General features: G+C 42.0%; 2 protein-coding genes across 3 annotated transcripts; one reads left to right on the top strand and one right to left on the bottom strand.

The window, feature by feature from the left end:
* The first annotated feature begins 30,692 nt into the window (after positions 1–30,692).
* LOC103183705 (glucocorticoid receptor) lies at positions 30,693–49,454 on the top strand. Its single transcript, XM_042340046.1, has 8 exons — positions 30,693–30,800; positions 31,937–32,135; positions 36,584–36,700; positions 43,419–43,691; positions 44,825–44,969; positions 45,724–45,854; positions 46,153–46,310; positions 46,809–49,454. The coding sequence occupies exons 1-8, from the start codon at positions 30,693–30,695 to the stop codon at positions 46,962–46,964; spliced, it is 1,287 nt and encodes a 428-aa protein (XP_042195980.1). The 3' UTR covers positions 46,965–49,454.
* An 8,120-nt stretch (positions 49,455–57,574) lies between these two features.
* On the bottom strand, positions 57,575–126,186 carry LOC103183706 (rho GTPase-activating protein 26). 2 transcript variants are annotated; one of them, XM_007901331.2, is made up of 25 exons: positions 125,748–126,186; positions 93,492–93,587; positions 92,224–92,285; positions 88,954–89,025; positions 87,084–87,185; positions 86,496–86,606; positions 85,935–86,039; positions 85,322–85,451; positions 84,736–84,836; positions 83,380–83,474; positions 82,692–82,770; positions 80,400–80,439; positions 79,808–79,870; positions 77,915–77,989; positions 77,368–77,455; positions 73,571–73,629; positions 72,725–72,830; positions 69,789–69,948; positions 67,949–68,090; positions 65,938–66,094; positions 65,089–65,136; positions 62,974–63,006; positions 61,468–61,578; positions 60,024–60,115; positions 57,575–59,579 (listed from the first exon to the last, which is right to left on the bottom strand). In XM_007901331.2, exons 1-25 carry the CDS (start codon positions 125,899–125,901, stop codon positions 59,491–59,493), a joined length of 2,370 nt encoding a protein of 789 aa, XP_007899522.1. In that variant the 5' UTR covers positions 125,902–126,186; the 3' UTR covers positions 57,575–59,490. The 2 variants fall into 2 exon arrangements, with proteins under 2 accessions (XP_007899522.1, XP_007899523.1); XM_007901332.2 differs by lacking the exon at positions 65,089–65,136.
* Positions 126,187–139,966: the final 13,780 nt, after the last annotated feature.

Raw genomic sequence — 139,966 nt, 5'->3', positions numbered from 1 at the left:
CGCATTCGCATACATCAGGACTCTGTTGCAATCTGACGTCCTTCAGTGGAGAATGGGAGAGAGAGAGTGGGAGAGAGAGAGAGAGAGAGAGTGGGAGAGAGAAAGAGAGTGGGAGAGAGAGAAAGAGAATGGGAGAGAGAGAGAGAATGGGAGAGAGAGAGAATGGGAGAGAGAAAGAATGGGAGAGAGAAAGAATGGGAGAGAGAGAAAGAGAATGGGAGAGAGAAAGAATGGGAGAGAGAGAGAATGGGAGAGAGAGAGAGAGTGGGAGAGAGAGAGAATGGGAGAGAGAAAGAATGGGAGAGAGAGAGAATGGGAGAGAGAGAGTGTGGAAAAAAAATGAGGTATTGCGCTGAAGAATTGATGGTTTTAACAGAAACCTTTAAACGGAAAGAACGTCTTGAGAACCAGTCACTGAGTTTGTAGAGAGAGAGAGAGCTCTGCATTCTCACTCACACTCACTCTCACACACTCACACATTCACTCACACACTCATTCACTCACACATTCACTCACACACTCACTCATTCACACACATACATTCACTCCCACACACTCACTCACTCCCACTCACTCATTCCCATTCACACATTCACTCACACACTCACTCATTCACACACATACATTCACTCCCACACACTCACTCACTCCCACTCACTCATTCCCATTCACACATTCACTCACACACTCACTCATTCACACTCACACATTCACTCACTCATTCACGCACTCACTCACACACTCACTCATTCACACTCACACACTCACTCATTCACACTCACACACTTACTCCTTCACTCATTCACACTCACACACTCACTCACACACTCAGTCCCACACACACTCACTCTCACACACACACACACACACACAAGTCGGGATGAAAGCCTCGCGGTGGAGCAGTGATGGAGGCAGATCTGCTTAAATAATGTTGATCTCTAACGTTATTGGAATTGAAAATAAAAAAAACTGTACCCATTTCGATGTTCTCATCCCCGAAAACAAACGCACTGAACGTTTTGGGTTTGGATTTGTTTGGGTTCTTGTTTTGTTTTGCAAATCATTTAAGATTTTTCAATTATCTTCTTTAAAAATCTCAAGTTTCCTTCCTTTTCGAACCTCATCAGCGATTTACCACAATACCAGACCATTTCACTTCTTTTTTTTTTGAAAAAAAAGAAAAGACGTCTACGCCATTCGTAAGTGACTGTTTTTTGAGTCTTGTTTTATTTCATGGGTGTTGATTCCATCAATGTTGAGCTGTTTTTTTTCCCCCCCAGTAATGGCAACTGGTGTGTGTGTGAAAGACCTTCAAGGACAAGTCTGCCCTGAAACACAGCTCTGAATTCACTGTCAAGATGCGGTTACAATAAGTACAACAACTTGCATTTATAAGAGCGCCCTTCACGCAGGGTAGCGGGGCACGAAGCCGAGCTGGGGTTGGCGGGGGAGATGACCGTGGGCCGAAGAGGGAGTCTTAAGGTTCGACCTGAAGATAGGGAAGGAAGGAGCCAAATACCGATAGCAAAATAAACCGTAATAAAGCGTCTCAACATCGGCAGTAGCTCTGCCGGTGTAACGTAACCTATGTGTAACTAAGAAAAGACTTTCACAATCCGATCAGATAAATCGTTGTCACGCAGCAAAAGTTGTCCGTTGCCACTTGGCTAGTTGTATCGGAAGCAGCCCGGACACTGAGAATGCACCTTAAATCATAAATCAGTGTTTCCTATAATTCAGAATGTCTATTTTTTATCAATGTGAATCCCCGATCATCGCAGATTCAACAATTTTTAAAAATAATGAAAAATTGGGATCGGTACGATGTGCTCGCATTATACTTTGTGTAGTGAATTTGTTGGTAAATTCTGGTCACGGTTAAATGCTCGTCGTCGTGTAAAGCACTTTGACACGTCTCGAAGAAGTGATAAGGCACTATTTCAAAAGTAAGAATTATTATTATTATTAATGGTCTGAACTCACTGTTTTATTATCTCATCTGCACTTTATTAAGATCAAAAAAAAGTGATCAGTAGAATAGCACTCCACATTGCTTAAATAAAATCCAATGCACAACTGGCAGCCTGTACCCATTTCAAACTCCAAATCCGCAGGGCTGAGGAATGTGCGATTTGTATAACTTGGCTGCACATAATCTATTTTGCTACAACCAATTATATATATATATATATATATATATGACCCTAAGGTGAGTGGTTAAGGCTCGTTCGTGTTAATAGACACATATAGATGGAGGCTCCAAGATTTACATTGGCACACATATGCATTGCACAAGTGATGTGTTGTATCAGTCCAGGTTTGAGTCTGGAACACAAACCCAGTTGATTTCTGTGGAGTCAGCACTACCAAAGCTTCTTTTGGGTTTGCCGGCCTGGGGTTTGGATATTATTTTTTGCTCTGCATTTACACTGCAGCAAATTAACTGGGATTGAAATCACATTTGCAAAGCAGATAGCAGCAGGGAGTATTAATACAGCCCAAAAATCCAAAACATCTGCGTTGCAACAATTTGTGCCGTTTTGTGCAGAGTTAAAATACAGTTCCTGTTAATCATTTGTTGTAACCTATTTTTATACGGGTATCCAGATGGTGATTTTTATTCTTTAATGTTTTCGTAGTCTTTTGCACGAGCAGTTTGTAACTAATTAAGATGTCTGCCTGGCTCCGTTGATAGCACTCTCACCTATGAGTCAGGAGGTTGTAAATTCAAGCTCACTTCAGGATTTTGAAATTATATAGTCTGGACAAATAACTCCAATGCATTGTTGGGGTATGCTGCATTGGTGGAGGTGCTGCTCTTTGGATGAGAAGTTAAACTGAAGTTGCATCTGTCTGTTCAGATGTCCATTAAAGATCCCATAGCACTATTCAAAACGTGAAGGGCAGAAATATCTGAGTGTTCTGGCCAACATTCCCCAGATAAAATTTGTCATTCACTTCATGGCTGTTTGTGGGTCATTGTGTGTAAATTGGCTTTCATGTTCGCCTACAACACATACTATACTTTGCCGTATATCCTGTGAAGTGCTTTGAGATGTCCTCCTGAGGTGAAAGCCCTATACCAAATGCAAGATGTATAATTTAATAACTACAGCTTATTTTTATTTCTATTCTCAGTACTTGGGAGATGGAAAAGTTTAGCACCATAGTTGTCTATCTAGTGACTGTGAAAACGAGCCTCTGATGAGCAGCATATTCCCAAATAAGGTATAAACTGTGCCCGATTTTGGCATTATACATGAAATGCAGTTTTCTCTCCAGTGAGTCATGATTTGGCTGTAATAATTCTTGCATGTAGCCAAGATGTTTCAAAGCAATTCACAGGATTTCACTGAAGTGTAGTGACCGCATATTTGTAGGCAAATGTTACAGCTGGTTTGTATACAGCAATGTCCCACTAACAGCCATGAAGTGAATGATCAATTTTATTTGGGGGATTTTTGGCCAGGATACTGGGATAAATTCCCTTCTCTTTTCTAATAGTGCCATGAGATCTTTAACATCCATCTGTGTGGGGCATGAACCCGTGAACTTCTGACTCTGAGGCAAGACGTGCAGGTGATTCTAATATGTTTCAGTTTTGAATTGTGGTTTCAGTTTTGAATTGTATTCACCAGCATATTTTCTTGTTATTATTGCATATGTTGCTGTTATTATATAGCATATATCATTATATTGTTGGACAATCCCTGCCCTCTCCTTTGCACATTTTTGTCCAGCGTATACTGCTTTAAGGAATTTGTTATTGCTTTGAGTAGTTAAAATGCTTTGATTCAGAGAAAGGAAACCTCATTTATGCTTCCTGCTTTGAAATTGCCTGTTCTGGGGGAGGTTTGCACTTGCAATCGCTTGTGTAATGTGCAAATATGCTCAACCATATGCAAGTGCAAAGCTCTGCTAACCACCAATAATCACGGGTTTCTTCACTTAACTTATGTTAATAGTTGCTTAAACTATTGGACACCATCCTTCCCAAGAACTCTCCAAGGTTTATTTTTGAGGCTGAATTGATTCAGTTCCTGCCTGCATTTATATAGCTGGATCAATTTCCTGGCAAGCCACTTCCCAAGGTGGTTTTGGCTGGCAGGCTTTAGCATGAATTGTCTTGTGTTCGTGTTTCATCATCCAATTTATGAAGGTTTTGTCTAATGAAAATGAAGTGTAATCAGTATAAACTAAATAATCAGTGTATCCAAGGTATAATTTTTGATATTATATTGGGAAGTGACTGTAATTGGCTCATCAGCTCACACTGCTTACAAATAAATGTCCTACAGGTGATCAGTTCTTGCAGTGACAACTTGATAATGTTGATATTTGTGTACAAGTAACTTGTATATCAACACGGTTTGCATTAGTAAGCTGTTTTATGTAACTGCATCGATGACTTATTTATCAACAGATTGCCACTGATATCACTTCCTGCCTGATGCCAGCTTCCTCGGCTTAGGATGCATGCATGCATGTTAATGCCAGAAGTGTTATGCTGTGGATTCACAGTACACCTACACAATAAATGGAGCCACTCTAAGCCGTGTGGCCTTGTACATCATTTGAATATCAGGTCATTGTGCTATCTGGCTGTCATCATTAGCTTTACATCCCAACAGAAAAGTGAACAGGGAGCGTTAGTTATCCTGAATAGTTATCTGTCCTTTGTCTGGTGATACCTTAACGAGCGACACCCCTTTAGCCTTCATGAATAATGGATTTTTAGTGACCCAAGTCATTGATCAAAGGGTCTGGGCTCTTCTCCCAGATTTGATTATCATTTCAAGCCTGCTTTGCTGAACTGCTGAACGTAGGATTTTGTATATCTTCCTCGGGGACAATGAAGAAGAGGCAGTGACAGCTGGTCCACCTTGTGAATGTGGCTCTTCTCTGTCAATAGAATAATAATAAAATTGTGGTCTGTATTGCACCCCACCCTACCTTAGCTGGATGAGAATAGTTGAGGCACAAGACATGGGGTGAGAAGGGAGAAAGAGGACAAATATTAAAAATAGCACAAAATGTTGAAATTGTTAATAATGGCATCTTTTCTTACAATGAATCCTCTAACGAGACAAACCAGACCATCGTGTTTAATGTTGAATTTTTGGTGATTCTTCAAGATAATATTTTATATCAAATGTAAGGCTTATTTCTATTATTCCCTCTCCTTTGCAAACGATTTAAATTTTGCACAGCGCTTTTTATTGGGTAAAAGGTGCGCATTTTTTTTCGCCCACAAATATACAGTCAATTCACTTCACAGTCTATTCTGTGAAGCACTTTGAGATGTCGAGAAGACGTGAAAAGCGCTATATCAAATGCAAGGATTATTATATAATGTGTACCAAGTCAGATCTAGTGAAAACAGGCCATTTGTTATTGAAACCCTGGCTAACTGGCAATAGTTGTCTTGTGTAATCATAAGTCATTAATCATTCACTCAGAGAGGGAATCTAGAATTTGTTCTTTCAGTCCCCATGTATGGCAGCTTGCAAGTGATCTTTAAACTTACTTTGTAACAATCCTTGTTGCTTGTATCCCTTTTTGAGGATATAGCAAGCCCTGTTATAACACCCTTCATTATAGTACTGCAATGCTTATAAAATGTATATGTAATAGACCCTGACATTTTTGTGACATCAAAAGCATGAAAATCTGTTTATCATAAAATAAACTAATTAAACATCTATTTTACATATGAATCATTGTTGGTCGAGCAGTGGGATAGCATAAGGTTATTGACATCTTGGCTGGCTGTGCCTACAAAATAGGATGCAGACTTGTGATAGTAATTTACATGCGTAGCGAGTGTCTCACCTGTGCTGACAGTGGGTAGCTGAGAGAAAAAAGTTTAGTGCGTCCTCACAGAGAGGAAGAGGATGGATGTCCTGTTGTTGGCTATTCATATGTCTCCTGATACCTGGCACAAGTCTGAGATCAAGGCAAAAGTATGACAAAATGAAATGATATGAAGTAGTTAAAGTGGCCCAGCCTTCCCAGGGTTGAGGAAGGAACAAATCAGCCAAGGTTTCTGTTATAGCACTCTCTTCTGGTAGTGCCAGGTGAGAAAAGGTGAGGCTCTGCTTCATTCCCTCTAAGATTGAGTTGCCTGCCAACACTCACTGCAAGGCTCACACATGAACAGTAACTGTTTAGGCAGAGCACCAGAGAGCAATCAGCAGCTGTGGAACCACTGGAAAGATTTGTTGCTTTTTTGCTGACATCTGCATTTTCCGGTGGCATTTACCATCTTTCTTAGTTATGTTGCATTCCTTTGGAACCAACAATTATTTTGCATTGATGATAAAAGATTGATAATGCATAGCATATCCGAAGTATTGTAATGTCACATAAGAAATGATACCTTCCAGAGAAAGTATAGTATGTGTACAATACTATAGTAGAATGAGATATGAGGCATTTCTTGTTTAAATAGGTAAATGCATCAAGCACAGATCTGCTTTCATTTCATTCTGTTCCATCATTGCTCAGTAACCCAGTTTACTTGATTTGACTGTAAAATTATATTTTGTTTATGGAAGTGCTATTGCATTATCTTGTCTATTAGTGTATTGATGTTGAATTCTAAAGGGCCTCTTCAAAACTTCCCTTGCTCAGAATGTGTTGAAGTCAAGTCGTTGTTAGGTTTCAGTCTTGCTTATGTTTCCCAGGCTTATTTAAGTCATGGGGAAGCCTGAAATGGCCGCTGCTGAAAGTCTGCCAGGATCTGCCATTGACAGCCTGCCAGGGCTTGTAACCTCCATAGATGTTATCAGTGGGGAAGTTCCGAAGTTCAGAATAACAACCATACAAATAGCAACACGTTTACAGAGACTGGTACGCTCAGCCAAGCCTTGCTGTCAGGAGAGTGGAAAGGAGACTTAAAACAATTGGAGCTTAAAACTGACAGTGAGACTAACTGTCTGAGGACTGAATGGCTTTCAGTCCACAACTGTTGCCCTAAGTAACAGCTGTTAAAAGGATTTATTTCCTTTGTCAAAACAGGCATCCTGGAATTATTTTTTGAATTGCTCTTTTTGGCAAGGAAATGTACTTTGGGTAGAGACGGCAGCACAGGTGCTTAATGTTGAAGTTGGTGACATGTCAGTAATTTAGTTCTACTCCTGTTTTCCAGTCTCTCTCCTTTACATAAAGAGAATGCACCACTGCACACACACAATTGATTAATAGATGGCAAATGCACCTCGACATAGATGAGGTGAAAAATTGTGTGTACACACGTGTGCTATGTTTTTAATGAGAAAATGCAACTGAGAGCCAGCTGATATTGTTGCTTAATGTGTTCCTGTTTCAAAAAGCTAATATAGCTTGGAAATACTGTAGCACTAATATAGCTTAGAGTGGCTATTGTAATGTTACACCTATTGCTATGTTGTTGTATTTTGCAGGAGGATGGAAGAATGCATTTTTAAAAAATTCTAAATAAATATACACTTCCACACACCCACACCGAACTGTTGGATGATTCAAACTGCAATGAAAGATTTGCTTGGAATTTGGCTTAGATGGGATGTAATCGCAGTGCAGGCTTTGCCAAAGTTAAAACAATCTCGAGGGAAATTGGCTCGTTCCTACAAGTTCTACAGAGCTGAAATAAATCACTTTGCATTCTTTAAAGCAGCTGCAAAAAACCCTCTGTGAACAATGTACAGTGCTGAATACTGTAAATTATGCAGTTGAAGCTTCCAGTTTCCTTGCACAGCAGTGGGACTCCTGGCCAGCAATCAAGGTTTGCCCTTGCATCATCTCTTCCTTTCCACTTGAACCCAACAAACCTCAACAGCAAGGACAACATTTTGATTGATTTATAGTAAATTTATTAAAACATCTAGTTATTCTATATATTGTTCTGTTTGTTTGAATGCCATGATTATTACAAGCTTGGATTTTGTCTGAATTAATAGGCATATTTAAAACGGATAAGAATAAAAATGAATCGGGCCAGGCATTTGTCTGATTTAACCAGAGTTCAGTGTTAACTGGTATCTGGCTAAAGTGGCTTCCACTGTACATAGTGCCTTTTACACTATATTCACATTGAACGAACGACTCAAGGTGCCTAAAGATACTGACCTGGAACCCGAGTGGGAGTTGAGGGGGAAAAGATGACTGAAAGTGTAGTCAAAGTGGTAGGGTTTAGAAGAGATATTATCCAAGGTTAGGGAGGGAGGCAAATTGGAGAGACTCTGGGACGGAGTTCCAGAGAGAGAGGAGGAAGGTTGAAAGCCTGTCTGGCAATGATAGGGGTATATCAAGGAGGCAGTGCTTGTTGAATGAAGGGAGTAGCTGAGTCACTAGGGTTTGAGAGGATCACAGAGGTAGCGTGGGACGGGACCATTGAGGGATTTAAAGGTGAGAACAAGGAACTTGAACTTGATCTGCTGGGATTGGGCAGGAAAGGACATTGGCTGCAGTCTTTTTGAATGGTGTTATAGGATGGGGGCAAGGGAGGAGCAAAGGAGGTAGAAGAACCAGAAAGTATCTTCCCACTACCATTGGAAGCGAAGAAGGAAAGAGTTTGAAGATTGGTTTGGATGAAGAAGGCCCTTCAGGCCATCTGACTTCAGAATGCTGTACTGTATAGAGATGTTTTTTAAGTGAGTCCAGGATCCTTGCCTCAAACACCCTTTCTGGTAACCAGTTCCATGTATTAGCTACTCTATGGGTAAAGAAATATTTCCTGTTGTGTATCCTGAAATTGCACTTTGCAATCCAATCCTAAAAATGGACAGAGAAGGTGGTCAAGCATTCCGGGACACTATCCCGCGTGAAAGGCGCTATATAAATGCAGGTTGTTGTGGTTGGTGTAGAGAACAGGAGCCTGGGATTGTCTTTACAAGACAATCATGAAATAGATGTATTTTGTCATGGAGAGGGAGAGACTGTAAATTTTTAGTTTGTATGTCAATGAAATGATATGTAGTATTGGTTCTGCTATCAAACTGACGGTGAACCTCTGGAAAAATATATTAAAAGAATGTTACATTATTCTTATTGAACAGATCATGGCAATTTCACTGGTTGTTGCAGCAATAAACTATTAGTTTATGAAATATTTAATTTCCATAAATGTTCCATATTCTAGCTCTAGATATGAATATTGAGAATATTGAATGTTATGAAATATTCTAACTTTGTTTTTTCTTGTTCTGTTTAAGTTGGGTAGATGTAACAATCAATAATAGTTATTGCAAAATTGTGGTTTTGGCTGTTTTAACTATTACGATATGTTGGCAATGCCTTATTAACTTCTGGTAATGTTGTTTCCAATACTGCTGTCATTTTATTTATTTTTCTGAAAGGATGATGTTGAAAGGGCTAAGCACCAAACACTCAGCACATTTTAGTCATCTGTTGTCAGTCAGTGGTCAATGATCTTATAGAACATGTTTGCACATAAAGTGTGGGGGAGAAGGAAAGAAAAACATTGAGGCGAAGTGTGATGGAACTTCCATGGTGCTTTTGAAATGCTATGATCTCTGTCAGTTCTGTGCAAATAATTATCACAAATAATCTTATAATAAGCACATGGCTGATTTAATGGCTCAATGGGTAGTTATTTTGTGATTTAATACCTCGTACCGAAGCCTTTTCTGTGGTGTGGCCACATTCCAAAATTGGCTTTTCAGCGTAGGCAATGTGTTGTACCTGCACTCACTGCCCTCTTTTCCTGGCTCAGTATCAACCTCTACCACTGTTGAGTGCTCTGAGACGCTACTCTGTGTGAAGGGCACAGTATAAGGGCACATGCCTCTGTTTACCTAGCACCAAGTAGGAATCCGGTTGTTAGTCAATTGACAGATCCCTTCCATTTTTTAAAAATAATAATTTAGTCATTCAATCCACAGCTGTTTGGGGGGACGCTGCTGTGCGCAATTGGCTGCCGTGTTTTGCCCACAAAATATACAGACAATTCACTTTACAGTATATTCTGTGAACCGCTTTGAGACGTCTCAAAGACGTGACAAAGTGCTATATCAAATGCAAGTATTATTATTATAGCACAATGTGCGTGAAGTATGCTATTTTGAAATGAAGCCAACAATGTTGGACAGCATCCATTTGATTATCTGAATGTACTGGAATTCTCATCCCCTGTGTCTTATAACCTGCTGTTCAGTTTATCATCCTTGTGGAGTCCCGTAGAGTAGTGGTTAATGCATTTGCTTCGAAAGCGAGCGTACCCGGGTTCGATTCCTGGGCGGGGTGAAACCTTAACCTTACTCCATACGTCTCTGAAAACCAGAATTTCAAGTCTGAAATTCATATTTTTGTTCTCAACTATATCCAGAATCTTGTCCATCTCTTGAAAATGTTGTAATATTCAATGAACAACAACAACAACATTTATATAGCACCTTTCTCGTCAGGAGGATGTCCCAAGGCAGTGTTTCGGGCCCGAGCTGGGGGTCGGGATTGGGGAGGGTGGAGGGCATAGGGGGAAGGCAAGTGATCGAAAGCAAGGTCAAACAGGAGGGTCTTGAGATGGATCTTGAAGGAGGTAAGGGAGAGGACAAGGTGGAGGGACTGTGGGATGGACTTCCAGGGGTGGGGGTAGAGTGGTTGAAAGCACTCCCGCCAATGGTGGGGCAAGCGAGGCGGGGAGGTGAAGCTACATTCCACTGAGACCTGCATCTAATTTTCCATCGTCTTCTCTCAGCTCCAATATGAATTTGGACGGGTGCCAGGCAATGATTACATCTCCGTCTGTACAAATATCTGACAACAGGACATAGAAAGCAGGTCATTAAGAGTTACAGTAGTCATCTGACAAGAAGGCAGAAATTGACTGATACAGGATACACTTGGGCGAGCACAGTGGGTTAATTAGTCTCTTTTTTAATCTCTGTGTAACGTGTCCAGTCGGGATAATCTTTGATGACTATTAAAGGTCGAATCTGAAATGTTCAGGTGTATTCTCAATATACCCAAGCATAGGTCAACAGCACAAAAATGGTCTTACACAACCTCAGTGCAAACTAATAGTCAAATGATAGTCTCACTTAATGAGATGGAAAAGATGGCTTTTAAAAGAAAGGGGAAGAGAACTGGAGAGAGAGTCACCAAATTTTCTCAACCAGCTCTTTCAAAACGAATGCTCACTTTATTAAATTAAAAAAGGACTCTATCAGACAAACTGGTCTCTTGAGACTACTCTGCATGTTCGGGGACATGCACATTTGGCTCAGGCTTATTATCTGTAGTACCATGGAACCTTTAATGTGCACCTGGACAAGCAGGATACTATACAGTGTACATATACACACTGTATAGTAAGCAAATAGCGCAATATGCATGAAGCATATTATCTTGAAATAATAATGAAGCCAACAGTGGGTTGGTAGACCAAACTGTCTGTGGGCCTCACCCCTAGATCCAAACTTATTTCACCTACAATTTTGACTCAGTAGAGAAAAGTGACATAGCCAGTCTGGTTGGTTTTGAAACTAAGTGTCAGCGGTGAAAGGGCAATATTTGAGTGGAACGTCCCATAGCACATTTGTTACAAACATTTTACATGATTACAGATGTGTCTACTTCCAAAACTAAACAGTATTCGATTCTGAGAGGGCTATACCAGTTATTTAAATATTTGGTAGCCTTTAAAGGCTTTAACTGCCAGTATTGAACTTTATGACTTAATACCATTGTTTTAAATAAAATGTTTAAAAAATATGATTTAAAAGACAGTTATTGGTTTAATATCTCCTGGGACTGATTATTTTTGCAATTCCAAAATGGCATGGTTCCATATTTCTTAGGGGACGCAGTTTGAAAATAATGTTGGAATGGTCCTTCAAAAGATAACAGAATATACTGTTGACATAAATTTTCTTCGAAAAACCTTATTAAAAGTTCTGGGAATACAACAAACCCTGGGAGGATATTGCAGTGGGGCCAAAGTGAATTTAACCCTCATTTTCTACCTCCTGCTGGATTCCGTGCCATTACATTTTAATTCATTGCAGTGATTTCTGCATTGTTCCATCTTTTTCAACTTTTAGTGAACTCTCTGAGGAAAGCTGTGAGAAACACTGCTTGTGTACAATTAGCGTTTCCTAAATGCAACAATTTTACTCTATATTCTTATTGTTCCATTTTGCAGTACCAGTGCAAACACATCAAGAAAACAAGCAGAAACGAGCAAATGATTTCAATAAGCACGTTGTCCAAATATGTATTAAAGGGAAATTGTTGACTTAAGTCACAATGTAACATTTATTTTACTCCAGTTTCTCTTTCCGTCAACAATCACAACAATTTGCATTGATATAGCACCCTTCACACCTGGTAGCGTCTCAGATCACTTGCTCACATGGTTTCTCTCTATTGCTATTTTAAAGCTTCTCTCCTCTTATCGTGCCATTTCCCTCCTAAACTTCTGCTTATCTCACATTTAAGCAATTGTGGGAAAAAAAAGGACCGAGTGACTTTAAATGAGCAAACTACTATCTGAGCACCTTTGCCCTTATTCTAAAATATATTGTTGATTTTTATATTTTAACAGAAATGTTTAGTTTGTAAACTTTTTTTCAGATTCGGGTTCTGAGTAGTTCGTTTAGGGCTGCATTCACTACAGCTATCGGCATTTGTTATCTGAGTATTGAAAGTTTCAATTATAGGGTGCCTCTATTAGATTTAATGTAGGACTGCTTAGGATATGCTATAGATGCGTTCTGTACTAGAAACACAGTACACCCTGCTTCCAACACTGAGAAGCTAACTTTCTGTTTTAAAAAAATGTTTGTCTTCTGGCTCTTCAGCTCACTATTGATGTTACTTCCTGCATGTTGGATGTATACAGTGCACAGAAGCACTGCTGATGTCACTTTGTCAAAGAAGTGAGCAACATGTTTTGCACGTAGCACAGTTCTGAACACTTTGAGTGGGAAGCAGCCGGGATAATGACAGCATGACAACTTAAGTGATTAGTGACAAGTTAAGCAATGATCTTATCAGGAGTTTACTATAGCATTACTGAGGAAGTCGGCCATCTTTTCATGCTTTATTTCAACACAGCAGGGGCTGGCTAGTCTGAGCTAATGGACACATGGTTATAATTTGATTGAAACAATTTGGATTCAGTAGTGTCTTTAGAGTTCTGCTGAAAGCTTTTAAAATCAGTGCATTAAAACTACTGCTGTTTGGTCACAGAATTTAAAAGGACATTCAGAAATTTGCCTCTCAAATGGGTATCATTCTGCCACTACTCTGTGGAACTCCATCTCAGAGCCCCTCTGCGTAGTCCTCTCCCTCCTTGCCTTAAGACCCATCGTTTTGACGATGCTTTCAGACACTTTAGCATTCCCCCCACTCCTTTTCTCTCCACTCACCCCAGCTCAGACTCCCAAAAATTGAAAATTGTTGTGAATATAATTACTGAGGTTCAAGGTTAACATATCCCCATTCCATGCCTCAAATTTGTTCCATCTGTGATGTATTTAAAGTGAGAGGGGTTCTCTTTCCCCCCCCCCCCACCCCCAAAAGAAACACACACACACCCAGGAAGTGCTAGCTTTAACAAACTGCCTCTATATCCCTGCTTATGTTTTAAAATGCTCATAATCTAACCAATCTAAAAGTTCATGCCTCCTGCAAGTTTGTACTCTAGATTTAAGTTTGCTTATACTACCTTTTGGAGCTGAATCCTTTTGGAGTTTGGCAGGGTTGTAACACAGAGCTGACCTATTTGTTTCTTTAATGTAGTTGCTAGGCTACATTCCTAAACCTCAAACTTAAATATAGGGTAATAAAATCTTGGGGGTTGAAAATTGACAGCTTACATCAAAGGGAATATGTATTCTAAGTTATTGAATTCATCTGTTGAAAATATCCCATTTAGGAATGCCAGTATTATACCAACTTTCACATTCATGTGTTTTCAGTTTACTGTCTGAGCACACTGTTTCTGCTGTCAGGTTAGGGGCATCTTATGCAAAACGCAGCAACCAATTGCGCACAGCAGCGCTCAGATGACTGCACATTTCCCCAAATGTTCAACTGGGCCGGTGTTGAGTGAGAGTAACTGAGTTGGCTGTCATTAGTGGAGTCACTCAAATCTATTTTGGAAGAGTGGGATGGGGGTCAAGCAATGGGAAAAATTTAGGCACTTGGCTTCCCCTTTGTGATGCCAAGTGCTGGTGGGAAACTTGATTCAATAAGTAAATGTGAGAAGATTCAGTCCTGGTGATGTCTTCTTGAAAGCTCAATTCAAGGCCCTTTTCGGGTTTTTATACCCGCATCCATAGATTCCTGGCTGCCAACTCCAATTGCTGAAAGATTAGGTCACATTATTTTCTCACAAAATGGGATTGCTTGGGACAGCTTAATTTTTTTTCCCTGCTGGCTTTTGTGCTGAGGAGCAATTTTTTTCCATGTTGCTATAGTAACATACTTAGCCGGACCAAGCTCCGTACCCACATCTCACCAGTTCTGGCCAGGCTCCACTGGCTCCCCATCACCGGATCGACTTCAAAATCCTCACTCTCATGTCCAAATCCCTTCACGCTCTGGCACCTCCCTACTTCTCCAATCTTCTCACTCCCCATTCCACCAACCCGGTATCTTCGTTCGACTGGCACCGACCTCCTGCTCATTCCTCGCACTCTCCACCCCATCATTGGGGGTCGCGCTTTCAGTCACTACGCCCCGAAACTCTAGAACACTCTCCCTCAATCCCTCCGAGTTGTTGCCCTCTCTCTCCCCTTTTTCAAATCCCACCTGAAAACCTTCCTCTTCGACCACCTCTATGCTTCTCCGCCACCCCGGGCTTGGAGTTAGACACTGATAAATCTCTGAGACACTACCCTGCGTGGAGGGCGTTGTATAAGTGCAAGTTGTTTTTGTAGTAAATATCAGCTTTCTCTATTTTTGTCACAGTTCACACTGCATTGTGTGATTTTGTTTTTGGGTGAGGGAGCAAACGTGAAAGAAATCCCATGAAATATATCCCTACATTGTTGCATTCTCTGGCAGCAATGCTCTGATTTAACTCATTTTTACACAAGAGTAAAATCTGTGTTTTTAATTCTGTTACATGCCACGCTTTACACTGGTGTGAAACAAATGATGTATAACAGAAAAAGGGCCACTGAAAACTTTCCAGACTGACTGTGGTGACAGAGATCCTCTGATGTCAGCTGATCTAATGTTTTGGAACAAGTTTTATGCTTACTTGGTGTCTTGCTCAGATAGACTGTTTTTAAAAGCTGGTATCACGGGGAACTGAGAATTTCCAGGAGGTCACAAAGTTGGAGCAACATTAGCATTAAACAATTTGAATCTTGGCCCTGTGAAGATGACAGGGGGCTAGGGCGAAGGGGAGGAGATGAGGGGGATAAAGCGTTTGCTTCCCTTCCATGACACTGCATTAGGTTTGTTCCTCTTTTACTTTTTTATATAATGTACTGTATCTATGATCTTATCAGTTGTTTTTTTCCTCCAGTATTTTGAGCTCTGGCAGTGGACCTGCAGGTGTGCCTTTAATATACATGTATTTTAATGCACTCGTAATTTTAAACTGAACTCTTTTGGGAGCCTTTCTTGGATACTGGCAATTTGATAAATTTAATAGGTAGGAAAGATGCATTTTAAAAAATGTGTCTAGGATAAGAATAAACTTGCAATGTGTTGCTTTGTAGCTTGATCTAAGATGCCCCAATAATTACCTTTAACTGATCGAGTAAACTAAATGAAGACAAATTATAGGTAAACTGAGGAGCATGGCTTTTCGTTGTATTTTCCTGGTGCTTTGCTGCATGTATTGGAAATGTTTGAGGGAGGGAGGGTGCTAGAAATGCTTCATATCATAGAAATGCAGCCTCTGGGAAATTTTGTGGGCTCTTTGAGGGCGTTCTACAGTCTGTTCAAGTTGATTAGACACGTGTTAAACCAAGCATTGCTGTTGTTGGCCTTCTGCACTAAACCCCAGAATACCACCAGCATTCATTTTTGAATTCATAGATTCAGTTCTGACACCACAATTTATACAACCATTATTTTAAGTTGAATTTTTTTTTAAAAAAAAGCCATATAATGAATCAATTGAAATCTAACAGCTTTAATGTATCTCATGCCAAAGCAATCCAATCTCATATAATGTCCAGTTATATGCTCACATATCTGATCATTATTGCCTCATATATTTTTGATGGCTACTAACTTGTGCTATAGGAATTCTTACCAGATTCTTTAAACCAACTTTTATACCATTTTAGCATGGATATGATTTCTCTGAGTTGCACATTACACATGCAAATGTAGACAGGAAAATGATTGAGGACTTGCAGAGAAAATATAGGGACAGCCTTGCGTTGGTTGCAGGAAACATCTAAGCACTATTTAGACAAACTTGACCAATTGTACAGATATAGAGCAATAGAATGTAAAACGGACAGTATTTTTTCCCTGTATAATCTGCAAGCATATTTAAGTAATTAACTGTTGTCTTAATTTTAAAAAAAATCTGCAGAGTTCGGGGCTGATAGATATATTGTGTGATTTTTATCAATTGTATTTCTTGGCTTCCACCTCGTGTGGCACTTTTTGCTGGAAGAGTAGAAGACTTCTACCATTTTTTCTAGCAAATCAAGATGTTCCAGTCTTTGATTTCCCTCTGCATACAGAAAATGTTCCTGGTGTCTGTCCTGAAATTGCCTTTTACAATTCTAAACCTATGTTTTCTTTGTTCGACTGTCATGAAACTGGATTTACTATCTGTCAATGAGTACAGAAATTCTTCCCCCCCTAAAATTGGGGCGATAATAAAGGCTGAAATGCTAGTTTTTGAATGTGTGTTTAATTTATTTAAGAAAAGTTCCATCCAGCTTATATTTAACTGCCTGGCTAACATCTTCTCAATCCCATGTCTACCATCAGCACTCCAGCCACTCAGATAGCACTGCCAAGAAACTTAAATGCTAAAATAGGCCTCTTTATCCACTGTGACTGGTAAATAGCCCTAGCAGCCCAGTGGGTGGTGAAGCTTATTGGACATTTGCCCAATATGTCTGCTCTAATTGCTCAGTACCAGTTTCCTTTCTTTGCTTTGCTTTTACATTTTACAAACTAGTACATTTTCCAGTGTGTCTATTAATTGCAGGTTTGTCACTCGTGAAGACCTTCACTGTGTTTTTGTATTGTTTTTCAATACCAGAATTCATTCTGATGGCCATGCGCTTAAAAATATTCAAAATCACCGAGATGACTTTGAGCACTTTCAACAGCTGAAAAACAATTGCTCGGTGATGTCTGTTTAGCGAACCTCCTAATACAAACCGTAAGAAGTGATGGACTGAGTAAATTGCTATCAGAACAAATTCCCAGTGTATATAACCTGTGGCAGTGATGATTCCCCCACATTGTGTTTGATTGTTCATGTACGCTTGGTTCCGTTTCTTGCAGCAGCAGCCACCGGTTACTGTTAACTGGACTCCTGACAGCTGGCGCACTGCATTTTACCATAATTTTTGAATCTTTGTCAAGATTACAAAAGTTTTATTGTGTCATTTACAAAAGGCTCTTCGCTTATTTTGAGGGGGGCCAGCTGGGTGTCTGCCTATCTATTGCCTACCTATCTATTGCCATTCTTCCTAGTATCCACACTATTCAAGCTTAAATTGAGAGTGCCACACATGCATTATGCATTGCCACCTACAAATGGAAGTGTATCTTTCTGGAATTTGCACTGTCTTCCGGGAGGAGTGCACTCTATTTTCCTGATTCCAAAAGGTTTTGCATGCTGATTGGCAAATGCTAAAGCTTGAGGACCTTGGCGTGTGCATTGGGGAGTTTAACCAACTAAAACTGCATGTGAACATTCTTGTGAACATTAAAAAGCTTCCAGTTGCTACTCCTGCTAGGCACACCCTACCTTTTAGGGTATTAGTTTGCAGGATTAGTCCCCTCACCCCCACCCCCACTGACTGAAATCTAGGTCATGAACTAAGAGGATTGCAATCTGAGTGATTTTTTTCTAGAATTTGACCAGTGACTACTGAAGACTAACGTTTAATTCCTTGCTTTTAATGTTATAATGTCAAAAGAGTCCAAATTACAACCATGGCATCTGATCTCCAACATCTTGTTTCAGAGGGCCTGGGACATTCTCTGGGATGCACATGGTTCCATCCTCTCATATTGGGCATGGGGAAGCATCCCCATGCCCAATATGGATTGGATTAAGGCGTTTTTATGGCTATTTTGTGCCTCTATATCGATAAGGACTGCTTTGGACAACAACTTGCACAAGGGAGGTGCTTCCTTCAAACCTATATTTCTAGACACTATATTCTTCCCACATTTTGAACTATTGTCAGCAACAAACACCCCAAGTCAGGTAACATCTAATAAATATACATGATTAGATGTTAATATTTAAGGTTGTGGATTCACACCCCATACATAGCAGGACTTCAAATTCAGTCTAAACTGATACTCCAGTGCAGTGTTGGAGGAGTTCTGCACTGGTGAAGGTGATGTTCTTTGGATGAGATGTTAAAACAAGATCCTGTACATCTGTTGGATGAATGCTAAAGATCTCATGGCAATACTTGAAATGAAAAAGGGGGTTCTCCTGATGTCCTCGTTAATGGTTCTTCCTTCCGATGTGCTAGAATAAGGATAAATTTGTTAGTAGGCTTTAGCTTTCAATGCACCCTCAGATGGAAGGTTGGTATATCCTGCCAGTGACATTCAGCTTGAAACACAGCTATAATTCAGACAATGCAACTCTCTCACATGTTCCACGTCCTCTATGGTTTCTATTGAATTGTGGTTATCCACATTTCCATTGAGTGCAGCCTGCATGTGGTAAGTGTGCTATTGTTGTCTGGGCTTCCTGTAAACAGAAGTATTAACTGTTCAGGAGCAGAGTCCTTAGGAGCATTCTACATTATTTAATGTGAATTTCTGATACTAAATTTTAGAAGTTTTATTGTGTAAATCATCTGAAAATGATGGATGTACTTTGATTTTGTGCTTGGTGGCACTTATGTCTTTTTACTATTCAAACAGTGAGCTACAACAGTTGGTTGATGGGTAAAGATTGGCACCATCTTTCACGTCATTGGAGAGAGTGCAACCTAGATTTATAAGGATGTTACCATGGAGGAGTGAATATAGCTGTCAAAGATTGGATAGGTTGGACCTCTTCTCTCCGAGAGGATTAAGGGGGCCCTGATGCATGTTTAAGGTTATAAAAGCATTTGATGGACGTTCATAAGCTGTTTCAATTTGTTGGTGAGTCTACAAAGAGGGGGAATAAATATGATAGCCATGAGTGGATCTAAGAGGGAGCTTAATAGGAATCTTATTACACAGAGGTTTGTGAGAATGTGGAATTCACTCACAGAAGCTATGGTTGAAGTAAAAAGCATCATGCATTTAAGAGGAAACTTGGTGCATGCATGAGAGAGAAGGAAATAGAGGGATACATGAGAACGGATTAGTAGGGGTGGAGGCTTGTGTGGAATATAAACATCATGGCTGAGGTGGTTCTAAGTCATAGTCTTAAAACATGGTGATGGGTTTCTGCATGTGTCAGACATCCAGCTGACCCCAAAAAGTTGATCTTTTAGTGTTATTCTGCCCTCTGTAATTTTTTCCCCAATCTTTTCTACAACAGAACTTTATTAAAATTTGGATCAACTTTCTTCAGTTGAAGTGAACATTATATGATGAATATTATTGATGTATGGAAGTTCTATTTCATTCACCTCCAGAGTGGTGAGAAACTTAACAGATTCTAGATCTCTGATATACTGCTGATACACCAAGAACTGATGATGCATGCACACAAGCATTCACAAACTTAATTGAACATGTACACATAATTGCAAGTAGATGTTGCAAGCATTTACACCTAAACATTTAAATCTTGAATACTTTTGTGGTCTGTTACACTTAATTTTGAACAAGTAAGGTAATTGAGTATCACTGGAGTATCAGTTTAGACTGAATTTGAAGTCCCACTATGGGATTTGAATCCACAACCTTAAATATCTTGTAAATTTTATTTTAAATGTAGTAACTTTGTTTGATTATCAAACCTTGCATTCGACTTTGAGGGAATGGATGGTATCTGGAGGATTAATTGACATTGAAGAAACCTTGTTGTGTAGTGTGGGTTCAATTGGCCAGTAATTTGAAACTGGAGATTTACTTGGTTAAGAGTTGAAAAGGAACTAGGATCATTGCATCATGGTTATACCATCAGCAGAACTCTTTCAAAGTTTGTTCTGAACTAACATGAGTAACTTAATGTGACCTCTCTCCTTGTCATTGGGTGATTTTTAATGCTCATTGGTATGGCAACAACAGCAACAAAATTACATTTATAGAGTGCCTTTCAAGTCGGGAGGACTTCCCAAGGTGCTGGACAGTCGGGTTAGGACCCGAGCATGGGGAGGGGTGGGGAAGGGGTGAGGGAAGGTAGAGAGGTGTAGGGCAACTGAAGGCACGATTGAAGAGGAGGGTCTTGAGACTGGCCTTGAAGGATTCACTCACATACTTAAAAATGTTTATCAACCTGCTCCTGAATTAAATGCTGGCAACAGAACACATGAAAACGACAACAGTTTTTAAGTTTTGCCACGTTTCGCCCACAAAATATACAATCAATTCACTTTACAGTATATTCTGTGACGCGCTTTCAGACGTCTCGAAGACGTGATAAGGCACTATATCAGATGCAAGGATTATTATTAATATTAAGTTTATAGTGCTTAATAATCAAGTTGTCTCCTGACAACTCAGTACAACAAAAAAAAATTACATTTATATAACGCCCCTCACATAGGGTAGAGTCCCAGAGAGCTTGCGGTACCTGTATGACCCAAAACCTGTTCGGCGAATACTTATCTTGAGTGTCAATTTGTGCGTAGTTGACAAGCTTTGTTTAATATCTGTCTGGTGTCACATTTCTGATTTAGCTTTGAAAATTGTCATTTTCGGGAAGTGCATTTTGATCTATCTGGGTTCTTTGTGCAATCACCTAGAATGTGAATATAAATCTATATCCTGTGATTGATGTTCAATGAAGAAAATTAATGGTACTTTTCTTTAGAAGTTCAGGTAGCAATTCTTGTGACAATCGGCCTGAATCGAACTGTAATTCAGATTCCATTGGTATTTTCAGTTTGAGGGACTCTGCTGGAATTCTGTAACACAGTAATTCTGTAGCACATACAGCACATGTTGGTAATTTATCCAGATTTATACCATCTGAATTCACCGCCTAGTCATTTGTAACTGAAATTTGCACCAAATGAACTTTAATCCTGTTCACATTTGCTTCTGTTCTATTTAAAGCAGCAGACCTACTGTAAGAACTTGTTAGGACATTCCTTTACTTGGAACTAATCATATTTCTTTTATTTGTAATCATTGTTTTTTCTTGAGTCAGCCAGGAGTCCAAGTAGGTAAAGGACCACAATTCTATAATTACTGGCTTCCTTCACTTTCATAAACTACATTGGTTTCAAGTTGCAAAAATCCAAACTGGGCAAGCTGTGACAGGAAGGATTTCAGTATTGTAAGTGAATACTGCACAGTGAAACTGCTGCTTCTAGACCCTGCACAGATATCCATTTAATTTCAGTTGTACTGTACAGCAATATCCACTAGCCAGCAACTGATACAAGTTTTGTGGGTAGATGTAGTCCATTCAGAGCAGTGGAACCTACCATTTATCTTGTTGTAGTGTCTACATTATAGAAAAGTTTATAATTCCAGGAATAAAGGAATAATTCCTGGAATAAAAGGAATAATTCCAAAAGAGGATATGCCCAAGGACGGAATTTGTTCCACATTACAGCCTGGTAGACTAGTCAAGATAGTCAGCTATGAATGGTACATCTTTTCTAAATACGAGAGATGGGTGTAACTTACAAGTTCAAATGGAGTAAGGTATGATACCCTGTCAACTAGAATTCAATAACACAAGGAAGTTTCTATCATTGGTGGGATATTGTGTTTTTTCAACAGTTGTCTCTGCAAGCTTTAAAGACAATTTAATTTGGAACCAAACATCGATTTCAAGATCTTCATCCTCACCTACAAGGCCATTCACGGCCTTGCTCCCTCCTAACTCTCTGACCTACTATCCCCCTACCTACCTGCCCGTACCCTCCGTTCCTCTGGCTCCGGTCTGCTCCACATCCCCCGCCCAACTGCCCTACCATTGGTGGCCTTCAGCCTCTCAGCCCCAAGGCTCTGGAACTCTATCCCCCAGTGCCTTCGCCTTGCCTCCTCCCTTTCCTCCTTCAAGGCTGGTCTCAAGACCTTTCTCTTTGACCGAGCCTTCGGCTCCCCTCTCGACTCTCTACCCACTCCTCGCTCCCTCCCTTCCCTTCCCTCACCCTGACCATTTCCCCCCTGCTCGAGTACTGACCCAACTGTACAGCGCCTTGGGACGTCCTACTGACGTGAAAGGCGCTCTATAAATGGAATCTTGTTGTTGTTGTTGTTGTCTATCATTGAAGGAGGGATCTTGCCATTAGACACAGTTTAAAAGTTTGTTATATACAATACAAAATTACATTTGTAAAGCATCTTTCACGTTGGAACATTGTCCCAAGGTTCTGAACAGTCAGGGATTAGGACATAAACTTATTCTACATGGAATAAGAATGAATTTATGCCACCTTTCGTTTATTTTTTAGTTGCACTCTTATTCCCGTAGCATAGTGGTTCACGTGTTGCCTTGCAATCTAGAGGACCCGGGTTTGATTCGCAGGCTGAGCAAAACCTTAGTCAAACAGAGCACTGTACAGGTGCACCCCAATGCTCTCTGCGCCTTTCCTTCCCTGGGGCATCACATCATCACGCACATCAGTGTAGGGCGAGGGGGCGTCGGGGAGAGAGAGGAAAGAGAAACTCTTGTCAAACGCCACCAGGTAGTAAGAAGGAGAGAGGAGCGAGAAACAACGAGTGAAAGAGAGGGGGAAGTGTGGCAGCGTTTCATGGTTCTCAAACAGGCCGGCCCTCAGCAACCTAAAGCTTGGACCGCCCTGCTCCATGTGAAACAATCTTTGTAGGAGTTTATATTCTAATAAAACAGTATATTGTTATACTCGGATGGAAGTTACATTCATATACGGTTAGACTTGATTAAAAGATGTGTAGAATAGATTATACAACACTAGCAACAGCAAAATGTGTTTAATAGGAGAGTGATTTGGTGTGGCGATCAACCTAGTTTGCTTGTTCTCTGATGCAACCGATCTGTGATCTTTATCACAGTATCCACAGTGACATATGGGCACAAAAAATCTTGGAGCATTCTTGTACACTTGCAAGGCAATGACTGCTGACAGCAAAAGTGTAACAGAGCTGTGAAAGATTTCTGTACTTTAATCATACTTTAACCTATGACAGATGAAAATCTTCCGATGCTTAAATGTTGTAATTATGGAAATGGTATTCATGTCTTATATATTTTATCTCATTTGGATTGCACTTTGCTTACGGAAATAAACCTGTTTGCTGAATGTCTTCCATGTACAGAAATAATTGTCAACATTTGAGCAAGAGACAGGGTGAAACAATCAAATATATATTGTACTGGGCATTAGGCCGACTTAACAAGAAGTCTATTAATAATCGGTCTCATATCTAATCTAGCCATTGGCATCAAGGCTGATTGATGAGACTTGGGTAACTAATTTCTAGTCCATACTGTTTCCATTATTGAATGTTGAAATTTGGCTTTGTACAGAGTGATCTGTAGAAAATAAAATATTAATAAAATATTATTTTCTCAAATGTAGAAAATGAAACTTTGTTTGAACTTCAATGCCCAATTGTAAATTTGACATTTTGACATATTATAATTTCCTGTATTCAGACACAATTTCCTGTGCTGTAATTGCTGTAATGGTTGCTATAAAACGTAAAGCTTTCTCTAATGTGATGTGGTCAAGTTGGATGAATCAATTAGCGTTTGCACAGATTGCTGTCCTTGATGCTCCAGGGCAGAGGTACTCAAATCGTGCGATAATGCTTCACACGACAACCAAACTCCCCACAAAGCTCACTCCTCCCACTGACAAGGTGGACCTGATGGATATTATACTGGAATAATATATAATTGTTTGGATGCTATGCTTTGCTAAAATGTTTGTGCAGATTTATTTTACCTGCTGCGACTCGTAAGCACTCTGCGATGTTACTCTGTGTGAGGGGCGCTACATAAATGCAAGTTGTTGTTGCTGTACTCTTTGAACACAACTGTAAGATAACATGAAAGGTGCTTTATAAGATAAAACAAGTACTTTTGAAACTCACTCTTATTATATAACTACAGCCAAACTTGTCTTCAACAGCCTTTCAGGGGACTGGGCCAAAGTGGCTTTATGTAAGGGTGGCCTCTGAGTAAGGGCTCGTCGTTGTGTGAACTGGGCTGTCTGGACTGTTCAAGGGTGGTTGTTAGCAGGGGATGGTTGCTGAACGGAGGTGGTTGCTTGAACTGCTTTGACTTTATATTGATCAACACCCTCCTACTTTATATTCTTGCAAAGAATAGGATTTTTAGTTCTTTGTGTTATCTTCATAATCTATGCGAGGCGTAATTGTTTTTTTCTTAGCTTAGGGAGGCACTCTATGACAAAGCTTGCTCCCCTGCTCTAGGGGAACACTCTTGAAATTTTCCAATACACTGATCGGTACTTCAAGATCAAGCATTTCCTGAAACTTTTCTTAACTTGAACCTGAGGGTAAATACAAGCTGCTGTATATTCTGGGAATACAGGAAGTCATCCTGAAAACTGATGATTGGACAATTTGTCAAATGCTGGACTTTGTTCTTCCCCTCTGGAATTTATTTGAGCCTTTTAATGTTAGGGACTAGGAGGTGTTGTACATCAGTGGACAATCCATCATATCTTTACTCAGATTCACTTGAAAGACTCACTCACAGACACAGTGAGAGAAAGAGGGAGACACACACACAAACACACACACAGATATGCGTGCGCCGCACACACACACACACACACGCAACACGCACCCCTCACCACCCAGAGAGAGATACACACATCGAGAGAGATACAGACAGACAGACACACACACGGAACCACACACAGACCGCACACAGGCAGATGGCATAGACACAATCTCAACAGTAGTGGCCATTTGCTGCCTGCGCTGCTGCTCTGATTCCATTACTCCCCTGCGCCACACACGCGCATCTGGGTCCACTCTCCCCCACAGTAGCCCGCATAGAGCACTGCATAGATGATATAGGTTCCAAGTGGGGTTTGAACCCATAACATTCTGATTCAGAGGCAAGAGTGCTACCGACTGAGCCAAGTTGACACACATAGTCATTATGATACTTCCCCCGAGCTCCTCCAAATAATAACGTTATTAGTGTTAATATCAAGCAGGTTGTTGCAGACGTTTTTGCTGATAGTGTAGATGTTCGTTATGATTCCCTGATCTGATTGAGACTCTTTTTCCTCCCCTTAACTGGAACTGTCATCACTCCATTCAGGCAGTTTGCAATGTCTGTCACACGGACTGTCCACATGAGTACATCCTAATTTGCTCTCTGCAAACACAAGACAGTTGGCAACCAACACAAAACCACACTGAAAGCGGACTACTTGTTGAAGCATTGCCAGTAAAGCATGTAGGAATGATGCACTATCTCTGCTTAATCTGTTAATTAATCAGTATTTGTCTTTATACTCCATTAATCATTTATTTAGATCTCAGTTGACCTACTAAATATCTCTTAGCTATCTTTTCCATCTATGTTTTTTTTGCAGTTAGATAGGTTCACTTATTTGTATATTTGTCTCAGTGTCGTTAATTTTTATTTTAGTTGTGAGCGTTAGTTAAACCTTCACCATCTGTTTTAACTGGGATGGAATTGCCAGGAACAGTTGAAGCAGAGGTGCCGAGATGCCATAAACTACATCATTTCGTAGCTGCTCAGAAAATAACTGCCTCTACATTTAGATTATGATATCAGGTTTGTTTAATTATATCGTAAACTCACTTAGGGTTACTCTTTCCTTGCTTTTGAAAATGGAATAAAGTCTTGTTTTACATAATTTAATGGAATACATTGCTGATATTGTTGTCTGGCAAGCTTTCCCGCTGCTTGTCCAGCTAGAACACCCGACCGACCAATTAGGGCTTTGGTTTGTAGGATTAACAGGAGCTAAGTGGGATGATTCCCTGCTCCCAGTGACTGATCTGCCCTTCCAAGTTCTGCCGATGAGCATGTGTGCTTTGTGTGTGTGTGTGTGTCTCTCTCTTGCTCTCTGTCTGTGTGTGTCACTGTATCTCTCTCCCTCTCTCTTATAATAATACTTGCATTTGATATAGCGCTTTTCACATCTTCCAGACGTCCCAAAGCACTTCACAGAATATACTGTCAAGTGAATTGACTATATTTTGTGGGCAAAATATTGTCTTTGTATTTCTCTGTATTTGTCTCTGTGTGTGTCTTTATCTCCGTATCTCTCTCGCTCTGTCTTTCTCCTGTTACCGGTTTGAAAGCAATTGAGATTTTGCTGCTAACTGTTGCCTAGCGCCGCTGTTTTTCCGCTGCTTCAGTCCAAGTGCGACTGCGCTTGCGAGCCAGATGGAATCACCCTGACTTAGATCATGGTCCTTTCAATCGTGGCTACAATGAAAACATGATCCTTATGTTTTTGAACATTAGTTCATGACTCTGCTTTTTCCTGAATCCTTTCTATTAGATTCTTGTTGTCTTGTGGGTATCAAACTTTGGGCACAAAATTCTAAATGTGGTCTCAACAATGCTCTACACAAAGCTAGAATTTCTTTCAAATTGAACTCCAATATCCTTAAGAAGTATCCTAATATGACTAGCTCTGTTAGTTTCAAAGCAGTGCTACATAATTGATGCTGAATAACTGGTTTTGTTGCTTTTAGTTTTTGTGACTCGGCTCCAGAGCTTATTTGCTAATGACATTCAAAGTGAAAAATTGTATCAGGTGCAGCTGTACATTTTTCTTGTACTGTAATAGGTATACCTGTGCTTGTCCTTGACCAGTGATTGGTTTCATTGCTGTAGGATGCAGTTCAGGTACAAAACAATTAATCTGTATTGTGAATGTTGGTTTAATGCAGCAAATTCAGTAAATGCTGCTGGTTGGAACATTAGCAGCAGCAGCAGCACCAGAAAGGGGTATAAAGGAGGCAGTTAGATTTCTTTAGGCTTTGTCTTCAATTCCATCTTAAAGCATCAAAGATTCTAGTATTCCGTGGAGTCCTGTAGCTCAGTGGTTAGAGCACTCGCTTTGCAAGTGAGAGACCTGAGTTCAATTCCAGGCAGAGGGCGAAACCTTGGGCAAGTTTCCTTACTCCACACAGAGCCTAATAATAATCCCTCCCAAACCAAAAACAATAATAAATTGGTCATTTTCAATCTACGACTGTTTGTGGGACATTGCTGTGCGCAATTGGCTGCCGCGTTCGCCCACAAATATACAGTCAATTCACTTTACAGTGTGTTCTGTGAAGCGCTTTGGGACGTCCTCCCGACGTGAAAAGCGCTATATCAAATGCAAGGATTATTATTATTATTATTCATGAATTCAGACCCAATATCATTTATGTTTAGGAGCTCCAAAGATTAGGGTTAGTGATCATTATATAGTGCAGCAATTTTGAGAGACCACATGTTGTCCTTCCCCACTCACCATTGTATTGAGTTATGGAGGAGGATAATATGTGCCATTAGTGGAACAATTTGTTTTGGTGTGCATATGTGCTAGTCACTTCAAATATTTTAGAGGAGCATTCATCCCAAATTATTAAAAATTCAGGGCATTTTGGTTTGCAGCTGGGTTTGAGAATCGTTGTGGGTGGAACCATAGATGTCACTGTTTTGCACAGGTGGATTATGAATTTTCATTGTCAAAATGACAACCATTTTCCAGATAGATATATGTTTTTTCCAGGTTACGTTTCGCCTACAAAATACACAGTCAGACCACTTTGCAGCATATCCTGCGAAGCGTTTTGAGACCCCTCAGACGTGATAAGACGCTATATCAAATGCAACGATTATTATTATTCTAAATCTGATTTTTAATGGAAGTAGCTGGACCTGAACAGAGAGATTCTGCGAAGATTTGTAATGATTTCATTGAGTCATATTAGTGAAATATCAGCCGTTGGGAAAAATAAAAGCTCAATAGTGTGTTTGCTTCTTTATAATTGCTGACTCTTGGTCGAAAGTAGTTTTTCAAATTTGTTTAATCTTTTTTTCTCTGCTACTGAAGAGATTTCCTCTAGATTTCAGAAATTCATTGTAAAGGTAATTGTGACAAATGGAATGCAGCAGAAAATGGCTCCAAATACCTTGGCACAGGGTTTGCTCCTCAATATTTTTTGAAAAGGCCAAAGTTTTTATTTGCTTTCCAATATACTCTTCATTTTAACTAACGCAAGAACACTTTTTTGAGAAACTTCTCCGAGAAAGAGAGCAAATGCGCTAAAGTCTCACATAACGAGTGAATTATGTGCAGGTCACACTTTAATGCATACAATACAGTATACAGCGGGAAGCAGTGTAGCTCCCAGTAAAATTGGCTTAATTGTTACCCAGCAAATGCTCTTAGGAACACAAAAGGTCCTGTGTTCTAAACCATTTAGAACAGAGTAACGGCCTCAATGGAGCAGGACGCGCTCAGCTCAAGAAGCCTATCGTTGGGTTTTAAAGGAGGGATCGTGAGAAAAGCAGTCTGGAGAACTTGTATGTGGAAACTACAAAATACTGACATTTTACTGAAATCTGTGGCTAATTTCCTTAATCTTATACCACCAAATAATTAGTGATTGCACCCAAATGTGGGGGTGGGGCGGGGGTGGGGGGAATAGTCTGCTGATATCTGTGTTTCAAAGAACTCCCTGTTCAGCAATGGATGGTAAACTGCTTTGTATTTGCATTCGCAGTACATACAACATTTCATGAAAAGGTGACACGAGTGGAGGGGGGAGCAATAAATCGTGAGCAGCGAAGTAGATAACTGAGAGTTTTGAAGAATTTCCGCAATATAATAATAAACAATTCTGTGTTTCACTTATTTCAGAAATGCTGATCTTTTCTAACTGAGCGTTGCACTTCTGTAGCACTAACTTCATTAGTAGTGGTGTAGTAGTAGTTTCTGGCAATACATTCTATTTTTCGGCAAAAGTAAATTTAAGATCAAGGATACTTAATTGAGACCATGTCTTAGATGGTGGCTAGTCAGTCACTCAGCATGTGCACAGTTTATTGGAAGCTGAGATTCCGGAGTCGCAGAGCAGGATATTTTGTGTTGAGGTCCTAATTACCATGTCTGTGCCCTTGAAACCATTTAAAACCTGGAGAGATTCCAAGAGTGAAGTCCCGTCCCTGCTGCAAGTCTGTGTTTCCCAAATGAAGCCAGCCGCCATTTCACACCAACAGTTTATTTTGTAACTAGATTTCGATTTTCTTTATTGATGCTTTCAAGATTAAAAGCAGCAGCTTCTGTACACATTAGCCTTCTTTCTATTACCTGGCATGATGGTTTTCATACTGTTGGGAGCGGATTTTCAAGGCTTTCAAGGTTACTTGGCTACACTTGTATTTCAGATATCCAGTATTTTCTTACAACTTTCACCCCATCTTTTTTTCAAAAGAAAATCACTGACTTAGGAAAAATTATATTTTCGTACTTGTGAAGACTCCTTTATGTGCTCAGTATAACTGCAGATATTCTATCATACTGACTGATACTTCAGGCCTTAAGTAAATGATTCATTGAGGAACATTTCAATCCCAAGTAAGCAACTTAATAACTATAAAATGCTAATATCTTGCATAATGTTCAAGAATTACCAATTAGTTTGGACTTACTGTATTTTATTTATTCACTTTTAGCCCCAAGTGCATTTTTATTTTACTCTGAAGGTTATGTTTGAAATTGAACCTAGAACTACTTTCAGTGACCCAGAGTGCAAAAAGTAGACTCAGTACCTTGCATTGTGGTATGGTATGCTATATGTTTTATTTGTTTTTTGCTGAGGTTTGAGGACCACATCCTGATTGGAGACATAATTCACAACTCAAATACTCCTCCACAAGGCGAGACAGAGAGGAGAGAGTTCACAGCTCTGCCATCTCTTGGCTACATCTACTTACAGCTCACCAACTTATTTCAGAGTTGGTGAATCCCTGGGAGTAGATCATCACCGTTTCTCTTCTGGGACAATTAATGGCTTTAGTATAAACAACAGATTGTGAGGGAGAAGAAGTATTTTGGAAGGAATAACTAAAATGGACTAGTGTATCCTTTATCTTCAAAAACTTGTGACTGAAGCGAAAAGTAGTGCATATAATGAATTGGTTCGACGAGGAGGTGAAGTCCTGAATAATCCTTGCATTTGATATAGCGCCTTATCACATTGTTGAGACTTCTCAAAGCACTTTGCAGAATATATTGTAAAGTGGTTTGACTGTGTATTTTGTGGGTGAAATGTGGCAGCCAATAATGCAAACAATCATTGACTGAGGGACCAAATTTTTAGCCGACAAATGAGGTTAAACACACAACCACTGATCCAGAAATGATAGTACAGGAAGGATTTGGGTGGAGTTGCTGATCATTCAATGAGATTTTTATCAGTTTTCACAAAATTCACCAAATACCATGTTGCACAGTTACAAGTATTCGATTGAATGCAAAGAAGTAATTTTAGAGATCATTGGTGAGCACGCATTTGGAACGTTCTGTGTACATTACATTACCTTCAAAAGGGTAAAGATGTATTTGGAGAGGGTTCATGGAATACTAATGAGGCTTTAAGTTCTAAAGCAAGTTGGGTTTATGGTAATGGATGCCAAATCTATTGTAATATTGTACCAAAACTGCTCGTCAAGATGTGGGCTGTGTCGTTGCTGGAACTGTCGGTGTCATAAAATTCTGATTACCATAGACCACGTGGACCAAAAGCTATGAGTTGACATCACTCACCTCGATTTGTGACAGATGGCAGTTTATGCCTAGTGTTGGTTTGTCTTAAATCCTCATCTGTAATAAATGCAACTGCAAAGTAATCATCGTGGAGTACTGTAGCTCAGTGGTTAGAGCACTTGCCTCGCAAGCGAGAGGCCAGGGTTCGATTCCCAGCAGGGTGAAACCTTGGGCAAGTTTCCTTAATCCACACGCCTGATAATAATCCCTCAAGGAAATAAAACAATAATAAATTGGTCGCTTCAATCCACGACTGTTTGACGAACACTGCTGTGTGCAATTGGCTGCCGCGTTTCGCCCCCAAATCTACAGTCAATTCACTTTACAGTAAATTCTTTGAAGAGCTTTGAGATGTCTACGAGACATGCAAAGCGCTATATCAAATCCAAGGAAGGATTATTATCACATTAAATTGTAACTTTCATTAAAAGTCAACAATTGGGAAATAGAAAATAAATTTGAACTGGAGAAAAAATAAAATATTTGTTTGGCAACATGCCACGGGGGAAAATAAAAAAAAGTTGTGTGGCTTTAAGATCAGTTGATGTGATTTACTGCTCATGATCTGCCATCTTAAACAAGATTTCAGGCTAGATGAACTAGTTAACAGAGGCAAACAGTCACTAACACAAATTAGAAATAGAAATATTGTGGTCTCCCCCCAAAAAGTTATTGTAACCTGCAAACTTAATTTTCGAAGGAAAACAATTTTTTTTAAGTGGATACGCATTGCTACCAGTAACATCCTGACAATAGTTCAGTAAACAAGAGCTTACTTTTGTGTTGAATAAAAAATGTGAAGTAATCCATCAAAGGGTTGAATAGTGTTGATGTCAGAGAAAATGTAGAGGATGTCAGCCCAGATTGTGCATTTCTAACCAAGACTGATTTATACTTAAATTCTTGTTTGATTTATTCAGTGTAATTCATCAAGTTTTTTTCTGCACTCTTCTACTTCCAGCTCTGTCCTAAAATTTGATGAAAGCACACCTTCCTCTTCCTCCTCCTCGGGGCCACCTGCCAAGGTCTGTCTGGTTTGCTCAGATGAGGCATCTGGATGTCATTATGGTGTCCTAACCTGTGGCAGTTGTAAAGTTTTCTTCAAGAGAGCAGTAGAAGGTAAGAAATAGAGTATCGCCAACAATTAAACATTGGCAGAAAACTTGCATTAACTGTTTCTAAAACAAATTCAGTCTTTTATTTTATTACTAAACCCCCTCCAGGCTCGACTGTGCAAACGCCCTGCTTGTCGGCCTTCCCAACTCCTCCCTCCACAGACTGCAGATAATCCAGAACTCTGCAGCCCGTGTCCTCTCCCACACCAAACTCCGTGACCCCATCTCCCCCACTCTCACCTGACTCCACTGGCTCCCCATTCTTCAGAGGATCCAGTTCAAGATCCTGGTCCTCACATACAAAGCCCTCCATGGCCTCGCCCCACCCTACCTCTGCGACCTCCTAACCCCATACCAACCTGCCCTTTCCCTCCGCTCAGCCGGCTCTGGCTGCTCCACGTCCCCCGACCCACCCGCCCCACCATTGGCGGGAGAGCCTTCAGCCACTCTGCCCCCAACCTCTGAAATTCCATCCCTCAGTCACTCTGCCTTGCTCCCTCCTTAGCCTCCTTCAAGTCCCGCCTCAAGACCCTCCTCTTGACCATGCCATTGGCCACCCCCCTTCCCCTCCCCTTCCCCTCCCTTCCCTTACCCCCCCAACCCCAGCTCGGGTCTGAAATGCTGTACTCTGTCCAGGGCCTTGGGGGGATGATGAAACTAAGATTCCTGGTCACAGAATTTACAGTATGTTGAAACCATAGAAATTTACAGGATTGTGAACCACAAAAGTAAAAAGATTTGCACTAGTGACCCATACAATTGCCAAATATTAAATTTTGCAATATTACAAGATCTCTCCTCTATGTTATTCAATATGACTGACAGTTTTTCCTGCTGCTTTTCTACTGCCAAACCAGTTTGACTTCAGGCCAAACATATTGTGTTTGGATATCAGAGTAATATTAATCAATCATGAGGAGAGAAAACCCCACCGTCTGGTTCCTTATAAAGTCAGGGTTTCTGCATCTAATCTCTTAGTCCAGCCTCTGCTGCTACTAAAGTGAAAAATCTGTCTTCATTTTTCCTACTTAATGGTAACAAGGGAGGGTTTTCATAGAAATACCTTTGTATGCTTTGATGGTAAGATATTTCCAAAGAACGTTTCTAATATATTGACAGTACAGTAAGTAGAACAAGCTTTTGAGAACTTTTGAATTTATAGCAAAGAAAACAATCCAGTATCATAGTGTATTTTCATGTAAATAACAGTAAATTAAAGGAATCATAAGTTTTTACATTGTTTTTTTCAATTATATGGAGTGAAAATAGGAACACCATTTTTCTCTTATCTAGTGTGTGCCAAGGAATGCATCACAAATCAGCGCAAATTGTTTACTTTGATCAGGAAATGCCTTTTCTCAGGTTACACTGACCAGTTTTTTTTTGCTTGTAATTTTTAAGCGCATTCGTTCCATTCCATTCAACAAGAAAATGTCCAAATTACCTTGATTATTTTTTGGAAAGCATGCAGTCGGTTTCAGGTCCAGTTTCAGAACCCAAATAGACATTCATTCCTTTATTTCAATATTTCCTCAGTTCAGCAACTCATCATAGGATTCCTGTCAATTCCTAATGCTTCTGTGGAGTCAGTTTTGAAATTGTATCATTGGAAGTAGCAGTCCTTTTTTTCATTATTTGGTTTTGCTGAAGGCCAATGGAAACCAGGAAGATAAAAAGTTAAAAGTGCATAATCATCAGTAATGTATAATAGTACTCGCTAGCTGCAATAAGAGCTTGTCTGTCTGGATTTTTTTTTGTCCCTAAGGAGGTCCATTTACTCTTAATAACAAGTTATCCAATCTAATTGCTTTCATGGAGGCAATGGTATTTTGTTGGTGGATAATTAATTAACATGTATATTAAATCTGTAATGGGAAATCAACCCTTAGAACATGTCTCTGTTGGGAAAATCCAGCCATGTAAACGAATTGTTCAGTCAGACCTCTTTGTTAAGTGCTTGGCATAGACTCTGAGCAAGCAGATGGAATTCATATTGTCAGTGATAAAGTGAGTTACATGTTGCTATACCAACATCAATTATAGCAAATTATGACAACAGTAGAAAAAGAACACAACTGATTAGTGGCTAGTTAGTTTTTTTAAATCAATTAATGAAATATTTGGAAAAGTTTAGATAAAGTGAATTCAATAGAATAGAGTGATCTACTCTAAATATGATCCTCGTTGATGGATATTTAGGAGAAATGGATAAATCATTCGACTAGAAATAATGTCTATCTTTTCATTTATACCAGAAGTCATGCACAAGCAACATTTTAAACACCTCTTCAAAACCACATTAATGTTTCATCCTCGAGATTGCCACAGCTATAAAAAACAGAGAATGCAGTTTCTGTAGAGGAAATATGTGGCAGGGTTCTGGGGGCAAAAATAGCTCTCAATTGTTGTTTAAACTGGTAACACTAGTATTTTGGAACAAACCCTGTTCCTGGGTCTTTGTAGTGCATCCACTTTTCTGAATTTGTCAGATTTAGGGGACTGTGGAGGGAACTGTTATTTTGATAACATATCCCTAAGATCAGAACTAAAACTACGCAACATTATTATTCAATTGAAAATAAATTATTCTACATTTTCTGGACATCCACAAAAGCACTTGCTGTTGCCATTGAAATTTTATCTGATGACAAATCTAAGACTGATGCCTATACATTACCTTTGTATAAAGAAATCAGGCATCACGTTTCTGATCTTTTTTTTAAGAAAAGTCAGTATTCTACAGAAGCCAGTACAAGGTACATTTCCACTGACAGATTGGGTTTATTTGGACATTTTCATCTATGACGTTCTATGTTACCCCACACACTGAAGCAAGTGTACCATTCATTATCTCAGATTGAAGTCTTGTTAGAGTGGGAGCGAGAGTCAGGACTAAGAGGTTGAAATAGTGGCATTGAGCCAACTTGCAGTGGAACCAGTCCAGTGAAATGTGAAAAGGATTCAGTGTCTGGCAGATTCTTTCACTTGTTATAGCACACTGATTGTCTGGCTCTGAAGTAATGTGTTTCAGAGACTATTTTTTTCTCTCTCTCTCCCGAAGTTTATGGTGGTGCCTCATAAATATGTTGCAGTAAGTAATGTACCCCGAACAGACTGATATGTAGAAACAAATAAATTGTCTCAGAGAAAAAGAACACTGGAAATAGATTTTAATTCAAGAAACTTACGCAAATTAAATCATTTACATTTATTTAGGTACGAAATGTTATTATCATTTTTATTTTGTGAATATTTTGTGCTCTAATGTATATAAATGCAAGATGTTGTTGTTGTGGTACATTCCAATTCCCACATTATCCATTCTTGTGGTTCTCTCTGAGTCATGCTGATAATTCAGTGCCAAACTTTAGGCCGCACTGTGCTGGGAACTTGCCCACTAGAAATTTAATTTAAATTGCCCAAAGCACATTTGTAGTAGGTCATTAGAGGAGAGAGGAGATCTTTATACCATCAGTTTGAGCTGGATTCGATCTCCAATCCCAAATTCAAAAGGATTATGGTATGACCAGTTTTTTGTCAGCCTAGGGGTCTGACATATGCAAAAACCCATCACTATGCTTAAGGAGCATCCAATCCGGACTGAGAGTTCCACATTTGTATGCCACCTACACATTGGAAATGTTCCTGTATCTGGAATCGAATGTGGTTTAACCCTAATTACTTCATTCCGGAGAGTATTTGGCATAGGTTGGCAAGAGCCAAGGCCCAGGGGACACCAAAGTATACATATTTTTTAAAGTATTTAACAATAGGAATTTTCTCAATTTGGAGAAAATTGTTATGTACTTTTTTTTAACTAACTGAAATCAGAAACCAGGTGGCCTAGTTATGACTTGCAGCCCCTGAGAACCATTTTTTTTCAAACTCAGAAATATTCTCATCGAGGCATGGATATGTTCTCTTAATGACATAAAGAGGTGCATTGTTAATTTTTCTAGCTAATTTTTTTTCGGTTTATTCCCTGGAACTGTCTTGAAAAGCCAACACCTGAATGCTCCCATTCATTGTGGGTGCAGCCAGTAAAGTATGGTAGTAATAATGTTGTAGTATCAATCCCTTTGGTTTGTGTTTATTAGCTTGGCAAAGTGTGCTGCAAGATTCTTTAGTGAATAGAAGTGATCCTTCAATGATTGTGGATTTCATTACCAAAACGAATGCGGCCAACTCATTTCCACAACTTTTTGTTGGGTAGAATATGAGATTCGGAGTTGGCCTAGTGAAGTATGATCTGATAAATAAATACATTGACCGTTTTAATGTATTGCATCCAGTGCTATACTTTACCCGTTCAGTTTCCTGGCCCATAGCATGTATTATGGTTCCTGCTAGTATTTGTTAATTTTCTAGCCACATCCATAAAGCTCCTGTGCTGGTTGTGTTTACAATGTCGTTGCACCATGAATCATCTTTATTTTGTCATTTTCCTTCTAGGACAGCATAACTACCTATGTGCAGGAAGAAATGACTGCATAATCGACAAGATTCGCCGAAAAAATTGCCCAGCTTGCCGTTTTCGAAAGTGCCTCCAGGCTGGCATGAATCTTGATGGTAAATGTAATCCTTTTTACCTAATGAGTGAATAATCTGCATTTAACAGCGTACATTAAAACAATGACTGATCAAAGATAGTGATTTGTACATTCAGTATGGATTAAAGCAGGACTGCCCTGTCCATATTTTCACTTGATATATTAGAGTCTGAGTGCAGTTTGTTGTGATACAGCAGCTGTGGAGAGTTATGTACAAGTTAAATTCATTTATGCTGGAATCAATTTAGAGTGACATGGGTTGAGGACTATGTGTGCAATATAATCTTGCATCACTCAGTTTCTGTGTTTGGACACCAAGTTGCTGAATTTGCTGCTCAATATAAAAAAAGATTGCTTCATTGCTGTATAAAGTGGATGATCGAGAAGCATAGGAATTCATGGTAAAAGTACACAGTGAATCCATTTTACAGTATATCTTGTAAAGCACTTTGAGACATCTCGATGACATGATAAAAATCCAGGGATTATTATTATAGTATTATTGGCAATGCAACAATCCAATCAAATGATGTCACCAAAGTGACTGTTCTCTTAAGTGTTGCATACGTTTATTTTCCTTTTGATGTTTTTCTTTTGGTCAGCCGGGTGTTTGATCCATCACCATGCTTAAGAATATCCAAGCCAAACTGAGAATTCCATACATCCCACGTACACATGGAGATTCCAGAGATAGATTGTTAGAATGGAATTTGTCCCTCCTTGGAGGGACACATCCTGCTTACCTAATTCCGGAAAGTATTAGGTGCAAGAACCAAGGCTTGGAGACCACAGAGAGTGGATACTGTTTGAGTCTAACCTAGCTAAAACTGGGTAGATTGACATTGATAGCACTGTCTGGCAAGCTTTCCTGCTGCTTTGAAAGCAAGGACAAGGATTTTGAACTCTATTGTATATGGGGGATGGGGAGCCATTGGAGCCCAGCGAGAGTGGGGGGTGTTAGGGTCATGGAGCCTGGTATGGGAAAGGTCATGAGCTGCAGAGTTCTGAACGATCTGCAGCTTGAGGAGGGAAGGCAGACAAGCAGGGAGTTGGCATAGTCGGGCCTAGATGTAATGAATGGATGAGGGCTTGGTGCCATAAGTGGAGAGGCAGTGGCAGAGGTGGATGATGTTGCGGAAAGGGTCATGGCACAGATGTGATGTAGAAAGGACAATTGAGGGTCAAACAAGGTGCCATGGTTGTGAGACTACCGGTTCAGCTCCAAGGAGTTTCAGTATGAAGGACAAGCTGGCCTGCCAGAAAACATTGGAGTTTAGTACATCTTTCAGCTTGCATTCAGTATCACAGGCTGTTAAGCATGGAATGGTATGACTGATGAAGCATAAGTGATTGGAAAGTAATGTGGAGCAGGAAACCTGTTTCCCTCAAAATATAATCTTTCCTTGCAGTTCATGCAGTAGTTTCATTTCTCAGCAGTGAGTGCCATAGTCTTGCTTGGCTCTCGTTCAGGTGCTCGTTCAAGTGGAATCTATCAAGCTGCTTGCAAACATGATTCCTTCACATGCATCAGGAAGCAGACCATAGAGTTCATAACAATCATTATAGAAATGGATGATCAAAGGTTCTTTGAAACAATACGTATTTCAGCCCTCTTAAGATCATGCAATCAACTTGTTAGTTTTGAATTACAGTTTCAAGTAAATTACAATGTTTGATTCATATCTTGGAGCTTTTTGGGTGAAAAAAGAAGCAAAAAAAAGTTTGATAGTGTTGCCTTAACTCACAAAACAGTTGGGGAGCTCTTGAATTGCTGTTGAATGTACCCGGATATAGAATGAAAAAATTATCTATTTCCCATGAATGGCATGAACTAAAGATGATCTAAAATACTCACAAATGTTATTGTGTATTTCTCAGTCTAAAGGAATACTCGGTTCTCGTGAGCACTGCCTGCAGGACATGGGTATTTAGATGAATCATCATCAAATCATTCACAGGAGAGGAACAGAAATCTTGAAAGATAGGGTGGAGTTCCACACCCCAATTTCCCACATGGCAAATTGAGTCCTCCTCTCAGGGGTGATTTTGTGGCATTACTTAGCAGATTGTGTGCATGGGTCATGAGCCCACAATTTTATTGAAAAAAGAAAGTGAAAGACGAAGATTAGTTCTCCAGTGTTCTAAAGTTAAAGCACCTTTGGTTGATATGCAGGCCTTTCACACTGCATGTGATACAGTTTATTTTGTCGTATTTTTTTCCCCAGTTACCCACTCAATTACCCAAATGATGGCTTATGCATAATGCATTGATGTATTGCTTTAGTTGATAATAGTCTGCTGGTCAACACGGCTTTTTGGCTGCCAAGTGAATGTAGCAGTAACAGCAGTCATTGTGCCGCAGGTAATGAGCTGCCAATGAAGTATAAAATTATATTTTCATTGGCACCTTTCCATAAAAATTACTGAAACTATTTTCAAACGTAGCCTATTTGAAGTGCTTATGTGGCAACTGTAAATTGAAGGATATCCTCCAGGGAAATAGAAATTGAAAAATGGTAAAAACTAAAGTAAACCTGTCAAAACACTATTTTTTTGAGGGATAATAATCCCTCAAGAAAAAAAATAATAATTTGGTCACACAATCCGTGCTGTGTGCAATTGGCTGCCAAGGTGACTAAATCTGCCGATGTTCAGTGAATTCCAGGCATTTATTATCCCTTTATTATTTAAATGTAATATTCTGAATTTCATTTTACACACTAATTTAAATCTCAACAGGTTTAACACTATAATAATTTCAGTTTCTAGTATCTAGCTTTGTTTCCATCTGTCTGGTCTCATCTGTCAGATAAATTGAGATGAGTGTGCAAGACTATAGAAACAAACGGGCCAGATTTTATGCGAAGATTTATGCCCTCAACGAATTCATGTTCCAGACTAAATGTTTCTCTTTCATGGGATCTTTAACATCAACCAGGACAGTGTAACGTCTTATCTGAAGGGCAGCCCCTTTGATAATACAGCAAGCCCGCAGCTGCATTGGAGTGTCAACGTAGACAGAATCCACTACCTTCTGACTTTGAGGCGACATGTAGAGACAGGCTGACACCTAACTATCTAAATTGGTTGGGACCTACTTAGCATGGTTCCTAAGCAGGTGCACATCAATGCTCTCCTGCATGGGGATTTCTGTCTGTTTTGTATCCTCCATTGCCATTTCTAAAATGAGATTGAACAAGAGCGCATTTAACGACTAATGTTATTGAAGGAAGGAACATGATTTCAGTTTGCACGATCTCTATGTTCCACAGTGAGGTGCAGCAGACAATATAGATCTCGCAGGCAAAATATTTTTAAAGGTTATTCCTGAGTGTATATACAATGAGAATGCACCGAGTGCAGAATGTACGTTTGCAACTGTTTGAATATTGTGAAATCAGAAATTGCAATATTCTTTCTAGTCATGGATGTAGCCCAGATACATGTTATAATAATAATAATCCTTGCATATGATATAGCGCTTTTCATGTCTTGACGTCTCAAAACGCTTCACAGAATATGCTGTCAAGTGAATTGACTGTATATTTGTGGGCGAAACGCAGCAGCCAATTGCGCACAGCAATGTCCCACAAACAGTCACGGATTGAAAATGACCCATTTATTATTGTTTTGTTTTGGAGGGATTATTATTAGTCGTGTGGAGTAAGGAAACTTGCCCAAGGTTTCGCCCTCTGCCTGGAATTGAACCCAGGTGTCTCGCTTGCAAAGCAAATGCTCTAACCACTGAGCTACAGGACTCCATGTTAAGTATTTGTTTGACACGAGTACTTTTACAGAAATCTACTGTTCACAACTACACCATAAGGTTCTGAGATGAAGCTGCAATCATATTCTTGAGAAGGCAAAAGCCATCGCATCCTGTTTATATAGGAGGGGAAGGAAGAGAGGGAGGGGAATGAGGCAAATACTTAATTAAATCATTGCAGTCGTCTTTTTTTTCCTCTGAAACCATCCAGATTGATTTAGGAGAAAACAGAAACCCAGATTCTGAAAAAGTGCTGATTCACTTCATTGATACCGGTTGGGAGGTTAGAATGCTTTTACTCTGCTGCTTTGACTGAAGAAACAGGAAAGCTGTTGATTTTGCTGTTCAGGCTGTGGCACTTGCGGCTGTCCTCCCCTTCAAACCACGTTGCAATGTTTGTAAAATAGCTCCCTCTGATGGTTATATGTTCCGAAGCAGAACTTTAGAGCTTTGCCAGTCTGTAGTTTGATGAATTCAGGCCCAAAGGTACTGAGAATGGAAAAGCAGAGAAAACGAGAGCTGAGCTAGTACTTTGGGAGCTTAATTTTGACTGCAGCGAAGATTCTGCTAAAACATTTTATTCTTGCTGTATCACAACAGCAATTTTTTGAGCATCAAATGAATGAGGGGAATCGAAGGTTGAAGCTTGGCACTGAATTCATAATCTACTGAATGTGCAAACTTCAGATTAGGTTTTCTATGGTTATTTGGATAAATTCGTCTTATTAATTGATAGTCATTGAAGAATTATAAATTGCCTTCAGTAGGCAAGTTTTTAAATTTCATCTCATCTTGGAAGATGCAAGAAAAGGAAAAAACTCAACAATACAGTTTGTGGGCTTTCCCTCAAGCACTGGTTTAATTTTCCTTGAGCTTGTGAGGAAGAGCTTCTATTTCTGATCCTGAAGATTACAATGCCATCTATATAGAATAATATTCCATATAGGCCACATAGCTGAGGGTACCAGAATTTAAAAAAAACTGTTAATTGTGTTTGGTTGGTTTATGAACTTTACTTGGAACCCTCTATTTAATTATAGCCCTTTGCATACTGTCAACCCTGTTCTGTTTATCTTAACACAAATGGTTATTAATTCCTGGTACTTAGTAATAATGAGGATAAGCTTAGTCAAAGTGTCTCTTGACTCTATGTTGCAAATGAATTATTAAATTGACAGTTCCCGGTTTTCATCATCGTATTAAATTGCGGAATAATATGGTTATGTTATTGTAAAGCAAGAGTTTAATATCCAGACATATTATTTATAACAATTTGTGAAAATCAAGATGCATAAATAGCAATGGAGATGATTTATTCACCACTGTTGGAATAGTTTGAGAAACAATGTTTCCTGTAGAATTTCCTGTAAAGTAGAATTTCCTGTAAATCAAGTTACTTTTAAGAGTATAGAAAGCATGTGAAATCTGGCAGAAAGCATGTGGAATTATGAAATACTCAAATACCATTCAGGACATACAATGTCTAGGATAGGTGACCAATAAATTAATTTTAAAAATTCAATGATGTGATGATAAATCAGTTTATAATGTCATGAAGTAAACTGAGATTCGATTGCACGTATATGCCAGCAATGTTGGCTCTTCTATTGATAATTTCCATTTGGGCAGTGGGGGTTGAGGATTGAAATGCATCAAGATCTTCCAAATGATGTTGGTGAACAGCTAATAAAAGTTTAAATGAGGGAATACAGGATTTCATGATACCGTTAAAACACTGCTTTGTTTTTTTATGTTTATGTTTTTTTTCCCCCAATGGCAGTGTAGAGAGTGTGTCATTCAACTTTCTCCCATCTCCACAACATTGCCTGCTTCCACCACTACCTCTCCTTTCGGGCCACTGAGACCCTTATCCATACTTTCATCACGTCCAGGCTTGACTATGCCAACTCGTCAGCCTTCCCAGCTCTTCCCTTCACAAGCTGCAGATTATTCAGTACTTTGAGCTCACATCCTCTGCCACACCAAACTCCATGAGCCTATCAGCAACATCCTCGTCCAGCTCCACCAGCTACCCATCTCCCATAGCATCAAGTTCAGGATCCTCGCCCTCACTTTTAAAACCCTCCACTGTGGTGCCCACTGTACCTCTGCAACTTACTAAAACCTTAACAACTCAACCCAACTGCTCCCTTCATTCGAAAGACATGTCCCTCAGTCACTGTCGGCAGTCAGGCTTTTAGTTTTTCTGCCCCCACCTTCTGGAACTCCATCCCCTTGCCTTAGCCTCTTCCTTATCTATTTCAAAGTCTGTCTCAAGGCCTTCCTCCTTGACTGTGTCTTCCCACTTCCAAACCCCTTGCCCCCACCCCTTTTGAATCCAACCCCCAGTAGGATGCAAACCCTGGACTGTCCAGCGTCTTGGGACATCCTCCTGACATGAAAGGCGTCGTATAAATGCAATTTGTTGTAGTTGTTATAAACTGGAATGTCAGACATTCTACTGGACTGTAGAAATCAGATGGATTAGCAATACTGCATAATTTTTTTGAAAAAATTGCATTCACTGTGTTGCTCAGCAATGTTACACATGTTTAACATTAAAGTGTACATTAATGTTTCTTTATCATAGAAATATGAAATGCTGTCTGACTGTAAAGCATATTAGGCTTAAGGGAAAAAATGCCAGAGATTGTACAGGGTCCAATCCAAAAACAATTTCAGCAAGCTTTTGGCAGTAACTTCAATGATGTAATTTGGTTTTACTGGGATAATCGCTCTCTGTTACATATTATGTTAACTTTTGTAAGTTTAAAAATACACTGCAACCATCTGCTGTCAGTCACAATAATAATTTAACGGATTTGTTTTAGAAAAACTCTCTGAACTACACATGCTCAGTCCCAGAGGATGCTGATCGGGTTTGGTTTCAAGGTAGATTAGTTTATTGTAATGCCTCTTCTGAGTGAAACATTTCTGAACTTAGCCCTAAATGTACAATTTTAACTTACAGCTCGGAAGACGAAGAAATTGAACAAGTTGAAGGCACCTCACAGTAGCAGCAGCCCTTCCACCTTCACTCAACCTGTAACCAAGTCAGCAGCCTTGGTTTCTTCATTACTGACTCCTGCCATGATCTCAATCCTCGAAGGAATTGAACCCGATGTAATATATGCAAGCTATGACAGCACGATCCCTGACACGCCTCATCGGCTTTTGAGTGGACTGAACACGTTAGGCGGTCGGCAGATGATCTCAGCTGTGAAGTGGGCAAAAACTATACCAGGTAAAGCAGCTGAGCGTTGGGCGTGATTACAAGCTGTATAAAAACAAACGAAAGAGGTTGCTAAAAAGCTTCCAGTAAAGAAATTTTGAAATCCAAGTTCATTTTCTTTTGTGTAGGTTATCCTGATGGGTGCTTGGCAAGCACCATGTTGTTCCAACTTTGAAACCTTGGTTTTAAAATTAAAGCTGTACCACTTTCCTTCAGTAAACTGTAATGCCTATTTTGTGGGCAAATGGATTATCTATGATTTGCGGATTGATGCATTAGTTGTATATAGAATTACTTAATTACACAATGGAAACAGCCCTTTTTGGCCCAACCATCCATATTTATACTTTATGTGACCCTCCGTCTCTTCTAATCCCCATTCCCTTGTCACTGTTTTATTTTCTCTCATTTATACATCAAGTTTGCTTTTAAGTACAGATGCTTTCTGCTTCACCAGGCGTAAGTTTCACGTTCTCACCAGCTCTGCGCAAAGAAGTTCCTCCTGCCCATTGTTTTGGACTTGCAAACAAGTGAATTCCGACATATTCTTGTCAAGCACAGCATCTTAGACCCAGCTCAGCTCCAAGAAGACCCTGCTTACCTTTCCTTCCCACACACCATCCCAAAAAAGGGCAGATGGTCATTTCACAAGTTAACTTTGAATAACACGTAGCACAAAATGTGAATTAGCAGTGGCATCTCTGGGCTGCGACATCAAGCTCTAATGACGCAACCCAGAGCAAGGCTTTGAGTGGAGTGGAGTGGGTAAAAGTTATCTTACCTGCAATAAAGTTCTTAAAGTGATAATGTATTAAGGGATACGGGGCAACGATGGGTAATTGGACTTGAGGTACAGGTCAGCCATGATCTTACTGAATGGCAGAAAGGGCTCAAGGGGCTGAATGATCTACTCCTGTTTCTATGTTGTCTGTGCTCATCTGACTCCTGTCTAAACCCATTGGGTATATTGGCAATATCATCTGTACAGGAAGGTGAACTGTTCAGTCAAAGAATGAGGAAGAGAGAGGTCAAAGCTTCAAACCTTATTCAGTTACTACGGCTATGCGCTTTGAGACGTCTCGAAGACGTGATAAGGTGCTATATCAAATGCAAGAATGATTATTATTATTGACGTTTTTCCACAGGATTTCAAAACTTGCATCTTGATGACCAAATGATGTTGCTGCAGTATTCCTGGATGTCACTGATGGTTTTCAGCCTTGGTTGGAGATCCTACCAATACACCAACAGCAACATGCTCTTCTTTGCACCAGATCTAATCTTGAATGAGTAAGTATTACATCAATACCTTTTTACCTTGACTGTCATCTGAGTTTATTTCATCATTGTTTCTGAATAGTCTGAACCTACATCTCTCGGAGATGGAATATGAAGTGTTATTGCTTCCTGTGTATAAGAACTTGTTTAATGATGATTCATTTGCATGGACTCACCTGAATAATTTCTTACAACCACCTGAATAGTGGTTAAATGACCAATCAGTAGTAAGGTACTATATCAATAGATCAGTAGTCCATTTAAGTATCACTTATTTTTAGTGGTAGAATGTGTTTTCCAGAAAAACTATTGCCTTCTTTGCGTCTCATTATGTAAAGAAAGTCACAGGTTTTCTCATGTCATTGAGTTTAAATCCACTTCGTGACATTTCCAAGAACTCAAGTTTCCATTAGTTGACAACAGTAGTTCTGGGTCTTGTATTTCAACTGATGACCGGTTTCTTGCAACTAAAGTATAGGTTTGCAGTAAGAAATATCAACTAATGTGAGTTGGATGTAATATTTCCAGACAGTGAGGGATTTTGCTGGCTGCTCTTTGTGTGGTTGTGGGCTGGCCTTCATACTGCTCTGCAATGATTACACACAATAATACTCGTTTTCATTACCAGCTCAGTGGAGGGATCTGAAAGGAGGTGGTTCATTTGGGGAAAAAATTGAATCAAAATACTTTCAAGAATACTTGTGAAGATTTATATGTAGAGGATCCTCAAAGGCTGATGTGTTTTCTGTTTTGCCTTCTATAACAGGGACAGGATGCAGCAATCATCAATGTATGAACTCTGCAAAGGGATGCACAGCATCTCAATAGAGTTCAGAAACTTACAGGTTTCTTATGAAGAATTTCTATGCATGAAGACTTTACTTTTGCTCAGTACAGGTAAGTACCCTTTGACTAGGAATGTTTGAGGACAGTTTTCTCTTTGTTTAAGCAAACATTTTTGGTGCCTCCATTCGACTGGCTCGCCGCGCTTTCAGCCACTGTGCCCTGAAACTCTGGAACACTCTTCCTCTATCCCTCCACCTTGCCCCCTCCTTCTTCAGGTCACGCCTGAAGACGTTCCTCTTTGGCCATTGTCAAGCGCTCTGGGATTCTACCCTTCTACCTGAGGGCGCTATATAAATGCAAGTTGTTTAATTGCCTGATCTGTATAAAATTATGTTTATTTTTGATGTAGTACCGTTGGACGGCTTGAAGAGCCAGGCTGCATTTGATGAAATTCGAACCTGCTTCATTAAGGAGTTGGGAAAAGCCATAGTGAAGAGAGAGGGAAATGCGAGTCAAAACTGGCAACGCTTTTATCAACTGACCAAACTGATGGATTCAATGCATGATGTGAGTATAATACTAGACATATTCTTTCGGTGGGTGTCCGACACACGGAAACCCATGGCCTTGCTTCAGAGTATCACACTACCCCACTCAATTATACTTGTGCATAGAAATTTCCCTTTGTGTGGAATGGAATGTGCACTTAATTCCACCTAATGTGCACCCTGCTAATCCTAATCCCAAAATGTATTGTGTACAGGTTGCAAGGGGACCCCAGCTCGAGCTTTGGGATAGCTTGGTCATGTTTAACCAGCTAAAACCATGCAGCTTGCCATTGCCAACACCGTCTGGTAAACTTCCCTCTGCTTGTCCTGCTAGGATCATTCTATCTGTTGGGTCTTTGGCTTCTAGGGTTAACAGGAGCCAAGTAGGAAGAATGATTTGTTTGCACCCTCCATGTCCTGCTGACTGACAAGTGACGACTCATCAGGAGTTCATTGTATTGAATCTTTTCTTACTGAGGACGAGCTGTTTCACTAATGTTTTTATTTTCCTCCTCAGCTGGTTGGCGGGTTGTTGCAGTTCTGTTTCTATACCTTCATGGAATCCAAGACTCTGAGCGTGGAGTTTCCTGAAATGTTGGTGGAAATTATCAGCAATCAGTTGCCCAAAGTCATGGCGGGAATGGCCAAACCGCTCCGGTTTCACCAGAAGTGACGGCCTTACACCGGGGGGAAAAAAAATTGCCTTAAAAATTATCCTGCATAGCTTTTCTTTTCACAAAGTGATTGGGATTTTAGAAATGTTTGTCTTGGCAAACGCTTACAATTATGTCATATGCACTACATATGGTTTACAGAGAGGGTCAGGCACCTGGGCTGAGGCAAAAAGGAAATGTTAAAAGATTCACAGCCTAAGAACTGTGCATTGGAAAAAAAAATTGTAAGTGGCAGAAATCTGCATGTGTTTTTGTTTCAGTGACCTTTTATTTTTGTGTATTGTGATACAGATTTTGATTTTATGCATGCATTCTAATGAGAAGTTTACAGTGTATATCGGCAAAGGGAAAATTGTGCCTTTTTAGCTTTCAAAGTCTAATCTAGCCAATTTGGACATTTTATTGTTAAATGCAGGAGAATTGCTAATTCGCTCATTTTCCTCTTATCTGTTTTTTTAATATATATATATATTAAGTGAAATTTGAGCCTGGTGTAAGAGATTTTCTTTACAGCCATCAATGAATTCTGTGTTGTACGCTTGAGTTCGCTCACTGCTCTCGTGTAAATATTCGAGAAAGTGGCTCTTTTGGAGGGAGACTGATCATTTACAGATGAACAAATGGGATTTGAACTTGCCTGAAAATCTAGAATGAGGGGGAGCCAGGAGGGGACAAATTCTAGAAATAATTTTATTTGAGAAGATTCTGGATAATGTATGTCACCTGTAGGAGCCCACAACCTGAGATTGTGTTGGTTAGAGGGATGTAATATTTGCCACTTGCGAAGGGATGAGCAGTTTCTAGAAATTGCGTTCTCAGTAGGTACCTACACCTTTTTACTTCATATGGCCATTGGTTCATGTTCACTATCAGATGTTTAGCCATGCTCCATAATGGAGCAAGCACAGTTTCTATAACAAGTTCCAGGATATTATTTAGGAAAATGCCTTCGGCTTCAATGGCACGGATGCATTCCTTGGTATAACCATATTGTAGAGTTTGAAATGATCAGTATAGTGTCGAATAGGTTTTATTCTGGCAAAAAAAGATTTATTTTTTAAACTTGGACATATAGATCTAATTGCAATCTACATATTATTCAGTACATTTTTGGTCGATCTGTTTGTTGTATCCATGCTGTTCTCTGGTATGCACTGTGGGATATATTGTCAGAAAATATTATTTGGGAATGGAATTCCACTTTTGTCAACAGTGGTAAGAGGTAAAGTGATGGTGAAAAACGCATACAGTGGTGACACATCCACGAGTAGCGGAACCACTGAGTGCTTCAGAAGCAAATCATACAGTATCAATAAGCTAAAACATATTGTACATTTTTCTTCCCTCCCCCACACAAATGTCTTGGTACCACCTGTGTTTCAGGTCAAGACGGATAACCCATCAAAGCTGTGAATCTCGCTGCCACTGATGTTATTTTATAATCAAGTGTAATTTAAGTGCAGCAAATGGGACAAAACATGTTCAGTGTTTCTCTCCTATTGAACTCGGGCTGGTGACTTTGGGCACAAGCCCATGACCTGGTAAGAAGTAATTAATCTGAACATAGATGTCAGTGTGACACCTGTCAGGGTTAAGTACTTTTGTAAGATGGGAAGCCCTCAGACCTCATTGTTTATTAAGCCACTTCCAACAGCTTATGGTTGAAACAACTTCTTGTATATATGAGCTTTCAAGCCCTCTTGTTTGCTATTATGTAATTTTCCTTAGGTCTCTAGATAATATCACTTGTCAAGCAACTACATCATATCCCGACCCTCATCAGTGTGTTTATTTGCTCGATGTTTTAAAAGATACACACTGCTTGTTCCCATCAATGATTTTTCTTAAATCAACAACAACAAAAAATGGTGCGAACCATATTTCTGGTAGCATCACAGGCTAATGTAGACCAAAGTAATAATACACATGTTGAAATATTAAGTAAAACCATGCTCCTGAAGACGACAGTTTGGGGTTTTTATATGGGAAACAAATTTTATGTGCATGTTTAACAATGTGCCTACCATGAAGATACTACAGCTATGTGTCTTCTTCCTAGAACATCCAACCAACGTATTCAATCCCTTGAGAGCTCACTATATCTAGCTCACACCCAATGCAGCCAAATTCCATGTCCATGCTTTTGTCACCTCCCTAAATAATTTAAAAGCCCTTATCGCTCCACTATCCAAAGAATCCCACCAATTCAGAACTCCACTGTCCATAGGCTCACCTGCTTTAAACTCTGTACCCTCATCACACCAGTCCTCGCCAGGCTCTGCTGGCTCCCTGTCACAGAATGGATCGACTTCACGTTCCTCCCACTTATCTACAAATCCCTGCACACCCTGGCACCTCCCAATCTTTCTGACCTGCTTACTCCCCACTCCACCCACCTACTGCCTCCGCACAGCTGACTCCAACCTCCTCTTCGTCCCTCGTCTCCTCTGTTCCACCATCGCAGGCCGTGCTTTCAGCCACTATGCCGCAAAACTTTGGAACTCTCTCCCTGAATCCCTCCACATTGCTCCCCCCCCAATTCCTCATTTTCAGATCATGTGTGAAGACCTTCCTTCCTCTTCAACAGTGCTTACGGTCACCTTTCCCCTGGCTCGTCATCAGGAAACATGAGAGCTCTGAGAAGCTACCTCGCTTGAATGGAGCTAAATTAATACAAGTTATTGTTGTAGACAGATTCAGTGCATCCCATACATTCCTGACAGGGAAAAAGAGCATGACCTTTGGAGGTGTGTAGCTTCTAAGTTAGAGGGATAGGTGGAGAAGTCAAGGCTCTTGCCGTTTCACACCAGGGATATATTACCACTGTACGTTAAAACAACCGCTTTATACAAATGTAATCTTGTTGTTTGTTGTTATAAAGGTGCCTTGATATTCAATATTTCTCACCCGCATGCCTCCTCACCTCTGCAGTGCACTCCAGCACATGCTGTTTCGTTACCTACCTTACCCCTGAGGTGCCTTGATCTGGGATGCGCTGTGCAGATGCAGTGCTGGATACAGTGTAGGGTTTGTTGGGGGGTGGGGGGAGGTCACCAACATCCTTCCTCTTTTTCCTCATCTTTTCATACAGAATGAAGGATAAATTGCAATTCAAGGATTGCACAGAGACTCTGTTGGCTTGGCTGCCAGTTAGGCTGGGTTGGGGTGGCATTGGGGAAGCTGAAAGACACAAATGTGTAAGGTTTTGTTAACAGAACCTTTGTTCGCTATAGAACTTCACAATGCTGAGCACAAACACACCTTCATCCAATTCTAAAGCGTGTGCAATGTTAACAGGACCTGGTGGTGGCAGGAGCCCTCCAAATTGTTTGCATCACAAACATCATTAAATACCCTATTTCAGAGGGATACAGTACAATTAATCATCTTGTGTTGATTTGTGGGCCATCATCTGTCCTGCTGTCAGATTTGACAGGGGTCAAATCAATAGTTTGAAGCGCATGGCGTCGTTTGCTATATTTGCACTGGTCCTTCGCCTCCTTGGCCTCTTTGGCTTCCTGCTGCATGTTGTCTTTTGTAAATCACATGTGCAATGCCATTTCACGTTCAAATGGAGGTATAGTGAAAGGACCGAGCCGTTCAGCGGGTGAATATCACCTTTTTGTTAAATCAGGTTCCATGACCTCAATTAGAAAATACCTTTTGAAACCTTTCTGAGCCTAACACTAAGAAACTGGAATCCAGCAACTAAAATGACAGCAGTGCTATCCAAACCTTTTTGTGGCAGTTCATGGAACAGAAGTTCGATCCTATTGTAACTTCACCTTCCAACAATTAATTTATTTGAATTTTATTTTGCCAATGTAAACACAAACATTGTCCTTTTAATCCGATTGATATTATAAACTTTAGCCCCACACTTTGGTGAAACAGCCACTGGCAGATCTGATGTATGAATTATATCTAAATAATTTGCACTGACGTATTTGATCTATTTGAGGTAATCCCACAATAACAATTTCCACATTAGTGTGCAGGAAGCTTGCTCCGTGATGCAAATTTACTGCTTTTCAATTTATTCTGTTGATTATTGCCCTCCCCAATATCTCCCACCTTTAAGCGTGTTTGAGTTTCATGGTGCTACTAAACTAGGAGGTGGAAGTGCAATCAGTAGATTATTGGATGTCAGATGTAATGCAGGAGGAAGGTGTGTTTGATATGTACCTAAAGGCATGCGTTTCCTAGGATATATCCATGCTTAGGGACTCGAACCTTTTTTCAAAGCTTACATTTCATCCTCGCCCCCAAATTAGCATTTGAAGTAAACTGATTGTGTTCTCTTGTTTTGGGGGGCAAAATAATACCACGGATGCTTTTACCCTCCTTTTCTCTCTCCCCCCCCCCCCCTCCATGTAGAACTAGAACAGGTGGGGTGTGGGGACGGATACATATGCATCCAATGCACTTTTCGAGGCTTTTGTCAACGACCCATTTCCCTTCTGCCAAATGTGAGTCACGGTGGATATCAAAGTCCAATAATGTCGACAATTCAAGGAAACTCAAGTTCTGAGCCTATCGCCACTTGGAAAACCGACTGTATTTTGCGGCTAAATTGTTTTTCTTCACTTCAAGAAATTGGGGTGGTTTTAGCAACGGATTCCTCAATAATAATCCCAAAAGCTTTTACCCTTGTCTGGTTTTTATTACTTTCTGGGGAGAAGGAAACATGGCTAGATCTTAATTTCTATGTAATGTACTGGAGAATTTTTTTAAAAAAATGCTTAAAAGTAACTGGTCTTTTAGATGTGGAGCATGATTTTAAATTGGAGTTGATTGTTGGCACAAGGCCCCAGATTCTTTCATGGTGTTGAATTGCTTTTCCAGCATCACTGTGGTCAGAAATCTTAATGAACAACTAAACACCCCTGGAAATATGGCTTGTGCCTGCAGTGTTAATCAGCTCTGTAAGAAGCGTGAGAGGGGAGTTTTATTTTTCAATGGGCCTTTTTTAACAAAAGATATATTTAAAATGGGCTGGTCCCATTTGATAAAAGATTTTTCATTGACGGGGAAGTATTTTTTTTAAACCTAAATACAAATAAACTTTGTGCCATACATAGCTCTGCAGCTACAGATAGTGATCGATTTTGTTTTTCATCGAGGCCCATTTCTATTCTAGAGGCACTCATCGAGCTCGTAACTCTGGTGCAAAACACCGAATAGAGTTTGTTCGTAAATACATATAAGATCCAATTCTTACAATTAGGTATACAACACAGAGTATATGTATTTATGTAATTTCATGAACAGGTTTCATGTACAGTTAGTCTGCAACTAGTTTGTGACAGTTCTGATTTTCAGCTACTTCATGCACATTGCTTTATGCTTCTTTTTCAATAGGAAAACTCTCAATCCTCTTTGCTTAATAGTCCCTTGCTTAACAAGGGTGTCGCCTGAGAAAGAACTCCCAAAGTCAACTTTATAAAAGGCTTTTGTGTACTGGAATAGATGCAAGTGTGTTTCATGTGCTTAACGCTTAAAAGCAGTGTCAGTGCACGTTTCTGAAGCAAAGTTGAGCCTATTCCTACCTCTCACAGACATTGAGACTTATCAAATATTTACTTCATGACCCACTGAATCTTAGAATTAATACATTTTCATGTTTTGGGGAAAGGTTGAATGCAACAATTTTGATAGTTGCCTTTCGAAAAGTGGAATTGTCCACTGAAGGTGCAAACAGAGTTTCTATATCACTGGTGACGTTGTACTAAAGGAATTATTTACAATTTCTCGATGATGCCCAGACTCTTTCAGGATTGAATTTCGTAGTTGCCCGCCTTTGATAGATCTGATCATAAGAAGTAGGAGCCATTCGGCCCCTCAAGCCTGCCCTGCCATTTAATAAGATCATGGCCAATCTTCTAACCTAGAAGATCGAGCTTGATGCCGAAGCTATAGATGAGTGCACATAAAACAAGTGGAACAAGATATGTTTTATTATTATCAGAGTTAATTACCTTTTTTGGTTGGGGGGGGGAATAGTTTCTAAAATTTTCAGTTTCCATTTTCAGTTGTCTATTCGTACATGGTTCTGAATCCATTGCTATGATGCAGCAAATGAGCTATGCCCTCAGAAAACAAGGTTTGACAGTGTGCCAACAGTGCTGCATGTGTCTCTAGTAAAGTAAGTGCCTGCAATATGTTTTCAGAAGACATTTTGCAGACAACGGTGCCCTTTAAAGATAGAAGTGAAACTCTAGGATTTATTATGCTGAGGTGATTCTATCCAACACAAATACAAGCCATAACCAGTGTCTGAGCCAAGCTGCCTCGTGTGTACCCATTACAAAAAGTACATTTTGTAAATTGTGAAAGGTAATTATCATGCAGTTAGAATAATAGAGGAGCATGTTTCTTAATTCACTTTATTCTCTAAATAAATCACACCTATTGTGGCCTTTGGGTGCAGTGGTTGACACTCAATCCTATGGTTTGTTAAATGAGTTATCAATGATTTATCTTGATTAGATTTACAGGGAGAAGAACGTTTAAGAAAAGCACCACCCTAAATTCATACACTAAAGTCTCTTAAATTGACAGTATTATTTTAGTAGCCGTTTTGTTGGCATGTAAATATCCCTCACCGTATCCCTTTTAATATTAGATTAAATTTAATTGAATGTGATGGTGCCATATTAAGTGAGCCCTTCAAAACATGTCACTTTTGGGGAAGTCAAATAAAGATATTTAAAAACATCGCAAATGACATTTTTTTTAGAAAAAGTGATTGATTATAAAGAAGGTAGAGTTGTGAGCTACTGATCCTAAGAATGTTAACGTTTGACAGGTATTTAGATTTTTGGGGGAGGGTGGGGGGAGCGTTTTATGAACTTGCATCCATGTAAAGACACCAGCTTGGAACTACGTTTCAAAACGATGGTGTCTCTAATTTGAATGTATGTATTTTTTATTGTAAAGACAAGACAATCAGATGTAGCCCTATTACTTCAGAGGGATTTGCTTGCATAGGTTTTTGCACAGGATCATGTGTAATAGTTAATTCTTGAATATTTGCGTAGATGTATTTTTTAAAAAAAAGCAAATCACGGGGTGGGAAGGGGGGATTGAACAAACACAAAGGTGGGGGGGGGGGGGACTGAACAAATGCAGGAAGGTCATAGGTGCCAGGATAGGAGCAACAAAAGGAATCGATATTTTGGAGACTTTATGGAAAACTTAATCCACCCACCCAAAACTTTTCAGAACCTATATAACTCCATCGTCTCTCTGAGCAACAACAGGCCTATGTTTGTACAATGAGTTGCGCCGTTTTACTATCCAGATAAGTCCTGGATCAGATTGGCTTGTGGCTTTTCTTAAGATGTCTTTAATTTTTTTTTAAATCCTGAAAAATTGGGAAATTCTTCCGTCAAATCTGTCTCATTCTGTTGCTTCTATAGAATAATTTACAGGCTCCTGCTTCCATTCTTTCTTAATTATGTATTGAGCTGGTAGATCTGTTTGGTACTTCTCAAAATGACACAATTTACTCATTTACATATGATGTTACAAATATAATTTGCATTGTTGTACAAGCATTTAAGTCCAGTAATTGTGAACTGCCTTCAACAGTGCTGATAATGGACAGAAATCGGTCAATAAATCTGCTTTTCCATTAATTGTCTGCAATCGTTTTTCAAAAAAAACATTTTAAATGACGTTATTTTTTGGACTTGCAAACGAGGAAACCCATCATCGTGCTTAAGAACTGTCTGGCAAGCGATCTGCTGCTTGTCCTGCTAAGACCTCTCTACCCATTAGGGCTTTCGTTTGCAATGTTAATGGGATCAGAGAAGGAAGAATTCTTGCCCCAGTGACTTGTCTGTTCCTCCCAAGTACATGAGCCAGGCTGGCTGTTTTGTCATCAATGGTTGGGAGTATTGTGGACCCTCTAGGTTTGCGGGCTTATTACACAAGTTAGTTCAGCTTCAAGAAGACGAGGCTTTACCTGCTAAACCCGCTCCCATAAGATAGTCATTAGTTGGTCATTAGACATCTAACACGCAGTTTAAACTCTGGGTAGTTGACGAGCAGGTAACAGGAACTCCTCACGAGCCGAGCCTTTGGTTACGCAGCAGACTCAGCATGGAATCTGAGCAGTGCCACCAGCTTCCTGCCTGGAGCTTGGCCACAGATCCTAAGAGCAATGATTTAACCACAAAACTATAGTCAATTCACTTTACAGTATACTCTGCGAAGCGTTTTGAGACATCTCAATGACATGATAAGATGCCATATCAAATGCAAGTATTATCATTATCATCTGTGGGAAGTGCAGTCACAACTACTTATCCCTCTGCTGAATAAGGCAGATACTGAGCCCCAGATGTGTTCACAAATCTGGAGTCCAGGAAACCCCTCCAGCTGTGGCCCCCGGAACTCATTGTTTCTTCATTAACTGTATGAATGGATTTCTCAGCTGCCTGCAGTACGGTGGAAGGACCTATACAGGACAACTTGTGATGTGCTAAACATCTTGATGTTCTTCATAATGGCTTTGAGAAGCTTTCAGAGACAGTGAATTGGAGCAACATTTATTTTCCCACCACAGCCAAGAAGTGACCGTATACAGGTATTTTAAGCACTTTCATCCTATTACTGAATATGGAGCAGTATCAAGTTTTACAGACCTACATACATATCAAGCTTGCTTGGTAATGTGCCGGCCAATGAAGCTGTACTTTCGACAAAAATAAACCTGTGTATTTATAGTTGGTTGTTGTATAGAAAGTTTCTATATTCATTTGTGGAGAGGTCAGAGGCAAATCAAGTAATCTTATGAAGAATATTAAAGGAGCACTTAGTATTGAAGCCCTGACCTCACCACAATATTGTAAATTGTCCCCTCCTTTCACTTTGTGAAGCTCAGTCAGTTTGGAGTCCCAGTTAGCAATGTCAAGCTTTGTTTGACTATATCATGCAGATACTTTCTATTTCCAGAAAATCGTCTGCTTCTGGCTTCAATTTCAATGTTCTCGTGATTCGCAACCAGTAAAACGTTCAATCAGTTGTAACGTCAGTTTCTTGGGTGGCTTCAACTGCAATTGCACAACGGTTCTGGCTCAGAGAACTGAACTCAAGACATCTTTCTAAAACATTATGCAGAGTCTGTAAGGGCAAACACATGTCCGAGAACAAAATTTAACAGACACTCTGTAATTGATCAATGAGAAAAAATATTGGGGAAAAATTGTGCCGACATAAAGAGAATTATAGGTGAGGGTGAGGACTGCTGAAGGGTTTTAAAAAGAAATGAGAGGAGCCAAGAGAACTGGAAAAACATCCTGCCAGAATATTCTCAATACAACAGTAAGAGATTAGTCAGCGAAAACAAAGGTGGAGTTAAAATAATGAAGAAGAAACTGCAAACATATTTAATGACTACCTCGAGTTAAGGGAAGGACCTTTGCAACATCCATCTTAAGACCTTCCCCTTAGTGTCTCCCACCCACCTTTCCTGAATCCAGCCCCGAGCTCAGGTGCAAACCGTTGACTATCCCGTACCTTGGGATGTCCTCCCGTTGTGAAAGGTAAATGCAATTAGTTTGTTATTGTAGCACTTGTCCTTGGGAAAGCTGAAAGAGATGGAGGGTCATTGAACTCATCATCGCTCACCAGTTCAAAACTGCAGTAAACAAGGCATCCAGGGCTATATTCCCAAATCAGTTGAGTTCAGAAATCAAACTGTGTAACATTCTGGTCAGGCTGCAACTATTCCCACTGTGCACAAGATTGATTGCCACAGCGTACAAGTTCAGCCCGAGCCCTAGAGGTACTGCAGAAGTGAGCAATAAAGTTGATCCCAGTAATAGAGGAATGAACGTATCGCTGTATGAGCAATGATTAGACACGCTTGGACTCTTCAGTCTTGAAAAGCGATGTTTCAGAGTGGATCTTATGTAACATTTTAAGTGGGATTGAGAAAGGAAAGCAGAACCATACTTACAGATGCACCAGTCCAGCCGAACAGGAGGAGACGGGCTTAGGGTTACAAAGTGCAATTTCAACTTTCATTTGTACAGCAGCAGGATAACAACTTGATTCAGAACAGAGCCCAGGAAATAGTTATTTACCTTGAGGTTATTAACAACTGGAAAAGGTTATCAAGCAGGGCAGTAAAGGCTAAAACACCAACTAACATTCTATTTTTGTTTTAATGGGATAAAATGAATGCAATTTTGGAACCTGTGTGGGGCTGGAGCAGTGAAACTTCCCCTTCAAACTGGTCTCCTGCTCCATTTGATAAATCAATTCATACTGCAACCACTCAAAATAATAAACTGCAGTTGCCCCATATGTTTTGCATCACCAGAGAGCAAAACAAAGCTTAAATTCATACTATGACTGTATTAAACTGACAAGTTTAGTGCTCTTGTCCTATTTGGACGGTAGCCCACCAAAGTAATCCAACTTCTCAAAACTACTTAAGCAGGCGTCAAATCTTGACCAAACATTTCCCACCCAATCCCTTCACCAGTGGATGTACACTATACAATAGTTGCATTAATAAAAGTCAAGTATTGGCACTGAGAAGATGCCAAGATCTTAGTTCATTCACTTTATTAAATCATACTCTGCGGTCTTTAAATGTACTCAAAATGCAGTTTAATTATTAACAGCCAAAGGTAAATACAATCAATGTAAAGTCCAACACAGCTCCTAAAATGAAAATAGTCATTACTTTGAGCAGGTGAGGTTGCTGTAAAGCTGCAGTTTATATCTGAAATTTATGAGGTGCCACAAGGAAGGCATTCACTGGCATAAAAATCATATAAATGTAACTCTGGTCTCTCAGTCTGGACCAGATTTTCCACTTGGATATTAAGGTTTAACCAAGGAATCATAAAGCGAGGCTTGGCAACCTCCCCAACTACCCCAAACATCAGATCCTTTGAGGAAAAAAAATATTTTTATATATTTTTTTTAAAAAAGCAAAAATTCTTCTAAATGTGCATTTCGCTCTTCCAATGTAGGAAAATTAACAGGTGGCGTGACATACATACAGGTTTCCACCATGAACACTCTCCTTCCCTCACATTTTCTCAATCCTTTCTTCCTGTTCCATACTTACACCGACCGCACAGTGTGACTTCCTCCTTTAAAAAGCCTGCTTTATGGTGCTGTCAGCCTGTTAAATTACATCATAGAATGTTAAAGCACCCAAACCGGCCACGTGGCCGGCCCACAGTTAGCTCTGCTGAAGGATTGTTAACTGTTAACCTGTCTTTCTCGTTCAATGCTGATTGACCTGTTGTGGTTTTCCAGTGGTTTTATTTTCAAATCTTCAAAACATCCAGTTTGGGTTTATTTTTAACCTCACAGGTCCATTGTCGACTGTTCCAGAGACACCATTAAAGCAACCATCAGTTCAGAATCCTTCACAACAGCTACAATCTGTTTCCCGGAAACACCTGGTACTAAACTCTGGCTGCAATTTACTACGTCTGTAATTCATCGTCCCCTGATTTTACGAGCGGTTTCAAATCAGCTTGCGTGACTATTGTGTGGGATAAGATCAGTTTTTATTTATTTGAAGTCAAGTCAGCACAGGAGTAAGAAATGCTTTACCTGTGGAGGAACACGGAACAAGTCATTTGCTTAGCTTGGCTCTGGCGGCCACTGGAAGGATTTTTAAACACGAGAGTCCCGGCTGATTCGTCAATTGTAAAATAAAAGAACATCTCAACTGACAGCACAGTCATTCATCTGGTAACAGTCCCATTCTGCTGGGTAACTAGAGGCCCATTCACATTCATGTAAACAAATATCTCACGCAAGCAAAATGCCATCAAGTCACACTTATCTTGAGAAAATAAAAACAGCATCGCTTCCTAGCTAGATAATCAAAATAGAAAAATAATCAAATGTTCATCATCGGGATAAAAACGTGGGCATTTGATCTGAACCTTTTTCTCATCCTGTGTCTAAGCCAATGCACCAGCGAAATTCTACAATCCAGTTGTGTGACTGCAAGAGGGAGAAGCCTCAGCAAGAAACCAGTCGGTCACTGGCTGAAGGGAGAGAATGGTCAATACCAATGTGGCAGCTCAAGGTTCTTTTGGAAAGCAGCAGCCAACAGAAAGGTGATCCTTACCCAACAGGAAAGCTCCATATTAGCGCTCTAAATGCATCATACATCTCCAAGCATTCCAAGATATCCAGTAACTGTGCAGATTCAATCTCCCCCCCATTATATACAGGTTAAAATCCGGCAACAATAAAACACACATCCATTCGAGAAATCACGAAGAGCGTGGACTAAAATCAAAGTCCTTAAGAAATAATTACAGACTCTGGGCTGATAAATTAATGAATCGCGTCGCTCTAACACTGCAAGGCAGTAAAAATTAGGCCTGAAATTAATCATCTATGTCCAGTTCACAGATATGTCCCCATTGCATCTCTGCTACAGAGGGAATACGCCAAAAATTACAATCTGCGTGATGTCCACATGAATGCCATGGATACCATGTAATGTCCAGCTGGAATGCTACGTCCCTTTGGCTATAGAAACTCCACATAGTTTTCCGGGATCAATCCAGTCTTCCCATCCAGTGTTCCTTCAAGCCAACCGGGCTCCCGGGATGGATGAACTAAGAAATACACAAACCAATAGTTAGTTCCGAGGATAGAAAAGGAATAAGATTTGCTTTCAGACAAACGTTTGCTTCCACTTTTTGTTTGCATCTGTGAGAAAGATTCCCCCAAAATGTGCCTTAAACCAATTTAGACATTAACCCTCCACTTCCCCAATTAATCTCTACATTCCTAGAGATTTAGTTCCTTGACTCTGCTAATACTTAATAGAAGTAAAAGGATTGAAGTAGGGTGAATGCAAATTGGCTGCCATGGTTGCTACACAGTACACAGTCGCTTCACTTTACAGTACATCCTGTGCAGTGCTTTGAGATGTCTGTCGGACATGAAAGGCGCCATAACAAATCTAAGGATTATTTGAGGATTATGAGTGTCTCAGGAGTTCTCAAACATGTTGGTAAAATGCATTGGAAGAGGATATGATATGACTTTTCACTTACCATTCTCGAACATGGTTCCCGCACTGAAGGACAATTCAGACTCGTGTTCTGCTTTGCAGGCGTACAAGGATCGAGCTTTGCGACCTGGGGGACTGTAAAAGCAAAAGGTTGTGCGGATCAGCCTTAAAGAAAACCTTAGCTTTTCGATACGTGTCCAGGTAACTTAATTGTACAAAATAGTACTTTTATGATCCACTTAATTTTTAGTTTCATTTTATAAATAAATAATCCTTGCATTTAATATAGCGCTTTCTCACTTCTGCGAGACAACAACAACAAGATTCCATTTATTCCATTTATAGAGACGTCTCAAAGCGCTTTACAGAATAAACTGTAAAGTGAATTGACCGTATATTTGCGGGTAAAAGGCGGCAGACAATTGTGCACAACAGTGTACTACAAACAGTCGTGGATTGAGTGACCAATTTTTTTTTCTTGAGGGATTATTATCAGGCGTGTGGAGTAAGGAAGCTTGCCCAGGGTTTTGTCCTGCTGGGACTCGAACCCAGGTCTCCGGCTTGCAAGGCGAGTGCTCTAACCACTGAGCCACAGGACTCCTTAATTTTTCAACGGTGTCATGTTGAATCCTCATTAGTAGCTTTAATTTACTATTTTCTTTGGCTTTCCCATATACATGAAGGTGTTCTGTAGATTACAGTGAGATTTCAATATGTGCCCAAAATTGGGAGGGGGCGATGTCCAAAATCTGGACAGTTGACGACACATTGAATACACACGCGTGTGCGCGTGTTGGGGGGGGAATGGGGAAATATGTATTATATAGTTAAGATACTGTGAAATGTAAACAAAAAACAATTGCTAGCAGTTTATTACACTGTAGAAGTGGATTTACCATAAATGGCCACAAAAGTGCGATTGTAAAGTGACCAAAAATGCCAATGTAATGGTATCCAAATTCCTAAATCTGATTCATCAATTAATGTCAAGTCAACAGCCAAGAAAGCATTTTTCTACGAGAAAATATCCGTGCAAATTCAAACAGAAACTCATTTGACAATCTGAGCGAGACAAGTATCTGAGTGAGAAAGGCTGGTGGGAGGAATTTGTTTTCATCTCTCTACACCGACATAAGAATTTGCTCGACAAAAGAAGACCGAGGTCCATCCAGTTCACCTTCCACCACCCTGGCAGTCGCTTGCCCATATTATGTCCCGAACGACTGTGTGCGGGACAATGCTGTGTGCAATTGGCTGCTGCATTTCGCCCTCAAATAACCAGTCAATTCACTTTACACTGTATTCTGTGAAGCGCTCTGAGACGTCTCGAAGACCGTGATAAAGTGTAACGTGTTATATCAAATGCAAGGGTTATTATCATTATTATATACTGTATCCCAAGATGTTATTCGCTAAAAGAGGAAAATAAGAGGGAAAGAAAGCAACGAGGTTTCATATCAAACAAACAGAATAAATGAGTACTGCACCTGAGAGGGGAGGAGTCATTGGAGGTTGAGGAAACGGGAACTGGACTCGAAGGTGCTGAAATCATGGGCAACGAGGGTGAAAGTGGTGAGCTGGGGCTCGGATCCAGAGGGCTGGAAAGTGCAGACAATCAAATCAATAAGCAATCAGTTCAAAACTCAAAGTAAAAAAAAAAAATCTAACTAAAGTGAACAGTGACAACAATACAGGATTTGATTCCAGGGTTAAAACTATAAAAATTCTATAAAAACTATATAAATTCTATAAAAAGTTAAAACATCCCAGTTTGACACCTGGCGTTATTTGCCAGTTGTCTGAAACCTCAATACGTTTCAACTGAAATGGAGGCAAAGTTATTCCCTCAGCTCACGCCAGCTAAACCCTGACCCGAACACGGTCTTGAATCTCAAAGAACTAGACGGCGTCGTTCTCACCAGTATGTGGGCAACATTCCAGTTCTAAGTGGAACATTGCAATAGCAGTGACCTGGTTAGCAGTTACCTGCCCACACTTTACAGAAACACTGAAGGGGATTGTATGCCTGATTTGGGCTGTTTTAATATAATACGTGGAGACTGTGTGCTTTTTGGTGTCAGCCTGGGTCAGTTGGCAGCGCTCTCGCCTGAGTCAGAAGCTTGTGGGGAACTTGAACTCACACAGTCTAAGCTGACGCGTTAATGCACAACTCTACATTGTTGGAGGGGACATCCTTTGGATGAGATGTTAAATTGAAGTCCTGTCCACCTGTTCAAGTGGATGTTAAAGATCCCGTGGTGCTATTTGAAAAGAACTTCTCAGTGTCCTGGTCAACAATGGCCCAGGCAAAACTGGTCACTCACTTCACGGCTGTTTGTGGCACCTTGCTGTGTGCAAATTGGCTGTGGCATTCGCTTACAAAATACAGTCACTACACATTACAGTGAATCCTGTGCGTGTCGCGCTTTGAGACGTCCTCCCAATGTGAAAGACACCATATCATGCACAAGGATGATTATTATTATTATTAATCATATCAGAGTCATATCAGATTATTAATCAATAAGATGCAGCACATGAATAGCCCAGATTTGCCCTGTTTTCAGCCCTGTTGGGAAGTACATTCATTGCTGCTCTCTGCTTTCCCACAACTCCAGCCGGGTGTCTGACACATGTGGAAACCCATCGCCGTGATTAAGACTGTCCCAACAGATTCCCACAAATGCATAGCATTTACACATGGGAAATTTATCTGTGTCTGGAATGGAATGCGCACCGACTCCCTGGAGGAACTTGCCCTGTGCGCCTAATTCTGGAAACTATTAGGGCAGGATAGGCTATTGAGCATCTAGGCTTGTTGACTCCAGAGTGTGCACTGGAGCCCTGCTGGAGTTTAACACGGGAATAAACTCACACCCCACTACTGTTTCATCACTCACTGAACCACCCTCACCACCATAATTGCATTGATCGTATTCGATATTTCACAAAGGGTTTATTATTCTAGGTTAAAATTGAGGAAACATACAGACCTGTGGAGACTGGGTTTTGTTTTGGGATTTACTCTGGGGAAGCAAAGAAACAAAGCAAACATTAACAGCAATTTCCGGTTTGTGGATTTTTTTTTTTGCACTTGAAAGAATGTTAACTTGGACACATGAAGCACAACCCATGCACACTGTGCACACTGTGCACACGCTGCCTGCCCCCATTACAGCCACCAACAGGCAAAGCGCCACTCGCAGCAAGCTTCCCGAGCCACGGAAAATCCACCACGTTGCATCCATCCCAGCTCCTGAGAAGCACGTCTCCTACAGCAAGGCCCGAGTCATCGACTACATCTGGTGTTAGCTATTGACTCAATTTCCAGCTGAATATAATTTAGGCTTGTGTTTTTGCAGCTTTTCTGTCAAGGAGCTGAAAGCACCCTACTCCATATGAAATACTTTTAGCCCACAAATAAAAAAGCAGTCTCTCCACTTTATAATATATCCTGTGAAACGCTTTGGGACGTTCTCCTGATGTGACGGGGTGTTATAACAAATTAGGATTGTTGATGATTCTTATGACTTTGGTAATGCAAATGGAATCACTTTGTGCTCAAACTATAACAAATAGGGTAGGATTCTGGTCTTTCAAAGGCAGTTTAAAGTCAAACAGGCCATCCCAAAGCCCTGTTGTTGTTTTGTGTTTTGGATTTCACTGGAACATTGGTATTTCTAATAAATACTGTTAAGTTCCATTTACCCGTGCCTGGCTAATTGTAACAAATGAAGGACCCCACAAGGACTGTGTGATAAACAGCCCATTAATCAAATAAGAACAGAAATATAATAAACTCCCTAGAAATCTGAAATATATGTTGGTTTGTGCAGTGATATTCCGTGCAAAATGACAGAACCAACACAGGAGAACAGTCTATAGGGTAGGATGATGAATGGAGGAGATGATGTAAAAAAAACAGCAAAATGAGAAAGAGAGCGAGAGAGAGAGAGAGAGAGAAAGAGAAAACTGAGCCCTGGTGAAGCATTGGATCGATCGAAAAGGAGTTAAAGGACAAACCATTAAGTGAAACACGGAGAAAGCAAAAGGATTCATTGAAACTGCACCTCATGTGAAGTCATTATCAACAAAGTGAATCAAACACAGAGTTATATCTCAAAGGTTTTTGAAAACGTTATTCAGCCTACACTCTGGTCGGGGGGGGTGGGGGGGGGGGGAGAAAGTGACTTCATGGATATAATTGCCACAGTGCAAGTGTAATTGACCACAGTGCAAAACGTTGATAACTTTCTCAAGATATGAAAAGCGCAGGAGTCAGTAATCCACAGTGATAGACCGGACTGGACAAGTACAAATTCTGCCGAATGTCTACATTGGTCGTAAATCTTTTGTAAATCTTTTACAACATTAGGAAAAGGGATTCGCTCATTCGGTATCTCTTATGTTATCCTTCACACTGTCAAAGCAGAGAGGCCAGTGTAAGATGTCATTCTGAAATTAAATTACGTTCCTATTGCATTTGATCAAACAGTTCTAAACTGTATTACTGAGAATTCAAGTCTAAACTTTCTGTCTCTGCTGATGTTGATCAAGTCCATGGGAATTTACAGGATCGGAAACACCACTGCAATCCATCTACAATTTCTTTACCACCTCCATAGCTATCTATAGTGGATGGAACACTGGGAATTTGCACACTGACAAGCGGTTTATAGATAGCGGTCTAGAGATAGTTAGAGATGGAGAAAGACTGAGAAAGAGAGCGTTTAAAGAAAAAAAATTCAGAGAAAAAAAACGTTGCTGAGATAGAGAGAAGTATGTCTTCTGTAGATGATTTAACCAGGTTAAACATACTCGGATTCAGTTTATCCTTGGGATTGGGAATAAAATCTCAAACAAGATCTTTGAGCGGCTGAAACGGATGCAAAATATGGCGGATTTGTGCTCGTCTCTCCCTCCTTCTCCAGCTCAAATCATTAACTCAGACTAACGCTTCGCAAAATATCATCAAAGAACCACAGAGCACAGCTTGTCACGCTCTTCCTCTCCCCAAATGGACAGAATTCGTATTGATTGTTAAAATCGTTTTGTCTTAGTTCCAACACCGTGCAAGAAACCTGAACTGGACACAACTGCCCTTTCACCTTTTCCAGTATCTAGCCAGCAGAGTCACGTAAGTTGACCACACAGCCCTAGGGAGAATCGAGAAATAGACAACACATCACGTTTTAAACTGGCCGGCCACAGTGCCAGATGTGACGCACTTTCGATCACCTGAGACAGCCCCAATGTTTTTTTCTATTGGCACAAATATCAAATGTTATCCGTACAGTCTTAGCGGCGAGGTCCTGATATTGGCTTTCCTTCATTTATCATAGATCACACGCTCATCATTTGAGAAGACATTTTTATTGAGCTGGCATTTTAGACCTTCCAAGAACTTGGCCATCGTTGAGTTCAGTCTCTACTTTGAGTCGGTCTTCTGCCGGTCTTACAAGAACTTAACGAGAGAAAAATGGTTTCAAAATTTAGGCTGTATTTAAGCCACACTCTGACTGCTACGTAAATAAGAGTAAATCCAGACCCAGGTGGAATTCAGGTTGTAACTTACCTTGAGGGAAAGTACCTACATTTAGAGTGCTGAACAGGTTGAGGGTAAACGAGTTATTGAGCAACTTTATTTAAAGCCGGTTGAAAGCACCATCTAGAATGGTTGGCAGTCAGAGGCATCGCAACAAATTCTGACACAACTCAGTCATTAAATCTGTTTCCTCTTGCAATATTATAGCACCTAAACAGGAACATCCAAGATGGGCCTAAGCTGTGTTTTTCCTTGGGCGTTTTGAAGCTTCTGTGGAATGTTTTGTCCGAGGCAGGGTTTCTTGGGATTGCACGTCCGCTACTTATTTCCAATAGAAAAATGGTGAGAAATAAAACTAAATCAAGCTGAGGGGAAGGAGCAAACACATAAACAGACAACTGGTAGAACTTACAGAGAATTGGGACGTTCCAGTTTCACTGCAGCCACCTCTAGGTCAGAAGAGCCCAGGCTGTGAAAGCTTTGCCGATGGGTGTTGGGTTTGGATGAGCTATTCACAGTTGGCAAGAACACAGACTCAGCGCTGGAGTTCAGAACACTGTTCCGCTTCTCTGTCGAGAGAAAGATTTTTGTAATTTCACGGTTCTTCCCCAAAGTCAACAACACACAATGTAAGCACTATTACAGTATTCTTGTTGCCAGGCGATGTGGGAGGGGGAGGTGGAGGGGAGATAAAACACCTAATTCAATTTATGCGGCATTGTATAGGAATGAAACAAGTCTAAACATCTTAATAAATTTCAGAAGAAAAATGAGCCACAGAGCACATAGTGAATCATTTCCATAACTGAACATTTGAACCTGCAGGGTTTCATTCCTGATGATGATAAAACACAATTTAGCTGCCGACATAAGAAAACAGTACATAAGAACATAATTGCTAGAGGAAAGAAGGCCAAAGTCCATCCAGTTCAACTATCCACCATCCTGGCAGCCGCATGCACAGGTCTGGTTCCCAAACTATATATTGTATCCCAAGATCTAATTTCCTAAAAGATATTTATCTAATTGGCTTTTGAAAGGATAGCAAATTAGCTGGACTTCTTCAGACTGAAGAATCACGGGGGCTCTCTTTCTTTCAGACTGAACAGCAACAAAATAATTCTTGACTGGAGCAAACTGTTTTTATGAATGAACAGTGAAATCGTAAAGGAGTGGGCAATCGGAAGAGACAGATCTTTTTTTAGAGGGGATCCGAATAAACTCGGTCACTACAGCTGCACTGCTGAAATGCCAAGTGTTTGTGTCAAATTCCGTTGCAAGCTGATAAAAGCAAGGCAAAAAATATAATAATAATCCTTGAATTTGATACAGCGCCTTATCACATCTTCAAAATGTCTCAAAGCCTTTCACAGGATATAATGTAAAGTGAATTGACTGTATTTCGTGGGCGAAACCCGGCAGCCAATTGCGCACGGCAGCGTCCCACAAACAGTCGTGGATTGAGTGATCAAATTAGTATTATTAAAATATGGCTTAAATACCGTCCCATCCTTCAATCCTGGACATTACTATTATCTAAAGGGCTTGGATACCGAGTCAAGTTCTGTAGAAAACACTTCACACAGGGCACAGTGTCATCACAGACGGTTTTATGGCTTCTGGATCCACATGATGTTTGTTGCTTTCTTGTCTGATGAAACATGAGCCACCATTTGACACGCAGATGAAACTGCTTAGGCTCCCAGCGCTGCACAGCTGGCTCTTCAAAAATAGTGCTTAGAGCATCTGAGCATTTATTATTAACGTTCGTGCATTTAGTGGAGCTGAGCAAATCCTCCTCTTCGCAGATCAGTTTAAACTTTCAACCCTACACTTATTGTATGACAACACATGTACAAGATAATATTCCTTCCTGAAGCTGGATAGTAAAAGTCAAAATAGACAAATGTAATGAGCCTATCACAGGTAAATGTACTGTGTGGTGTGTTATTGAGCCACACACATCAGGAAGTTCAATCCACTGACCTGAGCTCAATCCAAGACCCATCTCAAGATCTTCCTCTTGGATCAAGAAAGCTTTGTGGTTCATTTGGATCTCATCTGGTCTGAACCACAATACCCACCAAAACCATCTTCCCATCACAACAACAAACTGTTTTAAAATGAGCCCAGCCCCAACCATCTTTCCTGGCAACCCGTTGCAGTCATTAATTACCTTCCGGGTAAAGAAATACTATCTGATGTCTGTCCTGAAATTGCCCATTGAAATTCTAAACCCATGTCCTCTTGTTCTAGTGTTTTGGTGTATCCTAAAGTATTGTTCTGGGTTACTTTTTCAATCCCATTTAATATTTTTGTGTACATCTGTAAAATCCAACTCTCACCCAAGAAATTAACATCTCTTTCTCTCTCAAATAACCTTTGATCTTCTGAGAATTTCCATATTTATTTGAGGTACGTACCGTTTTCAGTTGAGGATGTCTGAAATAACATTAGGGGCCTCTGGCTACATAATGGGGGCTTGCCTTCACCACTCTTTCTCGGTGCAGAATTCAGCAAAGGGTTTGTTTGTATCACAACAGAGTCTGGTACAGTCTGAAATATCTGTGAATACAAATCAAAGCAATCTTTAATAATACCTGTGTGCATGGAAAAATGTGACCATTTCATACAAGTGACCATTTCATACAAGTCATACAAGTCAAGTTTGAATTTCATAGCAATCCAATGAAGAACCAGGAGATACCACTGTCAATTTGGCTGAACTGAGTCTTTACTGGGTCAAAATAGCAAGGTTGTAATTTACATTATGCATGTGTTTTGGAAGCCGGATGTGCGGAAACCCATCAGTAACCTTAAAGACACCTGAACTGACAGAGTTTGAGATATATTTGCCATCTACACACGGAAACTTCTCCATGTCTGAAATGATAAGGTGCTATATTAAATGCAAGGATTGGTATTGTTATCATGAAATATGCGCTCTGTCCTCAGAGGGACTGCTGACTTAATTCTGGAGATTATTACGAGCAGGTGTAGGTTGGCGAGAGCCAAGTATTGGGGACCCCAGAGTGTGTTTTTAGGATATTGCTGGAGCTTAACCAGCTGAAATGCTTGTATATTTATGTATAAATCATGTGATCACAAAATACTCAAAAATACTCAATCAGTCATTACAGCAGTCATTACAGACGAAAGAGTCAGTTCTGAAACACGACTCAGATGAAAGTTTGGGATCTATTCTGCGGTCTCCAACAGAAACCAATGGGGATTGCGAGAGCTTTGCTGCTTATCAAACGCACTTCAGTGCTGATCAGGATTGCCGTTTTAAGACCACAAAAAGCACTCAATGAGCCTTATTCACTTGTGAAATGTACATTCACAGTTTCCATGGCAGCTGTGAGTGGGTTTGGTATTACTCACAGTGTGGGAGGAAGGGCTCTCAATGGAAGGGAAGTACATCTGTGTAAGTGGAAGGATCGATTCATTCACTTTGTTATTCTCAATCCTCCTCAATTCCTTTTTTTTAAAAGTACATTTGTAAACAAACTGAGATTCAATTACAAATTCAAGCTGAATCATTTACATATTTAATGATCTAGATTTCCTCAACCTTTTTCCTAACCTATAAATCATCAGTACAGTGTATGGATGTTCCTCTAGATACACAGTGCCAACTCCTGATCATTTTCATTGGGAATGAATTGTTTGTGGTTTTTGTGATTCATTTTTCCCATTACTCAGACCTCCTGAAGTGAAGTTCTTGTAATAACAATAATAATAAATAAACTTGCATTTGAGAAATCTCACACAGTCAAAACATCTCTAAACACTTCACGTGACTACTGTAAAGTGTAGTGACTGTATTTTGTAGAACGTAGGTAGGTGAGGTGCTTGCATCTCATGGAAAACTCTATCTAGCGCTGTTATGCAAGTGCAGGCTCATTGTGCTGTTGCAGAGAAAGCTGTTGAATGCATGGCCTTTAGAGATTGGATAGAGAGGCGAGTATAGTGTACAGAAGGGAGACTGTGAGTAAGAGTGTTTGTAAGAGGGATGCAGACTCTGATCGCGAACACAGGTGCCCTAAACCCCCTGGGACTTGTAGAGGGAGGGTTGTCTGCCTACAGTGTTGCTGGAGGCTGCTGAGGATCCCCGCCAGTTCAAAGCTCCACAGTTACAGTAATCGCAAAGACAAAAAAAAGCAGAACGGAGACGACCACTTAGTGACCAATTTCAAAATCCTACATGCAGCGTCTTGTAAAGCGAAACTGGAGGAGAATTTCTTGAAATTCCTCTCCTACCTGTTGCTGGTTTTCTATTAAGATCTCAACCACGATATTCTGGAACTTGATCTCCATGATGGCAGCCACAGTCTCCTCCTGAGGTCTGAGCAGGGTTGGCCCAAACACCACTCCCAGGTTGGCAACAGGCATCAGGTTCTGTTTGTGGTTATTGGACACACTGAGGGACGAGAGACATTAAACACTCAGATTCAGCACTGACCAGCAAAATAAGTAATAATATCATTTCATATGGCGTCTTTCACATCAGGAGGAAGTCTCAAAGCATTTCACAGGATTTACTTGTTTATTTGTCTCGTGTTTCACAACAACCATTAAGTGAATAACCAATTTTCATCTGGAGGATTATTGCCCCCGACACTGGGAGAAACTCCCTCCTCTTTTGAATAGCCATAGGATCTTTAGTGTTGACTTGAATAGGCAGATAGGATCTCAGTTTAATATCCCATCCGAAGCAAGGGACCTCCAACAATACACCATTGCATTGGAGAGTCAGCCTAAATTATGGTTTCAAAATCCCTATGTGGGGCTTGTACACACAACCTTCTGACTCATGAGGCGAGAGTGCTACCAACTGAGCTGACAACCAATATCTCCAGCGAATGAGTCTCTCAACACAGAAAAGGCGAACAAGGCTCTTTTATCACAAGGAGCGGACATATTGTTATGGGCTGACTGACACAGAGTAACACCTAGTTTGAAATAAAGCTAGATATGAGGCCTTGTGACATGAATACACAGGATATCATAAATATTCATTGGGTCACTCAGGAGGTGTGAGCTTTGCGATTTAAATTATCAGAGTTGTTTAATTAGGATTCTCCTGTTCAGTTACAGCAATGTTGACTGGTGTCATCAAAAGAATATAAATCAACTTTGGCTCTAAGCGTAGAATACTGTCATGATTCGTGAAAGGACATAATTAAACAAAATATTTCACAGTGGATTACTAGGGCAAACCACAGTGAATCCTTACATTTTGCAATTGTAAAGAGAACGTCAACGAAACACGGACAAGATGGCAGCCTTGGCTTCTCCTTGGCTCCCGTCAATGCCTCCTTGCTTCCAATTCTTCCGATTTTCTCAAAATTTCCCGACCTCTCTCAAAAACTCACTGAACAAGGGCCAATTTTGACATTCACTTCAATCCTCAGCTCTCTTTTCTTCCTCACACCGTAAACCCTCCTCATTGGCTTTGAGTGTGTGTCTGCGGTCACCTCCCCCACCCTAACCTTCTCGTGTCTGGCATCATCTCTGTAAAGTCCTCGGAAATGCTACTCGACCTGAAGACCCTTTAGAAATTATATAAATAATCCTTGCATTTGATATAGCGTCTTATCACGTTTTCAAGACGTCTCAAAGCGCTTCACAGAATATACTGTAAAGTGAATTGACTGTGTATTTTTGTGGGCGAAACACAGCAGCATAGCAGTGTTCCACAAACAGTCGTGGACCAATTTATATTCTTTTTTGAAGGAATTATTGCCTCTTGGAGAAGTGATCCACCAATCGACTAACAACCGAGTTCCTGCTTACTGCTGGGTAACCAGGCGTGTGGAGAAAGGAAATTTGCCCAACACCTGCCCGGGAATTAAACCCAGGTCCTCTCGCTTGCGAGGCGAGTGCTCTAACCACTGAGCTACTCCACTAATGCTCGTTGTTGTTGTTGATGGTGATGAGAGTGATGATGTTGAAAAATAGATCCTTCACAATGAGAGTAGCCTTGAATTTAGGAATGCACATTTCCAATTACAACAGGGCCCCCGGAGATGAAGAGATATGAATGTGTGTGACTCAGTCCAGGAATGAATATCGGCGAGTTCTGTCTTGTGCAGCTCAGCGCGAATAATGTCATGGTTACTACGGTAACCTAGCCTGAGAAGAAACACCTAAAGATTCAAAAGGCCAGATTACTCAACTTTTTTTTTGTTTGCTTTTTTGTTTTTGACCATCTCGAGGCAATTTAGAAAGCCGTATTTCAAAAGCCTGATCTAATTCACAAAGCCATTGTCTGGTAAAGTTGTTATCGGCTATTTTGGTGAGTTACACTGAATTCCTACAAACCTTCCAACACTGCAAAGGAAGTGGCATCGATGGGAATTTTTTTTTGGGGGGAAAAAAAAGGAATGCAAATATGGACATACAGGAAGGAGGAAAGGAAAACCTTGCTTTAGTTTAAATTTTTAAAAATTAAATAACAATTTGGTCACTCAATCCACCGCTGTTAGTGGGGACACTGCTGTGCGCAATTGGTCTGCCACGTTTCACCCACAAAATATACAGTCAATTCAATCTGCAGTATATTCTGTGAAGCACTTTGAGACGTCTCAAACACGTGATAAGGCGCTATATCAAACACAAGGATTATTATTATATATTCCCCACTCTACTTCCCCAAGTGTAATTACTAAAGCTAGTTTCTTCTCTCGCTCTCCCCAACCCCCCCACACCCACACAGTCACTACCCACAGCTCAGGTGATCAGCCAGTACGCTAAGCACTGTAAGACGTCCTCCTGAAGTGACTGTCTTGTATAGGTGTAAATTTGTGTTGTATTCCTGTTCTGAGCACCATTCCCTGCCTGAAAAGCCAAGCAGTTTACAACCAGGTTTTTCCTCGACACACTGGCTATAAAGAATGACATGACAGAAACCTGGATGACATTCCCTTTCACAGAGAGGACATGAGCGGGGAGTCTGTTGGGTCAGACACCTTGCTCAGATCAGAATGTCAGCCTGTCAGAAATCTGAAGCCCTAAATCCACATCTTACAAATTGAAGGAACTAATTTGTCTGTATCGTAGGGCAACACTGTGTCATCCTGCGATCTATTGCACAGAAGAGGGATGGATTCATGTAGATGATTTGCGAAGAAAATGCCACCACTTAAAAAGCAAGAAAGAGACAAAGATCAAAGGCAGAGAAAATTTGACCTCACTTCGCCAAGTGTTTGATGAGGATTTCCAGCATGGCCTTGTTCTTCTCTGGCAGTCGGTGCACCTGCCTGTGGATCTCAGACAGTCGTGAATCTTGATTGTCCAACTCTATTACGAAACAAAACACACTCTTGGTGTTCCGTGTGATCCGGACAATCCCATTCAAAACAGCACAAAAAGTCACTCGGAAAAAGAGGTCGTCATTTCTCACGTTAAGTCTCGCTGAGGTTTATGATGAGGCCGAAAGGCGAATAGTGTGCAAGTTAGTACTTCAATAATCTTAAAATTAGAGCCATTCAGGAATGGAACCAGGAAGCCTATTTTCATGCAAAGGGGAGTGGAAATCTGGAACTCTCCCCCAAATGATCTAATAGAATGGCGGAACAGGATCGAGGGGCTGAATGGCCTACTCCTGATCCCATGTTACTAAACTGCCGTTTGTGACAAAAGAGCAATTAAAAGCAAGAAGCCCAATGCATATTTCCCGCTCCCATTTGCTCTGCTTTTAAAGTGCTCCGGACTCTTTAAGACAACAAAGTCGAAGGTCGAGGACAGAGAGGTAACTTTACAATCTATTGTTCTGCTGATCAGCTGCATCCCACAGACACGATTCTCATTAACGGGAAGCATGTTTGCGCACATACTGAGGAGGGAAGCTACGATGGGGCAAAACTGCAGATTGTTGGGAAAATGAGCCTCATTGGAGTAAATGACTTGTTTTTGTTGTATACTTTTTATAAAGTAACTTTATTCAGCCAGCAGCCCCCAGGTTAAACCACCGCCTCACTCTCGTGCTGCATTAATTAACAGTTTTCATTGATTGAGCACAGCAACTCTTCCCCACTTACTGGCCGCTTTGATGAAGCTGCGTTGCAATTGGTAGGTCATCAGAGGAGCTGGAAGTATCCTGAAAGAGATTTTTGGATAAAAATACAAGGCAGACAGAATTAACAGGGTTACATAAACATAGAAGACAGAAGATCAGGGCTGATCATCACAAGACCATCACAAGATCAGCATCACATACTCAAACTAGGTATAATAGGAAGGATTCAATTGATAACCACTTGCTTTCCTCTTTAAAAAAAAATGGAAAACATGCCACAACTCACCACAGTCTTCATCTCATGGAGTTCAATATCCATAATAATGTATTGGGTTCGACCAGTTTACTCCTCCGGCTAAGGTACAGCCTCACACCCCCAAATTATTGAGCAAAATATACTGATCCTTACTTCAAAGTCTGAACAAGCCTAGTTTGATGGAGAGTCAATAAAATGGTTGGAGCACAAGCAGCCATCCATGCCATCACTGGGACTGATAGTTACATCGCATTTTGCCCAAATGAAAGGTGTGGGAAAGTCTTATTTCCTCCTGAGGCTTGAGCCTATCGATAGGTTCACCATCAGGCCTTGTGTTGAAACCAACCTTCTCAACACCATCACTGCCTCATGTCACTCCCTGCTTAATAATAATAATAATCTTTGTATTTCATATCGTGCCTTATCACGACTTTGAGAAGTCTCAAAGCGCATCACAGAATACACTGTAAAGTGAATTGACTGTATGCAAAATTCACTCAACCAGTGTATGTGGGTTCAGTGCGGTGGGACGGGGGATGGGGGGTGGGGAGCAAGGAATTATGGCATGACACTGAACATGGAAAATAAATTGGAAACCCAAACTGTCAGCACTGTGCTGCTGTAATGGCTGATACAGTAAGGAAAGCAAATGTGACAACAACAGGCAGACATTTCAATACCAGTCACCTCAGCCATCAGTGTCTGGTACAGGATGACTGAGTTGACATGAATACTGAAAATGGTGACACAAGTGTTCCTTGAATAACAATCAACTTGTACGTAAAGTGATCATTTCCTGTGACTGATCAGATGAAGATAAATTTGACAAATCTTTGCTGTGACCTGCTCTGGATTTTATGTTGTTTTTTTTTCTCTCTTGCATTGTTATTCGGCTCTTCGCCAAAATCTCTGAAGATTACAGTGACGTTTTCCTCCTGTTTTATCCGTCAGGAAATTTCCTCCATGGGTGTGGGGGGGAGCATTATGTCAATGATCTCTCCCAATTACACAGACAGACAGCAATGTACCACAGAGACAGGGTACCTGAAGAATTGGAATGGGCTTTGTGTGAATAGTTGCCAGCAGAGGCCACTCAAAGACAATCTGCCGCCTTAGGCAAAAAGCTCTTTCCCCCCTCAATTGCCTGGAAATACGTTTAAGCCCCTGCAACATTGATAGCTTCCGTCACCTGTGGCCATGTCATCACAAACCTTGGTCGTGATATCAGCGCTGCCTTGCCTGACCCACTTTTTGGCTTTGTTGCCACTTCTGCACCTCTGACACCTTTTATGTATCCGTCTTTAATGCAGGAACTTCCTGAAGTCTGATCGACAGTGACCCGGTCCAATCCCAAGTCAAACCGGGGTGATTTCAACCCCACCCAACAAACCACTGAGAGTACAATCTGCCTCTGTACCCAGCTGCCTAGTTTGCCTCTAGCTTAAGAGTTGCCACTGGTTGTCATTCGGATTCTAAAGCTTGCTACAGGTTTGAATAAAATACGGACACAATTGCCGACGTGCAATATATCTGTCAATTCCAGACATCACTGGTGGTGGACGTGTGTTTTCTGTCCCGTCTGACAAATTTCTGCATTGTGTACACGGATGTCATTACAAAGTCTGGTAATTCAACCAAAGTAGACAAATTAACGTACTATTGTCAGAGAGCCGAGGGCACATGTAATTGGGGAGTTCGGGATGGGAGGAAAGAGTTGAATGATGTTTCATTACTCAGTTGCGATTGTCAATTTGCTGTCTGCGCAGGTGTGATTTAGAGGAATTAATAAGACAACTTCAATAAGAACACCAGTCAGAACTTGCATTTAAACCTGATTGTCTCAGTTGCTCAAAATGCAGAGCTTCAATATGACAACTACATCTGCCAGTGCATAAATCAGCATTACAGCCAACACCGTGTTGGCTAGAATGGAATGCTTCCACGCTCAGCCAAAATGGCATAGAAGCAACGGAACGTACAAGCTCTCACTAGCTGTTCCTGGAACTGATTGATTATTGTAACCGTATCACTTAGAACTTTCCAATGTAAACTATGCATTTATTGAAACCAAACGAAAAGGCGATGAACTTGTTCACATTAACAATAAGTCAAAGAAAAGAGCAAGCACATTTGCACATTTTTAACTCCTTTTTNAAAAAAATTGGTCACTCAATCCATGACTGTTTGTGGGTCACTGCAGTTGTGAATTTTCGCAATTGGCTGCCGTGTTTCGCCCACAAATTAAACAACCAATTCACTTGACAGTGTACTCTGTGACATGCTTTGAGACATCTCAAAGAGTTCATAAAGCGCTTTATCAAATGCATGGTTTATTATTATTGTTATATTATTATAATGCTCCTCTTCTCCCGATTGTACTGGCATGCGTTTGTGTAATGGACATCAAATTGAGAGAGAAAATTGTACTTAAGAACTGTTGACGCAGCATTCTGTCAGGAGATCACTTTGCGTGAGTTGAGTTCCAGAGTTGAAAACTTTCAGATTAGAGTGATTCACTAACCCACAACTTGCTTGTGATGCTTATTACAATGAAACAAACAACAACTTGGCAATAAAATTGCACCTTTTTTTTAAAAAAAAGCTCATCTGCTGTACTATCTTATTATAAATTAGGAAGAAGTGTCAAACGGAAAGAATAGCATTATAATTATTATTTCAACTGTCACCAAACTCATTTGTGTAGAACGTTAGGAATGGGAAGAGATTGTTGCTATTTGTGTTCCTGAACTTAAATGTTTTGTTCTCCATTTGAAGTGCTGACTGAATTCCACAGAATGTTAAGCCTAATCTATTTGATCTGCCTATATACATATATATACCCTGTAGAAATGTGCCGTCTCCTAGAAGTTCTTCAATACTGTATTTAAATAATAAGTGTGAATCTCTTGAATGAGATTAGATTGTTGGAACAAAGGAAATCCCACCTCTCTGACTATATGTGATCAGGATATGCCAGGGTGAACTCTCAGTCACGATGTGTGCAAGACATAAGAGACAGTAACAATGACATATGTTGTTTGATGTTCAATAGCTGAAGTGTACGTGTATAAGGTACTGTATAATCAAGCTCAAGGTTATTCTACAAATGTGGGCAAAAACTGTCCAGATTAGATGAATTAAATAGAATCTGAGGCATCAAAACAGGTCATTCAGCCCAACGTGTCTGTGCTGGTGTTTACATTCCACACAAAACCCCACCCACCCTAATACCTCTCTCTAGCCTTCCCTGTAGTCCTGGTTGTCTGCCAAACCCCTCTCTTCTCTCCCTCATGTATAATAATAATCCTTACATTCGGTATAGCCACTTTCACATCAGGATATACTGTAAAGTGTAGTAACAACAACAACAAGATTACATTTGTATAGCGCCTTTCATGTCAGGAGGATGGCCCAAGGCATTGGATGGTGTACAGCATTTCAGACCCGAGCTGGGGTTGGAGGGGTAAGGGAAGGGAGGGGAAGGGAAGACAGCTAAGGTAACACTGTGTTTTGTGGGTGTTATCCACCATCCCTCCCCCCTAAATAAAACTAAAGGCTCTTACCTGAGATAATGTTTAAGCGTGCTGGTGACCGTCTTTATCTCCCATTCAGTTGAGGTCTCCAAGTCTAAATCATCAGCTCCTTTTGGATCTGAGAAATAAAGAGTAAAGTATATGATGAGATGAAAAGAGACAGTAAATAATGCTTACAATCTCCTGATGTTATTCTTACTTTTTTGGCCTTCAGTCCCTCTTGCTCCCCAACAAGACAGCTCAGGTAATGTGATTGCATAAGGTTTTCTGAATTCTTTTTCCTACAGCATTTTAAGAAGACAAGCCTTCTTTCTAAATCAACGCTACAATCAATCCCAAAGGATAGGTTTGGGATATTTAGGATTGGGATATTTGGGATTGGTTACAGCTTTGATTGAGAAAGAAGGCACTTTCGTCTCCTCCTAAAATGCCGTAGGAAAAAGAATTCAGACAGCTTTACAGTTAACACTTAGGGTGAACAGAAGAGTCCACAAAAGGATAACTCAATATTGTCATCCCTCACTTTGATAGTCCAACGCACATAAAGAGACAAGGGAAAAAAGAACTCCGCACTTACCCATCAATATACCTAACAATTTTTGAACCCGGGAGTTGACGCCAGCTATTCGGTAAAGGCCTTGCTCATTAATGCCTGTTTTGAAATAGAAAAAAATGTCAACATAGTAATTTCTAAAACCCACTATGTTTGCGAAATACATCATTAAGAAGATTGATATGGAAGTAAGTGAAAAATTAAATTTTCAGCACTAATGCTGTTCTCTCTGAATCTCAAGGAAAGCTGTAAACTTATTTTCTCCCCCCAAAAGGTGGGAATACAAAAACCACGACAGAAGTCAATGACTTTGACAAAACAAGGTGATTTTGATCCAAATGTGGGAAATGCGTCAATGGTTTAATCCAGGACAGGAGCACATCATTTGAAATTGCATTTAAGTACAGTCACTGAATTAGTTATGTTCAATCTTTACAAAACAAACGTTGGCAAAGCATCTCCAAACGTCAAACTTCTAGTGTTTTTGCCATTGAAACGTCTGTAAACAATTTCCCCCGCAATATTCTTCCATCAAGTTTAGAATCCTAGAAAGTGGTTCAGTACTGAAACGAAACAGAAACCCACCCCTCTCCCCAATCCAGTCAGTGAACCTGCATCACTATGGTTTTATTAACGAGCTGTTTACTTTGACTTATGTCTCAACAAAGTGATAAGATGCTATATCAAATGCGTGGATTATTATTATTAACTAAACTTGATTGATCCAGGCTCAAAAGCCAAACCTTGACAAAACTGAATGAATAGGATCTGAACCATCTAGCTTGGTACAAAATGTGTATCACAGTGGGTGCACTACCCGGAACATCAAGTAAAGTGACTCAACATATACAATTATCAGATATTTTCATATATGAGCAGTTAGTACAGTGACTGACTAACTGACTGACTGCATAATCGTGTAAAGGAAGAGAATTTCCCTATTCCCAACCTAGGGCAACGATGCAGATGTGCCCAATGCTTCCTGAACTCATTCTGATATTAAATAAAGACCACACAAACTGCATACTGCAGCGCAAAAAAAAAAATTGCATTAAGAGTTTCTACGAAGGATCAATTATGTCGCTTGTATCCAAAGTCATTTCTACGGAAACACTAATGGCTTTGGTGATGCTTATGCAAGCCGCAAAGGTTGTTTGGCAATCAATTTCAGAAATTCAGCACACTGTTTCAGTAGTTCTAACTAAATCACTCACAGCTCTTTCCACTATGAATCTTATTACTCGGATGCAACACATGTGGCCTGAACATTGCTTTGCAAGTGACTGATAATCAATTAGATCCGTGTTAAACATTTAGTAGTAATTCCAGTTGTGAAGAAATCCAATCAATTCTTTCTCCTGATAGTAAACTTGCATCACCAATTGTACATTGTGTGATTTCCAGTACATAATGACTGAACACAACTCCCCACTGTCATGGAAGCATAATAAGGCACACAATGACTGCGTTTTAATTGCTATTGTGTCTCCTGGTAAATGCATTCATATTTAATTGATGTTAGACAGGTGGGCATAGATTCTCCTTCTAAATAGTCAATGAATATCAAATATAGGCCAGCTCCACACTGTGATGGACTTAAAGCAGTGCAGTATGTTTCTGGAAGCCCATCCAGGTGTACTCTCTGCCCCCACCCCCAACCTCACCCTAAAGCTTTCTTTTTAACCATGTTTCCGTTTATATTATGCTGTTCACATTAGAGGGTATCTCAAAGTGCTTATGGGCATACCAGTATTGTTACAAATAACAGATAACATTAGAACATAAAAAATACAATGCAATATGATAGAAAATTATATTTTGATCATAATAAACAACAGCATTTCCCCAATTTATAGCAAACTCCACATATACAAACATATAGTAAAGAAAATGTGTATAGAAATCTCCATTATTTACCTCTTTCTTCGATGGCCTGAATGCATTTCTTCACTAAGTTAAATCCAACTTTGTCCAACTGGGCTGAAAATGAGAAGGGAAATCCACACGTCAACTTTGATAAAAGAATTGAAAGTTAAACTCTGACAATTTTAAGGAAAGAATTTTGCTGTGGGACACAATCTGGTAGGTGGACAGTATTTCCCAGAAACAGCATTACTGCTAAGATTTAGCCTCGTTGACTCCTGCCCAGTGATTGAGCTTGACATGTAGGTCATCAAGTTGCCTGCTGACATTAGTTCCTGTTTTCTGGGTGCCCATCACGCAGGAAATAATGTCGGCGGTCTTCCAATGACCTGAAAGTGGACCGTTTTAAGAGCAAGAAGGTGGCCAGCGGTGAGAGTGAGCTGGTTGGTGCAGTGAAACCAGTTGTTGCATCTAGTTATAGGGATGGGATTTTGTGGAACCCAGCAACACATTATAATAGATGTGGTTCCGCTGCAGGTTACAGACTAACTGCATTGCATCGTACTTTCATTTGTTAGAACATATTAATAGTTGCTTGGACTCTACCCAAAATGAGCAAGTTTTATCAGTGACATCAGCTACTCACTGCCTTCGGGTACTTGACTGTCTTTATTTAAGTTGTACACCTGGAAAATAGAATTGCAGGATTATTTTAGTTGAACAAGTAAATCATTAACCTTACATTTCTTTGAAATACACCAGTACTGAGCCCATCACCCCCATCCTTTCACAGTTCCGTGGCTCCCCATTCCCGGAGATGAATTTTACAATCACTTTCCTTCCCTTCAAATCCCTCCAGGCCTTGACCCTGCCCCACCCTACATCTGTGATCTCCAGAAAGCCTGGTGCCGTGTTTAGTGGTGAATCTATCTGCATGTTTATTGTAAGACCACTTACTGCAAGATCACTCTTACAAGCACTGGGCAAAGTTTTACATAAGTTCCCGGGCAGGGTGAAATGTTGGGCAAGTTTCCTTACTTCACACACTTCTGTTTACCAGCAGTAAGTAGGAACCCGGTTGTTAATCGATTGGTGGATTACTTTTCGGGGGTGGTAATCCCCCCCCCCCACTCCCCCCAAAAATTTGGTCAATCCATCCATGATTGTTTGTGTGACATTTCTGTATCCTGCCGTGTTTTGTCCACAAAATATCCAGTCGATTCTCTTTACAGTACAGTCTGAGAAGCGCTTTGAGACGTCTCGAAGACGTGACAAGGATTATTATTATAGCTGTAGGGGTCAGCACGTGAAGGACAGTTGCTGGCTATTCTCTTGGTCTCGTTCTCTTGACATCAGTTGGGAAACAGAGATAAATAAATATTCTCGTTACACAACATCCTAATGAAGGTGCATTTTATTTATATTCAGGATGACACTTGCGCAAAAAAAAAGCACTGTTTCATTCGAATCCTCCCATCTGACAGTTGCAATATATTAAATATATTTAATATATTAAAATATATATGCAAGGGGGGGGGTGTTCTGTCGCTAAACTGCCATCCTGTTTTACTGGCTCAGAGTTGGAGTAGAACAAAGTGTACTTGCTTAAATGTACCCAAGCATTGTCGTGTCACTGTGAATGTAAACGCCCCCAGGTACCAGTTCACCTTTTTGTGTGTTTCAGCTGCTTTAGCCCTCGTTATTTAAGGTGATCGTTCACTACTGATTGTAAAGGCCAGAGGATTTGAATGGATGTGATTTCAGACGTCTTTTCAGTTGAAACACAAACGATGCCATTGTGGTACTTTGGCAAAAGAAAATTTCATACACGAATGACTAGCTCGGACAAAAAATAATTGGACAATGTTACTTAGGGGGTCAAAAATTAGAAAGATTATTCACTAGCTAGTGGCTACAAAGTGTATCTAATAACTACCCTAGCAATCTTAGTCTAGAGGGGATTCCATTAAATATAAAGTTATAAAGAAAGCTCTTGATTCTTCTGACTCTGCTCTATTGCTCGCTCCCCACTTGACCACCATCAGTGACAACCGAGCCAAGCATTCCTCTGGCACATTAAAAATAACATGTATTTGATATCGCGCCTTTCACATCAGAAGGATATCGCAAGATGCTCGCTTTCGGGTTTGGAAGAAAGGAGCGAAGGATAGAAACTCAGAGCCACATATGCACAAATCCACACTTGATGGAAATGACCTGTGAAGTGCTTTGAGATGTTTTGACATTATAGGCGGCACATATCAAGAGCAGGGATTATGAAACCCCCAGTAATATATTAAAGGAGAAGCTGTCAATCAGTGCATGATAGCTTAAAAGTAAATCATAAAAGCAACGGAGGGAAGAGACGAAGGCAGCAGGTTCCTTAACGCATAGATCTAATTTTGCCTACTCTGCCACTCACTGGCCCTCATTATTAGCTGAATCATTTTAAAGCAGAACATTCTCAAGTGAATGCAGTGGGAAATCAACTGTAATGGAAAATTAATTAAGAGTATGCACGGAGGCAATGTTGGCAAATGACCCGAGATATTCCCATCTCCTGTACTCAGAGCAGTTTCCTTGATAGTTCTTTATGTTTAGCCTCACAAAGCACATTAAAAACTGGAACGCTGCTGTCTCTCAAAGGCCAAAGAATGAATTGCAGCTTGTGGTATTTTAAAGCAGTTTTAACGGTTCTATTTAACCACCGCTCCATCTGCCTTCAATACTTATAGAACAAAGTCGAGTGGAATTCTCTCTTATTGGTATACTATTGGCTGTTTCAGACATTGGGCCACAATTGGATCTTGTCCAACGCAAGCGTGGGTCTTAAAATGATTAAAGTGAAGTGCAACCAGCAATCATTCAATTCACATCAACTGGTTTGAACAACAGAATAAGCAAGAACTTATGAACGGTGCTAACAAGCACTCCTTACAGGCTCTCGGCCATCCATGGCTTCAATCCACAACCTTCTGTCCTCTTCAGAAAATGCCTGCATCGTGATGACACTTGTTCTGTAAAGAACACGCACTGTAAATACATGCAAAAGCCACAACGAAATGCTTCATCGGTTCACCCTTCTCTCTGCTAGAGTGCCAAACATTCCGTGAATATAGAATAAAACTCACGTTTGTTAACCATTGTTGATACTTAAAACCAGACCCACTTTCTTTACCCTCAAATGCACTTCAAAGCAAAAGTCCTGCACAGATGTGAGACTGGATCTTAAGCCAACAGAGCAGACCTGGATGCCATCTGTCTGCTCTTCAGGTATAAGTTAAAGATTCCATGATAGAATTTAATAAATTCTCTTAAAATGTCCAGATCAATTGGTTTTGTTTCCCCATGGGATGTCGCTATGTGCAACTGGCTGCTGTGTTGTGTGTGCCGTGCTATGGGCAGATAGCTACCCTACCAACCCTACCGCACAGCAGGCACCGGCCTGCCTCATGTCCCCTACCCCACCATCGGCAGCTGGGCTTTCAAACTCCATCCTGGAGTCCCTTCGGCTAGTTCGTCCCTCACTTCCTTGAAGGTCCACCTCAAGACCTTCCTCTTTGACCACGCTTTTGGTCATCTTTCTCCCTCGACCCTCCTCACTCAATGAACGTCTCCCAACTGACCTGTCCACTCCTTCCACATCAAAACAGAATCTCTTCTCGATCGAGTCGGTTTTTCTCCTAGTGCACAATTTCAAGGTAAACAGCTCCTCGTCTCCCTGGGGAATGGAGGAAGCAAATAATAATGATGATCAACAAGAGGAGGGGAATTTCTCCCACTGTCCCGTCTGACTTGTCTTTTACCCCATGGCTGCTTGGGGGACATTGCTGTGCGCAAAACCAGTCACTCTAATCAACATTACTTGTCGTAATCCTTGCATTTCTTTTTGTAAAGTACTGACTGATGTCTGCTTCCAAAAATTGACTTTACAGTCAAGTACTTTGAAACGGCCTTCCAGCATGAAGGTGGTGTAAGGATTATCTTTTATTATTATTAAATGCACCAACAGCTGCTTTTCCCATAAGCTTTGTTCAAGCTTTAGACTGTTAGGAAAGTCCACTAATTTGTTAATAATAATAACCATGTTCTTTGCATTTGATATAGCGCCTTATCACATCTTCGAGATGTCTCAAAGCCCTTCACAGAATATTCTGTAAAATGAATTAACTGTATATTTTGTCGACGAAACACAGCAGCCAATTGCAAATAGCAGCATCCCACAAACAGTCATGGATTGAGTGACCAAATCATTACTTTTTTTTTTAGGATTACCCACGGAAAAGTGATCCGCCGATCGACTAACAGCCGGGTTCCTACTTACTGCTCGGTGAACTACTGCTGCGTGTGGAGTAAGGAAACTTGCCCAACATTTCGCCCTGCCCAGGAATTGAACCCAGGTCCTCTCGTTTGCGAGGCGAGTGCTCTAACCACCGAGCTACAGGACTCCACAAATGGTGCCTGATGACAGATTCCTCTCGTTCCTGTGTGTAAGTGGCTTTGGGTACAGACTGTGAAGCATTGCTGGAAGCAGGAGCTTTGGCCTTGTGTCAGAGTTTGCAAATGACATGCTGCTAAAGATACTCAGACAAGTCTCACGAATCAGCTATAAATATAAAGCATGTTTAGCACATAAGCAGATTGTCTGCTACTGTGGCTTAGCGGTTTAAACTTACACAAGGGATGTATTCGCATCATGAAATACATCACCCCCACAAGAACTTGCATTTATATGGGGCCCTTCACGTGGAATCATGTCTGAGTGCTGCACAGTGGTGGGGAAGGAGGTCAAGCGGGCTGGGGGGCGCGGAGAGGGGAAAAGGGGGAGGTGACCGTAGGCTGGTCAAAGAGGAAGGTTTTAAAGGCAGGTCTGGCAGACGGACTGAGAGGGGCAAGACAGAGAGGTTGAGGGAGGGAGTTCCCTAGGTTAGGGGTATGGAATTGGAAAACTCAGTCACCAATGGAATAGGAATTCGACTTACTACTTTTCCTCCAGTTTTTTGGTCGAACGGTACCATGGTAACCCTCTTTGATTCTCTCTGATACGTACAGTAATGCTTCACCCAGCTGGATCCAAAAGGGCCTGGAAATAAATAATAATGCGCTTTGAATTTATAATGAAGTTATTGCAACCTTCACTTGTTAGATTTCCACCCCACCCACCCTAAAAAATAGTCCCATCCAATAGGACAAGTGATCTGTTCCCGGGCCACTGACTCCCCTCCTCTCTGCCCCATTTCTAGACCTTTTCTATGTGCATTAGCCAAGATCCCTCTGCCTTGCCCCCCGTTTCTGTGGTGTGAACACTACACAAACCTGTACATTACTGCTAATACCACTCTCTGACCCACTGCACATGGAAGTAACCCAATCTTTCACCTAATTCATGAGCTACAATCAATGCATCATTGACGACCGACCAGCGAGTCATTTCACAAACCGGCTCCCCTCACATCCTAAATAATCCATTTTAACATCACGTACATATTTGTGAAGCGTTTCGAAAACACGTCCTAAATTATTGCTCAATTATTGTAAATAGAAGCGGAAATGCAGGTTCGTCCATACTTTTCTTCTGTACAAAAAGGTAGCCTTCCATTGTGAAAGGGCTGATCCTCTGGTGCTCAAGAGGATTCTCCTTCATTTTCGTCATCAGAGATTCAACCTCAGGTCGTGTTCCCTCAAAACGATTGCGTGTCTGCAAGAAGTCACACAAAGTCAATTTCAGGCTGGCCCTCATTCAAGTCTTCTTTCCCAATTCGTAGCCATGATAATAAACTCCATACCTCCCCCATCACACCAGTTCTAGCCAGGCTCCACTGGCTCCCTATCACTGAACGGATTCATTTCAAGATCCTCACACTCGTCTTCAAATCCCTTCATGTCCTGGCACCTCCCTACTTCTCCGACCTGCTTACTCCCCAACCCGCTACTCACTGCCTCAGCTCAACTGGCTCTGGCCTCCTGCTTATCCCTCGTGCCCTCCGTTCCACCATCGGTGGGCACACTTTCAGCCATCACGCCCTGAAAGTCTGGAACACTCTTCCTCTATCCCTCCGCCTTGCCCCCTACTTCCGGAAGACCTTTCTATTTGACCGTGCCTACCTCGATAAAACAAGTACAATAGCAATCTCAAACCCTAATATTCTTTCTTAGAATCAGCCCACCGGCCTTCACTCACGTTCTGAATGCTGATCTGAAGCTGGGTTTTGAAGTGACCAAAGTCTTTTGCCAGTTCGTAGCCATGATGATAAAACGTGAAGACCCCTTGTAAGAATGCAAGCAGCTGTGAAACAATTTCAAAATAATAAATAATAATCCTTGCATTTGATACAGCGCCTTATCACGTCTTTGAGACGTCTCAAAGCGCTTCACAGAATACATTGTAAAGCGAATTGACTGTATATTTTGATTGTGGATGAAACGCGGCGGCCAATTGGGTACAGCAGCGTCCCCACAAACAGCCATGGATTGAAGTGACCAATTTAAAAAATTTTAAAAATTATTTTTTTTTGAAGTGATTATTAGCCCTGGAAACGCGATCCAACAACTAACAAACGGGTTCCCGACTTACTGCTAGGTAACCAGAGGAGAATAGCATAAAATACTTGCCCAACGTCTCGCCCTGCCTGGGAATCGAACCCAGGTGCTCTCGCAGTGCTCTAACCACAGAGCTACAGAACTCGACATTACCAATGTCTAGCACTACCGGGATCCAATGAAGTATAAACTGATCACTTACTGGTTCCACAAACTCGAACATCTTTCGCTCCTGGACCTCATGCACTCTGAACACATACTCCAGTGACACCTCGTAGAAATGCTTTCGAACAACATCAACCTGACAGTCCGCCTGCAATTCAAATAGAAGGCAGGTCAGGGCGGCAACCAATACAGAACAGAGAGCACAGAGACCAAGTGGGCAAAATCCCAGCAGACACGGACCAGCAAACTGCATTCAAGAAACATCAACAATTCAAGGGCCGTTTGGTTCTAAACCAGGCAGATGAATAAAAACAGCACAACTTGCATTTATATAGAGCCCCTCAAGCAGGGTAGGGTCCTAGAGCTGGAGGAGGAAAAGCAGATTTGTGTGGCATCCACATACATGTGGACCTTTATCCTGGGTCTGCAGATGACATCGCCACGAGGGAGGATATAGATGAGGAAGAGGAGGAAACCAAGGAGGGAGCGCTGGGGTACACTACAGGAGACTGGGCGGGAGGAGAAACCGTTTGAAGAGATAAAGTGAAAGTGTTAGGTAGGACTCGAACCAGATGAATAAAAAAGTCCATACAAGCTTTCCAACTGCAGCGAAATGTGGGGTTACCTCTTGCAGATGCGTTTCTTTCTTCTTTGAGGACAGGTTTAAATGTTTCTCCAGCACACTGCAATACTTTTCTGTTTCCTTGTCGTACTTCTTCTTCGCCTCCTGTCCAAAGGGGGAGGGGAGCAAATGAAAGAGATTCTGGTGCGGCGGTGGGGAATCTTACCTTCCGCGAGATGAATCTGGTTTGTTATTGGTGTAGCACCTTATCGCGTCGTTGAGACGCCTCAAAGCGCTTCCCAGAATATACTGTAAAGTGAATTAACTGTATATTTTGTGGGCGAAGCGCAGCAGCCGATTGAGCACAGCAGCGTTCCCACAAACAGTCCTGGATTGAGTGACCAAAATATTTTTATTTTTGAAGGAATTATTACCCCTAGAAAAGCGATCCGCCAATCGACTAACAACCAGGCTCTTACTTATTACTGGGTAAACAGAGACATGTGTGTGGAGTAAGGAAACTTGCCCAAGGTTTCGCCCTGCCAGGAATCAAACCCCAGTCCTCTCGCTTGCGAGCCGAGTGCTCTTAACCACTGAGCTACAGGACTCCATGATGAACAGCATGCACAGCACAACATGCACATTCGTTTCTCTACAGCTGCATTGATTTCCTCTGATATCGCCTCTCTAATATCTCACACCATTCTTTGCGTCATTCACGAGACCGCCATAATGCTTCTGGCTTGTGTCAAAACCACCTGTGAGCCAAGTTGATGTCTCTAAACTCACAGCTGACAATCTATTCTGCAAGCGAGTGAGCTCGGTTCTGCTCTGAACCCACTGTGGTATGAACAGGGCCGCAAAGGGCTGAACTACACTGGCGTGGCTGGTGCAAAGCCGCCTGGCCAGCAAAAACTCAAACACGCTGATGCGCTGAGGAGATGTGAATGCAACACAATTCACAATACAATGGATTTTATTTCTCCCCCCAATTTAAATGAAGGCTGTGTTTTTTTAATATAAAACAAAAAGATGCTGTTGCACTTGATTCTCTGGGCAGTGCTGTACGAGAAAAGTTCACCTGCTGATCTGGCTCAATCCTCAAACACCTGCCTGGCATTACATGCTTTTACAAGCATTCGATCACCTCGGGAGGGAGGTGGGGGGGAGGGAGGAGAGGGAAACACTCGGTCCAGATGAAAGACCAGCTTCTGTTCAGAGTTACTAAAGTGGAAACATAACAACTTAACAATTTCATAGTTCCAGGTTTTAAACAGAAGATAAAGCAGGGCCACAAAGCCATTTTTCAGAACATTCTTTGGTTGAAGAATTCAGCTACTTACACAGTAGACTGGACACGGTCAATTTGGCTTCGAGTATAGAGGCCAAAGATGGATTTCTGGGTTGCTAGGGTTCCAGTTTTGCTCAAAATATGTTGCTTTTAATATAACGCCTAAAATATCAACATATCATAAAGCACGTGACATAGTTACTGTGCGGTAGAGTCTAGTAGCTACAGTTGTAGGCAAAAAGGTTGGGTGTGCACAGCAATGTCCCACAAACAGACTAATTTATCTGTTGGCCAGGACACCGGGAGAAATTCTCTCCACTCTTTGAAAAGTGGCCCGGGATCGATCTATAACGCCCACCTGGACGAGCACACGGGCCTCAGCTAATGTCTCCTCTGAAGCACGGCACCTCTGACAATGAAGCACTCCCTCAACACAGCACTGAACTGTCAGACCGCGAGCCAACGCTCACCAAAAATTCCCCCTCAATGTTGGGAAGAGAGAAGCAAGCAGAATATCTTGTGCGAGTTTCAGCTGGTGAGAGTTTGGGGAGGGGAGGAGAAGAGAGAGCGGGAGGCGAGGAGAGGGGTGAAGGGGAGGAGAGGAGGGGGTGGGGGGAGGTGTGGGCTCCCACAGGACATTACCTTCGCAGCCCCAATCTGCTCCTTCCGAAACCTCTCCAACGGGGTGATGAGAACTTCGCTGGCATTCTCAATCTGCACAAAAGATAAAAACCCTGTTTAAAATCCTTTGCCGGATGTGCAAATAAAGAATCAGTGTTTGGGCAGAGACACTCATCTGGTAATAAAACCTATCTGACACAAAATTACTACTCGCCCCTCGTGTGTATGCAATGTCTGAGTAAGTACGTCAATTCCTACAAAGTTATTAAACATCCAAACTTACTACAAACACATCAGCTTCAGTGGCATTACAACGTAATGAAACTGGGGTTCAAGGATACGTTTCTGATATCAGCAGCGTCTTTTGGAAAAATATAAGCAATGTTTAATAGATAATTCTGCTTCTTTTTTAAAAAAAATTCGTAAACTCGTTTCAAATGTCATTAAGTTCTTTTTTTAAAAAAAAGACCGCAAACTAAAGCATGCAATTCCAGTTTCATGCATCAAGAGGCAGTATTAGACCAGCAACCTCTAGAGTCTCAATCCCTGAATGTTACGGTTCAGATAATATTCAGCTGCTTGTCTTACAGTTACTTGTTGTCTTAAAGTTCAGATCAGTCATCCTCTAAATTACCATAATACAAAAAAATTGCATTTACACATCAATGGTCAAGAATGTTTTATTTTGAAAAGTGAGAAACTCAATGAGATTCATTGCAACCCCAGCAAATATGGTCAATCTACAACAAAAATAGTTAACTTTTTTTTCTCTGCTAAAGACAAGTCACATACTTTGGTTAAAAACACAGCAACTGTTTGGTCAAGACTGAGCTTCAAGGACTAATGTGGTGATTGTTCTTTACAAAATTGGACCAACTCAAGAATTTTTATTTCATCGGAGTCTTGGAAACATTTCCAAATGCGAGGATTATTATTTCTTACGACAATGGTGCATTTGTGTAGATGTATGTACAAGTCATTAATCCACCAACTCAGTACATTCCCGCAGGGAAGGAAATCACTAGGGATATTTCAGTGCAATCTTCCAATGTCAGAGTACTCATGACAGAAGTAGGTTACTGGGACAGACACTGCCCTCGATTTTGCAGTTCGTCGAGTTTGAGTCACAGCCTGGAGGCGATGAACACTTAGTTTCTGATAATTACTGTGAGGCTACATTCATGTCATCAAAGGCTAATGCTAAAAACAATGCAGGAGCGGAAGGCTTTAAAATAGCAGACTTTAGGACAAGAAGAAAAAGCTTGCCAAGGAATTATGAACTACAGTAAAAATCAGTACACTGGACGTTTACCAGTCACTCGCTCAATTGGCTATTTTCCCTGGCATCAGCAAGCGATGCAATTGTAGGGACTGTCAAAGGGAAGATTAATCTGACCTTTACCACTTGTGTATACACACACACACACACACACACCCATAGCTACAACTCGCATGCACATACGCTTCACACAATCAGAAGGGGAAACTCTGGTCTTGTCTTCTCATTTTTCCTTTGCTATATCAAACCTAATTGTGAAACTCCCTCCCGTATCACCCACTTCCCACCCAACACCCCCCCCCTTCCCTCCAACAGACCAGGGGTTGAATTTAGGATCCTGCTAATCTGTTTAGTTCAATGCCTGACCATGGGAGGTATTTAACAAGATTACCGGGTCAGCCGTTAACTAGGATTTTGTGACTAACTACACGGTTATGGAAAGTTAAGAAAAGAAAAACAGCGCCTGGGTAAAAGGATTAAGATGGTCCTTATTTCACTTGATTCTGTCACATTTTCTGTCTGTACACTTTTGGACCATTCCTTAAACCAGCTTACATCGCATGCTATCTTTATTATAATAATAATCCTTGCATTTGGTATAGAAGAATGTCTCAAACTGCTTCACAGGATTTACTAAAATGTAAAACATACTTAAGTTTGTAGGGGATCATGGCAGCCAATTTACATACAGAAAAATCCCCACAAACAACTGTGAAACAAGTGACTAATTTTATCTTAGAAACTGTTGGCCAAGATACCAGGAAAAACTCCAGTCTCTTTTGGAATGGTGCCAGGGGATCTTTACCTTCCACCGCAAGAGGTAAACAAGACCACAATTTATCTGAGGAAGGCAATTCTTTCAAAGAACTACAGAAAATCAGCTTCCAACTTACAGCTGCTTTTACAACAATAACAAGATTCCATTCATTGAGCACCTTTCACATCAGGAGGACGTCCCAAGGCGCTGGACAGTTGGGTCAGGACCCGAGCAGTGGGAAATGGTCAGGGTGAGGGGAGGGAAGGGAGGGAGCGAGGAGGGGTAGAGAGTCGAGAGGGGAGCTGAAGACATGGTCAAAGAGAAAGGTCTTGAGACCGGCCTTGAAGGAGGAAAGGGAGGAAGCGGCGAAGGCATTGGGGGATGGAGTTCCAGAGCCTCGGGGCTGAGAGGCTGAAGGCCCGGCCACCGATTGTAGGGCGGTTGGGGCGGGGGATGTGGAGCAGACCGGAGCCAGAGGAACAGAGGGTATGGGCAGGTACGTAGGGGGATAGTAGGTCGGAGAGGTTAAGATTTTTCCAACATTTGTGCAATCTTAATTTTGAAGATAAATTGGTCTTTCAGACTAAACCCAGGCAGAATTTTGGCTTCTGATGTTAATAAGATCACACAATGCGTTTGTATGAAGAAGGTCCTTCGATCAATCTGATCTCATCCCACCAGAACACCCACCCTCCCCTCCTCTCATCACAGCAGTGTCCTGGCTTCAACCAGCTGTGTATCCTGCCAATCAAATAAAATTAGAGAATATTACAATGCTAAAAGGCCTTTTGGTCCATCCTATCTGTGCTGGCGTTTCTCTCCTGTGTACCACAAATTCAAACTACCTGAGCTGTGCATCCAACACAATGGGTATAAGAATCTGAGGAAGTTAAACACTTGGCGCTGGGAGCAGCAACTCAAAATTACGAGGTTTCCCCACACATCTGCACGTGTGATGAGATAGCAGCAAAGAAAGGGTTTCCTAGATCCCTCAGAGCTCATTCCAACTCACCTTACAATTCCGAAACTTAACTACACAACAGGATTACACAATAATCCTTCCAAAGAAAATGCGGTCATCCAATCCATGACTGTTTGTGGGAAACTGCTGTGCGCAAGTAGCTGCTGCGTTTCGCCCACAAAATACACAATCACTACACCTTACAGTATATCCTTTGAAGAGCTTTGAGAAGTCTCGAAGACGTGATTAGGCATTGTATCAAATGCAAGGCTGATTTCCCAAAATACTACTCACCAAACGTCCACGCTCATCTTCCAGGTTTTTCAAAACGCCTGCAAACTCCTGGAGTGATCTCGCTTCAACAACAAATTAAGAATTAGACAATCAAAGTAATCTTTTCCAGGTAGGAGCTCTTTCACTCTTTCCTGTTAACCCTGGAAGCCAAAGCCCTGATGGGTAGGGTGATCCTAGCTTAACAAGCAGTAGGAAAGCTTGCCGGACAGCATTATCAATAGCAAACTATGTGGTTTTAGCTGGTTAGACTCCATCAGTTACCCTAACGCACACTCTGGGCTTCCCCCAAGCCTTGGTTCTTACCAACCTGTGCTTAATACTTTCTGGAATTAGGTAAACAGAATGCGTCCCTCCAGGGAGAGGGAGTGCGCATTCCATTCCAACACTATATCTCTGGGACTTCCATGTGTAGGTGGGATGCATGGAGTTCTCAGTTCGGTTTGGATACTCTTAAGCGCGGTGATGGGTTTCCGCATGTGTCAGACACCTGGCTGCTCCGCCAATCCCACCCCCTCCGCCCCCCACCAAAAAAAATTCACACGCAAAACTGACAAGCAGGACACAATGGCGACACAGTCATAAGAACAACACGAGTTGGAATCCGGGACCAAGGATGATTAAAGAATATCCCAAGTGTCCTCACTGAATCAGTCTGTCGGAGAGGAGGGGGGGAGAGGGGTGGAGGGAGGAACGATCAGAAGCACAGGGCCGAGAAATAAAGTGGACAAACGGTAAGGACACTTGGACGCAAGTAAGATCTGAAGAGTTGGCTGACCTGGTTAATAAAAGCTGTGTTACATTGTTCTCAATGCTGAGCACTACAGAGCGAGGGCCACTCCTTAGCGCAGTTAACAGATACATTGTCTAAGCGTTAGTGTGGAAGAGTGGTGGAGAACCTAGCGAGCTCTCATTTAGCTGGGCGGAAACACAAGCGTGGATCGATCAAGGAATCGTTTTGTGATGCTGGTTAAAACAAATATAATCAGGAGTACAGCAGAGTCCAATTTATATTAGTACAGAAGTGGGGAGTGAGTTGGGGGGGGGGGTCAGTAAACTCCTAATCAGTGTTATGATGGGGCATAATCCACATTCACCAGGTATACACACGCACATGTGTGTACGCACATGTGTGTGCACACACACGCACACACACACGCACGCACACACAGAAAGCTGGCCAGCACGCAAACCGGAAGTATGTGAGGTTATGGGTGGGAAATGATGTGGTGCTCTTTTGAAGGGCGCAGAAGGAGGTCCTTGGCGCTCACCTATACAGATCTCGTCGTCTGTCTCCGTGTCTCCAATGCACTGAAACTTGAATTCATTCAGCGATTCCGCAAACTTCCTCTTAGCGGATGAGAGATCTGAGTCACAAAACAAACGGGAATTAATAAGCATTACTTCAGGCAAAACCGCATTCAATATTAGATCGGCTTCGTATCCTCTTGTCTTCACACTTCTCTTTCCTCCCCGCCCCACCACCAGACCGAAGATGGATAACAGCAACCCTGTCGTCAGTCGGCTGGCCTCTGTTCATGTGGCTCTGGAGAGCGTTCGAAGGTGGTCTCATTTCCCTGTGTAGCAAAGAAGAGAATCGCTTCGATATATTGCATCCCAATAGCTTGGTTGCACATGCACAGCATGTCACCATGTCAAGGTGTCAAGAGCTCTGTGGGCTAGTATCCTGTCGTTGCTACAAGGGGTGGCATTTGTAAAATGTAAGATTTTCTTGTCTCTCACTCGCCCCCTCCACCAACCTCCCACCACCACCGATATAATCTTTACAGTATATTCCGTGAAGCGCTTTGTGAGACATTCTCAATGGCGTGATAAGACATTATATCAAATGCAAGGATTATTATCATTATTATCATCGCTCAAGTCAGGAAGCCCCATGCAAGGCCACAAGGCCAAGAACCCACTAACCAGCAGTCAGTCTCTTGCAGTGCATTGGAGGCTCCAATATGTCTCAATGCCTTCATAGAAATTATAGCATAATTAGCCCATTCAACCCATCAAGTTTAAATGAATTTTTTATATTGTTCCTTCCTTTTTACAGTCGTTTATAGTAATAAAGTTGATATTCCAGAGAGAATATCATTCCCACAGTACTGGGCCTCTCAAAGAGTATTCGCCAGCAAGTAAAAGACATTCATCCTCAATGCAACCTTTTCCTGGTTGCATACTTGAAGCTAAAACTAAACCAAGTGACCACAAACGGAATAACTTCCGGGGGGGTGGGTGGGTTACAAGGGTTCAAGTCACAAGAGATGGATTTTCAGTAAACAACAACCATTCCCATATCATGTATTCACTGCAGATTGTTAACTCAAAACACTGGATCTGGTTCTATGCCAACTTCTTAGAAAACATCATTTCTCTTCAAAAATCTAATTTAAAAACTAGCAGCAAACCCAATTCACTGGTTTCTATGAATTTTTCTGCAAGGTACTCGGATGATTAAACTCTACTGGTTCTGGCGAAAGGTCATCAACCTGAAGTGTTAACTCACTTTCCCCTCTCCATCGATGCCGCCTGACCTGCTGAGTGTTCCCAGCGACTTCTCATTTTTATTTCAGATTTCCGGCATCTGCAGTATTTTGCCTTTGGTTCACTGGGGTCTATAATCTGTTGCACTGCCAAGTGCTTTAGGTGCTTCTGATTGAAACCCAGCGTTGCCTCAAACCGAGGCCCAGTGACACACTTGTCAAAGCTTTAGTTGGAAGCACTGTGAGAATGCTACAGGAACCGCTACAGCAAACGAGCTCCAATTCAATGAACACGCACATCTGTGCCTATTATACACGCTTGCTTTCCTCAAGGTTTCTGCAAGGGACCTTGCACCATCGGTCATAACCTGTAAGAGCATTTTGTCTTCAGCTTTGAGATCATGCTGAATTTTTGAAAATGATCTTACAGCCTAAGACTAAGTGGAATGTCAGGCCTCCGGATTGCGCTAGCAAACGAGATCCAGATACATCTCCGTGGAAATCAATCACGTGAGAAGAAAAATCCCTACATTTACAGTGGTCGAGAGCATGTCAAAATTTTGAGAGCACTTTGCAGCATTTACTGTAACTTGTAGCGACTGTGTATTTTGTAGATGCACCCAGCGAAGTCCCACAAATGTACATTTTGTAAAGGTTCCTGGAGTTTCAAAGTCTATAATAAAAATAATAATAATCCTGGCATTTGATAGCGCCTTATCACGTCTTCGAGACGTCTCAAAGGGCTTCACAGAATACACTCTAATACACTGTAAAGTGAATGGACTGTATATTTTGTGAGTGAAACGCGACAGCAATGTCCCACAAACAGTCGTGGATTGACTGACCAATTTTTTTTGAAGGAATTTATACCCCCAGAAACATGATCCACCAATCGACTAACAACTGGGTTCCTACTTGCTGCTAGGTAAACTATTCTCTATACTGTAGCCCACATAGGAAGCATGCTATGCCCTTCTCCACTTAACGGGTTTTCCTCTCCTCCCCCCTAGGGAGAACTCTTTTAAAAGCATGTAGGTGTCTAAATAAAGATTTGGCTGGCACCCCATGCCTGTAACTGAATATCTTGGTGGTATTCGAATTGTGCGCGTTTAATCATCCGAGTACCTTACAGAATCTTCAAAAGGGGAATGCTGCTTCCCTAGAAGGAATTGTTTGTCCGAGAAAGGGAAGAAAAGGGGGAAGGATTTGCTCTGTACACTCGTGCTCCCAGTAATATCCTGGAGAGCCATAGATCCGATTCAATGAAGGATACCATTGTGGCAACACCTCCAAAGCCTAGTGGAGTGGGCCAAAGTACAACTGGACAGAATGACTGAGGGATCTGGCAATAATCCATCCTTCAAGCCAGTATACCCAGGAAACCTTCTCCCCCACCCCCCACGCACACACACACACACACACACACTATCATTTAGAGAGAAACAGGCTTGTCACAATTTGTTTGCCCCACACCAGGAACTCTCAGGAAGTTCCAGGGTAGCAAATTCGATGAAACAGGAGAATGATAAGGTTGGCACATTTTATCACCATTTCATCACTGGGTTACTTTCCAATACAGAAAGTAAACAAACCAAAACGCTGTCTACCATCAGTAGTAGTGGACACAAAATCCTATTCCACACTTGTAATAATATAAGTTGTTGTTGCTGTTATCATGTCAAAAGCAGGAGGAAGAAAGCTGGGAGTCTGGGAAGATAGAAGAATGAACATCCATTTCCATAACCCCATATGTCAAAATGTCTGGATGGTAACTGGAAAGCAATCAATTTCCTTCAGTTAGGTTTAAAACCAAGTATCCTATTTGCTCCCACTCCACGTTCACTCCCATTACACAGACAACCTGGTCCGAACATCAATGAAGAACATGGTCCGAATCATTTTCTCGTTTAAACCGATCCAAGCAAGGATATCTGCAGACAAATGCTACATTTCATCGGGGATTAAATGCACGTCAATGTGGGTGTCCTGACCTGCCCAGGCGAGTGGATCCTATGGTGTTAACGGCCTGCGATTCGTGATGATGTATCTACTGCTGAGATGCAGTACAGTGGCAGGAGAATGATTGCAGGAAATGAATCGCTTTAGTAGGAACCTGCGAGACATTCTTAAGAACAGCTATTTATAATTTAACAGTGAGGCTGAAAGGGAGAATGAGCTGGGGCTGTCACGCTGATACAAACCAGATGGCTGTTCGGAGGCCAAGATAATAACCAAAGTCACTACGCGAGAACCTGCTCGCTGAACAGAACACCTCAAATTTCAGGGGAAAAAAGCAGATCAACTTGTGCTAACAGGTAGCATGTTGTTTCCTCAGTCCAGCGGTCATGTGTCACACTCACTGGTATGCCTATTTCACCCACTCTCTGCTTCCCATTCATTTGAAAGGAATTACTCTCTACTCCAGACTAATGTCTCTTTAACTCAAGAGAGAATAATGCAGAGCTGAAAGTTAGCACAAAGGCGGCAGTGTTGATCTGGATGAAAGGAATTGGTCAATATATGAAGGTTAAACAATAAGGAAAAACTGCGACTTCCATTACAAAGAAGGATGTTGCATTAACCAAAAAGGTGTTTGCATACAAATCAAATACGGACCCTTTAGACTGATCGCAGATTGTTAACCAACTATACTTGGACTCAAAGCAACCATCAATCCAGACATCTCCAAATGCTGCAGTTAGTGTCGAGCACAGCAATGAAAGACATAAAGCAATGCAGAGAGGTTTCAGACTTGGAGCTATGGCCTTGGTGAACGGGGAGACAGAAGAGTATTAATAATAATACTTGCATTTGATAAAGCACCTAATCACGTCTTTGAGATGTCTCAAAGTGCTTCATTTGTGATGCTCAGAGCATCGCAATGTGCAGTACCTTTGCAGGGGTTATTTCAAAAGAGGATGTGCGATGAAGTAGGTTGATTTTATTGCCATCATTTATGTAAAACATTGCAGTTTTGCCCGTCGCCATTGCATTTTTAAATCGCACATCAGACGAAATCCAGAACATCACTACTGCTAACAACAAAGCTAACTCCGGGCATCACGTCAACACTCTTTTTGTGTTAGTGAAATCGGCAGCTCTGTAAACCTGGAGATCACGAAAAAGTCAAAGCCAAAGGCTTTTAAACAGAGCACAAGATAAGTCTGAACCTTGTCTTCGGTTTTGTCTTTCACTAAAACGGAATTATAGATAGACGTACCTATAAAAGATAAACAGCCTCCCAAATCAATGAGGGAAAACTAAAACCTAGAATAAAAATGGAAGCGTTTTTTTTATTTCTGGAGGCTGATTTTTGAAAGATTAACTGCTTTTTTGCAATTAAAACTGTGCTAATAAAATAATCCTTCCATAGGATAGCTTTTCATGTCCAGAGGCTGATTCAAAGAGATAAACAGAATTTACTGTGAGGCGTGGTAGCTGCCTGCTTTGCGCGCGACTGTAATTTTATGATGCGGAATAATTCACCGTTTCCTATAGAAATGAAATGAAGATGTTAGAAATTTGTGGTGGGTCCAAAGGAAAACTTGTTCAGACCCGATAACACAGCAGCTTCCTTCACTCTGGCAACACATTCATCGCATGTAGCAACATTGCATTACATTCATCACGTTTCGCAACAGGTTCAAAGATCTTACGTAAGATATAGGAAAAGTACTTTTAACCGTCGTAGTTAGCCACCAAATTTGGATCAACCTCAACGTCACCTTATTGCTTTCAACGCCCATTACTGTACCATTTGCAATATACACAAAAGGCAGTCAGAAAATTAATAGTGCCCGTTATTAATAATAATGATAATAATCCTTGCATTTGATATAGCGCTTTTCACGTCGGGAGGACGTCCCAAAGCGCTTCACAGAACACACTGTAAAGTGAATTGACTGAATATTTGTGGGCGAACGCGGCAGCCAATTGCGCACAGCAATGTCCCACAAACAGTCGTAGATTGAAAATGACCAATTTATTATTGTTTTGTTTTGGAGGGATTATTATTAGGCTCTGTGTGGAGTAAGGAAACTTGCCCAAGGTTTCGCCCTCTGCCTGGAATTGAACTCAGGTCTCTCGCTTGCAAAGCGAGTGCTCTAACCACTGAGCTACAGGACTCCACGAGAATCGTAGAATCATAGAATCCTACAGCACAGGAGGAGGCCATTCGATCCATCGTACCTGTGCTGGCTCATTCAAAGAACTATCCAATTGGTCCCACTCCTCCGCGCTTTCCCCATAGCCTTGCAATTTTTTTATTTTAAGTAAACATCCAATTCCCTTTTTGAAAGTTATTACTGAATCTGATAGGAGGATATTCTGGATATTGTAGGATATTCAGAAACTTTACAAGGGACGTAGGAAAGTAACACACATATGAAAATGAACCTCCTACAGACTGCTCGAAACAGCTGGGAAGTTTCACTGCCGACAGAACGGAGTCTCGGTTCCAGCAGCAAGGTGAATTTTTTAAAGAGCAACTCCTAAACTGTACGAAACAAGATTAATTGTTAACAACCACGGAGCGTGCTGTGCAGCAGTGTGCGGTGACCTCCTCAACGAACTCTGGTTTCTGTGGGAAACGCAACATCCCATCCCTAATTCCTCAGAAACTCAACTCTTTTGACAAGAGGCATTGATCAGAACGTTGGAACCTGGCCAAGGGCTCTGAACGCACTTTTGCAGAGCTCCTGTTTGCAGACTGCTCATGCGGCATCTTTTACAGCAACTATTAAATAAGTCAACATCTGAAATTCTGCATCTAATTGCAGCATAACCGCCGCCAAGTCAACTCTTACTGCTGCAATACCTGCCGATGAGCTCCAAGTTTCCACACGGCACAGTGGTTTCTAGATATATTTTAAGAGGCCCACCTCAAGCAGTTTTATCCGTCTGTTGGTGTGAAGATGAACGATGACAGTTTTAGACCGATGGGAAGATCGAATGAAAAGGGAAGAGCGAAAAACTGCTCCACGCTGCTTTGATCGTATCAAGGTCACATGTAGTAGCACATATGCTGCAATGCAGAGGTTTCTCTTTAGAAAGCTATGAAAAGATCCACAGCTCTTTTGTGGCGATGATGGCCTACAAAAGCATTAGGCGTCATTAGAAGTTGTGTCCCCACTCTCTATACATCGCTGGCCGACAATCCCCCACCCAGATCAAACTGGTTGTTCACTTCATGGCTATTTGTAGGGTATTACGTTGCTACAAATAAATAAGTCACCACACCGTTCATTAAATTCCCGTGAAGTGCTTTGAGATGTTCGATGGCATGCTAAACAACACGAGCAACAACTTCAATGCAAGACTCAAAAAAGCCCCGAGTTAAAGCATCATTCTGAATTAGCTACAAGCAGTGGTTTTGGCTCAAAGAGAGCACACTTTAAGCAGTCTGCTCTCTCCCCGCAGATATTCAGGGAACAGCAGCATAGACCAAAAAACAAGAAACAGAGGAAGCTCATCCGCTGTACGCAATTGGCTGCTGCGTTTTGCCAACAAAATCCACAGTCAATCCTTTTTACAGTGCATTCTGTGAAGCGCTTTGAGACTTCTCAATGACGTGGTAAAGTGCCATATCAAATACAAGGATTATTATAATTTATATAGGCTCTAACCTTTAAAGCAACCATTTGCTACCATCATTGCATCAATTGCTAAATTGGTCATTCGCATCTGTTTGTGCAGCATTGCTGTGTGCAAACTGATTGTCTACATAATACAATTACTATGCTTCAAGGTAAATCCTTTGATGTTCTTTGAGATGGATTGAGACACCATATGACATAATTTCAAATGCAAGGATTATTGTTACTTTGGCTGTTTCCCACCTATACCCCCACCCATTTGAGCTCTGACTCCGTGTCTGTAAACAGCTTTACGACCTTTTCCAACGTGAAAGGTGCTGAGGAAGGTCACGTTGCTACACAAATCTACCCAGAAACTTTTTTTTCGGACCAAAAAATTAGTTTGGATTTTGGTGGAGTGTTGAAAAGGGTTAAATCAAGCAGTTCTGGAAAAGCCACAGAATAGTCGTGTTTTACAGCTGTTGGGATGACAGTAAACATGCTTTGGAATGGGATACCGAGGTTAAACAAATTGAACAACTGAATGACAAAGACTTCACTGTGCAGCGTGTTTCCTGTCCTTATCTGAGCTGGCAGATGGAGCAAGAGCCACAGTGTTCAAAATCTGGAGTAGAGTAGATTCAGACCTGGCAGGACCTTAGCCTTATCCCCAGATACCAACCAAGAAATGTGATTGCAGATACAATTCAGAAAGTACGACCCCACTCCTTTCCCCTCACCCATCCCTTTTATTTTGAGACAACCAGGTTTGGAGGCCACAGTCATCACAATGTTTTTCTCACTTGCTAAGGTTTCAGAGGTTATATAAAAGGGATGATGCAGAGTAAAGCTGGTATATGCTGTTTGAATATTTAATAACATCAATTCTCAGGACGTAAGCAAATCCAAATGTAACCGACAGCTGCTCTTAAATTAAGGTTATCTGGTTCTCAAATGATTCCCTATGGTTTTAGTCCTTTATAATTAAACACGTTATAATAATTTAAATATAAATTGGGCCGAAATAGGACAGGAAATTATAAGTGACTTCCAATAATGCAATGTAGATTTAGTGTCGTCTGAAGGAGAAAGAGGCAGCACCTTTTAAAGAACAAATGATTTCTTTATCTGGTTCAGCATTTTACCTGAAAAAAATGAAGTAGGTCTGATGTGTCAGCCTGGCTCAGTCGGGAGCACTCTCGCCTCAGGCTAAGAGATTTTGGGGTTCAAGCCCTGTGCTGGGAATTGAAACTCGGTCAAAGCTGACATTCCTGGGCAGCACTGGGGGAGTGCTGCTTTGTCAGAGGCACATTCCTTTGCTTGAGACATTAAACTGAGGTCTCCTCTGGCTGTTCAGGTGGCGGGGGGGGGGGGGGGGGGGGGGGGGAGGGAAGATCCTATAACTCTATATGAAAACAGAAGAGAGTTTCTCCTGCTATCTTGGCCAACAAATCCGAGAGAGAATTGTTCATTGACCTCATGCTTGTCTGCGGGACCTGATGTGAATAAGATGGCTGTGAGTTTGCCTACAAAAACAACAGACACTTGACTGGACAATAATTACTGTAAAGCACTTCCTTAGTAAATCAGTGGGTATTGATGTAGTGCCTCACAGCTCACAGAGAGCAGGATGAAGGACTTCCTCATGTCTTCTCCCCGAATTCCTGATCTCAGCCAGGTAGATCATCGCTTGAGGCAAGCGAGTCACAACTTGTTATATGTCAGGTACTGTATAGCAGGAAGCTGTTTCCCGAACACGAAGCAGCGTCGCACGGTTCATGTTCAGAGCAGTATAACGTCTGTCTGGGTAAATCACAACAACAACAACAAAATTAGGTTTGTAAAGCGCCCATCACGTCGGGAGGACAACTTCACCCAACTCAAGACGAGGTGCTCAGCGAGGCTGATATAACACAACCCAGTCCAATCGCAGGATGGAATAAAGTTCAGGTTTACCATCTCAGCACAAGAATCCCAGTAAATAACTCGGGCATACATTTTCCCAGGGTTCAGTAATCTTGCAGCTCCCTCTCAAACGCCTGAGCGGTGAATGGGAAAATATAGAGCCCACTTACTGCCACTGCCTGGCAACCGGAACAAAACCATCCAACCGCTGTCTGTACCTCACTGCATTCCTGACCACAGCTACCGACACTCAAGACCTTCCAATTTCTCGTAAAACCACAATCTTTATAGCTCACTCGCACACAAACTGTCACCAGTGAACGTCAGATTGTGACTAGGATTAACAAGAATACAGTTCCTTTCCTTAGAATTCTCGAGTTCCCTACAGTGCAGCAACTGATATCATCTGTGTAGTAATATTTTTTTGACCGAGCACTTTTTCTCTCCCACCATCGTGACAACGGAGAAGAGTTTTAAAAGCAGATAATAATAATCCTTGCATTTGATATAGCGCTTTTCACGTCGGGAGGACGTCCCAAAGCGCTTCACAGAATAGACTGTAAAGTGAATTGACTGTATATTTGTGGGCGAACGCGGCAGCCAATTGCGCACAGATGATCCTTTCAGGAAGGACAGCACCTCTGACAATGTAACCCCCCCCACCCACCCCACCCCATTCACTGCAATAGGAGTAATGCTAGAATGGAACATTACAGAAATGGGGAGAGAGTCAACCCATTGCTTGTCCATGCAGATTCTAACAGCTGCCAGTGGAAATTCACAATATCACCATCTTGGATCACGTGGAGAGCGTAGAGGCTGTGTTTTCGAAATGATATCACGTGGGAGCCTCACCTGTTCTTTTTTTTTTTTGCAAATAGCATTCGCTCAAGAGAGAAGTCTAGGCACAGAGGAATATTGAGTACCGCTCTCACATTGGTGAGGGCACGGCTTCTCCTGCAGTTGACCCTTTTTGAAAGGTTTTTCTCATCTCCTCTGGCAGAGATGCTGGAAGCAAAACTGGGAAAGACGTGAAGGGCCATATTGTGAGGGAGATCGAGTGGGCGGGGGTGGGGTGGCGGGGGGAATTCTCCCAAGAGTAGACCTGATGTGTCTCTGGGCTTCCTTAATTCGTTTCTTTTTGTGCGTCACAGTGATTCTCCCAAGATGTTGGAAGTTTGCCTACAAATACACAGTCATTACACTTTACAGTAAATTCCTGTGAAACATTAGGAGATGTTTTGACTAGGTGATAAAGCGCTATAGTAAATACAAGGATTACTGTTGTTATTGTAAAATATTTGTGATGTGCCATTTGGAATCATTGAGCAAAGAAGCACAGCCCAAGCACTCGGGGAAGGGGTGGAGAAGGGAGAAGGAGTTGATGATGCAAATCATTCTTATAGCAACCTCTGGGACAAGGGGCATATCAATAATACAGCATTACATTTGTACAGCGCCTTTCACGTCGGAAAATTCTAATAAAAATTATTAATAATAACAATAATCCTTGCATTTGATGCAGCTCCTTATCACGTCTTTGAGATGTCTCAAAGCGCTGCACCGAATATACTGTAAAGCGAATTGATTGTGTATTTTGTGGGTGATATCACGAATATCAAGATTGCAAGCTGTTATTATTGTCGTGTTCCCTCCATCTTCTCTCATCCAGCCACCATCCAGGCATTCCAACGAAAGTAGCTAGTGCAGGGCAAAGCAGGTTATTTTACTGGCGGAGGCAATGACTGCTTACGTATGGGCCATGTTTCTGTCCCTGTGTATGTCTTAGGTCATGTCAAACCCGCTGGGCAATCAGAGAACGTTCAACGTGCCATCCTGGGAGGTGCTCTCCAGCTAGCACCACACTGAGTTCAGAGGGCGCAAAACACTGCTGGCTTCAAATCAAACTCAATTAAACTAAATCAAATCAAAGCACGTTAGTCAAACACCCAGGGGCAAACACACCCTCGATTTTCCAGCCTCTGCTCTATCCCCTGCAAAGATCGTCTCATTCAGTTTGTGGCTAAGAAGAACTCCTTCCCCACCCAGCCCCCCCAGGGCGTGAAACTTGCTGTAATTAACCCACACTAAAGGGCCTTAACTCAACGTTAATAGAATTGTGGAATGGATGACCCAGGATCTCAGCGGAGGCAGATTGTGTCAGCAAATTCAAAAGGGAATCAGATAGCTGTTTGGCAACCAGATCTACTGAGGGCACGCGAGATGGAGTAGGGCAGGATTTTTTTCCCGCTGGGATCGATCAGGTGCTCGGGTCCAAATCCCTGACTGTCCAGTGCCTTGGGACGTCCTACCGACGTGAAAGGCGCTATACAAATGTAATTTTGTACTGTACTGTATGTACTGCAGAGGTCTTTGGTGGTCCTGAACGCCTTTGTTCCTGTAATAACTGTCTGGATAGGAATAGAGGCAGGGAGGAGGAGAGTCACAATCCCAGGTTACGCTTCAATTCTTTTGTAAGAAGCCAAACGGCCAAAGTCGAAGCCGGTCTCAGCCTGCAACCAGCTCAGACTCGTGGCTGTACAATGAGCAACACTGCTCTTGCAATCGTGCAGTCGGTGTTGCTGTTTGCACAGGCACACTCACAGCTGCAGCGGCCTGCCTGCCTGCAGGGACGTGGTTACTTAGAAAAAGTCACACTAACCCGGGGTTGGGCAGTGAAGCAGAACGAAGAGAGAATCTGCAACGGTTAAAATAGGGGTGAAAAGTGCTAATCCACGTTGGACACGATCAATATTTCGCATGCGTGAAAACAGAGATATCCCAAAGATATCACATTCTGCATTTAATGCCTATTCACCTTCAAGGCGTACAGTCACTTTGCTTTACAGTAAGTAGTTGCCACCTCCGAGATGCAAAAAAAAAGTCACTGGCCACCAACCCACCAACAGAAAGGGTCCTAGACACCTTGTCATATTGCTAAGAAGTAAATAAGTTTAAAAAAATGCTAATGAGTTTGTTTGTTTTCCCATTCCTTTTAAATTTGATGACATAACAACTTTTTTTAAAAAAAAATGGAAGACTGCAGCAAGCGTACATTGTATTGGTACATCTGTTGAGGTACAGATCAGCCATGATCTAATAGAATGGCAGAACAGGCTCAAGTTATCCAAAGTATCATTGCTGTTAGCCTTTACTGCGTTGCGTAGTAGTTTAGACAACAAACTGTGCTGAAAGCTAACTTCCAGTTTCTGTGTTTCCAGTCAGTGGCTGATTCACAATGGATGTAAATATAAAAGGTTCGAGATGACGAAACTGCATTTGAGGTACTAGGGACTGCAAGCATTCGACTTCTGACAGATTTTATTTTAAGATAGCTGTTTTTTTGTTAATTAAAAAAAAAGCGAACAGGAGAAAGGGTCGTTGCAAAAATGCACAGACCAATTTAGGAATTGAATCACACCGTGAAAGCATAGCTGTTATTTTAGCACTTATGAGACAAACACGCAGTGAGAGATACTCAGCCACTCAATAATGGAATAGGTTTCTTCCCCCGACTCGCCATCGTGCTCCGCCACTGTCAACCGCTCTGGGACGTTACCCTGCTTGCATTTATATAGGAGCGCTATATAAATGCAAGCAGTTGTTGCTGTTACGTTAACACTCGTCTTTGACCCATTTTCATCTAAAACCACAACCGAACATTTCTTTGGTCACAGGGTTCTGGAAACAGAAGAAAAAAACACTAACATTTCTGGCCCAAAAATGCCATTGTGGTCTCCACAAACATTGCACTTCGGGCCTCGCCACCGCTCTCAGGGTATCAGTCAGTGGGAGCTGCCGAAACTGGATTTATTTAGAGAAATGCAAACATCTGATTTAGCCTCCCCCACCACTCCCTCACACTGTGTACCTCCTGCAGACCAGAAGGCGACCTATTCCAGCCTCGCCAATTGCGGGCCAGACACCCAGCACAAAAGAATGCCTTGCAATGGTTTTATTATCCTGCTTGCACCGGGGAGGTGCCAAGCGTCTAAATAACTGTGTGGGCTAAGAATTAGGAGCTGAACAGATTGCAGAAGCAAGTACAATCTACAGGGTGTACACAAAGTCCTGTCGCCCACTGCTTTTCTTTCTTGGAATGAATTCTTATTTTCCGTTGCAGAGGAGTCGAGCGAAACAGTGTCTGATACCGCGGCTGTGACTTCCTCTCCCGTCACTCCATCCATGTTCCGGAAGATTTTGCATAGAACACGGTGACGGACATTATGTGCCGTGCAAACGATGGCGTTCTGGCCGTCTAAATACGGTTAAACACTCGTACTGAATACAATTAAGTACAGAACTTTAAATACAATTATCGTCATTCTCCCTCATGTTTCAGTTGTTGGTCAGTGCGCACTGTAGAAAAAAAGACATATGTGAGGAGGAGGGAGGGGGGAAGAACAGGGCTTTCTGGACACCCTCTACCTCGCAACCCTGCCCTATCTTGCAGCGCATTACTTTTCAAACGTGATACGTTTCCAATTAAGCGAGTTCAAGAAATTAGCTTTTTGATGATGGCGGCGGGGGTGGGGGTGAAAAGGAACGGAAATGACATTTGCACAACGTAGTTGTAAGCTAGCAGGACGTGTTGCAGGAGAACCAAAGCAACGTACGTACATCTGAAACTAATGGGATCTTGCCCAGGTCTGGAAAGTATTAAATGTAACATAAATGTACGGTCCAGCCTTTTACTGGCAGCACTGCAGTTGGCATTCCTGAAACTATTGTAGACTGCGCAGCAGATCGTGCACGTGTTACTTGTGGGCAGTTGCTATTGATCCTTCTGTCGAATAACCAACTGGTGCAGGAGCAAAGGCAATCGTCCAAGCCGTCCGTAGCCCAGACGCAAATCTGGTCTGCCCACCTGTACCGATACGCGATGCTACTTAATCCACAATAGTTTCGCCACTGCCAATTTTTGCCACTCCCTCCTGTTGGCTTTCGCACAATCCTCCTGCTGCCGACTCGGGATTTCAATCAATATTTATTTCACTACTTTCTCGCATGGTCACTTCCCCTTGAAGCGAGCGGAGTCATCGTGACCAGCCTGCTGCTCCGTTGGCGTTCGCCTACTGTGCGCGTGGGCTAATATTATATAGGAAGGAGCTGAAAGAACATGTATTTTTTTTTAAATAGGGCCTCATGTCGAAACCGTGCTTCATAGTAATCAAACTATTTGTGACTTTAACCCAGTTTTAAGAGGTGTCATTTCTAGTTACACCTGCTTTACGTCCTCCCACATCACACGTTTAACTAGCCAACGGTCAGAGATCTCCTCCTCAAGTCTCCGCCAGTTTTCCTCCTCTCAGGTATGTGGTTTATTGCCACAAGGTGGGTCCTCAGTGTTGCACCTGAGGTCAGGGCAATTTACGGTTGTTTACATGAATCTAAGGCGTGGGAGAGTTTTCAAGGGCTTGGGAGCAATAAAAAGAATCGTAGAATCCTGCAGCACAGGAGGCTATTCAGCCACTCGTACCTGTGAAAGAGCTACCAACTTCTTCCCGCTTCCACCCGCTCTTTCCCCATGTCCCTGAATTTTTTTTTCTTTTCAAGTACGTATCCGGTTTCCCATTGAAAGTTATTATCGAATCTGCTCCCATCGCCGTTTTCAGGCAGTGAGTTCCACATCGTAACAACGCGTTGGATCAAAAAAAAAAATTCCCCTCATCTCGGTTCTTTGGCCAATTATTTTAAAACTGTGTCCTCTGGTTACCGACCCACCCACCAGAGCAAACAGTTTTAACTTCATTTATTTTCTAAGGGACCGTGAATTCTAAGACATATCCTGCTTTTGGAGTTAGATTTAACGACTGAATGCGGTACAGTATTTAGGAAAGTTGAGACAAACACATCGTTACCAAATCCCTGTAGCTGTATTATCCACACGCTGATTTCAAGCAAAATGAGCAGTGATCTATCCGAGTTCTCTTTTATGAATGGGCCATTTTCATCCTGTTGCCGGATTTTGCTCCAAATCATTAATGAAGATTAATAGCCTAGGCAGGGGCAGAGCTTAGAAAGAAGGATGTGGGAGCATTCAGCAGCAATCCAATTCAATTTCAACATCACTCGCCTGCCAATACCACAGAAACTTAAATATACTCACAGCAAGAGCTATTCTGTGCAATGCGACCATGTTTCGTCCACAAACTCTACAGTCAATTCACTTTACACGCATCCTGTGAAGCGCTTTGAGACGTCTCGAAGACGTGATAAGGCGCTAAATCGAATGCAAAGATTATTTCCTTCAACTAACACATTCTCTTCGTTGTCTTCTTTGTCGTCCTTGTCCTGCCCCCCCCACTCTCAAATTGTCCTTAAAAACCTCTCCCTCCCAACGTGCCCTAGTTCTGACGAAGGGTCGTGGACCCGAAACGTTGACTCACTTTCCTTTCTCCGTAGATGCTGCCTGACCTGCTGGCTTTTCCCAGCGACTTCCGTTTTTGTTTCAGATTTCCAGCATCTGCAGGATTTTGCGTTTTTGTGCAAGGATTATTATCATTATTATTAATAAAAAGTTAGTACAAGGAACTTTTGCAGTGTTAGAATAAAGCCCTTTTTTTCCCCTCGATTCAGGTAAGCAGTCCTCGCTTTATTGAAACAAAATCTACCCTCGCCACTTGAAACTGCTGACTAACACTGTGGTACAACACCCTTGGAATATCCCCCTAAAATAACAACGCTTTATATGTCAGCCTGAGTATACTGAGTAGAAATAGGCTATTTTGTCCATCGAGTGGTAGGGGGCATTCTGTTCTCACCTACTGCTCACTGTTCCAATAGGGATCACGAGATAACGGTAAGAACCTGGGCTTCTAACTGCAACCTGTTGTTCCCTCAGTAAACCAGGGCTACGGAAGCCAATGATAGCTCCATTACTGATGGCCAAACAGGGCAGCAGATAATTCAACACAGGTTTGGGGGATTGAATTTGCAACCTTCCGGTCTTTGTGGCTTAGTGCCCACCTAGGAAATGTCTTCGACGCACTGTTCTACCAGGGAGTCGGCACCTTAATCCATCTTATTCAAACATCAACTGATCTTAGTCTTGAGCGATGCAAAAAAAAAAAAAAATCACCAGGGTAAACGATGGCTGTGTTTTGGGGTTTGGGTAGAGGAAGAAGTGCTGTTTCATATTACTAAGAGATGCTGTATTATAATAATAACAATCCTTGCATTTGATATAGCCCTTTATCAGATCTTCGAGACATTTCACAAGATATACTGTAAAGTGAATTGTCTGTATACCAACAACCCGCCCGTTCCCTCCGCTCAGCCGGCTCTGGCTGCTCCACGTCCCCCGATCCACCCGCCTCACCATTGGCGGGAGAGCCTTCAGCCACTCTGCCCCCAACCTCTGAAATTCCATCCCCCAATCACTCGGCCTCGCCCGCTCCTTCGCCTCCTTCAAATCCCGCCTCAAAACCCTCCTCTTCGACCATCCCATCGGCCACCCCCCCACCCCCGACCCCAGCTCAGGTCTGAAATGCTGTCGATGTCCGTCTCCTTGGGACGTCCTCCCCGACATGAAAGGCGCAATACAAATGTAATCTTGTTGTTGTTGTTGTAGATTTTGTGGGCGAAACGTGTATTATTAAATGTAACTGGGCAAATTGGTTCACGGGAGTGATTTTGTGAGACAATTTTCAGGTTCGCCTTATGTGAGCTGATCTGCCCCCGAAACATTGAGCGAAGTCGTAGCCCAAAGTCCTGTGCAGTTCAGAGTCTGTCAGGACCAGAAGGAAATATTCCACGGAAGTTTGCTGAGACAGATGGATTTATTGGTGGGAGGGAATGTATGAGGGGGAGAAAGGGAGGTTTTGGTGTTTTCGGAAAACAACATTCAGTGTGACCAAGATTAAACGGCATCAAGGGATACAAATTCCACCCGGATGTAGATTTATTCTATTTTGTTACTATTTCAGAGCATCTGGAATTTGACACATTCTTAAATAAAGCCTCGATTCTGAAGCTGTTTTTTTTCTCCAAGTTTCTTTTAAGAATAGTAATAATAAATAATAAACCTTGCGTTTGATATGGAGCCTTATCATGTCTTTGAGACGTCTCGAAGCGCTTCACACAACATACTGTCAAGTGCAGCGACTATTTTGTGGGCGCAGTGCGGGAGCCGTCCCACCAACAAAAGAACGACAGAAAAACCCACCTCGAAACGTAAACCTGAACGTAGCAACTTGCCCGGTTCTGGACGCTCTGCGAGGCTTAGAAAATCTAGTCAATTATTCGAGGCGGAATTACTCCCCGTTATCTAAGAACTAGTGAAACGTAAAACAAACGATGGGCTGGAAACCTGCCAAGCTATAAAAGCTTGCAATAAAGCAAACCGAAAAGAAACACAAAAGATCACAGTCACCCAGGTGAGACAGGCCGCCAGAGGTAGACAGGACCTTTCTTGTGATTAGCCTGCTCTCTGTACTCTGTACTCTACACACGGCTCGCTACCCCTGAGAAATCGATGCCCGTCTCTTGTTCCAACGTGAACAAATTTGGAAAAGTGCTAACATGCTCTTGAAACCAATGCACTTGTCCCGTACTTCGCAGAACTTCCAGAAATCCCTTCAGTGAAATGTGTGCTACGTGAAAGACGCAAAGAGTGTATTAGTGTTTGCTGGATAAGCAGTTGGACCATTTAATTCAGTGTTGCCATTGTTTGTCCCCTTACAAAAGATTTTACTTTAGTTCTTGAGTGGCTAAAAGGCAACCTTTTCACGTGAAAAATGAACAAGCTGCACATCTGATAACATATTAGGAGGACTACAGTATAAGATGTCTCTTGATGGAGCTTTTCCAGCAACAGCTGAACTTGCTTTCCAAAGCGAGTAGAGCTCCTTGAGCACCTCAAGCCGCCTACGTTGATTATAGATGCAGAGATCAAAAATAAACAAAATATACATATGTCCCTACGTTTTAAAGTATATCCTGTTAAGTGTTTCGAAATATCCTCCCAAAGTGAAAAGTGCTAATATTAAACACAAGGATTATTATGCATAAAACAGCAGGCAAGTATTCCTGCATGGAGAAGTCTTTTTTTTAAAAAAAACAAAAGGTGCTGAAGTTTACCAGTTTAAAAATAAACATAAATTGCTGGTTTTGAATGCCGCCCTTTCTGCTCCCTGTTGATAACTAGCCCAAAGCGCAGACAAGTGAGTTTATACTGGGAGAGACGACAAGAAACCCACACACAACTACGCTTACCAAAACCCAGTCCCGCTCAAAAGGGAGAGCACTTGGCAAGATAGCAGCCCTCGTTCAAAACTGAGCAGTAAATTCCAATGATTTTATTTGGTGTACTGCTTGCGGTGGGATGAGAACATGAGTCTTGCCAATGGCTGTAGGGTTAAGCAAGGCAGAATCATTGCTCCTTTAAACAAATTCCCTTCACCCAATTAAAAAACTGATAGGATTAATCTGAGCAATTAAAGTCTGATGGAGTTAATCTGAGTGGGCAGCCGCTAGCACAGATGTACTTGCAGCGTGTCCAGACAAATCTCTATCTAAGGTACAGCTCCTCTCCGGAAGCAATCTTCTTTTTAAAACAATAAAGTTCTAAAATAAACAGAGGGGTTTCCACGATCGTCTTCCACCCACCCACCCACCCTGCCTGTCGCCATCTGATTTTTCAGCCAGACAGTCCCACTGAAACTCCATGGTAGGCCGATACATGTCCTCACATTCAAATCCCTAAGATTAGCCCTATCTCTGGACCTCATTCAATAACCTACCGACCCGGCCAGTACCTCTGCTCAGCAAACACTGGCCTGCTTCATGTCCCACACCCAATCCACCATCAGTGTGTGGGCTTTCAGCCATTCTGCCCTGCTTCCTGGAGCTCCATCCTCTCCCTCAGACCCTCCCTCGCCACTCTTAAAGCTCACTTCAATGACTGTGCTTTCGGCTATCTTCCCCCCCTCCCCTAACTCAGGTGGCCAGCCAGCCGTGTTAAGTATTTTGAGACGTCCTGCAGACATGAAAGGCGTTGTGAGCGGTATTGTAATTGTGCTGCAGTGTTGGACTTGCACATGCTTCGCCCAGATGTTACCGTGGAGTCACTGAAAGTCCCTTCCGTACTGGATGAGCTGGAAGCGTTTCACAGAGCTTAGTGGCCTCGTAAATTACTCAAGCAGGCAGAGAGGCTGTGGGCAAGCGATCACGTGCTCAGGGTGCTGGGTTTCAGAATGACCTTGCTTTAAAGATAAGAATGATGTGTCCTTCTTAGCATTCTCCTCAGTCCCGTTAGGTTTGTACTAAATGGTTCAGAGCAAACCGGAAGCCTTTCCATCATCGCTTACCCAGCCTGATTCATACTTTCACACAAATGTGCGACAATTTTAATGAATGACTTGTTTTTCCCCCACGGGCGAATAAAGTTCTCTCGGCCACGAACCAAATTTAACACTTCTAATCAGTCAGCAGTATCAAGACAGAACACCGGCCGTCGTTTTGCTATGAATTTAGGATAATGTAGGTGTCAAAAATCTGAAGCTTCAATGATCCACAAATTGGTTCCTTGGTTTACAATTTCACTGAACGGCAATCCGAAATTACATTGCAAAACAATCAGCCTGACAGACATCAGACATTAAAACCACATAGCTTGCCATTGATATTGCTGTTCGTTCGGCAAGCTTTCCCGCTGCTTGCCCAATTAGGACTACCCAAGCTGTTAGGGCTTTGAGTAAATAGACGTTGCAAACTAGAGTTAGCTCTGGCCAACAGGACAGGTCCAGACCGTCTGGTCTTAGCCATAAGATCTTTGTCCTAAAATTTAAGATGGAGAATGATGCAGTATCTGTCAATTGCCACAAATCATTAGGGCAAACATTACCGAGTGTGCTGTCAGCACAATCCCTGAGTGAAATAGGGATATTTTACCCCCCAGTGGGGTTCGGGGTATAATATCCAGACAAAATAATGCTAATAATTTGGTCACTCAATCCACGACTCTTCGTGGGACACTGCTGTGCACAATTGGCTGCCCACAAGTTTCACCCACAGAACATACAGTCACTACGCTTCACAGTACATTCCGTGAAATGCTTTGAGACATCTCGATGACGTGATAAGGCACTATATCAAATGCAAGGATTACTAGCAATGGTCGTGTGATGTCACACACCACATTTTCAAATAGATTTCTTTGTAATACTGAAAATAGGTTTGTAACGAAAATCAGATCACATCATCATCACAATCTACGCTCCACTTTGACAGAAAGAGAAGAAAACATTTAGAGGTCTTTTATTCAAGGCTGTGAATTGTCAGGGATTTATTGCTCGGAAGCCATAAATTATGAGTAAAACCAGTTTAGAGCATCTGAAGTGGAGGCACAGAGACAAGGTTGCCTTCTGAGTATTAAAACAATTGGTGGGGACAATTTCAAAACCATCATCACTATAAATAAAGGAACTATGTTGTTTCCGGTTAGTGCTGATGTGACATCCAGGCTCTGTGAGCAGCATTCGCACCTCTGCCAGAGAAGGTTATGGGCTCAACCCCAAGTCAGGTCTTTGCGCTCAAAGTGCGAATCATTACTCATATGGTGCACCTTGAACATTACATAGCTCACCACTGAAGGCACAGGTTGTGCAGTTGTTCCTGTACACAACTCGATCTCTATGTATACTGTACCAGCAATTATTTTTCACACCTTGGTCATATATTTTTTGTCATCATGCCAAAGATAGATTCATATTCTACTAGATATAGAGGACTGCTATTGGACAATTTTACTCTAATAATAATTACTTGCATTTGACATTGCACTTATAATGCTAACTATCGCAAAATGCTTCACCCTATAAAACACGGCAACCCAATTTGTCCCACAAACGACACTGAAGTAAAAGCTGAAACCTCTAAACCCATCGTTATGAAACTTGCACTTGCAGCCAATGCTGTCTAACATGGGGGGGGGGGGAAAGAAATGTAAGGCAATCATTTCAAAACTATTCAGTTCTGCATCTATTATTTGTTATATTTCACCTGTCACCTTGGGTTTCAAAACCCTGAACCCACCACTAACATTGGGGGATCAACTTATTTAGAGTCGACCAGAGGTGCCAGCTTGTGTAACTCACACCATCAATTGGGTGAAAGGAGTGATACTGATGTCACATTGGGGGTGAGAAGAATTCCGTTCAGATAAGTTTAAACGTATTTGGAGATGGAATGTCACCTTCGAGTGCATCCACCTCGTCTTCTCTGTGCTCGTCTTCAAAACTCACCGTAAAGACCTATTTTGCCCACAAAATATAGTCAATTCACTTTACAGTATATTCTGTGAGGTGCCTTGAAATGTCTTGAAGACGTAATGAGGCACTATATCAAATGCAAGGATTATTATTATTATCTCTCCATCTGTGCTTTCAGCCACCTAATTCCCAGACTGCTAGTCAACAGTGTGAAGTGCTTTAAGACGTCCTCCCTCAATGAAAGGCGCTACGTAAATGTAAATTCTTGCTGCGTTCGTTGGACCAAATACATCTGCTGATATAAGCAGAGGACTCCTGAGTCAAAGATCTGACTTACTCACATGGTCATCTGAAACTCGTGTTCTGCATTACAGCCTCAAAATCTAAAATATATAATACAGAAGGCCATCTGCATCTCCATCTGTTAGCCATGCAGATTGCAGGAAAACGTTTGACTCATCTAAAAAAGACTTGAAACGGATAACGGTTTACGCTACGAAAATCGAGCAGACACAATACAATGATTTATCATCTGCATTTAAATCAATTCACAATTACCTTCCGTGTTTCACCCACAAAATATACAGTCAATTCATGTTACTGTATAATCTGTGAAGTCCTTTGAGACGTCTCGAAGACGTGATAAGGCGCTATATCAACTGCAAGAATTATTATTACTTATTATTAGACCATAATGCACATGTTCAAATGTTCTTATATCAAAAGCAACTCAAGGAGATTCAATTCATCCCAATTTACATGTGCACAAAAGGTAATTGGTGTAATTCAAACAGGCAAATTAAGACATCAGCGGTATTTTGAGACTAAATTACTGTCCTAAACTCCTCCAGGCGTTGGTTTGCATTTAAATGTTAATGTCATTCACACTGAGCAAAGTAGAGGTAGCGCAACACAGCTCGAAAAGAGGATAGAAATACAAGAGCCAATTCTCTGCTCTTGTGGGTAGTGGTCCAAAAGCAAGCCCCCAAAAAACCTGAAACGCAACTACAAAAGAATCAACTGCTCAGATAAGACGCTTTCTCGCCATGCTTCACTGTTGGGAGTGTCACAGGAAGGACTGCAGGCGTTTTGATTTCTAAAGCATCAGCATTCTTCACAGTCGTCATCCCTTAAAGGACACGGAGGACTGCAGCATAACCTTCAAGAATTTCAAAGACAGACGTGAACTTAACTGCATCAAGATGAGCAGCAGCCTTCCAGCTGCAAAAGCTTCAGCTTCAGGTCGAGCAAAGCTTTGCAGCATCAGAAAATAACCAATATTCCAGCGCTTTTTGTTGTTTTTGGTGATTTAAACCATATCACCCACAAAACATAGTCAATTCGCTTTACAGTATACTCTGTGAAGCGCTTTGAGACGTTTCGAAGACGTGATGAGGCGCTATATCAAATGCAAGGATTATTATTACTATTATGATCAGATCAGCGACTTTCATTACATCTTGAAACCGTTTAACAACTATTTCAAAAGATACCAAAATATTTGCGGCAGAAACGAATGCTGCCGCTTGTCCTCCCTCATTCTGGATGTTATTAAAATAAAACATGGCCCAGCACAGTGGTTCAACCACACATTAGCTGGGTCTACAGGGAGAATTAAGGAACCACGATTCCCATTCCCAATCCAGCATTCCAACTGCATCTACACGTGGCCAGGTGTTTGACTGCCTAGTTTGAACAGCGTGTTTGATGTTCTATCTCCAACATTAGACATAAAGAATAATAATACTTGCATTTGATATGGAGCCTTTCGTGTCAGGAGGAGACTCGAACTGCTTCACATGATTTACTGCTAAGTGTAGTGACTGTCAAGGTACGTCTCAAGACCCTGCTCTTCAACTGCGTCTTCAGCCACCCTCCTAGCCTCCCTGCCCTCCTGATCCCAACCCCTCTGCTCGGGTCCAAATCCCTGACTGCCCAGTGCCTTGGGACGTCCTCCCGCCGTGAAAGGCGCTGTGTAAATGTAACTTTTGCATTTGCATAACTTTTAATTGAATGTACATACTTCACTACTCCTTGTATTCTTGAAAAACTTGGAAGATGATAAGATTTGAACACTCGCACGGAACGGCAGATATTTACTGCCATTCCTACTCCTCGTCTTCTCCATCCTTTAAGCCAGCGCAGGGATCCTGCAGATTGCCAGCTCTGCGCACACTGGCTATCTGTGTGTCTGAATCAGATATCCATTTCATTTCTATTACTGAAGCTCTAAATTTAAAACGAGTATTTCTATAACTGACAGATCAACACATTCAATTCATCCCCTCACTGCTCGGAAAGGCTATTCCACCATCTGCAGTTACCAGTCTGGTGTGTATTTAAAGATGAACGTGAGACTAAGATCAGCTGAGCTCAGTGAAATGTCACTACATATGCTGAAAAAGCCAGTAATTCATGATTATTTATTGGGAAAGTCGCTTGGCTCACCATTGGTCTGTGGGCAGGAGGACGGTGGCAATGCTCTCATGCATTTCCTGCTGATTTGTGGAACTCGCCTTGCCGCTTACAAACAACAACAGCGACTTGCATTTGCACAGCGCCTTTCACCTCAGGAGGACATCCCAAGGTGCTGGACGGTCAGGGATCCGTACCCGAACTGGTGGTTGGGATCAGGAGGGGTGGAGGGCCGGTACCTGCTGCTGTCCACCTAGTGAACACTTACCGCTACGCATGTCAGATGCCTAATGACCAACTTAGTGACTGTCCTCCTGCTGAGGGGTAATGGGATCTTTTGAGGGGCCAAGTAGGCCCCAAGGTGACTTATAAATATAAATACCAGAATCAAGTCCATCCTCTATGGCAATTTGGGGAATCTACTGCCCGAGACAGGAAGGTCTGTAAAACTCCAGACAAATGGAGACCGTACATGTGTGGTTGGCTTGGAGACTCTTAAGCAGGGCCACGGGTTTTCTCATGTCAGGCACCCAGCTGACCAAAACAAAATCACCATTATATACAGGCTCAACAAAGCGGGAAGAGATCGAACACACAGGAAAGCACAAAAGGACATTTCAGAATTACCACAGGAGATCATCATCTCCTTAACAACTTTCTCCAGCTCAACATCAGCAAGACCGAGGCCCTCCTGATAGGCTCGCGCCAGCGCCTCCGCACCTCGGGCGCTGGCAGCATCAACCTCCACGGCTGCACACTCAACCTCACTGAGCCAGTCAGCAACCGGGGTGTCTAGTTTAACCCTGAACTATCCTTTCTCCCCCACATCCGCGCCATGACCGGCACTGCCTACCACCACCTCGGCAACATTGCCAGACTGTGCCACTGCCTCACCCCTCAGGCCCCCAAACCCTCACCCACACATTCATCACATCAAGGCTCGATTACGGAAACTCCCTCCTCATTGGCCTTCCCAACTCTTCCCTTCACAGACTGCAGATCATCCAAAACTCTGCAGCTCGTGTGCTCTCACGCACCAGTGACCCCATCACTCCCACCCTCGCCCGACCCCATCACTCCCACCCTCGCCCGACCCCATCACTCCCACCCTCGCCCGACCCCATCACTCCCACCCTCGCCCGACCTCATCACTCCCACCCTCGCCCGACCCCATCACTCCCACCCTCGCCCGACTCCACTGGCTCCCCATCCCCCAGAGGATCGAGTTCAAGTTCCTTATCCTCACTTTCAAGGCCATCAATGGCATTGCCCCCTCCTACCTCTCTAATCTGCTGACTCCCTACCAACCTGCCCGCTCCCTCCGTTCATCAGGCTCCAGCCTGCTCCATGTCTCCCGCCCGATCCGCCCTACCGTTGGTGGCCAGGCTTTCAGCCTCTCTACCCCCCACTCTGGAACTTTGGTCGCCCTCCCACCTCTCCGCCTTCCCTCACCCGTACACCACCCCTTCCCCATGCTCGGGCCCTGATACCTGACTGTGGAGAGCTTTCGGACATCCTCCCGACGTGAAAGGCGCTCTATAAATGTAATTTTGTTGCTGCTGTTAAACACAGATGCTATCTAACCCACTTCATCTTCTCTGAGAAAGTTCCACATAAATACTTCCTCATTCTCGGAGGTTCTGCCCAGGTTATTCACACATCCTGATATCTGCAATCTCCCCGCCCCCCCTCCATCCCGATAATATCGCTCCCCTTCCCTCCATTACCCCCTCTTCTGCCCCATTCATGTAGTTTGGTATCTTTACCTATCTTTATCCATCAATTAAAAAAAGGCTCTCAATCTACAACGGTTTGTGGGACTCTGCTGTGCCCCATTGGCTGCCGCGTTTCTCCCACAAAATATACTTTAAAGTCAATTCACTTTTCAGTTTATGCTGGGAAGCGCTTTGAAACGTCTCAGTGGTGTGATAAGGCGCTACACCAAATGCAAGAATTATTATTTATTATAGTTTTTCATGCCCTGTTCTATACTCTTCCTTGAACCTCCAATTCCATTCCCAACCCCACACGTTCAACCAACTGCTCACCAAGTGTCATAAACGGAAGCCTCTGCTAAAGCGCGTAGTTTAACTTCACGCTGCAAAACTCATTGCAGGTACACGTTATTGGGTATTTGTTTGCATAAAGTTCACACCAAAATAACAGGCGTGTACACAAATGTAGCTCTTGAGCTGAGATAATCTTGAGGAAATGAAAACCCAAGTGTTGTGTTTGCACTCCGTAACCTTTAGAAAAGAACACAACAGAGCACTCCACCATTTGCCGTCAATGGACAAACGACTACTACCTTGGTTCACAGGCGGCTTGAAAACCAAACACAGCACTAATCCAAAAGGACGTTAATTCTAATTAAGTTAGAAGCTCTCCAAGCGTACACTGTGGAGAAGCTAACACGGCTTGAATGAATGGAGATGTAGGGACAAGCGGTTTCTTGGTGTACAATCTTGGTGTACAACCTTCTGATCACTTTGCTATTTTGTAGATTTTTATCACTAGTCAAACAGAATAATCATTGGAGAAATCCACTGATTCGACAGAAACGAGCAGCAGAAATAGCCGTTACAAATACCAGAAGCTAAAAATACAACACGGAATGGAAAAGCTACTGTTTCAGTAGTCAGAACTATTTTTCTTATATTCTCTAAAAACAGCGACTCGTACACTGAAATACCAGATGAGCGAACTCTTCCTCACGGATAGTATCTGTGCACACAATTGGCCGCCGCGTTTCGCCCACAAAATATACTGTCAATTCACTTTACAGCATATTCTGTGAAGCGCTTTGAGACGTCTCGAAGGCGTGATAAGGCGCTGTATCAAATGCCAAGGATTATTATTATATTACTAACTGTCGTGGGACACAAAGAATAAATTACAGATGGTGGGACTCGGTTCCAAAGTTGAGGAAAGCGAAAGAGCTTTTATACAATAAGTCACAAACACGATTCGGTGAACCACTGTGCAGAACATTTCTGTTTCTAGCACCTTTTGGAGGTGCAGACGGCTGCTAGAAACCTAGACAACCGAGGTTCTTGTGCTTCTTCAATGTGTCAGTCTCACAGACCGAAATGTGCAGAAGAGCGAGCAGCTGAGTGAAGTGTGTGGTTAACAGGTTGTGCGTGGGGCATGCTGGCTTCCTGATGAAGGAAGTCAACTGCTGGGATTAAATCATTGCATCTTTGATATCTAGTTTCTCCAACCGCGCATTGCACACAATACACGTCACAGTTTACCAGCACCCTATTAGTACAGAGGGCAGTAGGGTGAGGTCTTTAAGCAAGCGAGGTCTTATTCATATTTTTTTTCCCCCCCCTGGGGATTTTTCTTTTGACCATCAGGCGACGAGAGTGTGAGCGGTAAATGAAAAGCTTTTTCAGCTTTGCCAACGAAATTGTTGTTGACAGTCGGGGCTGCCAGGTTAACAATGTAAAACACTAACCCCAATCTCAGAGAAGATTCATCTCCTGCGCCTTTCATATTTCCAGCTTCCAAACCAACCAGGCATGATGGCCTGATTAAGCCTAACAAACTGCGTTACATTGCCCCTGTTTATGTGCTGTGTACTCACGGCCACTAGGAACTGGGTCAGCATTGACGAAACTCACTTTACTTAGGATCCTTGAAGGCAGCAGAGAGAAAGCTCGTATCCATTAATCGTAGTTCAATTCAAACCTCGACGCAAGGGACACAAGGAACGCACTGAGCCACTCCGGCATCCAGTTCTCGCCCAAAACGAATAGATCGAATCACACCTCGGATTCACAGCTCAAAGTAAAATCTGTGCAATTCTACATTGTTTCGGCCACACAACAGACAGTCGATAGACTTCACAATATATTCTGTGAAACGTTTCAGACGCCTAGAAGTTGTGATAAGGCGCTATATCCAATGCAAGGACCGTTATTATTATTATTGTCCGGCTGATCGCCTCTCCTTTAAACCATCCCTAAGCACCTGCAGTAGAAAATCCCAGCACAGAAAGATAAGCCTTCACTTTTGGCAATAAAGAGTGAAATTCCTCCTTCCGCTCGGTGTAGCAATTTTGCACCAGCGCCTCGTTCAGCGTGAGAGCACATCAAACTCACTGCACTCGTTCCATGCCCTTCGACTCCCTTCTGCCAACTCTGATTCCTGGTTGAAAATGGCGGGCGAGTGCGGAATATTGCTTGGCATGTTACAAAGTGGAAATATAATTCTTGGATTTTGTTTCAAGGAATAAATACAAGAATAACCCTTGCATTTGGCATGGCGCCTTTCAGATCGGGAAGACCTCCCAAAACACTTCACAGGATATCCCGTAAAGTGTAGCGACTGTGTGTTTTGTAAGCAAATGCAGCAGCTAACTTCTGCACAGCAGTGTCCTGCAAACAGCCATGAAGTGAATGACCGATTTTATCTGGGACATTGTTGGCCATGGGATCCTTAACGTCCACCTGAACAATACAGCACACCCCCAGCAACGTATGGGAGTGTCAGCCTGGACTTGAGGTGAGTTCAAAGTCCCCGATTTGAGGCTTGAACCAACGTCCTCCCGACACAAAAGCAAGAGTCTTACCAATTGAGCCGGACTGACACCTACGGGGGAGGAAGGGAATATTGGTATTGCAATCAAACCTGGGGAATGGGCCAGTTTCCCATGCCAGGCATCCAAATCAGCATCAATCACTCCCTGAAAATAATAATCCTTCTATTTGATATCACGCCTATAATCTCGAAACATCTCAAAGCACTTCACAGTAATTACAGCTGAATGCAGCAACTCTTTTGTAGGCAACGCTCACAAAGGGGCCCGGAGATGAAAGACCAATTTATCTGGAGGATTGTTGGCCAGGGCACCAGCAAGACAATCTCCTTCCTTATTTCTATTGTACTCTAGGTTCTTTAACGTCTACCTAAGCAGACATTTAGTCTTAATTAAGGGATTCATATTTCATATCTCTCTTGAAGGTCTGCACCTCAGACAGCACCCCCAACCCTACACTGCAGTGTCAGTCTAGAATGTAAGATCAAAGTCCTCAAAATGGATTTGATACCCACAACCTTCTGACCGAGAAGCAAGAAAGCTACCAACTGAGCCAAGTTGGTTCTCACTGGCTAGGCATAGCATAGACCATGTAGAATAATGCACTATGCTCCAACAATACGCTTAGCCCCAATTTCAGAAGAACATACGTCACCCAGTGCAATATGCCTATTTCCCAGGATCCCTGATTAGTGGAACGGATGCTTAATCTGCTTGCTGCTTAATTGAGCCGCAAAAAATTTTAAGTGTGAGGAAATTTAACAACACAAAAGACAGGAGCTACACCCGAACCTATGATGACTCAGTGGATAATGCTTTGCGTGGTGCATTACCAGATATATGTCCCAAGGTCAATCCTTGGTTATGTTATTTCAGTCAGAGCATTAGTGCAAATGTTTGCACCCAGGTTCCCGGTTCCAAATACCAGGAGGAGCAGCTGTGTAGACGTGAGGTGAAGACAGGTACAGACTCAACTGTAATTACTACACGGTTGAGCAGCCTGTCTAGACACACTGTGTGGGCTCATACATAAATAATGGGCACTTGAGCCAGACAGCAGAGGGCTGTCGACACCCCTGGAACTGTACATCAAAGGAAACAACCATCTTCAGCACACAAGAGGAAAAAAATATTTCAGGAAGAAAGAAGTACACACTGACTCCACTTCACATAAATCCTATGAAGCGCTTTGGGCTGTCCTCCCGACTTCAAAGATGGAAGCATTATTATTTATTATAAGAGTGTTGGTTTCATGTTAAACTAAAGCGATGACTTGTGCAGTCATCTGCAACTCAATACACGAATGAACACTCATCAGTGGATTGCTCGAGGGGTTCTTCTTTCTGGATTAGTGTGCAATCTGTTGATAATTGTTTAATTGTTGACCACTTTAGTCTCTTCCTTGTTCCTCCAAAACTGCTGTGATGTACAACACTGCTTCTACAGTGGAAGTTGAAGGCACTTTTTCTACCCCTGCTGTTCCCCTGGCTCTGTTGAAGGCTACCTGCCAATGCTGGCTTCTATAAACTGAGGTATTTGTTCCAATAGGCGATGACTTTGGTGGATCACAGGGGAAGGAAGCTATTCCATTGATGACGACAACAACAACAACAACAATCTATATTAGGACACTGTTGTGCGCCATTGGCTGCTGCGTTTCGCCCACAAATGATATAGTCAATCGACTTTACAGTATATTCCGTGAAGCACTTTTACACGTGCTTTGAACTAGGAAAGGAAGAGGCTAAGGGACTGTGGGATGGAGTTGGATGGAAGGGTGGGGGCACATCTCCATCATGAAGGTGATGGTGATGCAGGGTCTGTTAAACGGGTGGATGTTAAAGATCCACTACTCGAAAAGAGTAGAATGTTTCTCCCAGTGACCTGGACAACAATCTTCCAGATAAAGTTGGTCATTCATTTTGTGGCTGTTTGTGGGACATTACCTTACCACAACTCCCTGCTGCATTTGCCTAGGAAATACAGTCATCACACTCGAGTGTAAATCCTGTGAAGCATTTTGATGTGATAAAGCGCTATATCAATGATCATATTTGTTGGAAGAAAAGCCTGAAATCTCTCGGCACATCCTTAGACCGTCTGTAACACATCCAGCAGTACAGGCAGAATATCTACAAGCACGAGATGAGGTTGAGTTTCTTCACGTCTGGAGAGGATGTTCAGAGTTAATTTCTGTGCAAAATAGAATTTTGCCAGAATAATTCTGCCAGCTTCCATTTCAGGCATCCTCCCCTTTATTGTCAAGTTATCCAGAACCTGACTGCGACTAATAATATTCCTTGCACTTGATATATCACGTTATCAAGTCTTCGAGATGTCTCAAAGCACAGGATATACTGCAAAGTGAACTGACTGTGTATTTTGTGGGCGAAATGAGGTGTATTTTAAAGTGTACGAGTCGCTGTTTTTAGAGAATATAAAAAGAAGATGTTGTGGGTGAAACGCGGCAGCCAATTTCGCACAGCAATGTCCCACAAACAGTCGTGGATTGAGCCTATTGCTCTGCTATCGATATTCACTGCTGTGTATGAGAATCTCCTTCAGGCTCGCGATATATCACAGCTTGAATGCTTAAATAGAATGGCAGTCTCTTCCCCAAAGACTAACCACAGGAACAGATCAGAAGGTACAATTGAGTCAGCACCTGCCTATCTTCAGCTCTTGCAGACAGGCAAGTTTATGAGTATGAGGTACAGCTGAGCAATCGAGGTAGAAGAAGCTGTTCGCAATTATAACTTCTTTCCAAGTCGACACCTCTGTCTCTTGTCTACAAACTTGTATCCACGCAGCTATATTACGGCTAAACTACAAGCCCTAAGGCGTTAAAGGTAAAATAGCGGCCACTTGTTCTCCAACAATTAATAAAGTTTAATTATCAGTTTTACGGGCTTACCGGTTTTTTTTCTCTCAAAAAAAAGCTTTGGAACTGTGCACGTGCATTAACACACAATGATGTATTTTATTCCCAAAATATGCCACGCACCTGTATTTAACATTAGCAGTGTATCGAACAGGAATTTGATCCTGCAGTCTACAAACACTCCCGCACTTCTGCAAATACCCTCCCACTCAGGGGTCAGTCTCAAAAGTGTTCACCTTCCATGTTTGCTCTTGTAGTAGCAGTAACAGCAAACAGGATCTTCAAATAGGTGGGGAAAAACTTTTAGGACTATTTAGTGTAACTCTGTAAAACATAAAGGGGACCCCCAATGCACAATAACCATGGCCACCGTTTGACATGCACTGATCATACTCAACTAAGAGACCACTGACATACTGAGCCAGAAAATGAAATGCTCTCAGCTATTAAGCAGAAAGTCCTTTAACCCTGCACGTCACAAATAAAGGAGTCTTACTCCCAGGAAAGGTTTCCAATGCTGTAACCTCTCCTAAGTACTTCCCAGCAGCAATTAAAGAAGACATGTAACATCCCTGGTAAATTTGAGGCCTGGGTCAAGTGTAAATTATTACCAAGGGCAAGGATTATTATTATTATAAACAATGCAACTGTTCAATGCTTTTATTAACGGTGTCCTCTTTTTAACCACAGGGTTAACTCCAGCCGCTTTTACATTGCGGATGAAGGGAGTAAACGACAAAACAGGCACATAACTGTCTCCTGGCTCCGAGACGCCATCCCTAACGTGAAGAATACCCTATAATAATAATAATAATAATAATATGCACGTTGTTGTTTTCCCGGGAAAGGAAATCTCTACATGTGTTTGTGTGTATGCTGCTATCCCTATCATTTTCAAAATAGCAGGCAGATTGCTCATTTCCTATCACGCTGATTCTCACTGACACAATTGCCCCTCCCAAAAAATAACATGTGGGAGTGTTGCAGTTAACTGTAAACCTCCACGACCCTAATAAGCACAAAATGATAAAGCTCCGCTTCCATTGGGAGGCCCCAATGAAAGAAAGTAATGCTGTTATTCCTCAAAGCTACATATTTCTGTGTGGATACAAATATTACTGAGATACTTTCGGAATGGACTGTACTGCCACAACAAAAATATTTACACTTTCTTTTGACCCAGCACCCAAAGGTCTGTCTAAGACCTGAAGCAGAAACACCCAGGACATTAGTCATTATTTTCGTTAGACCTCCTTCACAATACTTAATCGCCCACAAGATATGCAGTCAATTCGCTTGACAGTATGTCCTGTCCTGTGAAGCGCACTGAGAGTCTCGAAGATGTGATTAAGGCGCTGTGCCAAATCCAAGGATTATTATACAATAATAATAATTATTAAACAATAATAATAATAATCAACATCTTCGAACAACCCCCCCCCCCATCTCACCGTAGTGTGTAAATCATAAGGGGGGAGGGGGGGCGGGGGGCGGTGATAAACTTACTTTTTAGTGCCTGAATCAATGCCTTTCCGTCTTTAATCAGATCCTTGATGAATTTGTTCGTTTTCTCGAGCTCCACCTCGTGAGATTTTAGTCTGTCGCGGAACTGGGGGCTGTCCAGGTAACATTCGCTGAACTCCAGCGGCCTCAGCCCCATCTTATCGGGCAGAGCGAGACAGCCGGGAGGGGAGGCGCGAAGGGCTCAAAGGGACCGGGACACTGAGATCCAAAGTCACGGCGGCTCAGTTCTTCGGATGGATCCGGTGACCGACCGATCGATCGCGAGTGTGTCCTGAGAACTGGTCTGTCTGAACCGCTGACTGGGAGCTGCGCCCACTCTTCTCCTTCCCGCGGTCTCTCCGCTTCCTGGCGGTGTCCTCCTCAGCCTCAGGATCTCCTCCTCACCTTCGGGATCTCACTCACACTCGGGATCTCACTCACACTCGGGATCTCACTCACACTCGGGATCTCACTCACACTCGGGATCTCACTCACACTCGGGATCTCACTCACACTCCGGATCTCACTCACACTCCGGATCTCACTCACACTCCGGATCTCACTCACACTCCGGATCTCACTCACACTCGGGATCTCACTCACACTCGGGATCTCACTCACACTCCGGATCTCACTCACACTCGGGATCTCACTCACACTCGGGATCCCACTCACACTCCGGATCCCACTCACACTCCGGATCCCACTCACACTCCGGATCTCACTCACACTCCGGATCTCACTCACACTCGGGATCTCACTCACACTCGGGATCTCACTCACACTCCGGATCTCACTCACACTCCGGATCTCACTCACACTCCGGATCTCACTCACACTCCGGATCTCACTCACACTCGGGATCTCACTCACACTCAGGTCACTCACACTCGGGATCTCACTCACACTCAGGTCACTCACACTCGGGATCTCACTCACACTCAGGAACTCACTCACACTCAGGTCACTCACACTCAGGTCACTCACACTCCGGATCTCACTCACACTCGGGATCTCACTCACACTCGGGATCTCACTCACACTCGGGAACTCACTCACACTCAGGTCACTCACACTCAGGAACTCACTCACACTCAGGTCACTCACACTCAGGTCACTCACACTCAGGTCACTCACACTCAGGTCACTCACACTCAGGTCACTCACACTCATCGGCTGTTCACACTCGAGATGTTCACACTCGAGATGTTCACACTCGAGATGTTCACACTCGCTCCCCCTCACTCCGCCCCCACAGTCTGAGCCCCGGGAGGGAGGGGGTGGGGGGTGGGGGGGGGTTTCCTTCCCTCGGGTTGCGGGGCTGTGGGCAGCCGCACGCGCGGTGCCGGTGGTGCCGGTGGTGGGGCTGTCCCGGGGGGGAGAGGCGGGGGGGGGGGTGTGTGGGGGGTGTCTGGGGTCGGCCGCGGTGGTGGCGGCGGCGCCTGGTCACAGCCCCGGGGTCCCGACGGGGCGGACACTGAGGAGAAACTTCATGAAGGTCCCTCCCGCTGCTCGCGGCGTTTCCGTCAGCGGCGACGCTGCTGCGCAACCTAACCTGCTGTCCGTGTGTGGGTGGGGGTGGGGGGGTGGGCTTGACTGACCGGCGGGCCGAACCAATCACAGCCCGGGAGCGGGTGACTCCGACCAATCAGCGCTGAGCCAGCGCCCGGCCAGGTCCCGCCCCCGCGCCGCCAACACGTTCGGTTGAGCGGTGGCGCCGCCCTGTCAATCACAGCCGTTGCTAGAGTGGGCGTGGCTTGCGTCAGTTTAAAGGCGAGGGTGCCTTTTTGGCGCGTCTGCTGCTCTTAAAGGGACCGTGTGCCCGAATTAAAGGGACCGTGTGCCCGAATTAAAGGGACCGTGTGTCCGAATTAAAGGGACGGTGTGCCCTGCACACACACCACACACACACACACACACACACACAACACTGTGGACACAATCTCCAGCGCCTGCAGGGCATGAATCAGGGCTCCCGGAAGTTTGCGTCTTCGGGGAAAAACTTTTTTTTTGGCTCCGCTCTGGATATCCAAATGGGTATCTTGCCGCCCACCCCCCCCACACACACACACACGCCTCTGTTTGCCGAGCGGGAAATAGAAACCCGGTTGTGAGTCGATCGGCGGATCGCTTTTCCGGGGTGGTGGGGGCTCGGGTAATAATACCTTTTTTTAAAAAAAATGATAATTTGGTCGCTCAAACCACGACTGTTTGTGGGGAGGAGGGGCGGGGGGACACTTCTGTGCGCCATTGGCTGTCGCGTTTCATCCGCAAAGTACAATTCACTGGACAGTATGTCCTGTGAAGCGCTTTAAGAAGTCTCGAAGATGTGATAAGGCGCTGTATCAGCGACAACAACGTGCATTTATATAACGCCCTCCATGCTGGGTAGGGTCCCGGAGCGCTTAAATATCTTTTTTTATTAATTTAATAAATCCCATGAAATTGTAGGCACCTGAGAAGACACAAGACTCTGAGATGTCGTTCAGTGTTGGTCAATTCTCTTCCGCGTTTCACATATTTACATAGCGCCCTCATGTAAGACAACACCTTGAAGTGTTTTACAAGGACAGGGTTGGACGTGGAGCAAGGAAGAAGAGGGCGTTGGCTATAATGATATTAATCTTTACATTTAATATGGCACCTTTCATGTCAGATGTCGCCCAGTGTGCTCCACGGGATACACTGCAAAGTGGAGTGACAGGGTGTTTCGTTTCGTACACGTAGTACAGGTGGAGGTGGATAAGATGCAAGTTTTTCAGATGGTTTTAAAGACAGATAGAGGGGGAGACGGAGAGGCACAGGGAGGGAGTTCTAGTAGTTAGGACAGGAGGGAGTGAAGGCATAATCACAGCTGGTGATGCAGAGAACTGGGTGATATATCTGGTGTGAACTCCATTAACGATGATTAAAAAAAACAATTCAGAAACCAACATGTAGCACCACAGAGAGATGTGGTCTTCATAGTCAGGAAATTCTCATGATTCCTATCTGCGTGTTCCTCAGGGTGATAGCCATCCCTTCCAGTTTGTGCTGTGATCGCTCTAGTTTTGTCTCACCATAATCTTGCACCCAGAATTGGACAATATATTCTAAATGGTGCTAACCGTTAAAATCACAGTAAAATCCTGTGAAATGTTTTGAGACGTCTTGATGACGTGATCAAATGCTATATCATACAGTTCTTATTGTTACATTAGCACTGAATGATACAGGGTTAAAATAAACTATTTTGACTAACATTTACAGTAAATATCCTCAGATGTATCCAGTTCTTGGATACCCTGATTAATATCAGCCTCAAAATAACTGCTCATTTTGAGTGACTACTTTAAGTTTATAAACACAAATTAAATATTTACCATCCGTGACAAATGGAATCTATTCCTTGTGTATACATTTTTGCTTTTATTGCACCGAAGTAAATTAGGTTTCCTTCTATTTATCCACATTAAATGTTACTTTCCATGTCTTAAGCAGCCACCTGCATGTGTCCCACTTCCATTGAATTATACTACTCGTTGCAGCTGTGAAGCACAGTGTTATCAAGAAACAAATACTTGAAAGCAGTATTCTCTGCACTGTTCAGAAAGAGCATAAACAGAATAGACCTCCACAAGTCTCTGCCTACACCCCCGTCCCCCCACACCCACACAAACTCAGAACCTTCCATGTTTTATCCACATTGTTTTGCCGGCAAAATACACAGTCACTACATTTTACAGTGAATCATGTGAAACACTTTGAGACACCCCCGGATGTGAATGGTGCCGTGTATTATTATTTTTATTATTGTCATTATTATTATCATCATCTACTGCTTTTCTACTTCCAAATCAATTAGCAAATCTACCTTCTGAGTTCTAATACTTGACTAGAACCATAGGGTTTACTTTCGGGATGTGCTCCCACACTGCTGTGCCAGTAGTCACTATATGAAGTGCCAGTAAATGAAGTCCCTCCAGGAACTTACAGATCCTTTAAACTGATACCAGAGTAACCGAGGAGGAAAGTGAGGCTAAAAACAGAAGGTATGTACCATGCAAAGAAATCAATATTTTTATCCAACAATGAACGTGTTCTGCTTGTATCATCTCCAAACAGATGCGAGAGTAATTTGAATGGAAAATACTTTGTGTTCTCTCTCTCCCCCACCCCCCAAAAAAAACTTTCCCTTTCCTTATAATAGTAATAATCATAATTCTTGTGTTTGAGATCGTGCCTTATCGGGTCTTCGAGACGTCTCAAAGCGCTTCACGGGATACACTGCAAAGTGAATCGACTGTATACTTTGTGGGCGATGGGATGTTGTAGGTAAAGCAGGAGGTGCCCCTCCGGGGAGAGAGTGCGCATTCCATTCCAACAATCTCTCTCAGGAATTTCCAACAACAACTTGTGTTTGCATAGCACCCCTCCTGTGGGGGTAGCATCCCGGAGCGCTTCAATTTCCACGTGTGGGCGGGACGCATGGAATTCTCAGCTCGGTTTGGATACTCTTGAGCGCGGTGATGGGTGACAGACAGACGGACGGACGCCCAGTTGACCTTCCCCCCCCCCCCCCAATACTCACCCACTAAAAAAAAATGATGGAAGAAAGTGAAAATGAAAGTTTGTGTTTGGCAAATCAAACCTCTTGAGTGGGTGCTGTCCTCCTGTGGCAATAATCTGCATTGCTGCTGATACACAAACTAATATAGTCATTTCTCCCCCCCACCCCAAGGTCAGGAAATCACACCTGCCTTAAACTAAAGAATTAAAAGCCTTCATCAGCCCGACTCTGATGTCCTGTGAATTGCGGTCATGTTGAAATCCGGGAAAGCATAAATGTGTAGCGCGACGCATCTGAAATACAGCAGAAACACTTTAGAATCTGAAGGATCGGAGGCGATGAGGGGGATAAATAAATAGCCTGATAGTGATTGCAAGCTGACAGGTTGTTTGGGTGTGGGGGGTGGTGGGGGGTAAAGCTTTGTCGAAACGGAAAAGTAGCCCCATCCCAGTTGGTGGAGTGGAATTTTTTTTAAAAGCCGGGGGACAATCGAGAAGCATTTTGAGAATAAATTTGAATGTGAATCCATATCTGCTCCGCTAGAATGTTAGTTTATTGAAAGCCTTCATTCAAGCTCAGCCACAGGAGACATCGTCAGGACTGCGGCATTTCCATCAATTATGCAGTCGGCCTCGCACCAGGATCCTGACGTGAATATCATCAAGTAGTTGCGGTCTTGAGGCCCTATTGTAACTGGACGCGTAATACTTAATCATCCAATATGGTACGGCTCCATCAGAGCAAATAACACGCAACGTAGAAAGGCTCCATTGTACATGTTCGACTGGAGTTAAGGGAGGCACTGTGCGCGCGGGTTTCCTTTTGTCGCTTTCTAACGTAATAAGTGATGAGTTTTGTCAGTGATAACAAAACAAAGTTCGCAAAGACCTACCGCGCTGGGCGAGAACCCGAGCGTGATTACCGGTGGTGAAAGCTTTGTGCGGAAAAAAAAAAGGGGGGCAAGGATTATCCCTCTGTGTGGTTTTGACCGCTTTATTTGGAGGTTAGAATTTGCCGGTGCAGATTGACTGCCTTCGCTGGTCTGCAAACTTTCCTCGGTTACATTCTCTCTCCATCCAGACAGACAGACTGCTGAGTATTCAAAGTAATTGGCTACTTATCTCACTGCTGTTGCAAAAAAAAAATGTGGCTCGTGCAAATGAGTTGGCCTGTTGCCCGCGTAACATTCTTTTCGCATCTAATTCACTTCAGTCTTAAATCTAATTTCTTCACTTCCACCGTCCTCTACGCTTTTGACAGAAATTGCAATGTGGCCTTGACGTCACCGATAATGCTTTAACCACCACACACATATATATATATATATATATATATATCAGGTTCCCCTTTACAGTAGGTGGGCGGAAAGATTACTGCATATTATCTGAAAATTCCCCACTCTCAACCCAGAACCAGCCATTTCGTTGTTCGGTCACTGAAACAGAAAGCAAGGTTGCTGACTTATCAATTTCTCTGCTCGTATCGCTCTTAAAACAAAATTAATAATTTGGTTTATCCAAAGCAAAACAGTAATAAATTGGCCATTTTCAATCCACGGCTGTTTGTGGGGACGCTGCTGTGCGCAATCGGCTGCCGCGTTTCGCCCACAAATATACGGTCAATTCACTTTACAGTATATTCCGTGAAGCGCTTTGAGACGTCTGGAAGACGTGATGAGGCGCCGTATCAAATGCGAGGATTATTATTATTATTATTACAGGTTGACAAAACTCCAGCCATCAGAAATCGAGGCCCATCCTTTCTGTGGACCTATAAACTTGGAAACTTATAAGTGCCCTCGTGGGGTGGGGGTGGGGGGGTAAAAAAGCTGCATCAATTTGGGTTTTGGCGTGAGATTGAAGGCTATAAGTGTAATAAGCAGATATTTTGGAGCAACTTGCTGTTGAGAGCATAGAATCTTATAATATTATTATTATATTATTACTGTTATAACACATTAGGAGGCCATTTGGCCCATCATCCCTGTGACAGCTCTTTGAAAGAGCTATCCCATCGACCCCACTCCCCCGCTCTTTCCCCAGAGCCTTTCAATTTTTTCTTTTCAAGTACCTATCCAATTCCCCCTTGAAAGTTATTATCGAATTTGCTTCCACCGCCCTTTCAGGCAGTCCGTTCCAGATCGTAACAACTCTCTGTGTAAAACAAAATTCTCCTCGTCTCCCCTCAGGTTCTTTTGCATTTGAAAGTCATCTGAAAACCAACTAGCAAAGGCTGTTCAGGGCCGGTAAGACATTATTACATTCTTGAGTTTCACTCAATTACTTATCAAGGTCAGAGGAATTTTTTTTGTAAGAAACTGTGTTCTTTCCACAGGCGGACATGCTTAAACATGACTAAGGAGTAAGCAGTCAGGGTGTAACCTAATGGATTTGAATCTGACTTGTTTGAAACATGAATTGTCCTTTTGTCCTATTTATTATTTTTTCTTCTTCAGTGAAATAACACGCCGTTGGCTTAAGCTGTGAAAATGTGGTTTCTTGTTAAGAATTCTAATCCTATGTTGAACTGTGCCAAAAATTTAAGGGCAGGAGGATGAGAAATTCTTGGGATGTTTCCAGATGTCTGTCGATTTCAGTGCCTTGACAGCTATTTACAAATGTAATTTTTCACTAAAAAAGCTGCGTTCTGCCTTATTTTGGAACCGGTACTCAACATGATGAATAACAGATTTTGAATGTTTTTCTTTTCTAAAAAAACCCCAAAGCCATGAATAAATGGACCTTCGATTCCGATGTTTCTCTCTCTAACATTGCCAATCTCTTTCGGAACAGCAACTTTTGTTGTGCAATGTTAGAGAGAAAGCAGATGGCCTTTGCCCATAGTGAACATGTACTATGGAATACTCTGAACAGAAAATAGCTGAACAATCTTACAGCAAGCCTGTATATACATATATATATATATATCCCTTCTTCCCCCAGCCTTAATATAATGCCTCCAAAAATAATATTAATAATTTGGTCACTTAATGCACGACTGTTTGTGGGAAACTGCTGTGCGCAATTGGTTGCCGCGTTTCAATTTCATCCCAAAGTTCCTCCCCCACTCCCTCCTCAATTAAGACTTACCTCTATGACCACACTCTCAGTCCCCTCTCCTGTCCCATCTTAGAGGTGTCCGGGCAGCTTTGTAAAGCTCTTCCAGATGTCCTCCTGGCTTGAATGGCGCTGTACAAATTGTATGGTATTGAAATGGGGACGAAGTGACAGTAAGTATACAAACACTTGACTAAAAATTGCTGTTTTATTAAACAATGCCGAAAAAATAGTAATGCTTTAATTACACAACTTACCAGAATACAACTCTACAATCAAATCTAGCCGTGTAAGTAGAAAGTTTATTTAAAAACACGAATTACAAAAAGTACAACTCTTACTTGGACTTTTCCTTATATGTGAAGGTTGCATTTCTTCTCAAAAAAGTATTTGAATCTGCAGTTTTACTGAAACCTATAGCACCACTTTGTTTTGTTGGGTTCATTGCCTCCTTCAGCATCCTACGGGAATGTTACAAGGATCTGAAATTCATCTAAAAGTGTTAATCTGTGGCAAACAGAACAAAAACAGTTACTGGTGGAGAGTGATATTGATTAGATGCTATCATAGGACAGTTGTAAAGGTGGACAGCAGTTTGGGCCTTAGGTCAAGTTGGATCCAGGATATATACAAAACACACACACACACGCCTGCTAGCACAACGGTGGTATTCATTCCAGTTTAGGTCTTTTGAGGAGATAAAATGGTTAAATAAAATATATTCTTCGAACTCAGTATCTTTGGTATTCAGAACAATAAGCCTCGTTGATTGCTTACTTATTACTTAAACGAGTAGAATGGTTTGGGAGTAGAATTTTGCATCCAGTGAGTTCTTGCAGAGTGCATACAATACATATCCCTCATCGAGTCTTAAACCCTCAAAAGACATTCACAGTGACCCCTTTATTTTCTTGACCTCACAAGCTTACAACATTCAGCATATTAATCGTAAAATGTAAAGAGGCTTATACTCATAATAATCCTTGCATTTGATGCAGTGTCTTTCATGTCAGGAGGATGTCTCAAAGCGCTTTATAGGATTCACTGTTAAGTGTAGTGTCACTGTATTTTGAAGGCAAATGCGGCAGCCAATTGAATATATTCCTAATAGAAATATGTTTTCTATTGCTTGGTTTTGGTTGTAATTTTATATGTAAATACAGCTTGTACTCCATACATTCATTGACCTTGGGAGCTACCTTAGTTCTTTACATTTTCTTTACGTAAATAAGCCAGTCAAAAGGAACGTTAAAGCTACCGATATTTCTTACGCACAGTTTTATTTAAAAATACAACTGTACAGTAAACAGTCTTGTCAACTGAAGATCCTTTTTAGGGTTAGGATGTGAGTTATTCCATCTGGTGGATCTGGATCATAAAATGTAATGTTCCCAATTTCATTCAATCGATTCCATATGTTCCTTTTCCCTTCACTCCAATTATAACTTTGTTTAACTGACTTTCCTTTACCCATACCATTCATTCTTGTGGTATCTGATTGAGACTGCCATTTAGTGCTGTGGTATTAGCAATATTGCACTGGAGGCTCACAATTACTTTGAACCGGATTGAAATTGCCCAAAGTATTTTCACCCAAAAGCTAAGGCTTCAATTCTGTACATCTATCCTGGATTCAAACACAGACTTAAACAAGGCGACAAGATAGATATCTTAACCCATTCCCAACCGTTACACAATCTCTGAACAGCAGACGCTTACACCCTTAAAAAAATAGATTTGAGGACGTACCATTTCAATTAGATTAACCATTTCAGAATGTCAAGATTGAAACCTGTTGGTGTTTCTGACAAAAAACACTCAACAAGATTCTCATTGTGTTTACTAAACCCTTCATTAATCATTAATCAGACTTGACAAAATTAAAAAAAAACAGACACAGGAAGGGTTGGGAAAGGGAGCGAGACAGAAAACTGGCTCAAACACCCATCATTGCATCTTCCTATACATCGCGCTCTGACCAGCTATGGAATCCGGAACAAACTGAGACCATCTCTGGAAGCCCCTCTCGATTAATCAAACTGTGTCACAAGTGAGGCAGCAAAACACTGGCGTGGATGTTTTTAAAGGATGTAGAACTCACCATCTGGATGAGAAATTGCCTTGGATCTCGACTTTATAACATTAAATAAGACACTATTTTCTTAACTTTTTTTTAAGAGCATCTGAATTTGACAGATTCTTAAAATCAGTCACGGTTCTTAAGCCGTTTTTCCAGAGATTCTTTAAGAACTAACTACGACTACAAAAAAAAAGGTTACAAAAAGCAAGACCGAATTCAGGATTTTTGCTAAATTCTTTTGTTTTGAATTAAGAAAATTGTGTTAATAATAATCCTTGCATTTTGATAGAGCGCCTTATCACGTCTTCGAGACGTCTCAAAGCGCTTCAAAGAAAATATACTGTAAAATGAATCGGCTGTATGTTTTGTGGGCGAAACCTCCACACAGGTCTAAACTCAGGTGCAATTTCTCCCCCAGAAGTTCTGCTCAATGGACCTGATCAATTCTTCGCATCGTAGGTACAGCACTATAGAATATGCCCGGTGCAGATCCATGTATGTTTTGCTAAGAGCCGCTTTTTCTCACACAGCCAGCCGTCTGTTACGTTCAGGTGCGTAATTACACAGATTGAGCTGAACGAAACTGCAAGTGTCAGAGGAACGTCCACGTCTACTCTGCAGTAATGCTCAAGTCAGTGCTAAGACCGAGGATTCCGAGGCTCAGGCAGAGACTGTTAGTGCGTTAGTTATTCTAAACCGTCGGCGAGATGCTTGGATACAAGATTTCCGTATCATTCCTCCGCCAAAAACATCACTTAGCTGGTGCTAATTTGCAATTGATTAAGCACAGAAGTGGATGGGTAGGCCCAGCTGAAAGCCCAAGTGATACTGATGCTCTTTACCAACAATAATTCTGTATTCTTGCGCAAACTCTATCGTTCAGTGTGTGACGAGACCTCAAGGGACACCGAAAAGAAAATGAACAGAGAGATAAAAAAAAATCAAGTCAATATCTCGGTTCCCCCATAAATAAATGAAACGGACATAAGCACAGCAGAATAATTGAATACGCTTCGCAAACACACTTGCGGAATTCATCAAGCATTCCTTGGGTGTAGATGGAGTTAAAATAAAGCAACGTAAAGTCTTCGCTGTGGAGCTTAAGAGCACAGGAGCAGAAACCTATTCAGTTTTAACAAACTAAACTAGTTTTGAGCATTTTCATCTTTAAAAGTTATCCTTATTAAACAAGGCGGGGGGGGGGGGGGGGGGGGGGTGGAATGGTTTATTTCCTTAAGCTGAGAAATAGGTTTCTCAAGGAACTAGGAAATATGGTCCTCAGTTCTGCGGGTAAGTATTATATATTTACTTGAACAACTTCTATTTATTCTTGGTCACCTGGGTGTCTGATACATGTGGAAACTCATCACTGTGCTTAAGAGAATCCAAACCAAAACAGAGTGTCATGCCTTCCATCTACACATAGAAATCCCAGAGATAGATTGTTGGAATGGAATGTGCTCTCTCCGCCTGGAGGGAGGCATCCTGCTTACCTAATTCCGGAAAGTATTAGGCGCAGGTTGGTGAGAGCCAAGGCTTGGGGGAAGCCCAGAGTGTGCGCTGGGGGTAACTGCTGGAGTCTGATCAGCTAAAACAGCATAGCTTGACATTGAGAGCATTTTCTGACGAGCTTTCCCACTGCTTGTCACCTGGAAATCAGTTCAGCTCTAAGGAGACCCTGCTTTACCTCCCCACCAAGGAGGATAGTCATTAATTGGTCACTTTGACATCCGACACGTGCGGGTTTGAGGCCTCACCAGGTGAACGATAAGTACCAGGAACTCCCTGCGAGTTTGCCGGTGGGCACCACAGCTCAGGATGAAACGTGCGAGAGCATTGCCGCAGCTCGGGGGGACACACGCATCCTTTCCCACTGAGCGATGTCTCTACCAGTTGGAGGTGCAGAGCTTGAGCAGCAACTGTTTACGTTTCTGCAAGACAATCAAGGCGGATTCCAAACACCGGGATTACAAACTCGTGTTCACAAACTCAGACTCCAGATTACACCTTCCAGCAGCTGCCGTCCCCAAGCCTAAGAGCTTCCTCATCAGCTATCTGACGGACATCTGCCTTCAGGGTGAAGGGAGGATCTCTCCAGGACAAATTGTGATGTGCCAGCGTCACAAGTTGTCCTCGAACATAAAACGCCTTGAAATGGTTAGTAAGAATCTGGTCGAAGCTACAATAGCCGATAAAATTAACAAGAACGTGGTATGAAACTAGAAGATTCTAAGTAATCGATTAGAACTTTTCAAATATAGATATATATATATACACACACATTAATCTTTGGTTTATGCAAATGAATCCTTATAAAATGTGCACATTAGTTAGAGATAATCAGAAATATAAAGCATGTCATCCAAGAAGGAGTGGGTCCAGAAAATTGTTAGCAGAAACAAGGTTTGCAACCACATATTATGTCACAGCATTGTAGCAATCAATCTGCTGACGGAAAAAAATATAACTGGACGTATGCGATTTTTTTTAAAAAAAAGAATCGGGAAAACGAAACCAGTTAATGAATTACGTTTGTACGTCACAGAAGATTGTAAAAAAAATAAGAACAGGGCATTTTCACCTCAGGTAGACAATGACGCATGTTGGAACTCACAATGCTACCCCACATTCATCATACAAGTTGAAATGACAGGTCAGAGACTGCTGACTGCATCAATGTGTGATCCAACTTATACCGAGACGATCCCAGGAAGAGCAGAGTCTAGAAAACACAGGTTTGATTCGCCACATTAGAATGTTGTTAAGCCTCTTATTGAGCCAGAGATCGCTAACTAACCTGAATAGCCTGGATTCTGCATAATTTCCTTGTTGCAGCGATCAAAATCTACAGAAAGCATTGGTGTTTGCAGATAAGCCCTATATTCTCCCTGGGACGAAGCATTTCACTCAGCATAGCATCATTCCTGCTTTCTCTCACCAATTCTTTCCTCCTCTGAAAGTCTCCTCTTTGCCTTTTCCTCTCCTGAAGAGTTTTGACTATTAGGCTATTAAGTGTTCAGATGGCATGAGCCTAATCCTTTCCTCACCCACAGCTTCTAGCGGAGAGCAATTAGGAACTGGAATGATTTTTTTCCTCCCTATACTAGGGTTATTGAGACCAATTGTAGAGTCCCAAAGAGCGACCTAACCCCAACTAACGTCAGAACTCAATGCAAAACTTGTGCATTTATGGTCCACGTGACTTAGTATTACTGTTACCAAGTATTACTAAAGAAGCTCTGCTCTTATTACTCCAGGATTGAGCCAGAACACACAGAAATGTAATGTGTGCCTTTACCGTCAAGATGACCACTTATTAACGCTTCTGAAATGGATAATCCCACCAGGTAGATAGAAGAAGTTTCTAAGTCAGTCATTAGAAGGTGTATTTCCTTACTCTGGGCATTATTTTTGAACGATACATTCTTATTAAAAATCACTAATGATAAAAATATAAGAACCTCTAATGTCCCCTAGTATCTTGCCTCTCTGCCCCCACCCTTTGGAACTCGATCCCACAAGCCCTTCGCCTTGCTCCCTCCCTTGCCTCCTTCAAGGCACAACTCAAGACCCTCCTTTTCGACCATGCCTTCAGCTGCCCTCCTACATGTCTGCAGGAGGGCGGCTGAAGGCATGGTCCTTGTCCCCACCACACTCGGGTCCTGATCCCTGACTGTTCAGCGCCCCGGGACATCCTCCTGACGTGAAAGGCGCTTCACAAATGCAATTTTGTTGTTGTTGTTGCAACAGTTCGTTGATGCTATTTGATCAGAGGAGCCCATCCCATGTCTCACCTTGAATAACAAGAGCTGATTTCTATTAAATAAAAACAAGAGATCGGTGGGAACACTCAGCAGGTCAGACAGCATCTCTGGAGAGAGGGAAGTGAGGTGAGTTAACGTTTCAGGTCAACAGCGTTAACTCACTTTCCTCTCTCCATAAAGAACAATAATAATAATAATCCTTGCATTTGACATAGTGCCTTATCACGAGACGTCTCAAAGCGCTTCACAGGATATACTATAAAGTGAATTGACTGTATATTTTGTGGGTGAAACGAGGGCAGCCAATTACGCACAGCAGCGTCCCCACAAACAGTCTGCCTGACTTGCTGAGTGTTCCCAATGACTTCCGTTTCTATTTCAGACTTCCAGCACCTGCAGTACTTTGCCTTCAGATTTCTTGTTTAACGGTTGTGGGTTCAGTGTCTGAATCCGATTACGTCTCGAAAACGCATGCTCTCACCACACGTGTGCAACCATTCACCAAAGGGGCAAGTGCCTACCACCCTCTCTCTTTTTTTGTTGCCACAGACTTTGCATAAAGTTATTTGAACACAAGTCCTCGTACGTTCCTAAGTAAAGGACGTGTCCGAGAAACAGCATTCAACCTGGGAGCCTTGGGGGGTGTGGGGGGAGGGGGAATGTGTGCGAATGAGCCATTTTAAAGTGCAAAATCGAAAGATAGGTTACACATCAATCCTGAAACGAACAGGTCAACGTGTGAAATGGGATACGGCAGCCCAGAGCAGCTCTGC

Source organism: Callorhinchus milii, unplaced genomic scaffold, assembly GCF_018977255.1.
Source record: "Callorhinchus milii isolate IMCB2004 unplaced genomic scaffold, IMCB_Cmil_1.0 Scaffold13, whole genome shotgun sequence".
Classification (NCBI taxonomy): domain Eukaryota; kingdom Metazoa; phylum Chordata; class Chondrichthyes; order Chimaeriformes; family Callorhinchidae; genus Callorhinchus; species Callorhinchus milii.
Note: the sequence above shows the minus strand (reverse complement) of the source record. Positions and strands in the feature narration are given on the sequence as shown.

Coding starts and splice junctions, on each gene's coding strand:
- LOC103183705 (XM_042340046.1), top strand. CDS start 30,693: ATGTTGCACAGTTACAAGTATTCGATTGAATGCAAAGAAGTAATTTTA. Junction 36,701..43,418: donor GGCTGGCATGAATCTTGATG/GTAAATGTAATC, acceptor TTTAACTTACAG/CTCGGAAGACGAAGAAATTG. Junction 46,311..46,808: donor TGATGGATTCAATGCATGAT/GTGAGTATAATA, acceptor TTTCCTCCTCAG/CTGGTTGGCGGGTTGTTGCA.
- LOC103183706 (XM_007901331.2), bottom strand. CDS start 125,901: ATGGGGCTGAGGCCGCTGGAGTTCAGCGAATGTTACCTGGACAGCCCC. Junction 85,452..85,934: donor TTCAGATCAGCATTCAGAAC/GTGAGTGAAGGC, acceptor GACTTCTTGCAG/ACACGCAATCGTTTTGAGGG. Junction 72,831..73,570: donor CAGCTTCATCAAAGCGGCCA/GTAAGTGGGGAA, acceptor GTTTCGTAATAG/AGTTGGACAATCAAGATTCA.